General features: G+C 41.4%; 3 protein-coding genes across 10 annotated transcripts; 1 reads left to right on the top strand and 2 right to left on the bottom strand.

Moving 5' to 3' along the window:
* Nucleotides 1–28,138: 28,138 nt before the first annotated feature.
* LOC106586471 (secreted frizzled-related protein 3) lies at nt 28,139–33,421 on the bottom strand. Of its 2 annotated transcripts, XM_014173822.2 has the most exons (6): nt 32,496–33,413; nt 32,261–32,299; nt 32,029–32,088; nt 31,674–31,739; nt 31,127–31,331; nt 28,146–28,996 (listed from the first exon to the last, which is right to left on the bottom strand). In XM_014173822.2, exons 1-6 carry the CDS (start codon nt 32,953–32,955, stop codon nt 28,858–28,860), a joined length of 969 nt encoding a protein of 322 aa, XP_014029297.1. In that variant the 5' UTR covers nt 32,956–33,413; the 3' UTR covers nt 28,146–28,857. The 2 variants fall into 2 exon arrangements, with proteins under 2 accessions (XP_014029298.1, XP_014029297.1); XM_014173823.2 differs by lacking the exon at nt 32,261–32,299 and having other exon boundaries at nt 28,139–28,996; nt 32,496–33,421.
* A 5,081-nt stretch (nt 33,422–38,502) lies between these two features.
* On the bottom strand, nt 38,503–101,885 carry LOC106586470 (nck-associated protein 1). 7 transcript variants are annotated; one of them, XM_014173819.2, is made up of 32 exons: nt 101,577–101,885; nt 88,355–88,372; nt 87,101–87,211; nt 81,332–81,424; nt 79,674–79,730; nt 77,697–77,839; nt 77,320–77,410; nt 76,893–77,030; nt 76,618–76,666; nt 76,047–76,203; nt 75,828–75,884; nt 75,623–75,719; nt 74,363–74,469; nt 73,882–74,014; nt 66,681–66,762; nt 66,122–66,180; nt 61,576–61,721; nt 60,672–60,804; nt 57,778–57,897; nt 55,997–56,136; nt 55,053–55,184; nt 51,091–51,309; nt 50,553–50,683; nt 50,060–50,157; nt 47,419–47,512; nt 47,077–47,159; nt 46,814–46,894; nt 46,468–46,561; nt 43,529–43,645; nt 43,220–43,329; nt 42,366–42,455; nt 38,503–39,653 (listed from the first exon to the last, which is right to left on the bottom strand). In XM_014173819.2, the coding sequence occupies exons 1-32, from the start codon at nt 101,694–101,696 to the stop codon at nt 39,537–39,539; spliced, it is 3,417 nt and encodes a 1,138-aa protein (XP_014029294.1). In that variant the 5' UTR covers nt 101,697–101,885; the 3' UTR covers nt 38,503–39,536. The 7 variants fall into 7 exon arrangements, with proteins under 7 accessions (XP_014029294.1, XP_014029293.1, XP_045563854.1 ...); XM_014173818.2 differs by having other exon boundaries at nt 66,122–66,190; nt 66,682–66,762; XM_045707898.1 differs by having other exon boundaries at nt 66,122–66,190; nt 66,682–66,762; nt 81,332–81,418.
* Nucleotides 101,886–102,326: 441 nt separating this feature from the next.
* On the top strand, nt 102,327–108,536 carry dusp19a (dual specificity phosphatase 19a). Its single transcript, XM_014173645.2, has 4 exons — nt 102,327–102,706; nt 103,035–103,081; nt 103,173–103,325; nt 106,408–108,536. The coding sequence occupies exons 1-4, from the start codon at nt 102,484–102,486 to the stop codon at nt 106,624–106,626; spliced, it is 642 nt and encodes a 213-aa protein (XP_014029120.1). The 5' UTR covers nt 102,327–102,483; the 3' UTR covers nt 106,627–108,536.
* The last annotated feature ends 16,465 nt before the right edge of the window (nt 108,537–125,001 follow it).

Genomic DNA, 125,001 nt, shown 5'->3' with positions numbered 1-125,001 from the left:
TTTGTCTTGCTGACATTGAAGCAGAGGTTGTTGTCCTGGCACCACACTGCCAGATCTCTGACCACCTCCCTATAGGCTGTCTTATTGTTGTCGGTGATCAGGCCTACCACTGTTGTGTCGTCAGCAAATGTAATGATGGTGTTGGAGTCGTGCTTGGCCACGCAGTCGTGGGTGACCAGGGAGTACAGGAGGGGACTAATCACGCACTGTTGAGGGGCCCCCGTGTTGAGGATCAGCGGGGCAAATGTGTTGCTTACCCTTACCACCTGGGGGCGGCCTGGCAGGAAGTCCACAATCCAATTACAGAGGGAGGTGTTTAGTCCCAGGGTCCTTAGCGTGATGAGCATTGTGGGCACTATTGTGGGCACTATGGTGTTGAATGCTGAGCTGTAGTCAAAGAACAGCATTCTCATATACAGTTGAAGTTGGAAGTTTACATAGACTTAGGTTGGAGTCATTAAAACTCCTTTTTCAACCACTCCACAAATTTGTTGTTAACAAGCTATAGGTTTGGGCAAGTCGGTTAGGACATCTACGTTGTGCATGACACAAGTAATTTTTCCAACAATTGTTTACAGATTATTTCACTGACTGTACCTTTTAAACAGCTTGGAAAATTCCCGAAAATGATGTCATGGCTTTAATAGCTTCTGATAGGCTAATTGACATCATTTGAGTCAATTGGAGGTGTACCTGTAGATGTATTTCAAGGCCTACCTTCAAACCCAGTGCCTCTTTACTTGACATCATGGGAAAATCAAAAGAAATCAGACAATAATTGTAGACCTCCACAAGTCTGGTTCATCCTTGGGAGCAATTTCGAAACGCCTGAAGTTACCACGTTCATCTGTACAAACAATAGTACGCAAGTATAAACACCATTGGACCACACAGCCGTCATACCGCTCAGGAATTAGACGCGTTCTGTCTCCTAGAGATTAATGTACTTTGGTGCGAAAAGTGCAAATCAATCCCAGAACAACAGCAAAGGACCTTGTGAAGATGCTGGAGGAAACAGGTACAAAAGTATCTATATCCACAGTAAAACGAGTCCTATATCGACATAACCTGAAAGGCCGCTCAGCAAGGAAGAAGCCACTGCTCCAAAACCGCCATAAAAAAGCCAGACTACGGTTTGCAACTGCACATGGGGACAAAAATCGTATTGGAGTGGCCATCACAAAGCCCTGACCTCATTCCTATAGAGAATTTGTGGGCAGAACTGAAAAAGTGTGTGTGAGCAAGGAGGCCTACAAACCTGACTCAGTTACACCAGCTCTGTCAGGAGGAATGGGCCACAATTTACCCAACTTATTGTAGGAAGCTTGTGGAAGGCTACCCAAAATGTTTGACCCAAGTTAAACAATTTAAAGGCAATGCTACCAAATACTAATTGAGTGTATGTAAATGTCTGACCCACTGGGAATGTGCTGAAGGAAATAAAAGCTAAAATAAATCATTCTCTCTACTATTATTATGACATTTCTCATTCTTAAAATAAAGTGGTGATCCTAACTGACCTAAGACAGGGAATTTTTACTAGGATTAAATGTCAGGAATTGTGAAAAACTGAGTTTAAATGTATTTGGCTAAGGTGTATGTAAACTTCCAGGATGATGGTCATTGTGAGCCATGACCAGCCTTTCAAAGCATTTTGTGGCTACTGACGTGAGTGTTAAGGCGCGGTAGTCATTAAGGCAGGTTACCTTCGCTTTCTTGGGCACAGGGACTATGGTGGTCTGCTTGAAACATGTTGGTATTACAGACTCGGTCTGGGAGAGGTTGAAAATGTCAGTGAAGACACTTGTCAGTTGGTCCGCACATGCTCTGAGTACACGTCCTGGTATTCAGGCCTTGTGAATGTTGACCTGTTTAAAGGTCTTGCTCACGTCGGCTACGGAGAGTGTGATCACAGTCGTCCGGAACAGCTGGTGCTCTCATGCATGCGTCAGTGTTTCTTGCCGCAAAGCAAGCATGAAAGGCATTTAGCTTGTCTGGTAGGCTCGTGTTACTGGGCAGCTCGCGACTGGGTTTCCCTTTGTAGTCCGTAATAGTTTGCAAGCCCTGCCACATCCACGGCCATCCTACAATCTAAGCTTGATGCCCTCAATCTCACACAAATGATCAATGAACCCACCAGGTACAACCCCAAATACGTAAACACGGGACCCTCATAGATATCATCCTAACAAACTTGCCCACCAAATACACCTCTGCTGTTTTCAACCAAGATCTCAGCAATCACTGCCTCATTGCCTGCATCCGTAATGGGTCTGCGATCAAACGACCACCCCTCATCACTGTTAAACACTCCCTAAAACATTTCAGCGAGCAGGCCTTTCTAATCGACCTGGCCCGGGTATCCTGGAAGGATATTGACCTCATCCCGTCAGTACAGGATGCCTGGTTATTCTTTAAAAGTGCCTTCCTCACCATCTTAAATAAGCAAGGCCCATTCAAAAAATGTAGAACCAGGAACAGATATAGCCCTTGGTTCTCTCCAGACCTGACTGCCCTTAACCAGCACAAAAACATCCTGCGGCGTTCTGCATTAGCATCGAACAGCCCCCGTGATATGCAACTTTTTAGGGAAGTTAGAAACCAATACACACAGGCAGTTAGGAAAGCTAAGACTAGCTTTTTCAAGCAGAAATTTGCATCCTGTAGCACTAACTCAAAATGTTCTGGGCACTGTAAAATCCATGGAGAATAAGAGAACCTCCTGCCAGCTACCCACTGCAGTGAGGCTAGGAAACACTGTTACCACTGATTAAATCCACTATAATTGAGAATTTCAATAAGCATTTTTCTACAGCTGGCCATGCTTTCCACCTGGCTACCACTACCCCGGTCAACAGCCCTGCGTTCCCCACAGCAACTCGCTCAAACCCCCCCCACTCTCCTTCACCCAAATCCAGATAGCTGATGTTCTGAAAGAGCTGCAATATCTGGACCCCTACAAATCAGCCTGGCTAGACAATCTGGACCCTCTCTTTCTAAGATTATCTGCCGAAATGGTTGCAACCCCTATTACTAGCCTGTTCAACCTCTCTTTTGTATCGTCTGAGATTCCCATAGATTGAAAAGCTGCCGCGGTCATCCCCCTCTTCAAAGGGGGAGACACTCTAGACCCAAACTGCTACAGACCTATATCTATTCTACCCTGCCTTTCTAAGGTCTTTGATAGCCAAGTTAACAGATTACCGACCATTTCGAATCCCACCGTACCTTCTCCGCTATGCAATCTGGTTTCAGAGCTGGTCATGGGTGCACCTCCAGCCACGCTCAAGGTCCTAAAAGATATCATAACCGCCATCGATGAGAGACATTACTGTGCAGCCGTATTTGTCGACCTGGCTAAGGCTTTCGACTCTGTCAATAACAACATTCAATTCTCGGACCGACTCTCTTCTCTGTATACATCAATGATATACATCGCTCTTGCTGCTGGTGATTCTTTGATCCACCTCTACACAGACGACACCATTCTGTATACCTCTGGCCCTTCTTTGGACACTGTGTTAACTAACCTCCAGATGAGCTTCAATGCCATACAACTCTCCTTCCGTGGCCTCCATTTAGTAAAACTAAATGCATGCTCTTCAACCTATCGCTGCCCGCACCTGCCCGCCCGTCCAGCATCACTACTCTGGATGGTTCTGACTTAGAATATGTGGACAACTACAAATACCGAGGTGTCTGGTTAGACTGTAAACTCTCCTTCCAGACTCATATTAAGCATGTCCAATCCAAAATTAAATCTAGAATCGGCTTCCTATTTCGCAACAAAGCCTCCTTCACTCATGCTGCCAAACATACCCTCGTAAAACTGACTATCCTACCGATCCTTGACTTCACCGATGTCATTTACAAAATAGCCTCCAACACTCCACTCAGCAAATTGGATGTAGTCTATCACAGTGCCATCCGTTTTATCACCAAAGTCCCATATACTACCCACCACTGCGACCTGTATGTTCTTGGAAAAAATCTGTAGCAGTAAAAGCATTTCTAAAGTGGTCTGACAAAAAGTTGTCAGACCACTTTACTTTTTCCAAATGTCGTTACATTAGTGTTATTCTAAAACTGATTAAATTGTTTTTTCCCCTCATTAATCTACACACAATACCCCATGACAGCAAAAACAGGTTTTTAGAAATGTTTGCAAACTTATTAAAAATAAAAAAATTACATAAGTATTCAGACCCTTTACTCAATACTTTGTTGAAGCACCTTTGGCAATGATTACAGCCTTGAGTCTTTTTGGGTATGATGCTACAAGCTTGGCACACCTGTATTTGGGGAGTTTGTCCCATTTCTTCTCTGCAGATCCTCTCAAGCTCTGTCAGGTTGGATGGGGAGCGTCGCTGCACAGCTATTTTCAGGTCTCTCCAGAGATGTTCGATCAGGTTCAGGCTCTGGCTAGGCTACTCAAGGACATTCAGAGACTTTTCCCGAAACCACTCCTGCGTTGTCTTGACTGTGTGCTTAGGGTCATTGTCCTATTGGAAGGTGAACCGCCCTAGTTTGATAACCTGCTCCAGAGCACTCAGGACTTCATCAAAGATCTCTCTGTACTTTGCTCTGTTCATCTTTGCCTTGATCCTGACTAGTCTCTCAGTCCCACAGCCTGGTGCTGCCACCACCATGCTTCACTGTAGGGATGATGCGGGGTTTCCTCCAGATGTGACGCTTGGCATTCAGGCCAAAGAATTCAATCTTGGTTTTATCAGACCAGAGAATCTTGTTTCTCATGGTCTGAGATTCCTTTAGGTGCCTTTTGGCAAAGTCCAAGCGGGCTGTCATGTGCCTTTTACTGAGGAGTCTGGCCACTCTACCATAAAGGGTGGCCAGTGCTGCAGAGATGGTTGTCCTCCCTGACCAAGGCCCTTCTCCCCTGATTGCTCCATTTGGCTGAGCGGCCAGCTCTAGGAAGAGTCTTGGTGGTTCCAAACTTCTTCCGTTGAAGAATGATGGAGGCCACTGTGGTCTGGGGGATCTTCAATGCTGCAGATATGTTTTGGTACCCTTCCCCAGATCTGTGCCTTGACACAATCATGTCTCAGAGCTCTACGGACAATTTCTTTGACCTCATGGCTTGGTTTTTGCTCTGACATGCACTGTCAAGTGTGGGACCTTATATACAGTACCAGTCAAAAGTTTGGACACACCTACTCATTCAAGGGTTTTTCTTTATTTTTACTATTTTCTACATTATAGAATAATAGCACATATGGAATCATGTAGTAACCAAAAAAAGTGTTAAACAAATCAAAATACATTTGAGATTATTCAAAGTGACTACCCTTTGCCTTGATGACAGCTTTGCACACTTGGCAGTCTCTCAACCAGCTTCATGAGGTAGTCACCTGGAATGCATTTTAATTAACACGTGTGCCTTGTTAATTTGTGGAATTTCTTTCCTTCTTAATGCGTTTGAGCCAATCAGTTGTGTTGTGACAAGGTAGGGGTGGTATACAGAAGATGGCCCTATTTGGTAAAAGACCAAGTCCATATTATGGCAAGAACAGCTCAAAGAAGCAAAGAGGAACGACTGTCCATTACTTTAAGACATGAAGGTCAGTCAATACGGAACATTTCAAGAACTTTTAAAGTTTCTTCAAGTGCAGTCGCAAAAATCATCAAGCGCTATGATGAAACTGCCTCTCATGAGGACCGCCACAGGAAAGGAAGACCCAGAGTTACCTCTGCTGCAGAGAATAAATTCATTATTTAAAAAAATACATTTTACCCCCTTTTTCATGGTATCCAATTTGTAGGCAGCCCTGTTCCATCGCTGCAACTCCCATATGGACTCAGGAGAGGCGAAGGTCGAGAGCAGTGCATCCTCCGAAACACAACCCAGCCAAGCCACACTGCTTCTTGACACAACACTCACTGAACCCCAGGGGTAGCCAGGTGGAAAGCATGGCCAGCCGTAGAAAAATCCTTATTGAAATTCTTGATTATCATGGATTTATCGGTGGTGACAGTATTTCCTAGCCTCAGTGCAGTGGGCAGCTGGGAGGAGGTGCTCTTATTCTCCTGGAGTTTATGCTACAGGATGCAAATTTCTGTTTGAAAAGCTAGCCTTTTCTTTCCTAACTGACTGTGTATATTGGTTCCTAACTTCCCTGAAAAGTTGCATATCGCGGGTGCTATTCGATGCTAATGCAGTATGCCACAGGATGTTTTTGTGCTGGTCAAGGGCAGTCAAGTCTGGGGTGAACCAAGGGCTATATCTGTTCTTAGTTCTACATTGAATGGGGCATGCTTGTTTAAGATGGTGAGGCAGGCACTTTTGAAAAATAAACAGGCATCCTCTACTGACGGGATGAGATCAATATCCTTCCAGGATACCCGGGCCAGGTCGATTAGAAAGGCCTGCTCGCTGAAGTGTTTCAGGGAACGTTTGACAGTGATGAGGGGTGGTCGTTTGACCGCGGACCCATTACGCACGCAGGCAATGAGGCAGTGATCGCTGAGATCCTGGTTGAAAATAGCAGAGGTGTATTTAGAGGGCAGGTTGGTCAGGATGATATCTATGAGGGTGCCCGTGTTTACGGCTTTGGGGTGGTACCTGGTAGGTTCCTTGATAATTTGTGTGAGATTGAGGGAATCTAGCTTAGATTGTAGGACGGCCGGGGTGTTAAGCATATCCCAGTTTAGGTCACCTAACAGTACGAACTCTGAAGATAGATTGGGGGCAATCAATTCACATATGGAGTCCAGAGTGAAGGAAAAGCAGCCAACAAGTGCTCAGCATATGTGGGAACTCCTTCAAGACTGTTGGAAAAGCATTCCTCGTGAAGCTACATGAATCCATATGTGTTATGTCATAGTTTTGATGTTTTCACTATTATTCTACAATGTAGAAAATAGTCAAAATAAAGAAAAACCCTTGAATGAGTAGGTGTGTCCAAACATTTGACTGGTACTGTAGATAGGTGTACCTTTCCAAATCATGTCCAATCAATTGAATTTACCACAGGTGGACTCCTATCAAGTTGTTGTAATGTAATTTTAATGTTTGTGCTTTTCTTACAACTCATTTCTGTGTTCTATTCATGTGCTGTTCTAATAACCAATTTCTGTGTTCTATTCATGTGCTGTTCTAATAACCAATTTCTGTGTTCATGTAAGTGACTGATTTAACGAATCCTCACTTATCAGTGTCTGCAATTTGGTAGTACGCCCAGACCTTTGCGAACGAAAGATATCTCAGTTTCAAGGTCTCAGCTTAGAGAAGAAGCCTCGTGAGGTAATGGTCTGTCACATGTTATAAAACATTATTTGTTGGTCACATGAATGAAACAAAGCGGTAATGATTAATTAATTATGTAAAATCATGCAAATATAACTTGTATAGCCGAATATGACAACTGCTGAGTCTGCCCAGGCAGAGCTCCTGATTGACATGTGTACTATGGTGCATTGAGTTGGTTGGAACCTCTCCAGCACACTGACAAACAATGATTCCTTTAAAATTTACTTTGAGTGTCTCTGTGTAAGAATTTCCACAGCATTGTAGAAACAACTCAAGGGTGCTCAATGGAAACAGGATACACCTGAGCTCTATTTAATTTCGAGTCTTATAGCAAAGGGTCTGAATACTTATGTAACATTTGTTTTATTTTTAATACATTTGCAAAATTTCTAAAAAAACAGGTTTTTCTTTGTCATTATGGGGTATTCTGTGTAGATTGATGAGGGAAAACATTTATTTAACCCATTTTAGAATAAGGCTGTAAAGTAACAAAATGTGGAGAAAGGGAAGGGGTCTGAATACTTTCCGAATGCACTGTATATACTGACCAGGGAAGCCCCCATTCTGTTATAGAAAGAAGCCTGTGACATGACAGAGCAAACAGGACTCATCTCTCAGCATGTCCACCCCATTACCTCAGCCAATCATGACTAGCCAGAAAGTACCCTGTCTTTCAGTGCTTTCTCCTGGGCTAAGCTAGGCTCATAACTTCATATTTTTATTCATATTTACGGATCTCATAAAAGTGAATAATTAAGGCATTTGAAAGTTCACATGTTCATGTTTGGTTTGGTTTTACCGTCCCTCCTGTGAAGTAGGAACTGGCGTCAAATGCCTTTCCCTGTAACTCAGTTATTTCCAATTTCATATGAACTTTTCTGAACTTTTCTGTTTGTCCTTGATACATCGGTAATCTGTTTCTCAACTTGTCTTAACCAATGTATAGGTACGTATTCCAAGAAACGTTAAAGTTTGGAAGCAAAAGGCTGTTTAAAGTCGAAGTGAAGCCAAGAGTCCCATGAGTAACCTTTTGCTACGACAAGTTAAAACTCTCCCTGTTTCCAACATGGCAACTGTTACACAGAAGTTAGTATAAACATAATTCATATTCCGCTCTATTATTTACACGATAAGGAAATGTCTGTGTAATCTACTTTTTAAAACTTCAGCTCAGTCCTCCATCCAGGTTTCCCACCTGGCTGTTACAGTAGTTTCATCTGGCTTTCAGTCCACTCACCGGCCTTGGTTTGTGATTCCAGCAGCAGAAAATGGGGCTAATTTCTCCTACAATTTCATGCAAATGTTTTCTCAGGTGCTGACTGACATTTCACTTGCTGCCATGAGTGAAATGTTTTCAGTGCTTTAAGACTACTGCCAGGTCCAGGCTCCCTCTCCTCCACGCTCTCTAGCGTCGCCTGTTAGGGCCTTTTCCTCTCTGAGACTAATATAATGCTAATGTCATGCTACACACGCACACAGTCTTGTATAACTAACCTTGTGGGCACACACAATTCAGTCCCATTCAAAATCCTATTTTCCCTAACCTTAAGCCCAAAACACAACCTTATCGCTAACCCTAGCTCCTAACCCTTAATCTAACCCTAACTCCTAACCCTAAGGGCCAGTTTCACAGACAAGGCAGGTTTAACTTCTGCTTAGTACTGTTTGTGAGGGAGAATGAACTATTTGGAATATCTAAATGAAGACCAACATGCACTACAGAGGCCAGCCAGATGAGTACTTGTGGATAGGAGTAATCTAATAAATTACTTTGATGAAATAGCTTTGAGACCGTTTTCATATGTACAAAGAAAATGCATTGGAGATAATATCTTTGCTTGAGCCTAGACTTTCTTCTCTATCTTAAAGAGGAAGGCCATTACCCAATTCTCTCCAAGTTCTGATCACTGAGGATTTTGGCATCTGGAATCTTTCATCATGAAACTGGTGATTTGTGTGGTGCCAGTGAAGCAACTCTCTGTAGAATAGTTCAAAGTCTGCAGGGCCATTTGTGAACTGAGGAGTCTTTACACCAAGTTTCCTGATGCTGCTGGCCAAGCCAACTATAAAGTACAATTCTATGAATATGGGCACTTCCCAGGAGTGATTGGCTGTATAGATGGATGTCATGTTCCCATCAAGTGTCCATCAACTCCTGATGTTGAGGAGTACAGGAACCATAAGAACTGGTCTTCCATCAATGTTCAGGGTGTAGGCACTCCTAATGTAGAGTTTTCAAACATTGTTGCCCATTGGAAAGGTGCAACTCACGATTCAAGGATTTTTCTCAACTCTTCGGTGTGTGCTCAGTTTCAGAGAGAACAACATAGTTGACTACTACTTTGTGACAGTGGATATGGTCAGAGTAACTTTTTATTCACTCCATACATAAATCCTACAACAGCTAAGCAGCAAAGATATAATAGAGCTCATATCCGCATGAGAGGGATGATCGTTTGGATTATGGAAAAAATCTATTCCAGTGTTTACGCAATACACTTTATTTCAAGCCAAGAAGATGCTGCAAGGTGATCATTGCTACAGCTGTGCTGCACAACTACCTGAAGCAGCATTGCTGTCCTGATCCTCCAATGGAAGATCAGGATCAAGCAGATGTGCCCATGGCTGAGGCCGGCAATGAACAACGAGGACTTGCACACAGAGTTGCTTTCACATTGCAGCACTTCAACTAGATGAGATGCATTTAAATATGGAATGTATTAATTATGGCTTATTTTTGATTCGATCATGTTTGTTCTGTACAAAATTCAAAAAGTGTGCAGCAAAATGAAATGGCTGGTTTAAAATGTAGTTTGTGGTGATTAAAATACCAAATGACAAAACATTTATTTTTGACATTGTTCACCATGGCTGGTAATCACAATTGTCTCATTACTGTATCTTTTTTGGATCATACCGCTCTCTTCCAACTTCATATCCAATTCAACCTGTAGAATTCTCATTTTTATTTCATGTTCTTCCTTCAGATATTTCATTTTATGCTCATAAAATTCTCTGGTTAACTTTTCATGCATGGTCATCTTCTTTGTTCTCTGCTGAAAGGTGGTGGCAGCATCTTCTCTCAGGGATGCTATAGCAGATGTGGAGGGTACACACTCACTGTGTACTGGCTCTTCCAACCTGTTCACATTCCCTTCCTCTGGAAAAAGAACACCGTTAGAAGCGCAAATAAACTCATATGGTCCTTAGAATGCAAGAATACAGATTGACACAGTCAGTGGAATATATTTACCAAAGGAAGTAACCAATTTACTTTCTTTGGTATATGTACCATTTATGCTCAGTTCTTCATCTGAACTGTCCAAATGGTCATCATCTGGTATACCATTCAGAAGTTGGTCATCATCTGGTATACCATCCAGAGGCTGGTCATCATCTGGTATACCATCCAGAGGTTGGTCATCATCTGGTATACCATCCAGAGGTTGGTCATCATCTGGTATACCATCCAGAGGCTGGTCATCATCTGGTATACCATCCAGAGGCTGGTCATCATCTGGTATACCATCCACAGGTTGGTCATCATCTGGTATACCATCCAGAGGTTGGTCATCATCTGGTATACCATCCAGAGGTTGGTCATCATCTGGTATACCATCCAGAGGTTGGTCATCATCTGGTATAGCATCCAGAGGTTGGTCATCATCTGGTATACCATCCAGAGGTTGGTCATCATCTGGTATACCATCCAGAGGTTGGTCATCATCTGGTATACCATCCAGAGGTTGGTCATCATCTGGTATACCATCCAGAGGTTGCTGGTGCTCTATTACTCCAGACAGCAAGTCACTCAATTCATCAGTCTTGTCTTTTTTTGGTGGTCCAGCACCAGTAGTAAATCGTTCTCTTCTGATCTCTGCATTCTCTCTTTTTAAAGCCAGTTTAAGATTCTTCCACAGAGTCTATAAAGGCAAATATCATTCAATATAAGTGATGTCACAAGAATATGAGAAATGGGAAATACTGATATTGAAGTTTTCTCACCTGAAGTTGTTGTACTCTTCTTGTGGTTACATTTTCATTTGCATTGAATTCACTGCAAATTGCAGCCCAACCACTCTTTTTATTTTGCTCAGTAGCAGTAGTATAGTTTTTACTTTCAATAACTGGATGGTTTGACAAAATATGTTTTAGTAGCGTTTTTTCATGTTCACTAAAGTTTTTTGAACAAATAATTTTTGCCTCTGCCATTGTTTTGTCTCAAGATTCACACCAGTAATGGTGTTTTCTATTCCATTCTGGGTTTTTATGAGCACCATTAGACCAACAGCATGTGCTCATACTTAATCAGGCTTAACCCAGGTGTGCTCATTTAGGCTTACTTACCTTACTCCAGGACTCCATATTCTCTGACTAACTAAGCCAAATTTAAGCCATGTTCATGAAAGCTACTTAAATGTCCTAGTTTAACTAGTACACATTAAGGCCTACTCATGGCTTAATCTAACCTCTGTCTGTGAAACCGGCCCTAAAACTAATTAGAACCTTAATCCTAAACCCTCTAGAAATAGCATTTGACCTTGTGACCAGTTGGTGAAATTGTTGTGTCATGTTCAAGAGCTGAGGAAGTATGATTGATTGAAGACTTGGGGGAGTTATGGGAGACTACAGGATCTTATTAAATTGAGTCAGTTTGCTACAGCAGGGAAATAATCCTACAATCCTTTTTAAACTTCGAATACACTACAAGTTTGCATTTACTGCTGTGCACGAACATTCTCCGCAACAAAAGAGTGATCTAATGAAGATCCTACATCTGTAGGGCCAGTATCAACAAAGCATCTTAGAGTAGGAGTTTTGATCTAGGATCAGCTTTAGATCATAATGAATGTTATAAGGACAGATCCTACATTAGCACTTCTACTTTGAGATGCTTTGTGTATACAGGCCTAGGCTATCGATCAGGCCACCGCCCATCCAAGTCTCTGTCCTACCTGCTGATAGCACTGAGACAAAGTTTTTGTTTGCAACCCATTGTTTGATTGCTGTCTATTTGTCCAGAACCTGCTGACAACTGCCTCATCTTAATTAGCATGTGGATTACAAGCATGGCCTACTGAAAGATCAGGGCTAGGCGGCTAATGTAGCCTTTATCCTAATGTTGTAGCCTTTATCCTATCGTTGTGGCCTTTATCCTATCATTGTAGTCTGTATCCTATCCTTGTAGCCTGTATCCTATCCTTGTAGCCTGTATCCTAATGTTGTAGCCTTTGTCCTAATGTTGTAGCCTGCATTCCAATGTTGTAGCCTGCATTCTAATGTTGTAGCCTTTATCCTATCATTGTAGCCTGTATCCTCTCGTTGTAGCCTGTATCCTAATGTTGAAGCCTTTGTCCTAATGTTGTAGCCTGTATCCTAATGTTGTAGCCTTTGTCCTAATGTTGTAGCCTTTGTCCTAATGTTGTAGCCTGTATCCTAATGTTGTAGCCTTTGTCCTAATGTTGTAGCCTTTGTCCTAATGTTGTAGCCTGTATCCTAATGTTGTAGCCTTTGTCCTAATGTAGTAGCCTTTGTCCTAATGTTGTAGCCTGTATCCTAATGTTGTAACCTTTATCCTAATGTTGTTATTATGTTATTTGTTATTTTATTAGGATCCTCATTAGCTGTTGCAAAAGCAGCAGCTACGCTTCCTGGGGTCCACACAAAACATGAAACATAATACAGAATGACATAATACAGAATAGACAAGAACAGATCAAAGACAGAACTACATACAGTTTTTAAAAAGGCACACATAGCCTACATATCAATGTATACACTCAAACTATCTAGGTCAAATAGAGGAGCGGCGTTGTGCCGCGAGGTGTTGCTTTATCTGTTTTTTGAAACCAGGTTTGCTGTTTATTTGAGCAATATGAGATGGAAGGAAGTTCCATCCAATTAGGGCTCTATATAATACTGTACGCGTTCTTGAATTTGTTCTGGATTTGGGGACCCCTGGTGGCATGTCTGGTGATAACTGTGTGTGTCAGAGCTGTGTGTAAGTTGACTATGCCTTTATCCTACTGTTGTAGCCTTTATCCTAATGCTGTAGCCTGTATCCTAATGTTGTAGCCTGTATCCTAATGTTGTAGCCTGTATCCTAATGTTGTAGCCTGTATCCTAATGTTGTAGCCTGTATCCTAATGTTGTAGCCTGTATCCTAATGCTGTGCCTGTATCCTAATGTTGTAGCCTGTATCCTAATGTTGTAGCCTGTATCCTAATGTTGTAGCCTGTATCCTAATGTTGTATCCTATACGTGTAGCCTGTATCCTAATGTTGTAGCCTGTATCCTAATGTTGTAGCCTGTATCCTATTGTTGTATCCTATACGTGTAGCCTGTATCCTAATGTTGTAGCCTGTATGTTGTATCCTATATGTGTAGCCTGTATCCTAATGTTGTAGCCTGTATGTTGTATCCTATATGTGTAGCCTGTATCCTAATGTTGTAGCCTGTATCCTAATGTTGTATCCTATACGTGTAGCCTGTATCCTGTTGTAGCCTGTATCCTAATGTTGTATCCTATACGTGTAGCCTGTATCCTAATGTTGTAGCCTGTATGCTAATGTTGTATCCTATACTTGTATCCTAATGTTGTAGCCTGTATCCTAATGTTGTATCCTATACTTGTAGCCTGTATCCTAATGTTGTAGCCTGTATCCTAATGTTGAAACGTATATTCACAATACAAATCTCATCTTAACCTACCCGCACATCTGAGGGACGCCCAATGAGATGCTAAACTCTTGATGAGCTCCCAAACAGAGAACAGGGCCCATATCCGCAAAGCCTTTCAGTATAGGAATGCTGATCTAATATGTCTCAGTATGTGTAGGCCATCTATCTGATGCTATCTGGCCAAGAAGAGTATGACATTGTTGGCGCCTGTAGCATTGAATGCAAGGGAAGCCAGCAAGCATTTGGCATCTCTTGATAAAAAAAATATAGCCTTGAGCAAAACTGAGTGTGAAAGCTGTGAATGGTCCTGGTGCACCAACAAAAAAAAAGTGTCAAGGGAAGCCAGTTTGGATTTGGCTTCAAACCAATCACATCACAAGCCAAATGTCATTGACAGAAGGAACTTGAATTGTTGCATCTCATTGTGTTGTTGTCCTGCGATGGCTAGCTAGCTAGCTAAAATTGTCCCTTTCCTTAATTAGCCATGGATAGGGATTTGGACTTGTGGATTTACTTAATTCTCCATACTGGCCAATGATTATAAGTGTGGTTCTGATCCAACCAAAACTTCATACATTGCGCCTCTGGCCTCAGAGGATGAAAGTTCAACATGTAGCTAGATGTAGTAGACTAATGTTAACTAGCTGGCCTGGCGCATCGTTGCCCATGAAAGGAAATTAGGCTAGTGAGTAAGCATTTTAGCCAGGTAATCTAGGACAACAAAAACTAAAAGCGTGTACTGAATGACAGAGATATAGACCGTTTAGGCAACATGAAAGAGTAGGATGGCATTGTGTTTCTCTTCAAGTAGGGTGAGTCAACATGTTTTTTTTTTCTCCTACTTGCACGCATGCAAACGCACACACAGAAATCAGTACCATGGACAGCCACATAATATTTAGCTTATGTTTAGTGGACTAAATCGTTTGTCACTGTATTAGACTAAGCATGGGTGATTAGATGATGTTGTGCTGTTGCTTAGATCAGCACTCCTACTCTGAGGCGCTTTGTGTATACGGGCCCAGATCTTCTGAAAAGAGATCCACAGCTCCTGCATAATGCTTACTTAGGCACGTTTTGTGTGTGTATGTGTATATCCTGGGGGCTAGAGAAGAGGGTAACAAAGAATAATTCTTTCTCTCAACAAACTTTACTCCATCACAGCTTCTAGGACCTCAGTATTTTTCAGATGTTTTCCTTTACCTTATTATGTTTCATCTGTATTTTAATCTGTAGTCCTTGGGCAGGTAGATAAGATATTGTTTTGAAGACGCTTTTCATTTGTAATCTATTCTCCCTCAATGTAATCCAGTGTGAAGTTACGTGTGGGTAACTTTACAGGCGCTCTAATTGGCAATGTAAGTCAGGCACCTGATGGAGAAAAGCCATTCACTTTAATAGAGGGCTCCTGGGTATGAATATCGGCGATGTGAAACAAATAAACAGATAGGATAGGGGCCACACGGGACTCATGAACCCTTTCCTGTGTACGTTTCTTAGCCCTGACACTCTTTCATCGTGTGAACCAACCTTTTTCATTCTAGTCTGTGGCTGCTGCATAGGCCTACAGTTTGAGCAAATTGATTTGGGAAAGTAGGTACAAATAAAATCCCAAATCTCTCAACTTAAAAAATCATTAAATTAAATGATCATATAACACAAAATAAAATTCCAATATTTTTTCGAATAGTTATGTCAAACGACGTACGCTTTTAAGTTATGTGTGTTTTCCGTGAACTTCAATGTTCCCCTCATAAAAACCACACTGTGGTTATAAGGTGTTACCACACGGTGGATGTGCTGCCAGCTCCACACCGCTCCGCAGCTCGCTGCTCCAACTCTTTCCAGTAGCCCCGGGATAGTCGGGCGGGTGGGGTTTTTCCACCTCAGAGGAGGAAAATAAACATGGAGCAATCATTCCGTCCCCCGAGGCCAAGCGAACAGGCTCAGCGATGCCTCGTTGTAGCCAGCCATCAGCAGGGGAAGTAAATGTAATCTCTCCAGGGAGAGCATTGTACACGCTGGGCTTGGGCAACAAACAGAACAACAGCAGCACAGAACCTGTCTCTATACATCGACCCAATTATCATATTTCACGCTGGAGTTTCACAATTCTAATGGCTATGGTCTGGCCTGTTTACACTTCTACCGAAGATAATCAATTAGGGTCTGTTGTAGCCAGGTAGGTATTGTCTGACACGAGTAAGGTTACATTGGACATGCGACAAAAGCAACCATGGATCCAGTTTGGACACTGGTTCAACACATAGCTAATTATTCTACCGTTTGGCTCTTTTACCCCTAAAGCCAGAGGATGAGGACTGAAGATGGAAATAGATCAGCCATCTCCAACTGGTCCAGAGGGGTCGCTTGTGGTGATGAGAGATTATGTTCCAGTGTGTTCTCTCTGTGATGGTGGTCGGGGTGTACCGTGACAAGGACAGAGAAGACGGAGGTTCCTGTGTGATCTCTTGTTCGGTGGAAGCAGCGTGTCGCTGGTGTCGTCACGGCGACCACGGGCGTGTCCAGTTCCGTGGCTCCAGCCAGGAGCCACAGAACTGAGTTTGATGTGTTGCCTCTGTGTTTTTATCCCTGAACCATTTCATCTCTCTCTCTCCCCAGCCCCAACATGTGAGCCGGGGATGGCTTTGAACCAGGGCCCTCCCCATCTCCTCTCCTTCGCCCTGCCTTCTCCTGAGTCCCAGCACAGGAAACAGGGATGCTGAGCTTACATGGGAAATGAGCAGATACTGCAGAGAGAGAAAATATAATTTGAGTCGGGGAATAGCTTTTAATCATGCATCAATTCATTCATAATGATTCATAATTAAATTGTTGCAAAGACATTATGTGAAATAAAATCATTATCCTGGCAGAATACAGTGATAAAAAAAGTGCACTTTACCTGGCCTATAGTTTCAGCTTTCATTGATCATCAGAGAGGATGCAGGTATAGTAGGGCTTGACTGTGTGTCACTCAATGTGCTCTTATGGAAGTCATTTAAATATACAGTATGTCTTATAAACCCAGTCAGTAATATGTTTAGGGCAGTGATGGTCAGTGAGGGAGGACAATCTTTTTTCTTATGGGCCATATTTCTATTACAGCATATTGGATGACTGTCATTCATATTCCATTCACCCAGCACAATGTAACATCGATAGGTTTAGGCTACTACAAGATACTCAAATTTCCCCAATACCCATCATGAGGTTGCTACAACCTACCCTTCGAATGAAAGTTTACGACGTAGGTGCACAGGTCGAGAGTAATCAAGGTGACACGACAGTGACACATTCAATGCTGCCTTGCACATTCTTGCCTGCATCTAGCTGATCTAGTTGCAAACAAGAGTTCCTATTGGAAAAATTCAGGTATCTTTATGCCCGTTTCGTTCCATTTTCTTTCGTTTAAGAAACGTTTTTCAACAGAATCGGCGGAATGAATACACCCCTGATCACACGCTAACACAGAACTAGCAGTCACATATAAACCACATGACCACTTTGCTCATCATATATATAATTCCTTCCCACATCTACGCTCTCTCCTTCTCTCACCTTTTCCCTTTGCTTGTTGACTTCAGTGCACAATATAACAGCTGTCTGTGCCAGGTGAAAAAAACATCCCTCTCTGAACTGGGTGTTTGAGTAGGCTAAACTATCTAGCTGGATTCACTAGCTAAGTAAATTAAAGTAATACAGTTGAAGTCGGAAGTTTACATACACTTAGGTTGGAGTCATTAAAACTCGTTTTTCAACCACTCCACAAATTTCTTGTTAACAAACTATAGTTTTGGCAAATCGGTTAGGACATCTACTTTGTGTATGTGTAACCGATGTGAAATGGCTAGTTAGTTAGCGGTGGTGTGCACTAATAGCGTTTCAATCGGGTGACGTCACTTGCTCTGAGACCTGAAGTAGTTGTTCCCCTTGCACTGCAAGGGTCGTGGCTTTTGTGGCGCGATGGGTAACGATGCTTCGTGGGTGTCAGTTATTGATGTGTGCAGAGGGTCCCAGGTTCAAGCCCAGGTTGGGGCGAGGAGAGGGACGGAAGCTATACTGTTACATTGGTGCCGTGACCCGGATCACTGGTTGCTGCGGAAAAGGAGGTCAAAAGGGGGGGGAGTGTAACCGATGTGAAATGACTAGTTCGTTAGCGGTGGTGCGCGCTAATAGCGTTTCAATCGGGTGACGTCACATCCACAGGTACACCAGAAAATGATCTCATGGCTTTAGAAGCTTCTGATAGGCTAATTGACATCCTTTGAGTCAATTGGAGGTGTACCTGTGGATGTATTTTAAGACCTACCTTCAAACTCAGTGCCTCTTTGCTTGACATCATGGGAAAATGAAAAGAAATCAGACCTCAGAAAAAAAATGTAGACGTCCACAAGTCTGGTTCATCCTTGGGAGCAATTTCCAAACGCCTGAAGGTACCACGTTCATCTGTACAAACAATAGTACACAAGTATAAACACCATGGGACCACGCACCAGTCCCTCCTGCAGGGGGGACAGCTCAGGAAGGAGACACGTTCTGTCTCCTAGAGATGAACGTACTTTGGTGCAAAAAGTGCAAATCAATCCCAGAACAACAGCAAAGGACCTTGTGAAGATACTGGAGGAAACAGGTAGAAAATTATCTATATCCACAGTAAAATAAGTCCTATATCGACATAACCGGAAAGGCTGCACAGCAAAGAAGAAGCCACTGCTCCAAAACCGCCATAAAAAAGCCAGACTACGGTTTCCAACTGCACATGGGTACTTTTTGGAGAAATGTCCTCTGGTCTGATGAAACAAAAATAGAACTGTTTGGCCATAATGACCATCATTATGTTTGGAGGAAAAAGGGAGAGGCTTGCAAGCCGAAGAACACCATCCCAACCGTGAAGCACGGGGTGGCAGCATCATGTTGTGGGGTGCTTTGCTGCAGGAGGGACTGGTGCACTTCACAAAATAGATGGCTTCATGAGAAAGGAAAATTATGTGGATATATTGAAGTAACATCTCAAGACATCAGTCAAGAAGTTAAAGCATAGTCAAATGGGTCTTCCAAATGGACAATGACCCCAAGCACATTTCCATTTGTGGTCAGAACTGAAAAAGTGTGTGCAAGCAAGGAGGCCTACAAACCCAACTCAGTTGCACCAGCTCTGTCAGGAGGAATGGGCCAAAATTCACCCAACTTATTGTGGGAAGCTTGTGGAAGGCTACCCAAAAAGTTTAACCCAAGTTAAACAAAATGCAATGCTACCAAATACTAATTGATTGTATGTAAACGTCTGACCAACTGGGAATGTGATGAAGGAAATAAAAGCTGAAATAAATCATTCTCTCTACTATAATTCTGACATTTCACATTCTTAAAATAAAGTGGTTATACTAACTGACCTAAAACAGGGACTTTTTACTAGGATTAAATGTCAGAAATTGTGAAACTGAGTTTTTTGTATTTGGCTAAGGTGTATGTAAACTTCCGACTTCAACTGTATATATATATCTCTCTCTTTTTATTCTCCTTAATTTTGTAAGAAATGAATATGTTCAAAACTGTTTAACTATTGTCTTTGTCTCTCTTTGAGTTAACTACCAACCACATGTTATGCACTGCAGTGCTAGCTAGATGTATCTTATGCTTTCGGTACTATATGCATTTTCTAATCCTTTGATTGGGTGGACAACATGTCAGTTCATGCTGCAAGAGATATGTTAGTTGGTTGTTGATCATTGCTAGAGAGCCATTTTCAAGTCTGGCCATAGATTTTCAAGACGATTTACGTCCAAACTGTTACTAGACCACTCATGGACATTCAATGTCATTTTTGTAAGCAACTCCAGTGTATTTGGCCTTGTGTTTTAGGTTATTGTCCTGCTGAAAGGTGAATTTGTCTCCCAGTGTCTGTTGGAAAGAAGACTGAACCAGGTTTTCCTCTAGGATTTAGCCTGTGCTTAGCTGTATTCTGTTTCTTTTTGTCCCCCCAAAAAACTCCCTGGTCCTTGGCGATGACAAGCATACCCATAACAAACATACCGATAACATGATGCAACCACAGCTTAGGAATATGAAGTGGTGTGATGTGTTGTGTTGGGTTAGCCCCAAACATAATGCTTTCTTTTTCAGGACATAAAGTACATTTCTTTACCCCTTTTTTTGCAGTTTTACTTTAGTGCCTTATTGCAAACAGGATGCTTGTCTTGGAATATTTTTATTTTGTACAGGCTTCCTTTTTTTTCACTCTGTCATTTAGGTTAGTATTGTGGAGTAACTATGTTGTTGATCCATTCTCAGTTTTCTCCTATCACAGCCATTAAACTAACTGTTGTAAAGTCACCATTGGCCTCTCTTCTCCGGCAACTGAGTTAGGAAGGACGCCTGTATCTTTGTAGTGACTGGGTGTATTGATACACCATCCAAAGTGTAATTAATAACTTCACCATGCTCAAAGGGATATTCAATGTCTGTTAATTCTTTATATTTATACATTTTACATTTACATTTTAGTCATTTAGCAGACGCTCTTATCCAGAGCGACTTACAAATTGGTGCATTCACCTATAATATCCAGTGGAACAACCACTTTACAATAGTGCATCTAAATCTTTTAAGGGGGGGGTTAGAAGGATTACCTTATCCTATCCCAGGTATTCCTTGAAGAGGTGGGGTTTCAGGTGTCTCCGGAAGGTGGTGATTGACTCCGCTGTCCTGGCGTCGTGAGGGAGCTTGTTCCACCATTGGGGTGCCAGAGCAGCGAACAGTTTTGACTGGGCTGAGCGGGAACTGTGCTTCCTCAGAGGTAGGGAGGCGAGCAGGCCAGAGGTGGATGAACGGAGTGCCCTTGTTTGGGTGTAGGGCCTGATCAGAGCCTGAAGGTACGGAGGTGCCGTTCCCCTCACAGCTCCGTAGGCAAGCACCATGGTCTTGTAGCGGATGCGAGCTTCGACTGGAAGCCAGTGGAGAGAGCGGAGGAGCGGGGTGACGTGAGAGAACTTGGGAAGGTTGAACACCAGACGGGCTGCGGCGTTCTGGATGAGTTGTAGGGGTTTAATGGCACAGGCAGGGAGCCCAGCCAACAGCGAGTTGCAGTAATCCAGACGGGAGATGACAAGTGCCTGGATTAGGACCTGCGCCGCTTCCTGTGTGAGGCAGGGTCGTACTCTGCGAATGTTGTAGAGCATGAACCTACAGGATCGGGTCACCGCCTTGATGTTAGTGGAGAACGACAGGGTGTTGTCCAGGGTCACGCCAAGGCTCTTAGCACTCTGGGAGGAGGACACAAGGGAGTTGTCAACCGTGATGGCGAGATCATGGAACGGGCAGTCCTTCCCCGGGAGGAAGAGCAGCTCCGTCTTGCCGAGGTTCAGCTTGAGGTGGTGATCCGTCATCCACACTGATATGTCTGCCAGACATGCAGAGATGCGATTCGCCACCTGGTTGTCAGAAGGGGGAAAGGAGAAGATTAATTGTGTGTCATCTGCATAGCAATGATATGAGAGACCATGTGAGGATATGACAGAGCCAAGTGACTTGGTGTATAGCGAGAATAGGAGTGGGCCAAGAACAGAGCCCTGGGGGACACCAGTGGTGAGAGCACGTGGTGCGGAGACAGATTCTCGCCACGCCACCTGGTAGGAGCGACCTGTCAGGTAGGACGCAATCCAAGCGTGCGCGGTGCCGGAGATGCCCAGCTCGGAGAGGGTGGAGAGGAGGATCTGATGGTTCACAGTATCAAAGGCAGCAGATAGGTCTAGAAGGATGAGAGCAGAGGAGAGAGAGTTAGCTTTAGCAGTGCGGAGAGCCTCCGTGACACAGAGAAGAGCAGTCTCAGTTGAATGCCCAGTCTTGAAACCTGACTGATTAGGATCAAGAAGGTCATTCTGAGAGAGATAGCAAGAGAGCTGGCCAAGCACGGCGCGTTCAAGAGTTTTGGAGAGAAAGGAAAGAAGGGATACTGGCCTGTAGTTGTTGACATCGGAGGGGTCGAGTGTAGGTTTTTTCAGAAGGGGTGCAACTCTCGCTCTCTTGAAGACGGAAGGGACGTAGCCAGCGGTCAAGGATGCGTTGATGAGCGAGGTGAGGTAGGGGAGAAGGTCTCCGGAAATGGTCTGGAGAAGAGAGGAGGGGATAGGGTCAAGTGGGCAGGTTGTTGGGCGGCCGGCCGTCACAAGACGCGAGATTTCATCTGGAGAGAGAGGGGAGAAAGAGGTCAAAGCACAGGGTAGGGCAGTGTGAGCAGGACCAGCAGTGTCGTTTGACTTAGCAAACGAGGATCGGATGTCGTCAACCTTCTTTTCAAAATGGTTGACGAAGTCATCCGCAGAGAGGGAGGAGGGGGGGAGGGGGAGGAGGATTCAGGAGGGAGGAGAAGGTAGCAAAGAGCTTCCTAGGGTTAGAGGCAGATGCTTGGAGTTTAGAGTGGTAGAAAGTGGCTTTAGCAGCAGAGACAGAAGAGGAAAATGTAGAGAGGAGGGAGTGAAAGGATGCCAGGTCCGCAGGGGAGGCGAGTTTTCCTCCATTTCCGCTCGGCTGCCCGGAGCCCTGTTCTGTGAGCTCGCAGTGAGTCGTCGAGCCACGGAGCAGGAGGGGAGGACCGAGCCGGCCTGGAGGATAGGGGACAGAGGAGATCAAAGGATGCAGAGAGGGAGGAGAGGAGGGTTGAGGAGGCAGAATCAGGAGATAGGTTGGAGAAGGTTTGAGCAGAGGGAAGAGATGATAGGATGGAAGAGGAGAGAGTAGCGGGAGAGAGAGAGCGAAGGTTGGGACGGCGCAATACCATCCGAGTAGGGGGAGAGTGAGAAGTGTTGGATGAGAGCGAGAGGGAAAAGGATACAAGGTAGTGGTCGGAGACTTGGAGGGGAGTTGCAATGAGATTAGTGGAAGAACAGCATCTAGTAAAGATGAGGTCAAGCGTATTGCCTGCCTTGTGAGTAGGGGGGAAGGTGAGAGGGTGAGGTCAAAAGAGGAGAGGAGTGGAAAGAAGGAGGCAGAGAGGAATGAGTCAAAGGTAGACGTGGGGAGGTTAAAGTCACCCAGAACTGTGAGAGGTGAGCCATCCTCAGGAAAGGAACTTATCAAGGCGTCAAGCTCATTGATGAACTCTCCAAGGGAACCTGGAGGGCGATAAATGATAAGGATGTTAAGCTTGAAAGGGCTGGTAACTGTGACAGCATGGAATTCAAATGAGGAGATAGACAGATGGGTCAGGGGAGAAAGAGAGAATGTCCACTTGGGAGAGATGAGGATTCCAGTGCCACCACCCCGCTGGCTCGATGCTCTAGGGGTATGCGAGAACACGTAGTCAGACGAGGAGAGAGCAGTAGGAGTAGCAGTGTTATCTGTGGTGATCCATGTTTCCGTCAGCGCCAGGAAGTCTAGGGACTGGAGGGTAGCATAGGCTGAGATGAACTCTGCCTTGTTGGCCGCAGACCGGCAGTTCCAGAGGCTGCCGGAGACCTGGAACTCCACGTGGGTCGTGCGCGCTGGGACCACCAGGTTAGAGTGGCAGCGGCCACGCGGTGTGGAGCGTTTGTATGGCCTGTGCAGAGGAGAGAGAACAGGGATAGGCAGACACATAGTAGACAAGCTACAGAAGAGGCTACGCTTATACCCATTTACCAATAGGTGCCGCTCTTTGCGAGGCATTGTAAAACCTCTTTGGTCTTTGTGGTTGAATCTGTTTGAAATGTACTACTTGACTGAGTGACCTTACAGATCATTGTATGTGTGGGGTACAGAGATGAGGTAGTCATTCAAAAAGCATCATAAAGGCTATTATTGCACAGTGTCCATGCAACTCATATGACTTGTTAAGCAAGTTTTTACTCCTAAACTTATTTAGGCTTGCCATAAGCGTTTGAATACTTATTGACTCAAGACATTTCAAATTTCATTTTTAATGAATTTGACATTATGCGGTATTGTGTGTAGGTCTGTGACTCAACATCTACATTTAATCAATTTTAAATTCTGGCTGTAACTCAACAAAATGTGGAAAAAGTCAAGGGGTTTGAATACTTTCTGTGTCACGATCACTGTCCTCGAACTCCCTGTCATAAATAAGCCAAGGCGCAGTGTGTAATTCCACATCCTTTATTTAGAAGTGAAAACTGAATAAAACAATAAACAGGATAAACAGAAAGCAACGTGACGTTCTGGGGCTGCTCATAGGCAGCTGCACAAAAACAAGATCCCACAACTCAAGGAGGGAAAAAGGTCTGCCTAAGTATGGTTCCCAATCAGAGACAACGATTGACAGCTGCCTCTGATTGGAAACCATACCTGGCCAAAACATAGAAATAAAATACATAGAATGCCCACCCTATATCACACCCTGACCTAACTAAACAGACAAAAACGGCTCTCTCAGGTCAGGGTGTGACAGTACCCCCACCCAAAGGTGCGGACTCCTGGCCGCAAACCTGAACCTATAGGGGAGGGTCCGGGTGGGCATCTATACTTGGCGGCGGCTCTGGTTCGGGGCGTAGCCTCCACACCGCCCGCTGATCCCCCCGCTTCTGTGTCGCCGGAGGAACCAGACCGTGGATCATCGTCGGAGGCTCTGAACTGCCAACCGCCACTGAAGACTCCGGGCTGCGGGCCGCCGCTGAAGACTCGGGGCTGCGGACCCTTGCTGGAGGCTCCGGGCTGGAGAGCGTCGCTGGAGGCTCCGGACTGGGGAGCGTCGCTGGAGGCTCCGGACTGGGGAGCGTCGCTGGAGGCTCCGGACTGGGGAGCGTCGCTGGAGGCTCTGGACTGGAGGGCGTCGCTGTAGGTTCCGGACTGGAGGGCGTCACTGTAGGTTCCGGACAGGGGACCGTCGCTGCAGGTTCCGTGCCATGGATCATCGCTACAGGTTCCGCGCCATGGATCATCACTGGAGGCTTTGTGCCATGGATCATCACTGGAGGCTCCGGGCCATGGATCATCACTGGAGGCTTCGTGCCATGGATCATCCCTACAGGCTTCTTGCCATGGATTATCCCTACAGGCTCCGGGCCATGGATTATCACTGGAGGCTTCGGGCCATGGAACATCCCTACAGGCTCCGGGCCATGGATCATCACTGGAGGCTTCGTGCCATGGATCATCACTGGACGCTTCAGACCATAGATCATCACTGGAGGCTTCCTACGTGGAGCTGGAACCGGTCTCACCGGACTGGGGAGACGCACAGGAGACTGGGTGCGCGGAGCAGGCACAGGGTATACTGGGCTGTGTAGGCGCACTGGAGGTCTGGAGCTTAGGGCTGGCACAACCCGTCTTTGCTGGATGCTCAACCCAGCTCGACAACTGCAGGGCGCGGGCACAGATCGCACCGGCCTGTGAGTGCGCACTGGCGACACAGTGCGCATCACCGCATAACACGGTGCTTGCCCCGTCACTTGCTCCCCACGGTAAGCACGGGGAGTTGGCTCAGGTCTCCACCCTGACTCTGCCAAACTCCCCGTGTGCCCCCCCCAATTTTTGGGGCGGGGATGTCTCTCGTGCTTCCCTTGATGTTGGTTCTCCCCGGTCCAGCTCGTCTTCCCAGCAAGCACACGCTGCTTGGCTTTCTTGTGGTGGGATCTTCTGTCACGATCACTGTCCTCAAACTCCCTGTCATAAATAAGCCAAGGCGCAGCGTGCCGGTAATTCCACATCCTTTATTTAGAAGTGAAAACCGAACAAAACAATAAACAGGATAAACAGAAAGCAACGTGACATTCTGGGGCTGCTCAAAGGCAGCTAAACTAAAACAAGATCCCACAACTCAAGGAGGGAAAAAGGGCTGCCTAAGTATGGTTCCCAATCAGAGACAATGATAGACATTAGTCCGGATAGCTGTTTGGTTAACTATTTAACTATCAGTCCAGATTCTCTGACCCCTTAGTTTCCTAAACATGGTAGCCACTTGATTCTTCATTCCTCTTTTTTACTTCTGTCAATTTAGAGTCTAGACCCCTCACCCAGCTTCTCTCAATATGTGGAGGTGTGTAGGCTAGCAGAGTAAAGGCTACCCATGTTACAGTTTACTCCTGTCAATTTACAGTTTCAATTGTGGACAGGTTGAGTTCTTCAAGTAGGCTCGGCTATACAGGGCAGGGTAATACTGTACACTAGGTGTTTGCTGAGGACAATATAGTTTTTTTTATACAAATTATTTTCTGATCACATTATGTGCAAGTGTAGCATATAATGCTGATTTCATGATCTCTTCTTGAACCACAGACAGACATGGAGTATGTGTTGGTCATGACACCAGCCAGACAATGTAAATCTGGTTTCAGTGTTTTATTAAACAATCACAATTGAAAGGTCGTTAGCATTTCATAGATTGATATATGTTTGTATGTTGTGTATGACGTCAAACCATAGTGATGTATAGATCAACAGTTCAGTTTAGAAAAACCCAAAGCACCAAAAACGTCTATAAGAATGACGCTTTGCAAATCATCTTGCTACATCTGAGCTACAAAGCATGCGAAACATAAGCAAGCAATTCAAACTTTTTGTGAGAGAGATTACATGTAATCCAATCATTATTTCAATATCTCAATGTTGTCATCAATTACATGATATACTCTCTGTCCTCTAGGATTATTCTGCCGTTTCTTTGCTCCAATAATATACCCTCTCTCCCACTCTCCTGTCTCGTTCATTTTGTAGGTGAACATTCATTGCAGCTGTAGCCAGATTACAACTCGTTTGTGTTTCCTTTGAAAGAAATAAAGCTTAACAGAGCACCCCATCATATTAATGCACTTTGGTATCTTAAAGACAGACATCCACTTCATCCAATGTGCAGTCTAGCTGCTAGATAAATATAGATATTTTGACTTTAGAGTGCTTCTGACATTATTGTGCGTCCCAAATTGCAACCTATTCCCCGGGCTCTGGTCAAAAGTAGTGCACTATATACAGTACCAGTCAAAAGTTTGGACACCCCTACTCATTCAAGAGTTTTTCTTTGTTTTTACTATTTTCTACATTGTGAAGACATCAAAACTATGAAATAACACATATGGAATCATGTAGTAACCAAAAAAGTGTTAAACAAATCAAAATACATTTTCAATTCTTCAAAGTAGCCACCCTTTGCCTTGATGATAGTTTTGCACACTCTTGGCATTCTCTCAACCAGCTTCATGAGGTAGTCACCTGGAATGCATTTCAATTAACAGGTGTGCCTTCTTAAAATTTAATTGGAGGAATTTCTGTCCTTCTTAATGCATTTGAGCCAATCAGTTGTGTTGTGACAAGGTAGGGGTGGTATACAGAAGATAGCCCTATTTGGTAAAAGACCCAGTCCATATTACGGCAAGAACAACTCAAATAAGCAAAGAGAAACAACAGTCCAGTGTTACTTTAAGACACGAAGGTCAGTCAATACGGAAAATTTTAATAACTTTGAAAGTTTCTACAAGTGCAGTCTGAAAAACCATTAATCGCGATGAGGAAACTGGCTCTCATGAGGACCGCCAAAGGAAAGGAAGACCCAGAGTTACCTCTGCTGCAGAGGATAAGTTCATTAGAATTACCAGCCTCAGATTGCCACCCAAATAAATGCTTCACAGAGTTCAAGTAACTGCGTAAATCAGGCCTTCATGGTCGGATTACTGCAAAGAAACCACAACTAAAGGACACCAATAATAAGGAGAGACTTGCTTGGGCCAAGAAACACGAGCAATGGACATTAGACCAGTGGAAATCTGTCCTTTGGTTTAATGAGTCCAAATTTGAGAGTTTTGGTTCCACCCGTCATGTCTTTGTGAGACGCAGAGTAGGTAAACGGATGATCTCCGCATGCATGCGTGGTTCCTGGTGACACTGTCAATGATTTATTTAGAATTAAAGGCACACTTAACCAGCATGGCTACCACGGCATTCTGCAGCGATACACCATCCCTTCTGGTTTGCGCTTAGTGGGACTATCATTTGTTTTTCAACAGGACAATGACCCAAAACACACCTCCAGGCTGTGTAAGGGCTATTTGACCAAAGAGAGTGATGGAGTGCTGCATCAGATGACCTGGCCTCCACAATCACCCGACCTCAACCCAATTGAGATGGTTTGGGAAGAGTTGGACCGCAGAGTGAAGGAAAAGTAGCCAACAAGTGCTCAGCATATGTGGGAATTCCTTCAAGACTGTTGGACAAGCATTTTAGGTGAAGCTGGTTGAGAGAATGCCAAGAGTGTGCAAAGCTGTCAAAGGCAAAGGATGGCTACTTTGAAGAAACTCAAATATATTTATTTGTTTAACACTTTTTGGGTTACTACATGATTCCATATGTTATTTCATAGTTTTGATGTCTTCACTATTATTCTACAATGTAGAAAATAGTAAAAATAAAGAAACCCTTGAATGATTAGGTGTGTCCCAACTTTTGATTGGTACTGTAGGTTATAGGGTGCCATTTGGGATGCAGCCATTGTCACTCTTCCAGCAAAGTCCCACGCAAGGCTCCCAATCATTCTCCAACTGTATACCCACACATTTAGCACGGTTAAATGAAAATTTCATTTGTGCAAAAAAAAAGATTATGAAAACAACAAAGAATTAAACAAAAACAATACAAAACAGAGCAACAACTAAAAAAAGGATCTACATTCAGCTATGACTTATCTAAATTGTGACAATGGTTCAAAAATAAACGTGCAATAGTGCAATTTCTCAGTTTGTCTGCAAACACTTTTCTTTCTATCTTTGTCTCCATATGTTGTCCCATATGTCATCACTTGCAGCTGCAAAATTTCGGCAACTTTCCCCAAATTCCCAGGTTTTCCATAAATCCTGGTTTAACGACTGCAGATTTCCTGCTTATTCCTCATGATTCCCAAAATCTTCAAATCAAGATTTCTGGAAAACCTGGGAAGTTAGAGGAATTTTGCAACCCTATCATCACTGCACAGGGACTTGATTGATTGATCAGTGGCGGCTCCTCTGCATATTGCTTCTGCCGGAGTTCCCCCGGCTCTGGTCCCTCAGTACCTGGTCCCAACGCCTCACCTTCCTCCCCATACGGTCCTTCCACTTCTGTGCAATGGAGCCTTCGATGAGCAGAAGCCTACATGTATGACAGACAGATGCAGTGCCTTCAGAAAGTATACACACCCCTTGACTTTTTCCACATTTTGTTGTGTTACAGACGGAATTTAAAATGTATTAAATTGAGATGTATCAATGATCAATACCCCATAATGTCAGTGGAATTTTGTTTTTAGAAATGTTTACAAATTAATTAGAAATGAAAAGCTTGATTCAATAGTGTTCAACCCTTTTGTTATGGCAAGCCTAAATACATTCAGAAGTAGAAATGAGCTTAACAAGTCACATAATAAGTTGCATGGACACTATGTGCAATAATAATGTTTAACATGATTTTAAAATTACTACCCCATCAGCTGTACCCCACACATACAATTATCTGTAAGATCCCTGAGTTGAGCAGTGAATTAAGCACAGATTCAACCACAAAGACCAGGGAGTTTTTTTTCCTTCATATTTTCCAGAAGGGTGGTGGCTGCATCATGTTATGGGTATGCTTGTCATTGGCAAGGACTAGGGAGTTGTTTTTGTTGATAAAAAGAAACAGAATGGAGCTTAACACAGGCAAAAGCCTATAGGAAAACCTGGTTCAGTCTGCTTTCCAACAGACACTGGGAGACTAATTCAACTTTCAGCAGGACAATAACCTAAAAGAACAAGACCAAATATACACTGTGGGTACAAAACATTAGGAACACAGTCCTAATATTGAGTTGCACCACCTTTTGCCCTCAGAACAGCCTCAATTAATTGGGGCTGTGTTGTCGTAATGTGTCAAGCATTCCACAGGGATGCTGGCCCATGTTTACTCCAATGCTTCCCACAGTTGTGTCATTCCTTTTCCTCATTTAACTGTAAGATGTAAATACTGTGTTTTTTAATTGTTCCTTGAGGCGGTTGCCATAGTGATAACCAAAATATACCTGTGATGTCCTTTGGGTGGTGGACCATTCTTGATACACACGGGAAACTGTTGAGTGTGAACAATCCATCAGCGTTGCAGTTCTTGACACACTCAAATCAGCGTGCCTGGCAACTTCTACCTCCCTAAACCCGTCAATGGTTCATTCTGAAATCTATCTTTATAAACACAAGACACTGCAATAACCTTCCCCCTCCACACTGCCGCACCTCACATAGTCAATTCTCTATCAGATACAAAGGTACCATACTCTGGAATTCTTATCTTCGCATTGCCAAAACCTCAATAACTTCAAGTGAAGATTGGGGGTCAGCGTGATGAACCAAACTACTCAGTAATCTCCTCCATATAGCCCAACTCTCACATCCACACATACATTTAAACAAAACATATATATTTTTTATTTTTTTGTGATTGTTGATCGGTTCATTTGTGATTAGCGGGTTTTGTTATCTTTTTTAACAAGCCTTTTTTTATTTTTGTACTTATGAATTGTATACATTTTTGTGTTATATAAGCCCTTGTCCTTTCAACCATACCTGTGTAACAGTATAGCTTCCGTCCCTCTCCTCGCCCCAACCTGGGCTTGAACCAGGGACCCTCTGCACACATCAACAACTGACACCATGAAGCATCGTTACCCATCGCGCCACAAAAGCCACGCCCTTGCAGAGCAAGGGGAACAACTACTTCAGGTCTCAGAGCGAGTGATATCACCCGATTGAAACGCTATTAGCGCGCACCACCGCTAACTAACTAGCCATTTCACATCGGTTACACTTGCACACCATTTTTTATTTTGTTTTCATCTGTATTGTTGTTTATCACTTTTCTTTAGTGCAAATAAATGAAACCTAAATTAAATCAATTTTAATCCTACTTTGTAACACAACAAAATTTGACAAAAGCCAAGGGGTGTAAATACTTTCTGAAGGCACTATAGGTGGCATGAGTTACAATGTGGTATGAACTACAATAAAGCTACAGTAGGTCCTACTGCCTTCCTTAATTAAATGAAGAACAGGGTTGGAGTCGTTTCCATTTCAATTCCGTCAATTCAGAAAGTACGCTGTAAATTCCATTCCAATTCCCATTCAGCTCCATTGCTTTTCAATTATGACATTTAGAATTGGAATTGACCGCTATCCTGATGTAGACAATACTCAACTATCCCATGAATGATTGTTGCTATTAGAGATCCAGTAATATGACTGGCTCAAGACATACCTGGACCTCTCCTCATTCTCATAACCCATGATGATGTACTCGTCGTTGGCAGTGAGAGGAGGACAGGGACAGCCAGAGTTGTAGTGCAGTGTGACCGTATCACGAGGGATGTTTACAAAGGAAGACTTCAGGATTTCTTTGACCTCCACGATTGCACTCAAGTCATGATTCCTGCTTTTAATCTCCTTCACCCTTGCACGAATCACTGGGAAGAAAAGATTAAACATGATTTTAGTTTGTTTGATTATTTTAAAGGATACTTTACATTTGAAGACTACTTGTTTGACTGGAAACTAACTAAGCCTAGTCCAAGACTACTTTTGGAGGAGATTCCATTGAGAATGCTTTTTAGTCCAGGACTATAAATGTAATCTGTTTCTGGAAAACTGTCCTTCAGAGTTTTAGGACAATGATAAAATCATGCATTGTAATAATCAGCTAAGTAACTACATCACTCTCATTCTATAATATTTTCCCACTCTTATGAACTGCAAAAAGAATTGCCTATGAAAACCATTCAGAAAATTGGAAATATGTAATAACTCACCATAGTTGTAATTATTCTTTAGGTAGGTCTTGAGACCCAGTTTAACTGACTTGCACTTGCAACGATCTGAAACAATAAAGGAATAATGTGATAAATTGTAGAACATCTGGGATTGAAATAGCCCTATAAATCTACAAGATTTTGAACTGCAAAATTACATTCTTGAAATTCATGTAATGAAAAACATGGTGACAATCTATACCATATCTAATATAATACTGTTCAGATTATTTTGCACTAAATTCAATAGCCAAACATAATTTTAAAGCTACATTTGCATTATGTACTAACAACAGCTCCATGTAAAAGTATCCAAATGTTTGATGAAGCAAAGAAAATGTGATTATTATTTTACCATTGTTGGCTCCTTTACAGTTGACATTGTGAGAATCACTTGGAAAGTCAGGAGTTGATTCTGAATAAAACCAACTATGATGAGAACATTTTCACTCAATAACAGTATTAACTTCAAAGTAGTCTCTAATGTCATAGGCCACTGTAGTAAAATTCTTTGTCATTTTATAGTGGTAACATAATAAATGGTCATGTTGCATTCACATCACATTCAAGGGCCACATGCATCTTACCAGGTGAGCATTTTGAGGGGTCCTGATAGTAAGGGTTGTCTAAGTAACAGACAGGAATAAAGTTTACTTATAAGCGGCTGCTGTAGAGAATTTTATAGACTACAGATATTCTCATCATCATACTTTTTTCATTTTATCTTTGTCTTTATTATGTGAGATAGCCTGCATTTATTCACAATACCTATTTCAGAACTACACTATGGAATCTTCATCATCATAATCACCCATATCCTACCTGGTCCTTCTGCTTTTACAATGGCCTCAGGTGAGATACAGACTCCCCGGTCGTAGACTGGCAGATCCTCGCAGGCCAAGCTCTCTGGCCAGGTGTGATTATACCGCTTCATCACCGGTTCACAGCCGCACTTCGCACGCTCACACACCGACTTGCAGGGCTTGATAGGGTCGTGTTGAAAGTCAATAGTGCATATTGGGGCATACATGGCGCACAGAAAGAACAGTAAATCTGTACTACACTGGGTGCCAAGAAGCCCTTCAAACTGCTCAATGGCCAGGACTGCGTTCGCCTGGGTGCTGTGGTGGAGGTGGTTGGGCATTTTCGTCATGTTCCAGGGCATGGACTTGCACAGAGGGATCCGAACGGGCTCACATGCCGCCGAAGACGCTCTGGGTACCCTAAACAGACAGGTAACCGCGAGGAAGGAGACGAATAACTCGTGGGAAAACATGATCATCCTCAGTTATACGCAGACAGTTGGTTTAGGATAATCAATACATCTAAATGCAATGTCTGGTTATGAAGTCGGAATGGATAAACTTAAACGCGTAATGAAATCCTAAAATATATAGCTAGCCTAAAGTTGTCTGTCTATCGAGACGTGTCTAAAGTTTGCGTCACGTAAAAGGAAAGACATTCAAACGTCATCTTTCGTGCGTATAACCAAAAGAACAAAGTAGCCTATTTGATATCGAATTCCTCGTGGACGGTGAAGATTGATTTCGATTTCCAACTGTGTTGTTGCTTATTCCATTGGCGCGTGTGTGATCATATTGCGGGTGGGCTTGCGGCTCCGCTCTCTATCTCCTCCTTCCCAGACCAGTTAGCACTGCAGTGATTGCTCGCTGGAATCGGACTGACCTCAGTCTGTGGGACCAGCTTTTTTACCCTCTACACATTTCCTCTATCATGATCATGCCTGTCTGACCCTCCTCCTACTCCTGCTTCAAGCCAACACCAAGCAGGGCTGGAGAACTTGCCCCATAGCATTCTTTGAAAAACATGGACATTAGACTAGTTCTGGGATGGGCAACTGGCGGATCAATTTCCAAACACACACAAAAAAATATATATACAGTACCAGTCAAAAGTTTGGACACCTACTCATCCAAGGGGTTTTCTTTATTTTTGGACACACCTACTCATTCAAGGGTTTTTCTTTATTTGTACTATTTTCTACATTATAGAATAACAGTGAAGACATCAAAACTATGAAATTACACATATGGAATCATGTATTAACCAAAAAAGTGTTAAACAAATCAAAATATATTTTATATTTGAGATTCTTCAAATAGCCACCCTTTGCCTTGATGACAGCTTTGCACACTCTTGGCATTCTCTCAACCAGCTTCACCTAAAATGATTTTCCAACAGTTGAAGGAGTTCCCCACATATGCAGAGCACTTGTTGGATGCTTTTCCTTCATTCTGCAGTCCAACTCATCCCAAACCATCTCAATTGGGTTGAGGTCGGGTGATTGTGGAGGCCAGGTCATCTGATGCAGCACCATCACTCTCCTTCTTGGTCAAATAGCCCTTACACAGCCTGGAGACTGTTGGAAATTCATTGCAGGTGAAGCTGGTTGAGAGAATGCCAAGAGTGTGTAAAGCTGTCATCAAGGCAAAGGGGGGCTATTTGAAGAATCTCAAAAATAAAATATATTTTGATTTGTTTAACACTTCTTTGGTTACTACATGATTCCATATGTGCTATTTCATAGTTTTGATGTCTTCACTATTATTCTACAATGTAGAAAATAGTACAAATAAAGAAAAACCCTTGAATGAGTAGGTGTTCAAACAGTTTTGACCGGTAGTATGTATATATACAGTGCATTCAGAAAGTATTCAGACCCCTTGACTTTTTCCACATTTTGTTACATTACAGCCTTGTTCTACCATTTATTAAATACATTTTTTTCCACATCAATCTACACACAATACCCCATAATGACAAAGCATGAACAGGTTTTTAAAAATAAAAAACAGAAATACCTTATTTACATAAGTATTTAGACCCTTTGCTATGAGACTCGAAATTGAGCTCAGGTGCATCCTGTTTTCATTGATCATCCTTGAGATGTTTCTACAACGATTGGAGTCCACCTGTGGTAAATTCAATTGATGGACATGATTTGGAAAGGCACACACCTGTCTATATAAGGTCCCACAGTTGACAGTGTATGTCAGAGCAAAAACCAAGCCAAGAGGTCAAAGATATTTTCCGTAGAGCTCTGGGGCAGGATTGTGTCAAGGCACAGATCTGAGGATTTTTTTGTATTTTAAATTTTACCTTTATTTAACTAGGCAAGTCAGTTAAGAACAAATTCTTATTTACAATGACGGCCTAGGAACAGTGGGTTAACTGCCTTGTTCAGGGGCAGAACAACAGATTTTTACCTTGTCAGCTCAGGGACTCGATCTAGCAACCTTTCGGTTACTGGCCCAATCCTCTAACCACTAGGAAGGGTACCAAAACATTTCTGCAGCATTGAAGGTCCCCAAGAACACAGTGGCCTCCATCATTCTTAAATGGAAGAAGTTTGGAACCACCAAGACTCTTCCAAGAGCTGGCCACCCTGCCAAAATGAGTAATCGGGGGGGGGGATTACTCAGGCACTGGCACTGGGAGACTAGTCTGGATAGAGGGAAAGATGAATGAAGCAAAGTACAGAGAGATCCTTGATGAAAATCTGCTCCAAAGCGCTCAGGACCTCAGACTGGGGCGATGGTTCACCTTCCAACAGGACAACGACCCTAAGCACACAGCCAAAACAATGCAGGAGTGGCTTCGGGAAAAGTCTCTGAAGGTCCTTGAGTGACCCAGCCAGAGTGAACTTGAACCCGATCGAACATCTCTGGAGAGACCTGAAAATAGCTGTGCAGCGACGCTCCCCATCCAACCTGACAGAGCTTGAGAGGATCTGCAGAGAAGAATGGGAGATTCTCAGAAAATACAGGTGTACCAAGCTTGTAGCGTTATACCCAAGAAGTCTCTAGGCTGAAATCGCTGCCAAAGGTGCTTCAACAAAGTACTGAGTAAAGGATCTAATACTTACGTAAATGTGATATTTCATTTATTTTTTATAAAAAAAATGTGTGTGTGTGTGTATATATACATACACACACACACTGAGTGTACAAAACATTAAGAACATCTTCCCAATATTGAGTTGCTCCCCTCCCCTCTTTGCCCTCACAACAGCCTAAATTCGTCAGGACATGGACTCTACAAGGTTAGCAAAGCGTTCCACAGGGATGCTGGCTCATGTTGACCCCAAAGCTTCCCACAGTTGTGTCAAGTTCCCTGGATGTCTTTTGGGTGGTGGACCAGTCTTGATACACACGGGAAACTGATGAGTATGAAAACCCCAGCAGCTTTGCAGTTCTTGACACAAACCGGTGCACCTGGCACCTACTACCATACCCCATTCAAAGGCACTTAAATATTTTGTCTTGCCCATTCACTCTCTGAATGGCACACATACACAATCCATGTCTCAATTGTCTCAAGGCTTAAAAATCATTATTTAACCTGTCTCCTCCCCTTCATCTACACTGATTGAAGTGGAATTAACAAGTGACATCAATAAGGGATCATAGCTTTTACCTGGATTCACCTGGTCGGTCAATGTCATGGAAAGAGCAGGTGTCTTTAATGTTTTGTACACTCAGTGTACAAAGGTTCACTCAATTAGCACATCAGCTAATATTTTTTTGATTGGTAAATTAGTCTAGCCAGCTATCTATACTTGTAGTAATGATGGTCGAATTACTGACTGGGGCCCACTTTAATTTTGTTAGTCACTAACTCAGATATCATATAGAAAAATGACAATGTGTTGAATTGCAGCAAACTTGGTTTAAAACTGCATCATGTTCTATATTCCCCATTGCAAAATGGGTAGAATTGCAGGAAATTAACTCTAAAACGTATTTTTTCTTCTTTGCTCTCAATGGAAGTGTTTTACTCGCAAGGTGGGAGGTATGGATGTGTGGGTATGGATGTGGGTATGCAGACCCGCGAGCCACTGTGGCCCCTCTTGATGATTTCAGATTTTTTTGTGGCCCCCACACTCATCAAAGTTGCCCATCCCTGGTCTAGATAACCTAACTTATTTGAGTAAAGCGGCCTATACATTTTTATTTGGAAGTAAACAGTCATGATGGCCCTTTTGAAGTCACCATTATGAAGACATGGGGTGTGTTCGTAAATTCACTCTGGATTGCCAGAGAGCGCTCTGGGCGTTCGTAAATTCAGAGCGTTGTCAGATTGTCCGTTAGTAAATTCAGAGCGTTTCGCTCTCTGAGCGTTCAGAGCGCACACTGGACTCTTTGGCTGTGGACTAAGGGAAAGGAAAAGGGGGATACCTAGTCAGTTGTACAACTGAATGCCTTCAACTGAAATGCATCTTCCGCATAGGGTTGATCAGAGCGTTCTGACCTCATAACGTCAGTCAAGCACCCAAGATAACTGGTTAAAGTTGGCTAGCTTGCTAACTGGCTAAAGTTGGCTTGAAAACCTTACTCTGACCATTTTCCTCACCCTGGCAGAGCTGGTTAGGCTGTTTTCATGTTATCTAGAGCGTTGGTGACTGACTGTAACTGAGCTGCTGGCAACAATTTAATAAAACATTTTTGCTGACATTTACTGACACCGGTCATATTCAACAGGCGTTGCGTGTTCGTAAATTCATCAGTTATTCTGCTCTCTGAGTGAATTTACGAATGCCCATATTATGATGACAGTGCTATGTACACAAGCAGCTTTAATCAAGCCTAATTATTAGTGTGAACTTAACACAATGATAAGTGTTAATAGGCTCATTGGGTGTTGACCAGATGGGTGTTGACCAGATGTTAAATATCATTATTTATTTTATTTAACCTTTATTTAACTAGGAAAGTCAGTTAAGAACAAATTCTTATTTACAATGACGGCCTACTGGGAAACAGTGCGTTAACTGCCTTGTTCAGATTTTTACCTTGTTAGCTCGGGGATTCGATATACTAAACAGTGTTTAAATAGTATACAATGGAGGATTATAAAGCGAGTGTTTACATTACATGTTGACCAAGAGGTCTTATATGGTCAGATTGTTAAATAAGATACAGTATTCACCATTTCAGTGTTCTCTATTTCAGTATTCACTATTTCAGTGTTCTCTATTTCAGAATTCACCATTTCAGTATTCTCTATTTCAGTATTCACTATTTCAGTATTCACCATTTCAGTATTCACTATTTCAGTATTCACCATTTCAGTGTTCTCTATTTCAGTATTCACTATTTCAGAATGAACTGGATCCATGCAACATTAGGCCAAGTAAAGTGGAGCAAATTACTCTTATGAAAGCTTTTTAAACATACCTTTTTGTTTAGTTTATCACACATACAGTAACAGTGGAATAGAGAGCAGATTTAGGATTTAAGGTTTAGATTTGTAGAAGATCAAAGGGACTTATGATTGACCTTGCCAGCCATTATTAGAATGTTCATGTTTGTTCCTCTTCAAACTGGATCATGGATTGTGTGTGTATGTGTGTGCACGCATTCGTTCCCGTGATCATGTGACTAAGGGGTGTTTAACAACATGACCAGGGAAACGTCAATGTGAGGGCTGCCGGCCAGGACTCTCAGTGTTCTCAGGCCGGAGGAACACTTCCCCACTAATATTTTGACAGCAAAAAAAATTAAAAATACACAGAACAACCAAGACCAATGTTGGCTTACATACAAAAAAGGAAACTGTTCTAGGAAAGACCTTCAAGTTCTAAGCACTGAGAAGCAAACTCAATAACACATGACAATCAGGTTAGATGTGAGTCAATTTGCTGCCAATTGTGATAGCTAGAACTGTCTCAAGTTGAAACACTCAAGTTAAAATGATTAGGCTAATCATAGCATATCTGTGTGTGTGTGCGAGTATGTATGGTATTTTGTGTGCAGTTTATATCCTGAAGTTTATTCCAACATTTGAAACAAATGAGACTCTAGGCCAGTAAGTGGATATAGCCTAAGATTTATTTATCACGTTATGGAGGATACACGGTTCGTTGAAACATTGAAAACATATAAAAGTGGTAAAAGGAAAACTATGTATAAACATTCAATAAATATGAAAGAATGTTTATTATATACCATACAGACAGGTACTATGGAGTAGTTATGCCAATGAGGCATTTAGTTAAAAAATTATTCTATGCTTTGTACAAATATCAACCATCTGTTATCAGTTTTCATAATATTTAAGTTTAATACCAACATTTCAGGTTAGCTCCAAATAATATAAGATGCTATGTTTTCTCAACAGTTTGGCAAATATCTCAAAGAAACACAAAAAATGTAAATAACACAAATTCACAAAGATACACATACTGTAATAACCGACAGATAATGATGATGAATATAACTGTGTATCATCATTTTCCAAAAATCTGCAATTAGTTTTGCACGTTCCCCTTTACCGATAATAGCATTTTTAGTGTTTAATTTTTAACCCATTCAATATTTAGAAACTAAGACAATATTCAAAAATGAAATTAAGTAGTAGTGTATTGTCACTGATCATTGTCAACAAAGCTTACATCAGATTAAGTAAACAAATGATTAATTCATAAAACTGTATGAAAAGAAAAACCCTGATCCCACAAAACCAATAATACATTTTTTTTGTTTTCTTTAAGACTGTAAGTTGAAACACAGCACACCCACAATGGTCAATTCATCATATAAGACTCATGTTGTCCAAAGCCATATATTTATATTCTCAGTAAAGAGCTCTGGGGCTGCCTGCATGTATCAAGCTTCTCAGAGTAGAAGTGCTGATCTAGGATCAGGTCTCCCCCTGTCCATGTAATGCTATTCATTATGATCTAAAAGGCAACACTGATCCCAAATCAGCACTCCTACTCTGAGACGCTTGATACATACAGCCCTTGTCTCCTCTTCACTATCTGCATGCTGAACTCCAGACAAGGTGAGGAGTCTCTCACTCGCTCTCTCTCCCCTCTTTCCTCTCCTCCTCTCAGGGCTCTCAGGCGGAGGAAGACACACTCTGCTTGTAGACAGCATGGTATGCATTACGGAGCAGCACATAGGGGAAGCAGGACTCCAGAAGGTCCATGGTCAAGAACGGGGACTCCTGCACAATCTGGTAGAGAAAACACATGGATGGATATGGATAGAACCTAAAATAACCACTGTGAGAACGTCTCAAATAGCATCCCATTCCCTATATAGTGCAGTACTTTAGACCAGGGCCCACATACGGCTCTGGTCAAAAGAAGTGCGCTATATAGGGAAGCATTTGGGATGCAGCCTGAGTTTAATCATACTTTTGTGATTTTGCCTTGTTCTCTATATTATCGATGCAGAGTAGCCCCATGGATAAGGCAATAGGGTGTGTGTGTTCTATATTATGCCAGTTCCACTGCAGGATAAAGACTGTGGGTGATTCTTCCTTCTTTCCACCCTGGTTGTCTTTCTATTCAACACATTCCCTCCTGTACATTATTCTTAAGTCAAGCAAATCCAAATCCCACAGACAAGTAAGCCCCTCTGATCAACAGACAATACATGTGTATGCATGACTGCATATGTAATTTTCAATACACAGTCTGAAAGAAAATAATACTCTGTTCATTTTCAAGTAGAAAGAGGTTTGCGATTCTCTTTATTTTCTTTCTGCTTTGGGTTGGCCAGAGACTAATGAGAATGTTGACCTTGGAACCAGTATATTACATGTGTTAGATGATAGTAGATGATGTGACAACGTGTTAGATGATAGCTAAATGTTAGAGGATGTGACAACGTGCTAGATGATGTGACAACTTGTTAGATGATAGCTAGATGATAGTTATAGGATGTTTCAACATGTTCATGTTAGTTAGAGGATGTGACACTGTGTTATGATAGCTAGGTGATAGTTAGATGATGGGACAACGTGTTAGATGATAGTTAGATGATAGTCAGAGGATGTGACAACGTGTTAGATGATAGAGGATGTGACAACATTTAGATGATAGTTAGATGTGACACTGTTATGATAGCTAGGTGATAGTTAGATGATGTGACAACGTGTTAGATGATAGCTAGAGGATGTGACAACATGTTAGATGATAGACAGAGGATGTGACAACATGTTAGATGATAGACAGATGATGTGACAACGTGTTAGATGATAGTAGATGATGTGACAACATGTTAGATGATGTGACAAGGTGTTAGAGGATGTGACAAGGTGTTAGATGATAGTTAGAGGATGTGACAAGGTGTTAGATGATAGTTAGAGGATGTGACAAGGTGTTAGATGATAGTTAGAGGATGTGACAAGGTGTTAGATGATAGTTAGAGGATGTGACAAGGTGTTAGATGATAGTTAGAGGATGTGACAACATGTTAGATGATAGCTAGAGGATGTGACAAGGTGTTAGAGGATGTGACAACGTGTTAGATGATAGCTAGAGGATGTGACAACATGTTAGATGATAGACAGAGGATGTGACAACATGTTAGATGATAGACAGATGATGTGACAACGTGTTAGATGATAGTAGATGATGTGACAACGTGTTAGATGATAGTTAGAGGATGTGACAAGGTGTTAGATGATAGTTAGAGGATGTGACAAGGTGTTAGATGATAGTTAGAGGATGTGACAAGGTGTTAGATGATAGTTAGAGGATGTGACAACATGTTAGATGATAGCTAGAGGATGTGACAAGGTGTTAGAGGATGTGACAACGTGTTAGATGATAGCTAGAGGATGTGACAACATGTTAGATGATAGACAGAGGATGTGACAACATGTTAGATGATAGTTAGAGGATGTGACAACATGTTAGATGATAGTTAGAGGATGTGACAACATGTTAGATGATAGACAGAGGATGTGACAACATGTTAGATGATAGACAGATGATGTGACAACGTGTTAGATGATAGTAGATGATGTGACAACGTGTTAGATAATAGTTAGAGGATGTGACAACATGTTAGATGATAGCTAGAGGATGTGACAACGTGTTAGATGATAGTTAGAGGATGTGACAACGTGTTAGATGATAGAGGATGTGACATGTTAGATGATAGTTAGAGGATGTGACAACGTGTTAGATGATAGTTAGAGGATGTGACATGTTAGATGATAGTTAGAGGATGTGGCAACGTGTTAGATGATGTGACGTGTTAGATGATAGAGGATGTGACAAGGTGTTAGATGACAGTTAGAGGATGTGACAAGGTGTTAGATGATAGTTAGAGGATGTGACAACGTGTTAGATGATAGTAGATGATGTGACAACGTGTTAGATGATAGTAGATGATGTGACAACATGTTAGATGATAGTAGATGATGTGACAACATGTTAGATGATAGCTAGATGATGTGACAACGTGTTAGATGATAGTAGACGATAGAGGATGTGACAACGTGTTAGATGATATGACAACGTGTTAGATGATAGTAGATGATGTGACAACATGTTAGACGATAGTAGATGATGTGACATGTTAGATGATGTGACAACGTGTTAGATGATAGTAGACGATAGAGGATGTGACAACGTGTTAGATGATAGTTAGAGGATGTGACAACGTGTTAGATGATAGTTAGAGGATGTGACAAGGTGTTAGATGATAGCTAGATGATGTGATAGCATTTTAGATGATAGCTAGATGACTTCCAAAGTCTTTGCTGTGTCAACATAAAATAGATTGTCTGCCGACACTGTTCAGAGGTTCTAAGTACGGTCGGCACGCAAACCTGAGCTTTTTGACCAGGGCCCATAGGGCCCTATACAGTGGGGTACTATATATGGAATAGGGTGCCATTTGGGACACATCCATACAGTATGTGACTCACCATGTCCAGGAGCAAGTAGACAGATTCTCTGTTCCTTGTTGTGGTTTTGTCAGTCTCTTGGCCGATCTTCAGCAAACTGGAGGAGGCAAGCTGCACAGGAGAGAAAGATCAGATTTTTTTTTGTCCAGTACTAAGCTTTATCTGTGTCTGGGGAAACCGACCCTGAAAGTGTAGAAGCACGTGTAGAAGCACTTGTGTCTCTTTCCATCAGTTTTACAATGTTACTAGACATTTAAAGTCTATAACACAGTCACTATGAATAACCCCAAACCACCAGTTTACCATTCTAAACTTGCCATGTGGGTTCAGCTTTGACACATGGATTTAAACACTCCAGCATTTCAAAGAGGACTTGGCTTGGGCTGTGTCTCACATGGTTTTAGATGGGAAACAGCATTAAAGATTTCAACACTGTTATAGTAATACATTATTGGAGCGCAATAAAAAGTAGCAGGACATTGAGGAATAATTCCAATGGAAATACATAGAGGGGAAAACACGGTCAGTGGGCCCTCCTCCTCAGAAATGCAGAAAAATCACTAGTCATGCAGAAAAATGAATTTAAGATATTAAAATTAAAATGATTTAGAATCACAGAAGGTTTATGGAACATTAATGTTTTTAAATCCTGGTTATGAAAATAAAAAATGATCCTGCCTTTTCCCACATTGTGTGTGGTAAACATGGATGCGTACCAAATAGAACCCTATTCCCTACATAGTGCACTACTTTTGATGCAGGCCCAAATAGAGAATAAATATAAAACAGATGAAGGAAGAGAGCTGCTTATAATAAAAAAAGGGTGAAGATAAATGTGTGGTATAAACCAAATGGACTATCACTACAAAACGTACTGCGAGGAACTCTTTGAGGCGGTCCTCGATGCTGCCCTTGTGGATAGTGAATAAAGCTGCAGCGATCTGGTTTATAGCTTTAGCCAGACAGTGGATGTTGTTGCAATGACCTGTGAAAGGATGACAGACAAGAAGATATTAGTATCTCGACTATGTCTTTAAACACTGTGGGTAAAACGATCTACTATATCTTACAGCACTGTTAACAAGGACGAATATGAAGGAACCATATCAATAAGTATAACAACAAATGTCATAGAACATATAATATACATAGAACATATACTTCACGTATCTAAGAACAGGTACCTTGGATAGCAGGGCTATACTGGGACATGACGTTGCTTGCCAAGGTGGGCATAGAGACCGCCACAAAGACCATCAGCAGGCACGCTATCTTGTACTCTTCCTCCGGACTGATGTTCTCTGTTACAAAAAAAAGGAAATGTCCGTTAACACCATCGGGGGATCCATTTTGGATATTATCCAAAAATGAAGACCCGCTAGCCAAGAAAAACTGCATTATGGCTCCCTAATTAACTGTAATTTATATTTACAGGACTGGGAGGGGATTCAACTATGTGGACCCAATAAAGGGTAGGAGTGCCTCCCAAATGGCACCCTATTCCCTATGGGCCAAAGGTCAAAAGTAGTGCACTACATAGGGAATAGGGTGCCATTTGTGACGCATGCGAGGAGATGAGGTTGAGGGTTGATAACTATTTTGAAAGTAAACAGAGGTTTGTATAAAAACAGCCGTGGTGTATAACAGAAATGTCTTCACTGGCCAAAAGGCCCCCAGGGCTCTTAGTAGCTCTGAGTTAAAGCAATGTTATTTAGTATTTTCCTTAGAGCAACAGAGAGGGGTTGGGAACTTGAGGAGAGCCATTGGCTTCGTCCTAAATGGCACCCTATTCCCTATATAGTGCAATACTTTTGACCAAACCCCTATATATGGGTTGGGTGCCATTTGGGATGCGGGGCACAGGGCTCATTTGTGCACTATATAGGGAATTGTTGGGTGCAGAAATTGGACTGGACTGGGCTTTGTGGATATGGCTGCAGGCTACATGACTTGACAACTTAATACCAGTGTGCATAAGCATCAACATGTCCAAATGTTACCTAAACAAATGCCTGGCCTATCTGTTACGATTATGAAATTGACAGGACGTATTTATTTTTCATTTATGAAAACTTTGATTTTGATACATGACTACAGAGTGGAATGCAGTTCTAATGCTTGTCCAACTCTCACGCTCTCTGACATTAGCAACAGATTACTTTTCAAACTGTGAGATTTCAACAGTGAATCAGTCATCCCTTTACACAGCATGTGGACATGGAACTCAGGCTATGAGGCATATGAGTAATAGTCATCATCATTTCAGCTAAACAACTTAACTCGCTACATGACCACAGGTATGTGGACACCTGCTTGTCAAACATCTCATTCCAAAATCAGGGGCATTATTATGGAGTTGGTCCCCCCTTTGCTGCTATAACAGCCTCCAATCTTCTGGGAAGGCTTTCCACTAGATGTTGGAACATTGCTGCGGGGACTGGTTTCCATTTAGCCACAAGAGCAATAGTGAGGTCGGGCACTGATGTTGGGCGATTAGGTCTGGCTCTCAGATGGCGTTCGAATTTATCCTAAAGGTGTTCGATGGGGTTGAGGTCCGGGCTCTGTGCAGGCCAGTCAAGTTCTTCCACACCGATCTCGACAAACCATTTCTGTATGGACCTCGCTTTGTGCACGGGGGCATTGTCATGCTGAAACAGAAAAGGGCCTTCCTAAAACTGTTGCCACAAAGTTGGAAGCACAGAATCGTCCACAATGTCATTGTATACTGTAGCATTAAGATTTCCCTTCACTGGAAATAAGGGGCCTAGCCCGAACCATGAAAAACAGCCCCAGATCATTATTCCTCCTTCACCAAACTTGTTGGCACTACGTATTAGGGCAGGTAGCGTTCTCCTGGCATCCGCCAAACCCAGATATGTCCGTCGGACTGCCAGATGATGAAGTGTGGCGGCGAGCTTTACACCACTCCAGCCGACGATTGACATTGCGCATGGTGATCTTAGGCTTGTGTGTGCCTGCTCGGCCATGGAAACCCATTTCATGAAGCTTCCGGACAGTTCTTGTGCTGACGTTGGTTCCAGAGACAGTTTGGAACTCGGTAGTGAATGTTGCAACCGAGTACAGATGATTTTTAGGCGCTACGCGCTTCAGCACTCGGCAGTCCCGTTCTCTGAGCTTGTGAGGCCTACCACTTTGCGTCTGAGCCGTTGTTGCTCCTAGACATTTCCACTTCACAAGAACAGCACTTACAGTTGACCGGGGCAGCTCTATCAATGGGTGTGGCTGAAATTCACAAATCCACTAATTTGAAGGGGTGTCCACATACTTTTGTATATATAGTGTATGTGTCCAGATTTCTCAATTGAGGCTTAAGTCAAATGTTATTTTTACATTTTATAAAAGTACAAAATTGTATAATACACTGTAGTTGGAGGAAACATGGGACAAGTTGATAATCGTATTATTCCACATATGAGAAAATGCTCTTGAAAGATTTTGATGAGATTTTCACACTTCCTAGAGGGCTTCTTTGTTTACATTCATTAAGCACCGTTCACACCCTCTTAAGGCTTAGCCCCACCCCACCCACGTAAACAAGTGTGAGTCAGCATGGCATTGTCCTCCAGAAAGTAAGTCTCTCTACTTAAACCCAGCTAAATGTAGGGAGCTGTAGCAACACTTCTGCAGTTGTCCATAGCTATATCTTTCCAAAAAATCTGCGGTAGCAAAGATGATCTATATACTAACTAGGAAAGCTCCCATTCTGTAGACAGAAGCCTGTGACATGACAGACCAATCAGGACTCATCTCTCGGGATGTCCAACCACTCCTTATCTCACCCAATCATGACTGTTATGGGTATACCTGTCATCGGCAAGGACTAGGGAGTTTTTTAGGATAAAACGAAAAGGAATAGTGCTAAGCAAAGTAAAAATCCTATAGGAAAACCTGGTTCAGTTTGCTTTCCAACAGACACTGGGAGACAAATTCACCTTTCAGCAGGACAATAAGCAGGACTTAAAACACAAGGCCAAATATACACTGGAGTTGCTTACCAAGATGACATTGAATGTTCCTGAGTGGCCTTACTACAGTTTTAACTTAAATTGGCTTGAAAATCTATTAAGATTCTAAAATGGCTGTCTATGGTGCATCCTCTCACCTGACTTCTGAGAGGAGAGGGCCACCACTAAGGCAGGATCTATCTCACAGGGCAGACCTGCTGCAGACGACAGCTCATACACGTTCATGGCCACCTGATGATCAACAGAGACATAAAGGACATCAGAGAATCAGACTGCTTCAAACACAATAGCCATTCATATATAATATTCATAATTATATAGCTATGCCACTTAGCAGATGCTTAAATCCAAAGCAATTTACAGTACAATGTATGTGTATGTGAACCTTGTGGGACTTAGTATTCTTATGTGATCCATGTCAGAACTAAACCCACAACCTTGACCACATTAAGCTTAATTTAAAGGTCCTACTGTGTCTCTCACCTTCATGTCGGTCTCTCTTGGAATGTGATCCTTGAAGTCCTCCACTGAGCTCACCAGGAATGGGATGTGGCAGGACAACACCTGGTGACAAGAAGAGGATCATGCTTTATTTCAATACAACAACAGAAATATTAGATTAAACTAACTTTGGCACAGTGTGAAATGTGAGAAAACCAGCTTGAGACAGATCAAAATAATTGTGTACTGTATTGTGTCAATATATGATGCCATTCAAGTGGTGGAAAGTTAAAGGGCCGACATACATCTCGGAGTGCCTCCTGAGCCAGGGATCGGAATGAGAGGATGACTCCGATGATGGTCATCCGTTTCAGAACACTGTCGACTGCTGTAACACCAAGACAAAGAACATGCAAGTCTCACAGACAACTCACATGTCTCTAGTCATTTTACAGGTATGCAAATTAGTCTAAGGTGTTTTGTTATGTCACTTTTTCCCTTCAGCAGCCATAACCAAAGCCATGTAGGCAGAACAGTACTATTTGAGACATGTATATGTTGCTTATTTGGCCTTGGCAGCACTGAGCCTTGTGTCTGTCTGGCCCAGGAAAACTCTGACAAGGCCAATATAAATACAGAGTACCCACATGAGAGCTTCTTGAACAGAGAAGCCATGTGTTCAGGCTTGTCAAAGCTGGTCCTCATCTGGGTCAGAATCTCAACGTTGTCCACCACCAGTTTCTGAGGAGAGGAGAAGAAGAATGAGTTGAGGGAGAGGAGTAGAAGTGGGAGAGTGAGAGAGCCTCCTAAGTGGTGAGGGGATTATTTGGGGAATCAACTAGGGATCCTAATTCCAAAGACTTTCCCCTTCTTTCGCACAACAGGAAAAGGCCCTTACCATCAACAGATGGTGCACTATGTGGGGGATCTTACAAATGTTTGTCCCAAATGCCACCCTATTCCCTATATAGTGCACTACTTTTAGCCAGAGCCTATATACTGCACTACCTTTGGCTCTGGTCAAAAGTAGTGCACGATGGGCTCTGATCAAAAGTAGTGCACTATGTAGGGAATAGGGTGCCATTTGGGATGCATACCAAATCAATTAGAAGCCTGTACTTTTTTTGTGATGGGTGTCTTGGCGCAATGTTCAGGCAGTCATGTGTGCAGCTCTCAATGGGTTGCATGCTTTCCACTTGTTCAATTTGCATTGAGAGCGTTCGCCGAAAACGTGTTTTGTGTTAAGTCATTTGATGAACACGGCTTGGTTTGTACAGAGACTGAATAAAACCAATGCTTCATTCCTACATCTGATTGTGAATCAGACACAAACATATTTTATTTTCACAAATTGCTTTCAGAAGGGAAGGGAAAAGTTTGCATGTTAGAGAATCATACATATGTGCCAGCGCTACGTTCCAACACTAATGTGTGCTCTAGAGTAAAATACCAATTATATTATAATCTAAAGAACCCTTTGAAAAAAAGGTCATAATAACTTGTCAGCCTGCTGCAATAAAATTAAATAGTACCCACAAAACACCAGTCTCAAAGTCAACAGTGAAGAGGCGACTCCAGGATGCTGGCCTTCTAGGCAGAGTTGCAAAGAAAAAGCCATATCTCAGACTGGCCAATAAAAAGAAAAGATTAAGATGGGTAAAAGAACACAGACACTGGACAGAGGAACTCTGTCTAGAAGGCCTGCATCCGGAGTCGCCTCTTCACGGTTGACGTTGAGACTGGTGTTTTGTGGGTACTATTTAATGAAGCTAACAGTTGAGGACTTGTGAGGCTTCTGTTTCTCAAACTAGACACTCTAATGTACTTGTCCTCTTGCTCAGTTGTGCACCGGGGCCTCTCACTCCTCTTTCTATTCTGGTTAGAGCCAGTTTGCACTGTTCTGTGAAGGGAGTAGTACACAGCGTTGTACGAGATCTTCAGTTTCTTTGCAATTTCTCGCATGGACTAGCCTTCATTTCTCAGAACAAGAATAGACTGATGAGTGTCAGAAGAAAGTTAATTGTTTATAGCCATTTTGAGCCTGTAATTGAACCCACAAATGCTGATGCTCCAGATATTCAACTAGTCTAAAGGCCAGTTTTATTGCTTCTTTAATCAGAACAGTTTTTAGCTGTGCTAACATAATTGCAAAAGGGTTTTCTAATGATCAATTAGCCTTTTAAAATGCTAAACTTGGATTAGCTAACACAACGTGTCATTGGAACACAGGAGTGATGGTTGCTGATAATGGGCCTCTGTACGCCTATGTAGATATTCCATTAAAAATCTGCAATTTCCAGCTACAATTATCATTTACAACATTAACAATGTCTACACTGTATTTCTGATCAATTTGATGTGATTTTAAATGGACAAAAACAAATACAAGGACATTTCTAAGTGACCCCAAACTTTTGAACGGTACTGTACATCTATTAGGACTGATTTTGGTGCTAATTTAGATTTATCAGTCTGGCTAGCTGCTTTCGCAACACTTATCACTAAATTAATTTTGTCCTAGTCTTATGAGATCTAATTAAAAAGATTTAGCTGAACGCACAGAATTTCCTGGCATTCTTTATTAATTACCAAAAATGTAGTGAGGGTAGGGAACCGGATCAAATGTCAGTCAGTTAGGAGTTAGAGGTTACCAGTAACCCACACTGCCTCTATTCTGCTGTGGGTCTGGTTCTGTTTCCAGGGGAAAACTCTGCTTCTGGAAAGACCCTCTAACCTCTAATGACTCATACTGCCAAGGCTTCATCTGAAAGGGCACCCTATTCCCTATTTAGTGCACTACTTTTTACCAGATCCCATAGGAGACCACCATAGGACCCAGGTCAAAAGATGTGCAATATATAGGGCTCTCAAACTCAACTCTGGACCTCAAAGTCAGTTCAACTGCATTTTTTCATTGTTCCCCTCTAATCAGGGACTGATTTAGACCTGGCACACAAGGTGGGTGCAATTACTTATCAGGTAGAACATAAAACCAGCAGGCTCTGGACTTCGTAGGGTAAGAGTTGAATACCCCTGATATAGGGGATATGGTCGCATTTCGGATGCACACTAAGAATTATAGAAGAGCGAAACCAGGGTCGTGTTCTTTAGGCACCAAAAGGAACAAACCTGTCCAAAACAGGGGACGGACTTTCTGAAAGTGTGCAATAAGAAATGCTAAATTTCTATTATATTTTGCTACGAGGTGCCCTAATGAACATGATCCTGCCTGACCTGGTTGACCTCTACCATTAACCCTTGATTTCTGTGACCCCCGTGACTCCTCACCTTGAGCTCGGCCACCTGGGAGGAGATGTGCCACATGAGGCTCTCACTGAGGAACTTCATCCCATAGGGCCCCAGCAGCTCTGACAGGGACCGCATCTCTGAAAAGAGGAGAAGAAGAAAATAGGAATAAGATTACTTTATTGTCCAATACGTCCATGAATGACCAATGGAAATGTGGTGGACTACTTTAATCCAACACAAGGTCATGGAAATGTTCTGTCATCTACTGTCTACTTTATTGTTGGCTACTTTATTGGCTACTTTATTTTCCAATGAATGTCCACAAATGTCCAACATACATGTGTTTTCCTGCTTTATCCCAACCCCTCGACATAAGATCATGGAAGAGTTCTGTTAGTGATTCTTAGCTCCATCCAACACTGCTATGGCTATAAACACAGTTTAAATATTCTAAGTAGTAAATCATTACTCATACTCTCAGTACCATGAGTCTATTGGTGTCTAAAAGGATAGCATAACTGACGAAGCTTACCTGAGATATCAGAGTATTCCTCTGCGTTGAAGGTGAGCTCATTCTCCGTAGGCAGGTTGACAAAAGCCTTCATGGCTGGGAAGTAAGCTATGTGTCCGTTGCTAACTTGGCGCAGTAAAGTCTCCAGATACCTGTAGAACAGAGAGAATGTATGGCTTGTCATGTTGGTGGTTATCTGATTGAATGGAAGGCATGATCAAGGCTGGTATTCAGACCAACCCAGATGAACAACCTGCGCACTGCGATAGACTTTTAAAGGCAATTTCTCAGACGTTCACAGAGATCACGTTCATCGCAAATGTCGGCTCAAGCAGAAGTCACCATTCAAACTCAATCGCAGTGCACAAGACATTTACCTGCGTTGGTTTGAATCAAGACTCAGAGCTGTTATTCTCAAACAGGCAGAAAGTGGAAATTCATATTGTTTTGTGAATGTATTCCGGTTGGTGAAGAGGCTAGTGATGGTTGGTTGGGGTTAGGGTTAGGAGATTAAGGGGTTAGGAGGTTAGGGTTAAGACGTTAAGGGGTTAGGACTCACCAGTTGGTGTAGAGGCTGGTGATAGTTGGTTCTCCGTGACTGTCCAGATGTTGTGTCTGCTGCAGCAGCACGTTGTTGAACACCCTGGTGATATCTATCTGAACATAGTTCTCTATGCTCTGGAGCACAGTCATGTAAGCCCTGACACTGGTCAGCAGCTCAGACGGTTTGGCTATCTCCTGGGTCGCCTGGTTATACATGGTCATCCCCACGATAGACCTAGAGATGGAACGAAACAGGATCGATCTGTCAATCAATCTAGGGCAGTGGTCACCAACGTTTTTTGAGGCGAGATCACTTTCTGAGTCAAAATGCAAGCCAAGATCTACCGTAAAAAATGTTTTACATGACTTAAAAAAGCCTATGCAGCAACATTACCCTATTAAAAACTGGAGTGATGAGGTTTGTGCAGTAGGTTATAGGCCCAAAACCTTATCACCCCATATTGGCTTTGCTTGAATTGCTCTGCCAATGCATTGTTGTTCTTCTCAGACAATAAAAAAAAAAGAAATCTACATTTGAGGTAGGCTGGTAATAGATCAGTTGTTGTATTACTTGTGAGGCACAGCTGAGTGAGCATACATTTAAATCATTAGCTTTTTTATTTTACTGGGCTGATGGTGCCTGCATCTGCTGGTCAGTCTCAGCGGAGGGAGAGAGCAGCAGACTGAGGGTCCACCTCTCAACGTCCTTCTGCTGTCCCTTTCCTCCACTGACACTGACCAAAACGGGACACCGTCTTTCAGCTGATGGTGAACTCCAGTCACAACTCATTATTTCTGCCTCATGCACAAATGAATGTTGTTACTCCTATGACCAGAGAAATTGACCTATTTCTTGATATAAACATTTGCCCAAGCTGCTAATAATAATAACAACAACGCAAGCCTATAGATACACTTTCCTACTCATTCATTGCAGCTGCAGTGCTGGTTGTAGCGCGAGAAGAAGTAGGGAGAACGTGCATTTTATGTTTTAGGTTTGTGAAATAATGAAATAAAAGGTGTTGACAGTGCTGACTAAGAACTTAAACATGAACTCACTCATAAAAACAGCATCTCTTTGCTGTATTCGTTGACAGTCTCTCTCTGGTCATGGTTCTAAACGTTGTGAAATCTCATTGTACTAACTTTGCTGTATTCGTTGACAGTCTCTCTCTAGTCATGGTTTTAAACGTTGTGAAATCTCATTGTGTTAACTTTGCTGTATTCGTTGACAGTCTCTCTCTAGTCATGGTTTTAAACGTTGTGAAATCTCATTGTGTTAACTTTGCTGTATTCGTTGACAGTCTCTCTCTGGTCATGGTTTTAAATGTTTTGAAATCTCATTGTATTAACTTTGCTGTAGCTTTCTTTTGTGCCTGCAACGTTACTGCAGACACGGTAATCTGAGCCATCTGATTGGCCAGTGGTAGGCCTATAGTGCACTTGATTTGCTCCCCCCAGGCCTGCCGGGAAGACAGTTTGAACCATTTGCATAAGTCTCAAGGTACAAAATGGGAACAGGTTGCCTACCCAGCTCGCAGGGCAGCTGAATCAGGTGCACCTACCGCCATCTTTGGCGATCGACTAGGATCTGTCCCAGTCTCAAATCTCTGGAAGACTGAAACAGGTTTCCCTCAAGAATTTCCCTGTATTTTCCTTATGTTTGGGGAGTCTCCCACATGCCTTTTGGCGAACACCAAACGTGTTTGCTGATCTAGAGCATGATGACCAATTCTTTGCAATTGACTGACAGAGGCTGAGAGGGCGTTCATATTGTCCTGGAAGTAGATATTTGACCGGCAGATCCAAAGGTTAAGGTTAGGCATATAGGGATCAATCAATCAATTGATCAATCAGTCAATCGAATGTATTTATAAAGTACTTTTTACATCAGCAAATGGTGCCTGTTAGTTACATGGACTCCAGGGAGTTTGGGCGAGTCTTCAACAATGTTCAACAATGGCTGTATTGTTTTCCCTAATCCCTAACTTTTCCATATTTCTACGTAGATAACTTGATTGTGCAGCTGCAAGGTGTGGAGCAGGCAGATCGGATCAAACATGGCAGGGTTTAAAAACTATGGCGCCTGATCGATCATTAGGAACATTTAGTAATTAGCAATTTTTCTCGTCTGTCTGAAGTGTGCTGGGAACTGGGAACATAAGGGCAGTAAAACTTTTATCCTGCGCTGACCTTAAGGAGCGGAGCAGGGCGTAGTGGTAAGTGGCGGTAATAGGGTGTGTGTATATGTGCATGGTAATAGGCCCTGTGAGTGCCTTTGTATTTGTGAGCGTGCCTTTGTGTGCGCATGGTAATAGGCTCTCATATCTGGGAAGCACGGGAGAAGTTCACGGCCCGGGGGAGAGGGGTTAGCCAATGCACCAACGTCACACACACACACACACACACACACACACACACACACACACACACACACACACACACACACACACACACACACACACACACACACACACACACACACACAGAGAGAGAGGGGCCAGCCAAAGCACATACGTCACAACCCTAACTCCCACAGAGGAAAATACCTGTTCCTCTCCAGCACAATGTTTATTTCATTGGACCGGTCAGGCCCAATTCTGGACGCGCGTCAAAAATCACTCTGACCCCAAAAAACATGTCTGCTGGACCAATAAATCACACAGATAAAATCATAAACCCCTGAGAGGTTTTTTGTTAAACTCTGTCTGGGGATTGTAATTATACTGAACAAAAATATAAACGCAACTTGCAGCAATTTCAAAGATTTTACTTATTTACAGTTCAAATAAGTCAATTGAAATAAATAAATTAGGCCTAATCTATGGATTTCACATGACTGAGAATACAGATATGCATCTGTCTGTTGGTCACAGATACCTTAAAAAAAAAAAAGTAGGGGCATAGATTAGAAAACTAGTCAGTATCTGGTGTGACCACCATTTATTTGCCTCATGCAGCGCTACATCTCCTTTGCATAGAGTTGATCAGGCTGTTGATTGTGGACAGTGGAATGTTGTCCCACTCCTCTTCAATGTCTGTGCAAAGTTGCTGGATATTGGCGGGAACTGGAACATGCTCAATGGATTACATATCTGGTGAGTATGCAGGCCATGGAAGAACTGGGACATTTTCAGCTTCCAGGAATTGTGTACAGATCCTTACGACACGGGGCTGTGCATTATCATGCTGAAACATGAGATGATGGTGGCTGAATGACAACAATGGGCCTCAGGATCTCATCAGGGTAACTCTGTGTATTCAAATTAAATTGATAAAATACTATTGTGTTCATTGTCCGTAGCTTATGCCTGCCCATACCATAACCCCACCGCCACCACTCTGGTGGACATTCCTGCAGTCAGCATGCCAATTGCACGCTCCTTCAGACATCTGTGGCATTGTGTTGTGTGACAAAACTGCACATTTTAGAGTGACCTTTTATCTGTGTAATGATCATGCTGTTGAATCAGCTTCTTGATATACCACACCTGTCAGGTGGATGGATTATCTAGGCAAAGGAGAAATGCTCACTAACAGGGATGTAAACAAATTTGTGCACAAAATGTAAGAGAAATTAGCTTTTTGTGCATGTGGAACATTTCTGGGATTTTTTTATTTCACCTCATGAAACATGGGACCAACACTTTACATGTTGAGTTTATATTTTTATTCAGTATAATATGTACAAATGGATGACAATGTTCCTTGATTTATAACAATAAACTAAGCCTCAAAGCCTTTCTGCGTGAGATAATCAATGGATTGGTGTTTGGGGGAGGAGAAGCAGGTTTCATAACTGACCAGCTAATGTTACAACACAGTGGAAACAGAGAGAGAGCAGTCAGACTATCTGCAGAAATTCACCCATAGCCTCCTGTGAAGACTGGTATTGTAATAAAAGAGTGGATACCCTGAGTATGTTTGTGTGTTCGTGTCCATGTGTGTGTGTGCCTGCAAGCACATATGTGTACTCACTTGGTGAAGCGTATCTCCAGGTGTGAGGTGAGGTACTCCCTGGGAGTGAAAGTGTGTTCCCATATCACCATGTTGGGTACGTAGTTGATGGAGAAACACAGCTCGGACAACGCCGTGTGAAGCTTATCCAGGCTAAGAACACACACACACACACACACACACACACACACACACACACACACACACACACACACACACACACACACACACACACACACACACACACACACACACACACACACACACACACACACACACGCTAGGCATTAAAACCTCATTTCGTTCAGATTAAAGGGGAAATCTGTAACAGAGCAGATGGATTAAATTCCTCCAGCACCACAGCTACTGTTGTTTTTACACTTCCCTTTTTTGGCTCAGACCTGAATCTATATTATTATACTAGCCCTGCTGGTGGTCTGTTTCTATGTATCTTACTGGAAGCTGAGAATTCAGAGTAGAGTCGAGAATTAGGAGTAGCGTAGTAGAGTTAGGACCAAATTAGAGTGGAATACCCAGAACAGGGAGGGCAAGTGGTGGAAATATATCTTAGCATGGTATTATTCAAACACAGTGGGAAATAAAGTTTGACCAGGGCCCATACTAGGGAACAATGTAGGGAATAGGATGCCATTTTGGACGCATGTAGACGATGACTTGCAAAACCATTGATTAATAGTGTACTGTTGAAAACATCTGAAAGTGGAGAGGAGGTCATGGAGTGCAGAAGTGGGGGTGGAAGTGGCCATGTCTCTGTGTTTCAGGCCACTTTCCAAATTTGTCTTTCCTTTATTCCTCGGGATTGGAGGAGAATATCCAAGGTTCCCTCCCCGTGGACGTTCTCCAATTTGTTTTGAGAAAGAGGAGAGAGGACGAATCGAGTAAAGACACATTGGGAAAGAGTCCCTAACCTTACTGAGGGACCCTACAGAGTGTACACTACTTACTTGGTGACCAGCAGCCTGTTTTTCCTCATGCTCTCTACTCCAGGCTTCTCTCTCTCAGGCTCGCCTTTCTTCCCCATCTGCTTCTTTGACTTCTTGTTCACTGCCTGACTGATGGTTTTGGCACAATGTTTTGGCAGCAGCTGCAACAGGAGCAACAGGAAAACCCCTTTAACACCCACAGACCAATAAGGAATGAAGTGACATATTATATTTTTAAAGCACTTAGTTGGAACGTGCCCAACTTAGGCTATATTGTGTTCTATTTACCTGTACTGTACATGATCGAAATAGAATTATGAAAAGTATCGGACTTAAGACCTACAGTTGAAAAACTTAAATGGTTAGTGGATAGGATCAGTTCCAACATACGAATAACAAGCTAAGCAGTCACTGTAAGCCTAAATGACTAGGCCTAAACTGTGTTTGGGAAACGGCCCTTCCTCAGAAATTATAATAAATTAGATGGCTAGGAATGACACAAGTGGTTATGAGAGCAGACCCAAACCCCTCGCTCCAAACCCCTGATTAATTCATCACCATGACAACATGCACTCACCTAGTTGCTTAGTATTAGTGCTGAGCGATTAACCGAAAGGTTTTTAAAACAACTAATTGAACAACATTGGTTAACTTATTTGAATTCCATTTAGTTTCATTTTTTTCTGTGAGCTCAATGTGCACATTGCGCTGCATTTTCTCTAGAGATAAATCAGATCATACATAAACGGTGCGATGTAGCAGGGAGTTGGGAGTTTCCAACAGGCCAATATTCTACATAATTTAGCGCAGAAAACGTGATCATTTGCTTGACCATAATCAATTGTGCCCCTACTTGTCCGGTCTGTGTTTCTTTTACACCTGCTATGTAAGAGACCAGAAGAATGCGCTACATAGAGAGTAGTTGCCTCGAGAGGTATTTTTACCTGAAAATGCATGATACTTCGAGAGGTATTTTTACCTGAAAATACATGATACTTCGAGAGGTATTATGCCCTAAAAATACATGATACTTCGAGAGGTATTTTTACCTGAAAATGCATGATACTTCGAGAGGTATTTTTACCTGAAAATACATGATACTTCGAGAGGTATTATGCCCTAAAAATACATGATATTTCGAGAGGTATTTTGACCTGAAAATAGATGATACTTCGAGAGGTATTTTTACCTGAAAATACATGATCTAAGAAGTGATTGATAGACAGTTGGTATTCAGCAGTAATAAAAGTATGCCTTATTTTACTTTGAAGAACTACTAAAATGTTGATTTTATCACAGCATAGGCAGCAGCTTTATAGAGATGAGATAAAACAAATTTAATATACACAAAAACTGTAATATTTTATTAAAGTAAAGTAATGTGAATAAATTATGGTTAATAAGTGATAAGCAGTAATGGCAGTCACTACCATCATGGGACTTTTATTCATTGTTGTATTCTGTGTTATTACATTTACATTTACGTCATTTAGCAGACGCTCTTATCCAGAGTGACATACAAATTGGTGCATTGACCTATGATACCCAGTGGAACAACCACTTTACAATAGTACATCTATATCTTTTTTTTTTTAGAAGGATTACTTTCAGGTGTCTCCGGAAGGTGGTGATTGACTCCGCTGACCCACATAATACATACTGTAGTGCATTAAATGTTTACAAAAATTGTTTAATGAAATCAAAAATCGTGATTATTTTTTAAATAATCGAACCGACCTCAAAAAGCACTCATCACTACTTAGCATGGATTGTGAATAATCACCATGACAACATAACTTCACCTGGTCGCTGAGCGTGCATTGCTCGGTGCAGATGTCTGTGATGAGGTTGCGGGCCTGTTTAGCCATTTCATCCAGAAACATGTTGCACAGGGACAGGCTTCGGTCGCCTATGTGGTGCCTCTGTAGGAAGGGAAGAAAATGTTGTTAGCTTGCGGAAAGCTACACCATATATACAAAAGTATGTGGACACCCCTTCAAATTTGCGGATTTGGCTATTTCAGCCACACCCGTCGCTGACAGGTGTATAAAATCAGGCACACAGCCATGCAATCTCCATAGACAAAGATTGGCAGGATAATGGCCTTACTGAAGAGCTCAGTGACTTTCAATGTGGCACCGTCATAGGATGCCACCTTTCCAACAAGTCAGTTTGTCCGATTTCTGCCCTGCTAGAGCTGGTCAACACTCACTACAGTTCCAAACTGCCTCTGGAAGTAACGTCAGCACAAGAACTGCTCGTCGGGAGCTTCATGAAATGGGTTTCCATGGCCAAGCAGCCACACACAAGCCTAAGATCACCATGCGCAATGCCAAGCGTTGGCTGGAGTGGTATAAAGCTCACCACCATTGGACTCTGGAGCAGTGGAAACATGTTCTCTGCAGTGAGGAATCACACTTCACCATCTGGCAGTCCAATGGTCAAATCTGGGTTTGGTGGATGCCAGGAGAACACTACCTGCCTGAATGCATAGTGCAAACCTTAACGTTTGGTGGATGAGGAATAATGGTCTGGGGCTGTTTTTCATGGTTTGGGCTAGGCCCCTTAGTTCCAGTGAATGGAAATCTTAATGCCACAGCATACAATGACATTCTAATGCTCTTGTGGCTGAATGGAAGGAAGTTCCCACAGTAATGTTCCAAGAAGAGTGGAGGCTGTTATAGCAGCAAAGGTGGGACAAACTACATATTAATGCCCATGATTTTGGAATGAGATGTTCGACGAGCAGGTGTCCACATACTTTTGGTCATGTAGTGTATATAGGAGATTGGCTGGTGGTTGCGCAGTGGATGGTTTGGTGAATGGCTGTTTGTTAGCCTGGTCCCAGATCTAATTCCTTTAGTAGATGTCATTGCCAAACAGATCTAGAACCAGCTATTTGTAGGTAGAGATGGTCTGAGTGAACCTGTCATTCATAGGTAGCCAACCCTTAACATTCCCCACTGACCAAACAGTATACACTGCCACACTAAAACCGGTCACACACAGTCCCCACACACAACTCTGGTCAAACAGTGCACACACCCTCTAAGTTGCGAGAAAAGTCTATCTGATGCTAAGACTGACCTTTGACTGAAGTTTTGTGATCTTAGTTTTGTTCCAAATGGCACCCTATTCCCTATATAGTGCACTACGTTTGACCAGGGCCCATAGGGATCTGGTGAAACGTAATGCACTATATAGGGAATAGGGTGCCATTTGGGAAGCAGCCCTTTTACTGTTACTATAAACTGCTGTAAAAAGTTTTCTGTGCAAGATGGAAATATTCTTGGAAACATTTAGAGCTTTTCCAACATAAATAACTTTTGCAGCTGTCCAAAGCTGTGCGGAATGGACATAGGAAGAGGAACATTTTGAAGACATGCTGAGAGAGGGAGTTTTGTGTTTGAATAAGTGAAATCCAAGCCTTCTATGTCTCAATAAATCTCTTTTATTTCTCTAAGTGCACTCAGACAGCTCTTAAGCAAAAGGCTCTCCCTTGACCACTTTGCTCGGCCACATGAGAACGCCCATTGTGCCACTTATTGTGCCACCTATTTCAGTACCGTTTTTCAACCAATTAGGAGTGAAAATATGTCTTATTTACCAAACTAAATGGATATTAGAGGCTACATGTTTGTTAGGAACAAACACTTCATGATATGTGCCTGGCGTATTTCAACAGAGAGGGAAACAGAAATCTGTTGTGGAGCTTGTGTGTGCTGAGGGCTGAGAGTAGCTAGTAGATGCACCAGTGTATGGTTCAATTCCAGATTTAATAAATCATGCTTTTCAGCCCTCTGCTTCTCGGTACACATCCGGGTAAATTGACCACAGCTCTGAACGGTTCGTTCTGCGACATTCCACAACCCACAAAACTTTGCTGTGACTTTCCTGATTCTCTGTATGACTCCACCCTGCTGCTCTGGTCACATGCCCTAACAGCATGGAAGGAAACACAGGTTATGTCACAAATGGCACCCTATTCCCTATGTAGTGCAATACTTTTGACCAGAACCCATAGGGGTCTGGTCAAAAGTTGTGTTCAAAAGTAGTGCACTGTATAGGGAACAGTGTTCCATTTGGGATGCAGAATGGGCCCTAGCAGCACTGAGACGGAGCTGATGGAGACAGACACACATGCAGCCTCCCTCCTCCCTCCCTCCAATCCCTTGGTGCAACACTGACATTATTCAGTGTGTGAGACATTCTGTGAAATGGCCTGCTTCTCTGAGACTAGCAGTCCCCATAAGAGCTAGAAAACTACTGCATGAGATGAAACTCCAAATGGAATAGGTTGCTACTGCACCAAGAGCTTAACCTAAGATTCCAGCTCTTGGAAAGAGATCAAGTCAAACTTATTAGTATACATACAAAACATTTTAAATCTTTACATTGCAAGTATAATACACAAACATGTCTGGGTTAATTTAATAAACATGTATTTTATGTATTAATTTACCCTTTATTTAAGTAGGAAAGACCCTTGAGTACCTTTTGACATTCAACTAGGAAAGAATCTTGAAAACGTATTTTGCAAGGCCGATCTGATCAATTGAATATATTAGTTATTTATGTTGAAAATAAGTTTGTTTCCTAAATGACTAGATTCCAGAGTGACCAGCCAGACCTTAGTGATGCTTACTGTGATGTTTCGTGATACGGTCGTTACATCATATCTCAATGGGACACTCACCTCCTCAGGACAGAGCTCATGAGTGCAGCTCATGAAGTGGGTACAGAGCAGAGGGAAGGAGATGGAGTGACGAGACTGGGAGGGCAGCTCCAAACACTGCTGGAACATCTTCTCAAACGCACGACTGTAAAAGCTATCAGAGGGGGGAGAGAGAGAGAGAGAGAGAGAGAGAGAGAAAGAGAGAGAGAGAGAGAGAGAGAGAGAGAGAGAAAGGGAACAGAGGAGAGAGAGAAAGGAAAGATATTAGGAGAGAGAGAGTAAATAGGGAAGAAAGGAAGGAAGAGAGGAAAGAACATGAGCTGCCAACTTCACCATATATCTCTGGTCCAATAATATCTAATCTGTCCAACCCTCTCATCTCCTGTCCTGTCTCCACCGAACATAACAAAGAAAAATAACATAACAAAACCCCTAACAGACAGTTAGTTACCATGGGGTTTTATAGGATGAGTGATGGCTATATAGCCTATTACCTTTTACTATGTTTTCCTTGAAAACAACTTTAACTGGATCCAATCTATTTGTATTGATGTTATGCATTTTCCTGTGTTGCAGTTTTTACTTGTGTGTGTATATTGGATGTGTTTTTCTTAGTATTTTACTGCTTCAATTAAACTACCCAACAATGATTCTTCATGTTTTTCTGAATTGGAGTCCCAAATGTAGAGCCCCTACCAGAAGATGGAGAGGCTATATGACCTATTAGTTTTTACTATGTTTTAAATGTCTGTGTAACTGTACTGAACATGGAGGTAAATGTAAATGTAGACCCTACCAGAATAAGCCCTGTGGAAAACTAGCTTCTTGTCCAGGGGGTGTACTTGTACATCAAGCTGCCTCAAGCTACGGAAACATGATAGATATATGCTTCTGCCCTCTGGGCTGTTCTGGCTCGTTTATTTACCAGAATATGGAGAGATCAGATGTCTCCACCAGCATCTCCACCAGGGAATCCACCATCTTGGTGTGGAATATAATGGTATTCATCATCTTGCCCAACTCACGGTGGTCTGCGATGCCCAGAGAAGCCTTGGACACACTGGTATAGGCCTAACCAAGGGGGAAACAAGGCTTTATTGGTATAGGCCTTACCAGGAGAACACTTTCTTTGGAGACACTATTAAGGTCGGCCCAGGGGAAAACAAAACGTATTAACCCTTAATGGCTCATCATTCTTTACTCATGTATGCCATGTTGTTTCCAGCTGAAGCGGCTTTATATCTACAGGACCAGTTAAAAAGTTTGGACATACCTACTCATTGAATGGTTTTTCTTTATTTTTACTATTTTCTACGTTGTAGAATAATAGTGAAAACATCAAAACTATGAAATAACACATATGGAATCATGTAGTAACCAAAAAAGGGTTAAACAAATAAAATATATATTTTATATTTGAGATTCTTCAAAGTAGCCACCCTTTGCCTTGATGACAGCTTTGCACACTCCTGGTATTCTCTCAACCAGCTTCATGAGGTAGTCATTGTTTGTATCATGTAGTTTTAAGTCTTCGGACGAATCATATTCCTATTATTAGCATTGCTTTCTCTCTTTCCCCAAAATTCCCCCTTTCCTAAGAATCAAATAAAAACCTGATCCGATTTCAATTTGGAAGTCAGTGGGAGTCTGGAAGGAAAAGTGTGGTTGGATGAGTTACCATGTCATTAACATCTAAGGAAAGATTTCTGGGAAGATGTCTGTTAACTTGATACTACTGACAATAGCCAAACAATACAATTTCCTCCCAAAGCATTTGGTATCAAACCAAGACAGTATGCAAAACAGATACTCTCTGCAGAGTTCAAGACATTGCTTTCTTTGATCGTGGAGATCGTTAAAAGGAAAACGGCCACAGTTCTGATGCCCTGAAGCAGCGATGCCATCAGCTATTTTAATGGAGACCAAAACTACGTCCCAAATGGCACCCTATTCATAGTGCACTACTTTTGACCAGAGCCCTATGGTGCACTATGTAGGGAATAGGGTGCCATTTGGGACACACACCAAGGGCAGTGAAACAGCTGCGTTACCAGGGCCTTAAAGAATCCAAGTCCAAAAATAAAGCGTGAAATCCATCAAATAAAAACACACACTTTTTGGAAAGAAGTGATTTCGAGCTACACAAGTGTGAGAAAATGCAGCGAGAGCGTTGACTCGAACATGTTCCACTGGTTCTCAACATCTCTAAAATGCCTGCCAACTAAAAGAACGTTCGATGCCAACCTGGTACCACAGCCACATAAAGACATTTAGCAGGTGCTAAACTCACACAACCACCCGTGGTTCAAATGTCTGAGAAAGGACAATAAATAGAAAAAGTAGACAAGAGGAAAACTTAAGTGTATTGATATTCAAGGCCTATTTTGAAACTTTAAAGTGCTGTTGCATGGTGGTCACAATGCCATAATCAGAACAGAAATAGAAAACAGCACTGTGGAGAAAGGAGACATGAAGAAAGACAGACGAGAGAGAAAAAAAAGGGTTAGGGTTTATCTTCTCTTCCCTCCATCCAGTCCAACTGTGTATCAACCAATGTATGCTAGTTGGAGTTAGATGACATGATGCAAGACTGTTAGATTCATATCACTAACATGACATCACTGTGGTAATGGCAGTTTGTGTTTCTCCTCCAACACGTTCACTTAATGGATCACACAAACAGCAAGAGTTTCCAAAGTAAAACTATGAAAGATTAATTTTTTTCTTGAAAATAATGAAAAGTACTTAACAGAAAGGAGACTGATATGGCTTATGACAAAGTCTGTCTGCCAGAGTGCTGTAACGGCTCACATGGCATGTGGGTTATGGAAGGAGAAGAGAGTACATGCGGTAGTACCTTTAGAAGAAGAGTGTTCTTGTGGAACAGACAGACTTAGGTTCTGATCCAAACATTAATCTTTCAGGGCTAAGAACTCTTGATAAATTAGGATTATTCACTGTCATAGTCTTACTTACAACCAGCTATTTTTAGGGATGATATCTGCACCTGAATATGTAGGCCTATACTGTATATATAGCTGTTCATACATTTGTCAGCTGTTCTTGTACAGGATGTTTAAATACTTCCTGAATTTTCTTTGTCCCTGGCAAACACCGAACCAAAGACGCATAGTGAATAAACCAACGCCCTGCTTCTTGTTATCTGAGCAGTTCTGTTTTTGCTCTCCTAGTGTACAATACGATAGGCTGTCTGTGAAGGGTGTAGAGCAGCCAGTAGAAAAACCATGAGACTTGAGAAAATAGTTGTTCAGCTGTGTTGGGAAAACAGTTCCCCATTCCACGCATGGAAGCTTTTCTCTTTTCCCCCTGCCTTCCCTGGCCTAATTTGCCGACTAAACTGAGAAACTTTTCCAAGTTGTAGCATTTCTTGCCGAGGCCCTGAGCTGAGATCAGACAACATCTTAGAGGGAACTGAGCGGGACGGCCATGGCAGAGCCTCTGTCCAAATGGCACCCTACTCCCTATGTAGTGCACTACTTTTGACCAGGGCCCATAGACCTACCCCATAGGGCCCTGGTCAAACGTATTGAACTATATAGGGAATAGGGTGCCATTTGGGACGCAACATGAAAATCCATCTGAGAGGAGGGCTGGGCCAATCGGACGGCGTTGGAACAACGAGTCGACCAACAGATCAGGGAGAGTGATGTGGGTCCCTGGCAGCAGGGGTGGTTGTGATGATCTCAGCAGAGTACTGAGTAGCCAAGCATGGTTGAGAGAGCGAGCGAGACAGGGATAGATGGGTTAAGGGATGGGTTAATAGGCGAGCAACAATTCTTAAACAAACACAGCTTCAAAGAAGAATATTTATTGTCATTAATTCCAAATAGTTTTTAAGAAATTGAATGGGGCCCAGAATCTATCCTCCTATTTCCATAATACATTTTCTCTGAAATGCATGAAAAATGTATTTTTAATCACTTCAAATAACATGCACATGAATGAAAAAATAAAAATGTCTTTATGATGGTTAGACATTTGTCACTAATGACAGACAGAGCGTACTCCTCCTCCTTTCAGTATTTCAGGCCATATCTTCTCCATTACTAGTCTGTTAAATTCATTCATGTGTGGGTTATGTGGTTGACATAGAGATAGGAGAAGCGAGCACAAGAGGAGTGAAGGTTCCTCTTGTGGAACAGACAGGTTTAGGTTCTGATCCTTACATGAAGAACTCCACCTCGATAAATAAGGACTACTCAGTGCCATTCATACAACCATACTACTTTTAGGGATGACAGCAGCACCTGAATATGTAGGCCTATACTGTATATATAGCTGTTCATACATTTGTCAGCTGTTCTTGTACAGGCTGTTTAAATACTTCCTGAATTTGCTTTGTCCCTGGCAAACACCGAACCAAAGACGCATAGTGAATAAACCAACGTCCTGCTTCTTGTTATCTGAGCAGTTCTGTATTTGCTATCCTAGTGTACAATACGATAGGCTGTCTGTGAAGGGTGTAGAGCAGCAGTCAGAGGGCCTGTATCACAAAGCATTAGAGTAAGAGTGCTGATCCAGGATCAGATCCCCCCTCTTATTCATTACGATCTAAAATACAAAACTGATCCGATATCAGCACTCCTACTCTGAATACAAGATCTGAGCCTGTATTCACAGAGAATGACCTGAGCCCCTATCCACAAAGCATCTCATAGTAGGAGTGCTGATATAGGATCATTTTTGCCTTTTAGATCATAGTAAATAAGATCATATGAACAGATCCTAGATCAGCACTCCTACTATGAGATGCTTTGTGGATAGGGGCTCAGGTCATTCTCTGATCTATAGATAGGCAACAGTGTGACAGGAGTAGGGTAGCATGCTAAACACTGTTCCCTTATTACTGTCCCAGAGTGCTAATTATGGCTGATGAGACGGAGGGGAACCTGGTCTACTGTATCTCCCGGAGGTTCCCCCCCTTCCCCAACACACACAATGGGCTACAGCACAGCACAGCACAGCACAGCACAGCACAGCACAGCACAGCACAGCACAGCACAGCACAGCACAGCACAGCACAGCACAGCAGCCTATAGATAGGAAACAGGAGTAGGCTGACAGGAATAGGGTTGCATGCTAAACACTGCCCCCTCATTACTGGGCCAGAGTGCTAATTATGGCTGATTATGACACACACAGTGCTAATTACAACACACACACCTAGCAGTGGCCTCAAAGCCCAGACATGGGTTCAAATAATATTTGATATCCTTCCAAATACTTTAAGCCTTTGCTCTAGCCTGCCAGGATTGCCAGATGGGCTGGGCTTGACACTTTTCAGACCATTCTATTGGTTCCATTGAGCTTGCCTGGTGCAATGGAACCAATAGAATAGTCTCAAAAGTGTCAAAACCAGTCCAGTATTGTGAAAGGATTCTGAATACTCTTTGAACCCAGGTCTGCCTCACACCCACAAAGCTTGTCTCATTTTCCTGATGGCGTCTTACCTGCAATCTGAACCAGTCCAACCTCATGCCCCTGAAATCAAACACGTCCCCGTCTTCCACTGTAACACCGACAGAGACAATTCACTCAGATATGGGATCACCATGACACAGGAGGACACAGGAGGGAGGGGAGCGGGCGGAGAGGTGGAGAGTGGCTCAGGCTCCTACTCTGCCCACCATCTGCCCTCCCTCCTTTCATCTGTCCATCACTCAGCCATTACCAAAACAACACCTGTCTACACAGACAAAGGCTTTTAGTGCTTAAGGCTAATATAGATACATAAAAACAACTAAGCGTGATTAATTAGACATTTTATAAACTGGAATATTTACTGTACCGCAACAGAATAAATTGAATTGTGTTATAGGTCGGGTCAACATAAAAACAACTACGGTGCATTGGCCAATACAAGTAGACGTTTTCTAAACCGGAACATATACAGCAAAAAGATGGAATGAACTCTTTTAGGTTGGATCAACAACATGAGTCTAAATGAGAAACTGTATATATTTATGTTATTTCTGTAATATGAGTGGCAGGCCGTGTTAGGTTGAATACCTTGTTTGACGCTGAGGGACGTCATGGTATTGACGAAGGAGGACATGATGATGGACTCATCCTCAGGACAGACGGACAGATTCTAGAGGAGAGCAGAGGAAAGCCTCAGACACTGTTTACAGTAGAATGCTATGAGGGGATTAACTGAGCAAATACAAGAGGGTTTTACATTGCATATCAGAGAGCGAGATATGGCCAAGCAAAGAATAACATCAACAAAATACTTGGTCTCCATCTAGTGGTCAGCTCTGCTTTTCCCCTTCAAAATATCAACCTGCATATGGGTCTTTCTATAAATAAATGGGCCAATGCGTGACATCAGGGTCAAAATCTCTAAATGGCTTGATATACATTTAAATATGATTTTCAAGGTAGCTTCATATGTGTAGTTAGAGGGATAAAAGTCTAGGTAGGCACAATGAGACCATACAGTAACTCTACCTTTACATGTCATTCAAAATGTACCAAGAAACATGGACACCACATGTTTCTTTGTCATGCCTAGCCGCCAGGCATTTTTTGTGCTCAAGTCAATTTCGCTATCATTTATAGCCATGCTAAACATTCCTGAAGAATGAAAAAAATAAACAACAGCATTTCTATATGTTTTAATAGGTGACATAATAATTTAATACAATAATATAATACAGTGGGTATTGTCAACAAAATCATTGACAATAATAATAACCAATAATGCAATCATTATAATCAGTAAACACTTCAAGCCTTTGTGTGTGTGTGTGTGTGTGTGTGTGTGTGTGTGTGTGTGTGTGTGTGTGTGTGTGTGTGTGTGTGTGTGAGAGTCTGTGTCTAAAAACTAGCCGTCAAATTCTTGCTTCCTCTGTCCTTATTTCCTCCAATCCTTGCCTCTCCTTGAAAGTGCATTGTAGCCTGAGGAGAGGAACCTTCACTCATCTCCCCAATGTGCTTTAAGAGGGAGGTGAGGAATGGGGGAAACAACGGCAGAATCTCAATTGCATTTCCTTGATCCCTCAAGTCCTGTCTCCTCGCCTCCTTCTCAAAACCCTTTGGATAAGAAGGTGACAGTGGAAGGACCTCTGACATTCTCATCCAATGGGTTTTAAGAAGGAGACGAGGAGAGGATGCGACAAATCAAGGAAATGCAATTGAGATTCTCCCAAGGACATAGGAATCAAGTATTTGAAAGCTATTAAAGCCCACATGCAGTCTTTGTAATTGTATTTTTAAATCATCACGGTATAACTAATAAATCACTGTGTGTTTTTATTTAATGAAAATAATGCAGAAATACAGTGCCTTCGGAAAGAATTCAGACCCCTTGACTTTTTCCACATTTTGTTACGTTACAGCCTTATTCTAAAATGGATTCAATATTATTTTCCCCTCAGCAATTTACACATAATACCGCATATTGACAAAGCAAAAACTGTTTTTTAGAAATTTGTGCAAATTTGTAACCGACCGGATTGTTTCGGTCTTATGTAGCAACATTTGAAATTGTGTTTTTTTACATTGGATAAAAGTAGAGACTCAGAGCTAGAAAATAGTATATCATAGACTACAGTTGAGGAACAATAGTAAAGTAATTCTGCTTGTAACCGCAAGCAGAACTGCTTGTAACCGCACACGAAAATGGCCCTTGAATGTTTTGGTACCTACTGGAGAGCTCTTCTCTGTCTACACCCATTCAGAATCATTCACACGCTCTTAAGATTTAGCCCCATCCATCTCTTTAAGGATTCACATGTGAGAATATGTACTAAATGCTCTGGGCGTTCATAAACTCAGAGCATTGTCAGATTGTCCGTTCATAAATTTAGAGCGTTTCACTCTCGGAGTGAAGACTGGACGCTCTGGCCGAGGAGTAGCGTTGTTCTGAGCATTCTGACCTAAAAACAGCAGTCAAGCACCAATGCTAATTGGCTAACATTGGCTAGCATGCTAGCTACTTCCAGGCACAAATGAGCGAATAGCTCACTCTGACCATTTTACTCACCCTAGCAGAGCTGGTTAAGCTGATTTTATGTTATCCAGAGCGTTGGTGACTGCAACTGTGCAGCTGGCAAAACATTTATTAGGCTTTTTTTCCAACGTTTACTGACACTGGCCATATTCAACGGGTGTTGAGCGTTCGTAAATTCATCAGTTATTCTGTGCTCTGGCACACTCAGATGAGAGTGCTCTAAAATCGGAGTAGATAGCCAGAGCGAATTTACCAGCTACATCTATCGATAGGTGTCGCAGTGAAATCATAAACATTCTATTTAAATAGTAACTTGCATAGTGGAGTCTTTTGCTTAGGCATGTAGCTAGCAAGCTAAACAATGAACCATAATACCAACTCATACATTACTACCCTGCATGAATCTGCAGGTAGCTAACCAACCAGGTTCAATGTTAGCTGGCTAACATTAGGCTATAACTAGCAATGCAAATGGCTCTGAGATACAAATATTACTACACAGATCATACACGTAACGTTAGCTAGCTAGCTAACAGTACACTTTAACTTGAAATTAAAATGACTTTGACAAAGTTAGAAACGTGTAATATCTGAAAATGTAGCTAGCTAGACTCTCTTACCCGAATAAATGGATGGCCATCACTAGCACAGAGAGGCTGCTGCCTATATACACAGACTTAAGATCATTGGCCACTTTAATAAATGGAACACTAGTCACTTTAATATTGTCTATTCTACTGTATCTTAGTCTATGCCGCTCTGACATTGCTCTTCAATATATTGATATATTTCTAACTCCATTCCTTACTTAGATTTGTATTGGGTATACGTTGGGTATACGTTGTGAAATTGTTAGATATTACTTGTTAGATATGGCTGCACTGTCGGAACTAGAAGCACAAGCATTTCGCTACACCCGCAATAACATCTACGTGTACATACTACCTCAAATCAGCCTGACTAACCGGTGTCTGTATGTAGCCTCGCTACTTTTATAGCCTCGCTACTGTATATAGCCTGTCTTTTTACTGTTGTTTTATTTCTTTACCTACCTATTGTTCACCAAATACCTTTTTTGCACTATTGGTTAGAGCCTGTAAGCAAGCATTTCACTGTAAGGTCTACACCTGTTGTATTCAGCGCACGTGACAAATAAACTTTGATTTGATAAACACGTGTATGTGACCAATACAATTTGATTTGGATGCTTCGCCCTCTCTGTCACGGATGCCATGCTAGCCCTTAGATTGAAGATGTAATGTTTTATACAACAGCCTTCTGTCTATTCTCTTTTAGACTCCGTCTGCATATTTGCAATCAAACGCCAGGATTTCCTCCATCTCCTTAGCTATCATACTCGAATTCCACTGATTTCAAAACTCGGTCCTCCAGAAAGTGGAGAGCAACACTTACGCAGTTCTACTACATGATATATTTCAAAAAAGCTGCGTTAGAAAGGATTACCTACACATACTGACCAGCTCATGTTATACATAGAAGCATGATACATGGCAGACCAATCCGAACTCATCTCTCGGCATTATCTCAGCCAATCATGGCTAGCGGGAAAGTTGCTGACTTTTTCATGGCTAAACCAACTAGGCTGGTAATTGAACAATTGTATTTGTATTTACAGGTGGCATACAAGTTTGTTATTAAGGCACATGAAAGTTCACGTTCCAGAAGGCATTCCTGCCAAAAAAAAACGCATTTAGATAAAAAAAATGTTTATGTTCAAATGGCTCCTGTGAAGTAGCGACACACGACATACACCTAGTTTCCTGAAACGAGTCACATTTGTGGAGATCTGAGAGGGATTGATTGATGGGTGGTGACATGGTGAGAACTCCACCGTACCCTCTGAAAGGCTTGGTGAAATTTTGGCAATATTGCTTACACCTGTCCAATCCTCTCAGATCTCCACAAGTGTCTAGGGGTAGGAGCTAGGGGTTGCTTCTGGACAGGACCCCACAATCCTCCAGGTGTGTGGTGGACCTACAGGATAGATTTGCACAGGTGTAAGCTGGACACACCCACAGCACCCTATCAGGCTGATCAGACAGCTCTGGGTAGCTGAAGACCTGCTGTAAACAGTGGAAGGATATATTTACATGTCTACTATTCACATCCTTGCTTCATTCCAGCTAGTTAGATGTGCAACCATTGACTAACTATAGCTAGGGGAATATCTCAAGTCTAGCAATATATACTGTTGTTTTGGCTGTATGGCATCATTTAATAAGATAACCAATGGTTAATTAGGTAGCTAGGATATATCAGTTTGCTAACCATTTACAGTAACAGCAGTTCATTAATAAGTCAATACACATTAAATCGTATGCAGAAATTGAGAAATCTTACTTAATCTTGGCACTGTGGCACGGTATGGGCAGCTATTAATCGCTGAATTAATAAATAATATATTCATAGAATGGAGTTAGAAGGGTGAACTCCTACTTTGAAAGGACAGGAAATGTTGGCTTTGCACTTAACCAATGACAGGCATTCAACATTTAACCCCACCCACATGTGAAAATCAAAATATGAAGTTGTTTGGTTTTATATGCGAAAACAAACAACACATTTTTTGTTTTTTCAATTTCTCTATAAAAAAAAATACATATGCCGTTTTCACCCTCCCGATCATTGACAAACACCAAAATGTTCTGTCAATTCTCCCCGTTAATGACAGTGTCCATTTTTATTTGATTAATCTTGTTAAAGTTACTCTTTCTGTTATAAGAATTCGATTTTGAAATCCATATATTATTTTGTATATGTGTGCCCATGAAAACTGTGTTCACACCTCAACATTGGGAGATTTGAAATGTTACGAGGTTACAGTGCACTTCCAAGATCTCCATACAAAAAAAGAGTCCGACAGCAATATCCAGGAATTTTACAGGATCAAGTTCAATGTGTAATTCATTGTTGTTAAATGCTTAGTAAACGATATAACAACAAACAGCAGTATCATGAATGTAAAGAAAAAAAGGTAATGTTTTATGTCACACGATTTTTGCCAAATCAGTGAAGACTCCAAGCATGAGAAAGGGTTTAAACATTTTTTGATTCAACTTATAAATTATATTGAATATATCTATGCTCCCCCTTTATATCTTAATGTATTCAGGTGAAAAAAAGAGGCTAATTATTATTAATGACTTTGTAACAGCTCCAAACAGTTGTCCACTACAAGAAATGCTCACTGGTACCCTAGTTTATAGAAAGACACATATAAAAGAGTACTCCATCATCAGTCATACACTTAAGCAACAAGGCCCGAGAGGTTGTGGTATATGGCCAAAATACCATGGCTAAGGGCTGTTCTTAACCATGACGCAACGCGGAGTGCCTGGATACAGCTCTTAGCCATGGTATATTGGCCATACAGTGGGGGAAAAAAGTATTTGATCCCCTGCTGATTTTGTACATTTGCCCACTTACAAAGAAATGATCAGTCTATAATTTTAATGTTATGTTTATATGAACAGTGAGAGACAGAATAACAACAAAGAAATCCAGAAAAACGCATGTCAAAAATGTTATAAATTGATTTGCATTTTAATGAGGGAAATAAGTATTTGACCCCTCTGCAAAACATGACTTAGTACTTGGTGGCAAAACCCTTGTTGGCAATCACAGAGGTCAGACTTTTCTTGTAGTTGGCCACCAAGTTTGCACACATCTCAGGAGGGATTTTGTCCTACTCCTCTTTGCAGATCTTCTCCAAGTCATTAAGGTTTCGAGGCTGACGTTTGGCAACTCGAACCTTCAGCTCCCTCCACAGATTTTCTTTGGGATTAAGGTCTGGAGACTGACTAGGCCACTCCAGAACCTTAATGTGCTTCTTCTTGAGCCACTCCTTTGTTGCCTTGGCCGTGTGTTTTGGGTCATTGTCATGCTGGAATACCCATCCACGACCCATTTTCAATGCCCTGGCTGAGGGAAGGAGGTTCTCACCCAAGATTTGACAGCACATGGCCCCGTCAAATGATGCGGTGAAGTCCCCTTAGCAGAAAAACACCCCCAAAGCATAATGAGTTGATGCCAAAGAGCTCCATTTTAGTCTCATCTGACCACAACATTTTCACCAGTTGTCCTCTGAATCATTCAGATGTTCATTGGCAAACTTCAGACGGGCATGTATATGTATTCTTGAGCAGGGGGACCTTGCGGGCGCTGCAGGATTTCAGTCCTTCACGGCGTAGTGTGTTACCAATTGTTTTCTTGGTGACTATGGTCCCAGCTGCCTTGAGATCATTGACAAGATCCTCCCGTGTAGTTCTGGGCTGATTCCTCACCGTTCTCATGATCATTGCAAATCCACAAGGTGAGATCTTGCATGGAGCCCCAGGCCGAGGGATATTGACAGTTCTTTTGTGTTTCTTCCATTTGCGAATAATCGCACCAAATGTTGTCACCTTCTCACCAAGCTGCTTGGCGATGGTCTTGTAGCCCATTCCAGCCTTGTGTAGGTCTACAATCTTGTCCCTGACATCCTTGGAGAACTCTTTGGTCTTGGCCATGGTGGAGAGTTTGGAATCTGATTGATTGATTGCTTCTGTGGACAGGTGTCTTTTATACAGGTAACAAGCTGCGGTTAGGAGCACACCCTTTAAGAGTGTGCTCCTAATCTCAGCTTGTTACCTGTATAAAAGACATCTGGGAGCCAGAAATCTTTCTGATTGAGAGGGGGTCAAATACTTATTTCCCTCATTAAAATGCAAATCAATTTCTCACATTTTTGACATGCGTTTTTCTCAATATTTTTTTGTTATTCTGTCTCTCACTGTTCAAATAAACCTACCATTAAAATTATAGACTGATAATTTCTTTGTCAGTGGGCAAACGTACAAAATCAGCAGGGGATCAAATACTTCCCCCCCCCCACTGTATATCACAAACCCCCGAGGTGCCTTATTGATATTATAAACTGTTAACCTATGTAATTAGAGCAGTAAAAATAACTGTTTTTGTCATACCCGTGCTATACGGTCTGATATACCATGGCTGTCAGCGAGTCAGCATTCAGGGCTCGAACCACCCAGTTTATAATATATAATAAATACTAGGATATTATGAAACAAAGGGAGAACATTGACAATTAGTACATCCGAAATTGCACCCTATTCCCTACATAGGTAAACTATTTTTGACCAGAGCTCTAGAAACCATGGTCAAAAGTATTGCAATATAGGGAATAGGGTGCCATTTGGAACGCAAGCTAATGTTCGCTCCAGAGAGCAGTCTCACCTGTACTAGCTCGTTGAGCACCACGGCGTCAAAGCCAGACAGGTACTGGACGTAGTATCTCTGCATGACAGGACCATACTTCCTCACGTGGGCCCTCAGTTCCTCCATGTAAAAGATCAGCTCTGCAATGTGCCTGAGGACATAAAATAGCAAGAGTTATCTAAGAGAATAGACCTACACTTCATTAGTATGCTCAATACTCCTTCACACCATGGCATTCCTTAAAGGGTCATTTTACTCAAAAATGTTTTTTACTTTCTCTGCTTTTGATATTGTCCCACAAAACTGTGCATGTCAACATTCAAGTTAAGACACATCACTTTCAGTCTCCTAATGACCAAAATCAAGCAAGAGCAAAATGTGTCATGAAGAAACATTTTGACACAGTCTTTTCAAGGAGGTAAACACAGCGCCACTACATTTCCTGAGGGGTAAAGGGAAATCCCATAGTTACAAGTTGAGTCAGTAGGATGCATCTTACTTGTCAATAAAGTCATCTGTGCTCTTCTTCTGGATGTTGTCTGCATGTCGTAGCAGCCAAATGATCTCATCCCGAGCGAATGACAGAGCCATGAACACGAACAGGGCCTATGAAGAGGACAGGAGTCAAGTTATATAGTTACTTTCACCCATCAATTAGTCACATCTTTCAGGATTTGAATCCTAATCCTCTGATCACTTTACAGTTAGTCCAACTAGCATAATCATGTTAACAAAACTAGAGTGCAGATAGTGCTAGTCCAACTCAACAAAAAAAAGACTAGAAAATAAATAAATATTTTATATTGTCACATACACCGGATAGGTGTAGTGAAATGTGTTGTTTTACAGGGTCAGCCATAGTAGTACGATGCCCCTCGAGCAAATAAGGATTAAGGGCACATTGACCGATTTTTTACCTTGTTGGCTCGGGTATTCAAACCAACAACCTTTCGGTTACTGGCCCAACGTGCTAACCACTAGGCTACATGCTGCCCTAGAGAGCAGCAGTGCACTAGTGTTATTATGATGTAACATTGTTAAGACAAGTAGACAAGTGTGGTGTATGTCATGAGCTACAATTTTTCTTCTAGCTTTCAAATAGTCACATTCTTCTCTTCTCCTCTTCCCTGCAACTCTTACTTGGATAATGTTCATTTTGCATTGATTAGATAGTACCTGGGAGATGTGGTGTCTGATACTTGTGAGGTGTGTTTACGACAGTTTGCGGTGGAACACGTGAAAATGTTATCTATTTTCAGAGTTGTTTGGCGCGCTACTCAATAGGTGGACCTGTTGGAGACCCCTGGTCTAATGTAACATTATCATGTTAACACAACTAGAGAGCAGTAGTGCAGTGTTGTTAGTGTAACACACAGGATATAAACTCAGGTCTCCCACTGGAGCAACCAACGTCTTAGACCGTTAGACCAAAAGGAAATTCCTTCTTACTCCGAGGGCAGACACTGGATTTGAAGTTCGCAGGCGGGGCTATGAGCAACCATGCCCGACTCATATCCGCTACATTAGTCTGATGTAACATTATCATGTTAACACAACTAGAGAGCAGTCGTGCAGCAGGGTAGGTGAAGAGCCGTCATTAAGTGGCAACACTCCTAGCAGGAGTCACACATACAAATCTTCCCACTTGAGACTGGGGTTCAGCCGTACCCAAATCTTCCCACCTGCCGTACCCCCATCTGATTTCCATACTGTCTAAATAAAAGTGTCAAAATACCAAAATAGAGCACTAGTGCAGTACCTTAGGCCCCAGTAACCCTGGCTGGTCAGATAGGACTGTGGCCAGCTCCTTCAGGGCAGATCTCAGGAACTTGCGTCTTTCTCTGTGCATCAAACCTCTGTAACAAAACAAAAACAATCGGCAACAATTTCATAATGAGAGGATACTGTGACAGATACCATTTCAATCCTCTTGGTGCAATAAGATGCATTTATGAGGCACTTACGCATGTGACAGAGCTTGTTCTTTGCACTCTTTGATGTCATTCACACGCTTGTTGTAGCTAAGAAATGAAAAGGGAGAATAGTTAACATACTTACTTACACACACACTTAACAGATATCTGGGAATATGCTCAAACTGTACCCATTGAGCATGCTTTTCAGTCCAGGATTAGGCTTAATCTGGCTTCAGGAAACCAGCCCAGAAAGTTAGTGTCCCTCACCCGCGGATGTTGATGAACAGGTCTTCAGCAGACTTATGGATGTGGAACACTTCGTCTCTGAAGAGACAGAGGCAGGTGCTGCTCTGAAGAGCCAGCTTCCACAGGCTCAGAGCTGCCTGATCACTGTTCAGGACCCCGTGACATAAGATGAAGCCAACTGACAATGAAAAGTTAGAGACAGACAGAAAGTTAGAGGCACAGAAATACGATTTTGAACAGTATTTGTGGGGAATGAGAATATTTCGACTGATTTATCATTTTTTAAGTGTTGTATGACATCACATTTCATGCATGTTTTTAATAATGAGCCTGTACCTGAACAATGAATTACAATTAAAAAACGATCACGCTCCCCCTTCCCTCCAATGGTATAAACCTATTAAATCAATTAGATCAGACTCCACTCTATGCACACATTCAGGCTGCATCACATCCGGCCGTGATTAGGAGTCCCATAGGGCGGCGCACAATTGGCCCAGCTTCGTCCGGGTTTGACCGTCATTGTAAATAAGAATTTGTTCTTAACTGACTTGCCTAGTTAAATAAAGGTTAAATAAAAACAAACACTTACAAACTATCCACTTCTCCATGGCGTCCAGGGACAAGTATTCACAGGGCATCTAGAACAAATCAGAATCATAGGTAAATGCACATGCCTGTGAGCAGAAAATGGTGTGATTTGAGAGATTTATATTGATGGTCCTGTGTGACTCAAGTATGGTACTAGCAACACCATAGTCATGGGTTCAACTCCTGCAGGGATCACATTACTGTACACACCCACTGTACTGTACACGTCCCTTTGGATCAAAACTAAGTGCAATACGTTATATATTGGGTTCTCACTGTGTCTGACTGGGCTGGGTTGAGCATGGTGCTGGGGGCACTGATGAGACTGAGTAGCTGTGCGTTCCTCCACTGGTCAGCAGACAGGTTTCTCCTGGGGTACACCATCTGGAGGGAGAGCAGTGCGTCTGACAACGACTACAGGGGAGGGAGGAGAGAGAGAGAGAGAGAGAGAGAGAGAGAGAGAGAGAGATTGGTTTATGACAGTTAATAATAACTTTCATGAACAAGCATTTATCAACTATTTATACATTTATAAAACTGTATAAGCAATATATGCATACATAATCATTGCTTAAGCATCAAAGTTATTGTAAAGTGTAACCGAAAGCTATATTATAAATTGTAACCAAAATATGTATTTACATTGTCAGTGCTCAGGAAAGGAACATAACATGTTGAGTAACAGGTGACACTTTAAATTCACCTTCCCATGGGGAACAAACTCCTCCATCATCTTTTTCAGCGGGTTCTCGTAGTCAACAATCATCTGTCCCAGCCTCGGGTACTCTCGATCACTAGATAAAAAAATAAATACAAATAAAGATGTTGTTGACATTAGTAGTTCTCAGGTGTATCTAAGCTAGGTCTGTAACTACCATACAATGTTTTAAGAATGCATTTTTCATATATTACTGTGTGATTTTAATATAAGGCCACTGTCAATTGGTATAACAGTACGTTAACATTGTGTTAAAGTATGATCTTAATATTATTTTACAGGGATGGTGCAAATGGAGATTGAACATTTCAGAGATGAGCCAGAGAAAGGACATAGACAGGAAGAGCCACCACCCTACATACCTTGATCCATGTGTCATTTCATGGGCGTAGTTGTAGAGGCCAATGATAGCTTTCCTCTCTTCAATCCGAGACAATAGCATCATTAGGTTAGTGTAGGTCACTACTAAGTCAAGGTAGTTCTTGGTCAGGTCAAAGTTTACAGTCTGTAAAAAGAGATATGGGAACAAAACTAGAATCTACATCCAAACTATTAAAATCTGAACCTAAAAACATTTAATCTACATTGCCTTCAAAAAGTATTCACACCCCTTGACTTTTTCCACATTTTGTTGTGTTACACCTGAATTTAAAATTGATTAAATGTAGATATTTTTGTCACTGGCCTACACACAATAGCCCATAATGTCAAAGTGGAATTATGTTTTTAGAAATGTTTGAGTCAATAAGTATTCAGCCTCTTTGTTATGGCAAGCCTAAAGTTCAGGAGTAAAAATGTGCTTAAAAAAAGTAACATAATAAGTTGCATGGAGTCTGTGTGCAATTACAGTGCTTAACATGACTACCTCATCTCTGTACCCTAGACATTCAATTATCTGTAAAGTCCCTCAGTCAAGCAGTGAATTTCAAACACAGATTCAACCAGAAAGACCAGGTAGGTTTTCCAATGTCTCGCAAAGAAGGGCTCCTATTGGTTGATGGGTAAGAATAAAAAAAGCAGATATTGAATATCCCTTAGAGCATGGTGAAGGTATTAATTACACTTTGGATGGTGTATCAATACACCCAGTCACTATAAAGATACAGGCATCCTTCCTAACTCAGTTGCCAGAGAGGAAGGAAACCGCTCAGGGATTTCACCACGAGGCCAATGGTGGCTTTAAAACAGTTACAGAGTTTAATGGCTGTGATAGGAAAAAAACTGAGAATGGATCAACAACATTATAGTTACTCCACAATACTAAGCTAATTGACAGAGTGAAAAAAAAGATGAATGTACAGAATACAGATATCCAAAACATGCATCCTGTTTGCAACAAGGCACTAACGTATTACTGAAAAAATGTAGCAAAGCAGTTCACTTTTTGTCCAGAACACAAACTGTTATGTTTGGGGCAAATCCAAAATAACACATTACTGAATTCCCCTCTACATATTTTCAAGCATTGTGGAGGCTGCATGATGTTATGGGTATGCTTGTAATCGTTAAGGACTGGGGAGTTTTTCAGGATAAAAAAGTAACGGAATGGAGCTAAGCACAGGCAAAATCCTAGAGAAAAACCTGGTTCAGTCTGCTTTCCATCAGACACTGGGAGATTAATTCACCTTTCAGCAGGACAATAACCTAAAACACAAGGCCAAATCTACACTGGAGTTGCTTATCAAGAAAACAGTGAATGTTCCTGAGTGGACGAGTTACAGTTTTGACTTAAATCTACTTGAAAATCTATATCAAGACCTGAAAATAGTTGTCTAGCAATGATCAGCAATCAATTTGACAGAGCTTGAAGAATTTTGAAAAGAATAATGGGCAAATGTTGCACAATCCAAGTGTGGAAAGCTCTTAGAGACTTATACAGAAAGACAAAGATGTAATCACGGCCAAAGGTGCTTCTACAAAGTATTGACTTAGGGGTGTGAATACTTAAATGAGATATTTCTGTATTTCATTTTGAATACATTTGCTAAACTTTCTAAAAACATGTTTTCCCTTTGTCATTATGGGGCATTGTGTGTAGATTGGTGAGAATTATACTCAATTTTGAATCCAGGCTGTGACACAAGAAAATGTGGAATAGGTCAAGGGGTATGAATACTTTCTGAAGGCAAGAGTTCAGGTGGGCCTCCGCTTAAGCAAACAAAGGAACGGAGGGGTGCTCAACAACACCAAAAAATGAGAATGGCTTACCAAGAAAAACTTCCAAAAGGACTAATTCTACTTTCTGAAGGCAGTGTATGAAATATAATCTTTGAGAAAGCATTTGAGAAAGCATCCTGTAATGACATGCTATGTACAGATCAATGTGCCTTGTAACTTACAATATCAAAGAAGACTTGGCAAGCATCGATAGTGTTCAGTAGCTCACAGACATGGTCCTGGAAGGAGAGAAAGATATTAGACGGATGTACATTTCACAGTATATTAACTTGATGATAAGTTACTATTATTTGTGATGGATTATCATTATACATGTACAGTCAGGGTTGAGGAGTAATGTAATCTGTAACGTTACCAGCTAAAATATTGTAATCAGACTACAGATACTTTTGAAAAACTAGATGATTACTTCCGAGGATTACTTTTAAATTCAGAAAAGATGTTTACTCAATGACACTCAAATCAGCATTGAAAAAAGGCAAGTTTGTTCCACCTGAGTGAGTCTGACCATAAGTCAGAGACCACTATGATGACACACCAAATGGGTAGTTGGATCGCGGGAAAAGAGCACGAATGGGCTTTTGTAGGCTACAGTCCAACACGTCTTCCAATGGTGCGACTGCTGTCGCCATCCAAAGATTATCCAACTTGAATAAACGCTTGGAGGTAAGGATGACAGCAGTGGTGTAGTCTATGGCGATACGGATATCACTTATTACTGATATCTACATAGCGCATTGATGTGAATCACACTGCTGCTCTCTCATTTAGCTTTTTGCGCCTTACGAATTGTGGTTGTTGTGGATGGCTGTTCACAAATCTAATTTTAATAATAATGGTTGAATTCAACAAGTTCAAGCTGCCCATCAATCATTGTTTTTGAAACCAGTGGACAGCCAGTGAAAAATGCATCCATGCAACAGCTGCATAGTGCGGATCCCAGCCTATGGAATAAAAGTGGGGCTTTTATTGCTCAATCTAATTCATGCCGCTAACAAACAAAAACATCCATAGGTCTAATGGACACATGCTCAAACTCACACACTTTTGATAGACTTAAAAGGGGCAATCTGTAGTTGCTACATCCATTTTTGGACGTATAAATATATATCTATATAGCCATTGATTCTTGAAGAATATGACTTATAAATGCCTCATGAGCTTAGTTCAACTGTCACACTACATGAGAACCCAAAATGTAAACAAACACTATATAGTCTCATAACATGGTTAAAACAATGTTGATATCATGGATGGTCAGTCCTTGCATCCATAGGTATGTCTATTAATCTGAGAGTGGTTTATTTCTCCAGGCCCATCCCTCAGCTTTTCACCAAAACAGAGGCGGGGCGACCGTTTTGTTATAGTTTCCTCTGTGGATTTGCCCTTTAAACGGCTGGATATTATCAAGATATCAAAGTGTCACCAACAAAAAGGTCAACAATAGGCCTTTAGCAAATGCAGCATATGGCATACATTTTTCACATGTAAATAGCACTTTCAGTAGTGCTCAAAGCATGCCATACCATGGGCACAGAATTTATTTTTCAACTCGAATCAATGAGCCCAATCAGTCCTCCATGACAACAAATCATAAACAACAGAGTAGGGCTGGCTAATAAGTCCTTACTTTTCTGGTTATGCTCAGGTAAAACAATTTGGCTAATCTATACTTCCATATTTCCAGGTCCTATTCTTGAAGATCAAGGGGTATAACATTTATTGGAAAGACTGGAATTCTGATAGACTTTGGTTTTTAATGTGAAGATATAAGATTCTCTTTTTTTCACTACATTGAATGATGCTTAGTTGCACATACCTTAAATTCCATCACATCTACGAATGTGAAGTAGTACAACGCTAAATTCTTAAGGATTTCAGACTTCTCTTTTTGTAGTTGTGCAAGCTGTTGCTGTAGAAGTAAAGAAAAAACATGGTTGTAAACTGAAACATTTTGTTTTATATTCAAGCTAAACTTTACAGGACACACAAAACTTCATGGTATGGATAATGAATGATGAGCACAGTAAAATAGGCTGATGGAATCTGGTAGTAGGGTGGTAACATGTTATACTTCATCATGAATTTGTTCCCATTGCCATCTGTGCTTGGTAGTGCATGTTTTCTCTGGATAGTGTAAGTGGTCTCAATCTGGTAACATCCCTAGATGTTGAGAAATACTACCAAGGATATCACACAACGGGTCAGGGTGACATTTTGACAACTCAAAAACGTAGAGCTCTAAGCAAAAACAACTTTATTATTCCAAAATACTCATGTTGCTTTCGATAACATCTCTGCATTTTAGCTCTGTCACAATGGGGCTTTTATTTAGCCAATGATAGCCTCTCACAAACCAAATGTAAAGTAATGTTGGCTGGATTGTTATCTTTGGTGTGCATCCCAATTGGCACCCTATTCCTATTCCCTATGTAGAGCGCTTCTTTCGACCATGGCCAATAGGGCTCTGGTTACAAGTACTGCACTACATTGAGAATAGGGTGCCATTTGTTAGCCCTGGTCTCTTTCCCTACAACATAAATGTTACTTATTCTATTTTTCAAACAAAAGCCTAACAAAATGTTACCTAACAGTTAACTGTTATCTAGCAGTATATAAAAACTTGAATGATCTTGAGGTGTGAAAGATGATAAAAACATGAATCATTAGCAATATTACTTAAACAAGAATCTACTACATAGAAAATAAGAGAACATGCAAAACATAGAAAAAAAGACAGAGGCTGCGGATCTGACTTTACTGGACCCTTCTTCCCGACAGCTAAAGGTCCTAAGCTTCTGCGCATGTGCGGGATTCTCTACTTTACACCCAGTCTCTGCTCTACTCGCAGACAACCTCCTTTCACATTTCTACTGTCAATTATGAATGATAATTCATTCAAGTTTTACCGGTGAAACATCCACACAGCAGCTGAATACCAATCATTTGATCTCAGTTTCATGGAGTTATGCATTTAGATCTTCTTGAGGTATAGCGTTGTTTAGAAGCAGAACAGTGTTGTGTTGAATTACAGTGCATTCGGAAAGTATTCATACACCTTGACTTTATTTCACAATTTGTTAAGTTACAGCTTCATTCGAAAAAGTATTAAATTACTTTTCTCCCTCATCAACCTACACACAATACCCCATAATGACAAAGCGAAAACAGGTTAAGAAATGTTTGCAAATTTATTACAAATAAAAAACAGAAATACCTTATTTACATAAGTATTCAGACACTTTGCTATGTGACTCGAAATTGAGCTCAGGTGTATCCTGTTTCCATCCTTGAGATGTTTCTACAACTTGATTGGAGTCCACCTGTGGTAAATTCAATTGATTGGACATGATTTGGAAAGGCACACACCTGACTATATACAGTCCTGGCCAAAATTTTGAGAATGACACAAATATTGATTTTCACAAAGTCTGCTGCCTCAGTTTGTATGATGGCAATTTTCATATACTCCAGAATGTTATGAAGAGTGACCAGATGAATTGCAAAGTCCCTTTTTGCCATGCAATTGAACTGAATCCCCCCAAAACATTTCCACTGCATTTCAGCCCTGCCACAAAAGTATCAGCTGACATTATGTCAGTGAATCTCTCGTTAACACAGGTGTGAGTGTTGACGAGGACAAGGCTGGAGATCACTCTGTCATGCTGATTGAGTTTGAATAACAGACTGGAAGCTTCAAAAGGAGGGTGGTGCTTGGAATCATTGTTCTTCCTCTGTCAACCACGGTTACCTGCAAGGAAACACGTGCCGTCATCATTGCTTTGCACAAAAAGGGCTACAGGCAAGGATATTGCTGCCAGTAAGATTGCACCTAAATCAACCATTTATCAGATCATCAAGAACTTCAAGGAGAGCGGTTCAATTGTTGTGAAGAAGGCTTCAGGGCACCCAAGAAAGTCCAGCAAGCGCCAGGACCGTCTCCTTAAGTTGATTCAGCTGTGGGATCGGGGCACCACCAGTACAGCGCTTGCTCAGGAATGGCAGCAGGCAGGTGTCAGTGCATCTACACGCACAGTGAGGCGAAGACTTTTGGAGGATGGATGGGTGTCAAGAAGGGCAGCAAAGAAGCCAAAACATCAGGGACAGACTGATATTCTGCAAAAGGTACAGGGATTGGACTGCTGAGGACTGGGGTAAAGTCATTTTCTCTGATGAATCCCCTTTCCGATTGTTTGGGGCATCCGGAAAAAAGCTTGTCCGGGGAAGACAAGGTGAGCGCTACCATCAGTCCTGTGTCATGCCAACAGTAAAGCATCCTGAGACCATTCATGTGTGGGGTTGCTTCTCAGCCAAGGGAGTGGGCTCACTCACAATTTTGCCTAAGAACACAGCCATGAATAAAGAATGGTACCAACACATACTCCGAGAACAACTTCTCCCAACCATCAAGGAACAGTTTGGTGATGAACAATGCCTTTTCCAGCATGATGGAGCACCTTGCCATAAGGCAAAAGTGATAACTAATTGGCTCGGGGAACAAAACATCGATATTTTGGGTCCATGGCCAGGAAACTCCCCAGACCTTAATCCCATCGAGAACTTGTGGTCAATCCTCAAGAGGTGGGTGGACAAACAAAACCCCCAAAATTCTGACAAACTCCAAGCATTGATTATGCAAGAATGGGCTGCCATCAGTCAGGATGTGGCCCAGAAGTTAATTGACAGCATGCCAGGGCGGAGTACAGAGGTCTTGAAAAAGAAGGGTCAACACTGCAAATATTGACTCTTTGCATCAACTTCATGTAATTGTCAATAAAAGCCTTTGACATTTACGAAATGCTTGTAATTATACTTCAGTATTCCATAGTAACATCTGACAAAAATATCTAAAGACACTGAAGCAGAAAACTTAGTGGAAATTAATATTTGTGTTATTCTCAAAACCTTTGGCCACGACTGTAAGGTCCCACAGTTGACAGAGCATGTCAATGCAAAAACTAAGCCACAAGGTCGAAGGAATTGTCCGTAGAGCACCGAGACAGGCTTGTGTCGAGGCACAGATCTGGGGAAGGGTACCAAAATATTTCCACACAGTGGCCTCCATCATTCTTAAATGGAAGAAGTTTGGAACCAACAAAACTCTCCTAGAGCTGGCCGCCCAGCCAAACTGAGCCATCGGGGAGAAGGGCCTTGGTCAGGGAGGTGACCAAGAACCGGATGGTCACTCTGACAGAGCTCCAGAGTTCTTCTGTGGAAGGACAACCATCTCTGTAGACGGAAGCCACTCCTCAGTAAAAGGCACATGACAGCCCACTTTGGCAGCATTTCAAACTAATAAAAAGACACACCCTCGTCCACTTAGCCTCGCCTTATGCCCTTGAGGGACTCCCCGTCACTATCTTGGACGTCGGTCCAAACGATTAGCCAAACAAGGGAAGTTTGCAACGTAAGCCCCTCAGCCTTCGTTTTTGATCTAGTTTGCGAATGTACAATTATGTTCACTTCAGGGCATGAAACGCCCCATAATTCAATTTGCGATGATTGTATATACGCAAAGAAAAGTCAGCCGAAATGTTAAACTTCAACGTCAATATGGATAAGTCAACATACAAGTGTAAGTAAAAACGAATGTAAAAAGGTTAGAAATTGTGCCACTAATGCACATGATGGCACAAACACGTCTCATAAACGTAATGATGTTTTTATTTGGTTATCTTTTGGAAATTGTAGCAATAAAACATTTTCCTTCTTCAGATGCTCCAGCTAGGCAGGCTAACGTTAGTTAGCTAATTAATTTGATAGCTATCATACAGTAGGCGTATATTAGTAATTATATAGTTAATATAAGTAGACATGCAATCATAATTGACTGTAGCGCATATAAAGCACCCACAAGCTACCGGTGTCTGAATACACAATCATCGCGGGATGAACGAGCGACGAATTTGTATACTCGTCAGACGTCCCAGATACATCATCAGAAGTGTCCACTTAATTTGAGGACTGAGGGGATTGGGTGTGTCTTTTATGTGTTTGGAATGCAGCCTTGGAGTTTGCCAAAAGGCACCTAAAGGACTCTCAGACCATGAGAAACAAGATTCTCTGGTCTGATGAAACCAAGATAGATTTTTTTGGCCTGAATGTCAACTGTCAAGTCTGGAGGAAACCAGGCACAATCCCTATGGTGAAGCATGGTGGTGGCAGCATCATGCCTTGGGGATGTTTTTCAGCGGCAGGGACTGGGAGACTAGTCAGGATCGAGGGAAAGATAAACGGAGCAAAGACCAGAGAGATCCTTGATGAAAACCTGCACCAGAGCGCTCAGGACCTCAGACTGGGGTGGATGTTCACCTTCCAACAAGACAACGACCCTAACCACACAACCAAGACAACGCAGGAGTGACTTCGGGACAAGTCTCTGAATATCCTTGAGTGGCCCAGCCAGAGCCGAGACTTGAACTTGATCGAACATCTCTGGAGAGACCTGAAAATAGCTGTGCAGCAACACTCCTCATCCCCATGTGTAGATTGAGGAGGGAAAAAACTATTTAATCAATTTTAGAATAAGGCTGTAACGTAACAAAATGTGGAAAAAGTTAAAGGGTCTGAATACTTTCCAAATGCAGTGAGCAACTTTTATAGCAGATGGTGTTAACACACTGTAGCATTGCCTACCTGTGTTTAGTTTCAATCAAAACACATATTTTGCTTAGTTGCGCACCCTGTTGAGTTTTGGCCACATGAGAGAAAAATGCAACCATTTGCTCAATCATCCTAAAATCTCATAAGAAATTACCGTGGTGTTTTTGTCTTACAGTAATGTTATACTATTATAGTCGGTTTTGTTATGTAGAATACTATCATTGTGTTCTTGCAGACATTGATTAAACTTTGATCTAACTATATTAAACAAGCACCATTCGCCAGACTAGCCTGTTCTCTAGGAGTAGAGCAGAGAAGGAGAGGATCCTGCACATGCGCAGAAGCTTCGGGACATTTAGCTGTTGAGAAATAAAGTCCAGAAAAGTCAGAGCTGCAGCCACTCCGTAGAAAAAAAAGGAACTATGAGGAGCTTCAACTTACCAAAAGAATATTCCAGAAAAAAGCCAAGAAGTTTAGCATGCAAAAGAAAAACACAGACCAAGTAAAACATAAAACACTGCAGCAAAAAGTACAACAACATAGCAAAACACATCACAGCTACACCAAAGAAGCAATTTAACATTTCTAACAAAATACAAAGCCAGCCAACGGTGATAGTTGCGCATTGGGGAGAAAAATGACTTGAAAAGACAAACATGGTGAGAATATATTAGTTGTACTGAAAAAGTTTAGCTATAAAGAGAATTAGCATACATAACATAACATTTATGGAAATGTACATGTGGGTGGTACACCAATAATGAAAAGATAGGGCGATGAATCTCAGATAGAATTTAATTTACAATTCCTATTTGATCAACAAAAAAAATGCTTTAATTAAAGTATGACAAAACACAACATTTATTGCACAGACCTAGTAGTTCAATAGAGAAAGGACTGCATATAGTATAGATACCAAGGCTTAAAATGAGCTTAAATAGAATGTAATATATATATGTAATATATATGCAAAAGACAGACTTACATTGTTGTTGCGTGTTTCAACTGCTGGGAATTTTCTGACAATGAACTTGACAGCGGACTCCAGGTTCTTGTCTATTAGATAGGATGGTTTGGCTTTGGGGTCACCACAAGCCTATAATGAAGAGGGCCAAAAACACAGACAAATGCTAAAGATGCATCAACAATAATACTAACAACATATCAACAACAAAACATTGGCAGATAAGAAGTGATAGGATGATAAGGCAAATTAAGAAAGTGGTATTTCAATCACGACTTGAAAATACATTGAGAGAGACTGTGTGAGAGAGAGCAAGCAAGAGAGCGAGCGAGACACAGAGATACAGAGACATTAAGAGAGAGAGAATACATTTCCACTGACAGAGTGGTGTATGGGAGGTTGGAGAGCAGTTAGTGAGAAAGCAGTGCATAGGCATACTCCTACTGGGAGAGAAGATAGTTGAACTGTGTGTTACATTTTAGATGTTAGAAGCAACAAAAAGTTTGCAGATGTATGTTTGAGGTAGGGTGGTGTATGGTATATGACACTGGGCATGCACGTCAGCCTGACAAAACAGGAATAGCAATGTTTTAGTATTCAGTCTATAACACGTAAGAGTTGAGGTTCGCAATACACTCAAATGAACACAGTACAGCCGACAGACATGTAAAGAAATAATATGAGCTTGATAGAAGTATGAGAACAGTTATAAATGTTCAAATCCCCATAAGATCAAGACTGGATTTAAGATTAGTGATATGATGCCATGGATCCATGCAGGGAACACTTTCATTTTGCAGAGGAGAGCAGAGCTGTGTTGAATTGCAAAATGAAGTGTCTGAATTCAACTAGGCCCTACGTCTTCCCATTGCCTGATCTTCAATCCCTAAAGATACATTATTTTTGTTTTTGTGGTGCAAATGTCCTGGAACTGTGAAACTGTTAAATATGATGCTCACAAACCAAAATAATGTATTCTGATCTAATTGTTAGGCTATAGCTGCTCACCGCTTTCCATAACAAGCTAAATAGTCTGCAACTGTTAGATATCATGTAAGAAATAAACAGGAAAAAATTCACACTAGCAAATATGATATCTATTTTGACCAAGTGAAATAATCAGAGATTCAATTGCAATTTGGGATGGGCCTGTTTGTTGAATTGTGAACGTTGTTAGTACTGAAAAGCATACAAGTAATTCTGGGACATGATACTGGTAGGAAAGCAAGGAAGGGTAGAGGGAGAGGGAGAGATTTAGGGAAGAGCTGAGCAAACCTTCCAAACTTGTCCTTGCTGAGGGAAGCATTGTGATAGAAAGAGAGAAAACCACACAGGTAAACACAGGTAAAGTCAGGTAAACACAGGTAAAGTCAGGTAAACACAGGTAGAGTCAGGTTTAAAACATAGAACCATGCATCTACATGAAAAAGGCTTTAGGTTTTACTTCCAGGATAGTTTGTTGAGGAATAGTTTGGTTTTATACACTGTGCACAATAATGAATGTGCTGCTTGTAAAAGCATTGTTCAACAACTAGCTCAGCCTATGGTGGAGACACTCCTAGAGTAGTAACACTGTAGACTGTAGAGTATCAAGGCTTTAAGTTTAAGAAAGGATATACAGTGAGCTCCAAAAATATTGCGACAGTGACAATTTCATTTTGATTTGGCTCGGAGGTTAAATTGCAGACAGTCAGCTTTAATTTTAGGGTATTTATACTGAACAAAAATACAAACGCAACATGTAAAGTGTTTCATGAGCTGGAATAAAAAGATCCCAGAAATGTTCCATATGCACAGAAAGCTTATTTCTCTCAAATGTTGTGTACAAATTTGTTAACGTCCCTATTAGTGAGCATTTCTCCTCCTCCATCCACCTGACAGGTGTGGCATATCAAGAAGCTGATTAAACAGCATGATCATTACACAGGTACGCCTTGTACTGGGGAGAAAAAAGGCCACTCTATAATGCCACAGATGTCTCAAGTTTTGAGGGAGTGTGCAATTGGCATGCTGACTGCAGGAATGTCCACCAGAGCTGTTGCCAGATAATATAATGTTAATCTCTCTACCATATGCCGCCTCCAACATTGTTTTAGAGAATTTGGCAGTGCGTCCAACCGGCCTCATAACCGCAGACCACGTGTAACCACACCAGCCCAGAACCTCAAAATCTAGCTTCTTCACCTGCGGGATTGTCAGAGACCAGCCACCCGGACAGCTGATGAAACTGAGGAGCATTTCTGTCTGTAATAAAGCCCTATTGTGGGGAAAAACTCATTCTAATTGACTGGGCCTGGCTCCCCAGTGGGTGGGCCTGGCTCCCAAGTGGGTGTGCTTATGCCCTCCCTGCCCAGTCATGTGAAATCTGTAAATTAGGGCCTAATGAATTTATTTCAATTGACTGATTTCGTTATATGAACTATAACTCAGTCAAATTGTTGAAAATGTTGCATGTTGCGTTTATATTTTTGTTCAGTATAAATCCATATCGGGTGAAGCGCTTAGAAATTACAGCACTTTTTCTACATAGGCCCCTCATTTTAGGGGACCAAAAGTATTGGGACAAATTCACTAATACAATGGATTCGGAAAGTATTCAGACCCCTCGACTTTTTCCACATTTTATTACGTTACAGCCTTATTCTAAAATGGATTTAATAATTTTTTCCCTCATCAATCTACACACAATACCCCATAATGACAAAGCAAAAATGTCTGGACACATAAGTATCCAGACCCTTTACTCAGTACTTTGTTGAAGCACCTTTGGCAGCGATATCAGAGAAAGAGTCCTTTAGGTGTCTCTTGGCAAACTTCAAGTGGGCTGTCATGCCTTTTACTGAGGAGTGGCTTCTGTCTGACAACCCTACCATAATGTCCTGATTGGTGGAGTGCTGCAGAGATGATTGTCCTTCTGGAATATTCTCCCATCTCCACAGAGGAACTCTGGAGCTCTGTCAGAGTGACCATCGGGTTCTTGGTCACCTCCCTGACCAAGGCACTTCTCCGCCGATTGCCCAGTTTGGCCGGGCAGCTAGCTCTAGGAGAATCTTGGTGGTTCCAAAATTCTTCCATTTAAGAATGATGGAGGCCACTGTGTTCTTGGGGACCTTCAATGCTGCTTAATTTTTTTGTTACCCTTCCCCAGATCTGTGTCTCGACACAATCCTGTCTCGGAGATCTACGGACAATTCCTTTGACCTCATGGCATGGTTTTTGCTCTGACATGCACTGTCAACTGTGCGACCTTATATAGACAGGTGTGTGCCTTTCCAAATCATGTCCAATCAATTTAATTAACCACAGGTGGACTCCAATCAAGTTGTAGAAACATTTTAAGTATGATCAATGGAAACAGGATGCACTTGAGCTCAATTTTGAGGGTCTGAATACTTATGTAAATAAGATATTTCTGTTTATTTTTTATAAATGTGCTAACATTTCTAAAAACCTATTTTCACTTTGTCATTATGGAGTATTGTGTCTAGATTGATGTGATTTATTTAATTTTATTCATTTCAGAATAAGGCTGTAACGTAACAAAATGTGGAAAAAGGGAAGGGGTCTGAATCCTTTTCGAATGCACTGTATGTGTATTAAAGTAGTCAAAAGTTTAGTATTTAGTCCCATAATCCTAGCACGCGATGATTACATCAAGCTTGTGGCGCTACAACCTTGTTGGATGTATTTGCTGCTTGTTTTGGTTATGTTTCAGATTATTTTATGCCCAATAGAAATGAATGGTAAATAATGTATTGTGTCATTTAGGAGTCACTTTTATTGTAAATAAGAACAGAATATGTTTCTAAACACTTCTACATTAATGTGGATGCTACCATGATTACAGATAGTCCTGAATGAATCGTGAATAATGATTAGTGAGAAAGTTACAGACACACAAAAACAACAAAAAATGTGTCAATGTCGCAATACTTTTGGAGCTCACTGTAAGGTAGTCTTTGATTAGTACAAGTAGGAACAGAAACATGCAAGTAATCCCAAGGAACCTACAATCCAATGAACCATCTACCAATGAACTTAAAAATAATATGGGCTAATACATTTCATGCACACAACCCGTAAAGTATAAGGCAACAGATTTGATCATTTGACTCACTGTACTGTTAATTTCCCAGATACATTGCAATATACAAAAAATATAAAAAGTAAAATGACAAAATTCACTCTGTTGTAAATACTGTATTTCTCTTAAAAATGTGCAAAATCAAAAGGAGTAAACAGAAAATATATTTCTCTACTTCATCCAACACAACCATGGTCTGAGACCCTAGTTAAGGTAAGTTGGTCTAATTTAATTTAATTTAATTGAATGAGCAGCACTTTGGTATTTGGTATTTATTAGGATCCCCATTAGCCGCTGCAAAAGGAGCAGCTACTCTTCCTGGAGTCCACATAAAACATGATATAATACATAGTACACTGTTAGTCAAGGACATAAATACATACATTTAAAACATCACACAATATCTAGGTCTAATACATAATACAGTGCACATTACAATATATATATATAAAATGGCTGTGTCTCTTCACAGTCCCCTTTGTGCAGTAAGGTGTTCTTTTATCTGTTTTTTAAATCTGGTTTTATTGCTAGCTTGAGTTACCTGGGGTGGCAGAGAGTTCCATGTAGTCATGGCGATATTCATTTTTTCACTCTTTATGTGATGCATAATGCAGAGAACACCGGAAGAAGAATTATAATTGAATTACCATAGTGAATTATTGTAATGTTTGTTTATGTGTCAATTAATCCCATAAGGGATGGGCTGCCAATTGGCGATTTGACACAGAAATATGTGGTTCCCAGCCTATGTTCTGGACCTGGGGACCTTGACTGTGAAGAGACCTGTGAAGAGACCTCTGGTTGCATGTATTGTGTTGTACTGATGTGTTCAAACTGTGTGCCAACTGCTTGAACAGACAATTTGGTAAATTCAACATATCAATACCTCGCACAAAGACCAAAAGTGATGCAGTCAATCTCTCCTCAACTTTGAGCCAGTAGAGACTGACATGCATGTTACTGACACTTGTCCTCCGTGTACATGTAAGTGTGATACGTCCTGCTTTGTTCTGGACCAACTACAATTGACCTATGTCTCTCTTTGCCGCACATAACCACACAGCTGGGCAGTAGTCCAGGTGTGACAAAGGTAGGGCCTGTAGGACCCGTCTGGTCAACTGAGATGTCAAGAAGGCAGAGCAATGCCCTATCATGGTGTCATGACTGTCCACAAGAATCCAAATAGGTCAGGTCAGGTTTGCAATGAATAACTTCAATCAGACCTCCTCTCCATCTCTCCTTTAATAAGCATCCATGTTGTTGTCATTCTGTTAGGGACCTGTTTTCAGCGTATTAAGTCTCCAGTCATATGATACTGAGTTATGATTAATAAGTTGACTGTTTATAGATGTAGTAGGTAAAGACCTTTTAGAGTTTAATTCGGGAAATGGTAACTGTTTAAAGAACTGCTCTCGTGGTGCCCCAGATCCTAATGAGTTAATTGTTACATGATTAATTGAAAATCGGGTAACAATTAAACACAGTTAGATAAATAACAGTCTTCAGATTAATGTTAAAGTCAATTCATGACAATCGACAGACCTCTTCCCATTTTAGTAACCATTGAGTCTATATGTTTTGACCATGATAGCTTGCTATCTAGGGTAACACCCAGCAGTTTAGTCTCGTCAACTTGCTTAATCGCCACATTATTCAATAATAGATAAAAAAAATCTAGTTACCCACTCTAAGACTGACTGGAGATCTATGCTAAGGGTGTAGTTATTTATTTTACTGCTGCAGCCGACGTGTATACTGTTGAGCTGTCAGCATATGTAGACACACAGGCGTTATTCAAGGTCATTGGAAGGTCAGGTAGCCTAGTGGTTAGAGCGTTGGACAAGTAACCGTAAGGTTGCAAGCTCGAATCCCCGAGCTGACAAGGTGAAAATCTGTCATTCTGCCCCTGAACAAGGCAGTTAACCCACTGTTCCTAGGTCATCTTTGAAAATAAGAATTCTTTCTTAACTGACTTGCCTAGTTAAATAAAGATTACTTTTTTTTTGTTGAAAAAACGGAAACCAAAAATGGCCCTACCCGGCTGCCCAGCGCTACACCACACTCAACTGAATGTGCATGAGAAGTTTCCATTAACGAAAACCCTCTGTGTTCTATTAGATAGGTAACTCTCAATCCATAATAAGGCAGAGGATGCAAATCTACGTTTTTTTCAGCAATAGGCTATGATGAATGACATCTAAAGCTGCACTGAAGTCTAACAGAACAGCTCCAAATCTTCTTACTACCAATTTCTTTCAGCCAAGCATCAGTCATTTGTGTCAATGCCGAGCATGTTGAGTGCCCTTCCCTATAAGCATGCTGAAAGTCTGTTGTTAATTTTCTGTAAAATAACGTTGCATTTGATCAAACACCATTTTTTCAAAAAGTTTGCTAAGCACTTGAAACAGGCTGATTGGTTGGCTGTTTGAACCATTAAAGGGTGCTATGCTATTCTTGGGTAGCAGAATTACCTTTACCCCCCTGACACACCGCCTTCTAGGCTTAAATTGAACATGTGGCAAACAGGAGTCACAAGGTATTCCACTACCAACTTCAGCAATTCATCATCCAGGTTGTCAGTACAGTGAGGGAAAAAAGTATTTGATCCCCTGCTGATTTTGCCCACTGACAAAGAAATGATCTGTCTATAATTTTAATGGTAGGTTTATTTGAACAGTGAGAGACAGATTAACAATAAAAAAATCCAGAAAAAAACGCATGTGAAAAATGTTATAAAATTATTTGGATTTTAATGAGGGAAATAAGTATTTGACCCCCTCTCAATCAGAAAGATTTCTGGCTCCCAGATGTCTTTTATACAGGTAACGAGCTGAGATTAGGAGCACACTCTTAAAGGGAGTGCTCCTAATCTCAGTTTGTTACCTGTATAAAAGACACCTGTCCACAGAAGCAATCAATCAATCAGATTCCAAACTCTTCACCATGGCCAAGACCAAAGAGCTCTCCAAGGATGTCAGGGACAAGATTGTAGACCTACACAAGGCTGGAATGGGCTACAAGACCATCGCCAAGCAGCTTGGTGAGAATGTGACAACATTTGGTGTGATTATTCGCAAATGGAAGAAACACAAAAGAACTGTCAATCTCCCTCGGCCTGGGGCTCCATGCAAGATCTCACCTCGTGGAGTTGCAATGATCATGAGAACGGTGAGGAATCAGCCCAGAACTACACGGGAGGATCTTGTAAATGATCTCAAGGCAGCTGGAACCATAGTCACCAAGAAAACAATTGGTAACACGCTACGCCGTGAAGGACTGAAATCCTGCAGCGCCCGCAAGGTCCCCCTACTCAAGTTCAGAGGACAACTGGGTGAAAGTGTTGTGGTCAGATGAGACCAAAATGGAGCTCTGTGGCATCAACTCAACTCGCCGTGTTTGGAGGAGGAGGAATGCTGCCTATGACCCCAAGAACACCATCCCCACCGTCAAACATGGAGGTGGAAACATTATGCTTTGGGGATGTTTTTCTGCTAAAGGGACAGGACAACTTCACCGCATCAAAGGGACGATGGACGTGGCCATGTACCGTCAAATCTTGGGTGAGAACCTCCTTCCCTCAGCCAGGGCATTGAAAATGGGTCGTGGATGGGCATTCCAGCATGACAATGACCCAAAACACACGGCCAAGGCAACAAAGGAGTGGCTCAAGAAGAAGCACATTAATCCCATAGAAAGTCTGTGGAGGGAGCTGAAGGTTCGAGTTGCCAAACGTCAGCCTCGAAACCTTAATGACTTGGAGAAGATCTGCAGAGTGGAGTGGGACAAAATCCCTCCTGAGATGTGTGCAAACCTGGTGGCCAACTACAAGAAACGTCTGACCTCTGTGATTGCCAAGAACGGTTTTGCCACCAAGTACTAAGTCATGTTTTGCAGAGGGGTCAAATACTTATTTCCTTCATTAACCTGTTAGGGCTAGGGGGCAGTATTGACACAACCCGATTTAATCTGGTTACTACTCCTGCCCAGTAACTAGAATATGCATATAATTATTGGCTTTGTATAGAAAACACCCTAACGTTTCTAAAACTGTTTGAATGGTGTCTGTGAGTATAACAGAACTCATATGGCAGGCAAAAACCTGAGAAGATTCTGAACAGGAAGTGGCCTGTCTGACAAGTTGTTGGTCATCTTGGCTCTTTTTATTGAAGACTGAGGATCTTTGCTGTAACGTGACACTTCCTACGGCTCCCATAGGCTCTCAGAGCCCGGAAAAAGCTGAATGATATCGAGGCAGCCCCAGGCTGAAACACATTATCGCGTTTGGATAGTGGCCGATCAGAGTACTCTCTCTTTGTACGTATACACGCTTTCCCGGTCGGAATATTATCGCTTTTTTACGAGAAAAATGGCATAAAAATTGATTTTAAACAGCGGTTGACATGCTTCGAAGTACGGTAATGGAATATTTAGAATTTTTTTGCGCCATGCTCGTCACCCTTATTTACCCTTTCGGATAGTGTCTTGAACGCACGAACAAAACGCCGCTATTTGGATATAACAATGGATTATTTGGGACCAAACCAACATTTGTTATTGAAGTAGAAGTCCTGGGAGTGCATTCTGACGAAGAACAGCAAAGGTAAAAACATTTTTCTTATAGTAAATCTGACTTTGGTGAGTGCTAAACTTGCTGGGTGTCTAAATAGCTAGCCCTGTGATGCCGGGCTATCTACTGAGAATATTGCAAAATGTGCTTTCACCGAAAAGCTATTTTAAAATCGGACATAGCGAGTGCATAGAGGAGTTCTGTATCTATAATTCTTAAAATAATTGTTATGTTTTTTGTGAACGTTTATCGTGAGTAATTTAGTAAATTCACCGGCAGTGTTCGGTGGGAATGCTAGTCACATGCTAGTCACATGCTAATGTAAAAAGCAGTTTTTTGATATAAATATGAACTTGATTGAACAAAACATGCATGTATTGTATAACATAATGTCCTAGGGTTGTCATCTGATGAAGATCATGAAAGGTTAGTGCTGCATTTAGCTGTGGTTTGGGTTTATGTGACATTATATGCTAGCTTGAAAAATGGGTGTCTGATTATTTCTGGCTGGGTACTCTGCTGACATAATCTAATGTTTTGCTTTCGTTGTAAAGCCTTTTTGAAATCGGACAGTGTGGTTAGATTAACGAGAGTCTTGTCTTTAAAATGGTGTAAAATAGTCATATGTTTGAAAAATTGAAGTTTTTGCATTTTTTAGGTATTTGAATATCGCGCCACGGGATTACACTGGCTGTTGAGTAGGTGGGACACAAGCGTCCCACCTAGCCCATAGAGGTTAAAATGCAAATAAATGTATAACATTTTTTGACATGCCATTAAAATTATAGACTGATCATTTCTTTGTCAGTGGGCAAATGTACAAAATCAGCAGGGGATCAAATACTTTTTTCCCCTCACTGTACCAGGTCATTTTTCCAGGACTGACAGTGTACTGACATCCCCAGGGCAAACATTTCTTTCCCAGTGCTAATACAGTGCTAACTGTGATTGTCCAGTTGTAACAGTGCTTCACCAGTGCTTTCCCAATGCTAACAGGGTCATTGGAGAGTGAGTAACAGACTGAGGTCAAGGCTGTTTCCTCATAAGAGACCCTCCCTCTGACCGCATAGTAGAGACCCTCCCTCCCTGCACTCTCAGTCAGTCTCTTGTCTATGACAGGACTCGTCTATCAGGACTCAGACTGAAACACACAATACAAAGGAGTTAACTGAATTCCTTTATCACCCACTACATCAGTGGACTAATGAACTGTTGAACTGATTATTGACATATGGATGGATGATTTATGTTTTTTCTGCTGTACTGCTATCTGTTTGTACTACATTGATTGCTGTTTTTGTGACTGTGTCGCTGTAAGTACAGTATTTCCCGTCGGGATTAAACTGTGTATTGCTATTCTGTTCTAATAATGTACCTACCATACAGTGGGGTCCATACTGCCAGTTAAGCTTCCACTATATTGGTGTTGGGTGCATAGTTTAATTCTTCTCAGGCTGAGTTCTAAAGATGCTAGATACAGTAGGCCTTCAGTACAGTACCATCTTCCCTGATATATATCTCCTCTCTACTGACAAGTCCTGCATAAGAACAACCTAGATAAGAGTGAGCTTCCTGTTGTCTCTGTAAAGACTAGGAGGGTTCTGAGGAGGGGCTCTGGGCTGCTTCCGGTTTAGATTTCCCCTTCAATTATATGACGTCATAAGAAGCTCTCCTCTCCACAAACAAGGTTATTTTTGATCATTCTGGAAACCAACATTTTTTTTTTTTTAAATGCTACATTGCATTATAAGGGGGTCATACATGTTTATAACAAGTCTTACAATGTACTATAACTACACCGTAAAGCATTATACCGGTTACTCACTTTTAAAACAAATATTGCACTCTGTGACACTGATACACTACATAAACATTATCGTGACAGAAATATTATCAGAAATATTATCACGGGAATCAGGTGGTTGTGTAAGTTACATCAATATAAAAAGCAATACTGCTGGCCCAGACAGTAGTGTCCAACTTGCAGCCAGCTGTCATAGCAGGGGTCTCATTGTTTTGCTGTCAACAATGTTAATGCTAAACTATAGGCTCTTCTTGGTACATCATTGTAATGCGATGCTACTGGCGGCAGAGAAGTCAGGCACAGGAGAGCGGAAACTGATTTATAATGGTTGTGTTTAATAACCATAAACCACCGTCAACAGAACAATATAATAAACGGGTCAAACAAAACCCGGTAAATACCAGCATACCGTGCACAAGCACTACAACAAACAATTACGGACAAGGACATGGAGGGGAACAGAGGGTTAAATACACAACATGTAATTGATGGAATTGGAACCAGGTGTGATGGAAGACAAGACAAAACCAATGGAAAATGAAAAGTGGATCGGCGATGGCTAGAAGGTCGGTGACGCCGCCCGAACAAGGAGAAGGACCAACTTTTGGCGGAAGTCGTGACAATAATCCCATATTGTTAGCCACTGAATCTTCAGATTCACGTTACTTGCTGAGTGGATATGAACAAAATACAATAGATCTCTATTTTGGATGAATTGTCTGTTTAATTCTGTTTGATAAAGCAGTTTGTCTAAGCAGGTTGATTTACTGAGGTAGTCCTAGTAGACTTGTGCAGTAGACTACAGTAATGGGATACACCTGTGGTAGTAGTATTACATTAAATTGTATTTGCCACATGCTTCATAAACAACAGGTGTGGACTAACAGTGAAATGCTTAGAAGGCATGTGCAGTAGGAATGGGCAGTAAACGTGTGCCGTAGGCCTACTGCAGAAGTGTACAGTTGTTTGATTTACTGAGGTAGGCCTTTGCACCAGCCTACAATCACAGTAGCCTACAATCACAGATGAAACAGAAAAAGACATCTGAGATTCTTCCTAAATGCTTCTGTCAGCTAGTATCAATGCCTACCAGTTGCCAAGCAACCGATCTGTTAGTTCAATGCACAAGCATCAACCTGCCGCCACAGTTTCAATAAGTACAGTATGTTTTTTGATAAAACAAGAAATGTACCATGGGTATAAAACCTTTGGCATGTAGCCTATTGTGTCATGCTGAACATAAAAACTGAGGTATATAAATGGAAATATATGAGTAATAGGCTGAATATTACACACAAATTGACTGCAACAGAGAGTGACAAATCGTCACACAACTAAGCTCTTGCGTGTTGTGGCAATCCTGTATCTTGTGGTCATCATGATAGTCATCTTGTGTCCTGGGGTACGTTTTTTCGTCTGAATTCTGTATCTGCATAATGTTTTTATGCTAATGTTTCTATCACATCTAACTTGAATTGAGAGTTGAGGGAGTGAGACACAGAAGATGATTGTGTGGTGCCTATAAAGGGATAGGCCTACTAGGCCAGGTAGACCCTCAGCACAAGGGTTGGTTGGCTGGAGGGTACTAGCAGACAGACAGTCAAGGCAGAGAAGCATGATTCTCCACTAGCCTCCATTCAGCTACACACTGGACAGCCTCCAGCTATCTTCTATCTGCTGCCAAGTCGGCAAAGAATCTCTGATACCCAGTCTTTGTCCCAAATGGCACCCTATTCCCTATATAGTACACTACCCTGGTCAAAAGTAGTGTACTATATAAGGAATAGGGTGCCTTTCGGTACACAGACACAGTACTCTCTCTCATCATTAAAGGACTGACTGTCACTGTATCAAAGTCATTAAAATGGACAGCTACACTCTAAGAATGCTCTTCTCTGTTACACTGACTGAAACGTCTAGTAGGGTTGGTTGGTACCCAGATTTTCATACGTCTCTGTACCATAATGAGGTATACGGTATTACTGGAAGTGCACACAAGGGACACACAACATTTTTTAGCAGGGATCTTGATCCAGGATGGGATTGAATGTTTCTGCTGTAACCAAGAAGCTTGATCATTACATCTGGCCACTTAGCTACCAAGTTAGCAAACCAAATACATAGCCGGAGCCCTGAACTGGATATAGATTTCATATAGTTATACTTATATTTATAAGCAGTGGCGTAGAACGCACCCCCGCAGCTGCTGCTGTTTTAATGGTATTGAAAATCATACCTTTGTTATTTCGAAATACCTCGGTATACGTTATAAATGGTATATCGCCCAAACCTAACGTCTAGTATGGAATCTGACATTCATGACACACCTCGCCAGTCCACACTATGAATAAGTAATATATCAGTCACCCAAGCCACGGACTGTTTACCTGGCTACCGTCTAGCAGATGGAATCAGTACAGGTGCATCAGAGCCAAGACAGAGAGACTAAGAAACAGCTTCCATTACCAGGCTATCAGACTGTTGAACAGACATCACTAGCCGTCTATCAGGTGACACACACACACACACACACACACACACACACACACACAAACAAAACGCTGCTGTCCCATGGACACTTCCTGTTTCACACTGAGTATTTAAATACTGTATTCCCGACATAATGCATTCTAATATTTATACAACTGTACTTTGTATTTAGTTACACTGTTTATACACACTGCATATTTATTTATATACTGGATTCTTGACGTTGCTCACTGTAATATATCTACTGCTGTACATATCATTCCTAGTATATCCTGTGAAAATTATTCCGGTGTACATACATATAGATTGCATTTTTATTACTGTTACAGTGCTATTTGAGTTGTTAATTGGATTCATCCTGACGTTCTTGATTGCATATTGTAACTTGTTTACTCTTTAAATATTTGTGTACTTGTTTGACATTATACTGCATCATTTGGAGCTAGTAACACAAGCATTTTGCTGCACCCACTATAACATCTGCTAAACTGTGTATGCAACCAATAAACGTTGATGAGTGAATACTAATACACTAGTAATAACGCTACTAAGAGTGGTTTTCTCTGTATGGATTTACAATTAGTAAATTAAACACCATGGGCCAATTTCCAAGACACAGATTAAGAGTCTTGGACTAAAAAGCACTAATCTTAATTTGTGTCCAGGAAAGTGGCCCTTGTATGGAATCGGTATATCACAACGTCCCCACTATCACTATGAGTAAGTGTAACAAACAAATCATAAGTATCTCTAAAACTCTGGCTTCTTTAAAATACTTCTCCCTTCTATCCCAGGAAAATGTGTGTTTACTGAATGTTTTTCAAACCAGGACCTATACATTATGTGCTACGGCGCATCAGACATTTATAACAACTGCATAACAACCATATAACATACATGTATACCAACTGTAGATACTGCCGTGCCATTGGTTAGTAAGTAGTATGCTTCAGTCATGATGTGCCAATATGTGTCTGTCAGATGGTAACTGCTAATCTGACTGATTATAAATGTGTTCCCATTATATTGATCTCTGACTTCAATCTTAGCATTGGCTAAAGAACCTAGAAAAGCATTCCTTTGTCAATTTATTTGACTAATATTGTGGTGCTTTATGCAAGTATGCAGGAGAAACTATGTAACTAGCTAGCTAGCCATCAAGCACAACAATTACTGCAAAGCTAGGCATGTAGTTACATTATAGGCTATTTCAGTGAGATACTATTTTATTTCAAGCCAGTGAACCCTAGCTTTCAGTAGCCTATGAGTTATTATTCTTTTTACACGAAGATTGAAATAGACCAATCTCAGAAAACAGTGATTTATTTGTCCTATTGATGAGTTGGCTTGGCTAGCCAAATAACGTTAGCTTATCTGCAACACATTTTCAAGAGGGCCTTAACTGGCATTCTGCAGCCGTAGCTGTCACGCTTTGGGTTTCAAAATAAAGGTTTCTGCCATACACCACATATGATTTTGGGGGGTTTGATCTTTCAATCTCTTGAATGCAGTACAATGTATTATGAACCGAAGAATTACACTGGTACCTTACCTTCTTGATATTATAGATGCGAGTGAGCATTCCGATGCCCCTGTCGTTCAAAATTGTAAATTTCTCGGCCAGTTTTTGCTGGCCAGGTTGGAGCGAGCCGCGCGACAGTGTTGCCGACATAGCTACTGATTCTTGTAAAATATTTGTTGTAGAATTGCTGCCGCGTTTTGTTTGTTGTGAAAATAGTGACACTCCAGTGCTACAATGTTACAATTCGCCCATTCTGTGGGTGGAGCGGTTTCGCCAATCCCCACTCCTCTCTCCCGTCGCCGTTTTTACTAGGTGTTGTCCTATTTTACGAAAACGAGGCTGACAGGCTTTTTCCTGCAATCCAAATGCACGTCACGTGACCAGCATTTTATTCTAGGGAAGGAATATGGGCCTATATGTAGGCGGCTACACCCACGACAAAATAGTTCTCAAGTATTTGATCCTACATTGAAGGCCTACATTAAAAAGGCAACAATAAAGTGTGGCTGGATGTCTCAATGTGAATATTTTATATCAATGTCCTAAATCCTCAGTTATGTTTGAACATTATGATGACAGCATGTAAAATAGACTTTGAAATACTATACCACTGTACCAAACTGAATAGCCTATGGGACACACACACACACACACACACACACACACGCTTCATGATGGCATCATGTGATAGTGACATCTGTGACGCCTAGAAAAATACTCTGGTCCCCCATAAAGCCTGAGTGACTAATCTGAGTTCTCAATTTTCAAGTTGGAGTTGACAAAACCTGCCCATCAACATGCAGGAGTCCATTTGAACCAGGAGCTAGGCACTGTGAACATTACATCCAATGGAGTAGCCTAGACTGGTCTGCCACTCTATCAATCTAACACTGGATTCTTTTTTTCTCCTTTGCTTTGTTTTGAGAAGACAAAGGCGATGCAGTCTCTTGCCCAGGAAATCAAGACATTTTCCAAGACCAATTTGAGAAAGCAATGCACCCGCGTGACGACGTTGAGCGGCAGGAGGATTATTGAGACATGGAAAGGGTCGACTATACATGTTGTAGAGGATAAAACTCAGCCTGAGACAGCATGTGGCTATGTACAGGACAACAGCTGGGACGTACAAGTTGGAGTTATTAAACCATATTTACTATTAGGTGAGTGGATGTCGATGAAATGTGTGTTATTGACAGGGGATAATTGACAGGTGCCTACACAGACACACATACTGTAGCTGTCAGTATGATATGAGGCCTTACGTTTTCAGTTTGTTGTCTCTGAGACTGAATCTACTGGATTATTGCATGTAAACACATTGGATTTTTTCCCTTTACACAGTTTAAACTCATGTTTTTGAAAAAAAAAAACATTTTTATCATTACTGAAGTAAATATCATAAAAATATCTATGATCAGTAAAAAATATTTCAATTTAAAACAATTTCTTACAGGCTCACAATTTGATGGTTGTTTTTTCTTGTTGTAGGCTCACAAGATGCTGCACATGACTTTGGCACTTTGAGAAAATATAAGGTATTGTTTTATGTAATAGAGATAAGCTTTATATTTAATACAATTTTCTGTCTTGTTTTGGTGTTTCATAGATGTTCTTCTTCCATTTCAGGTGTCCCACATCTTGAATGTAGCCTATGGTGTTGAAAATGCATTTCCAGACCTGTTCATTTATAAAACACTGAGCATTCTGGACGTTCCTGATACTGACATAACATCCTATTTCCAAGAGTGCTCAACATTCATAGACCAAGCAAATGCAGAGGTAAGTTGTATGTGTTTTCACAACATTGTAGGCTAATGTAGTCTAATTGGGGGCTGCAATATCCAGTTTCCTTTTTGCGGTTTTCTTTCTTTTTATGCTTTAATACCGTATCTTTCGCTGCATTCATCTTACCTGACAGTTTCAACATTCCTACTCATCATGAAAGGTGACACATCATGAAAGTTACTTACACTTCCTAACTTTTATGATTGATACCGGTCTCCATGATGTGGTGGTTGTAAAGAAAGCGGTATACGTTAATAATCAGATGTTTTATATCAAGGAGAAACTATGCATAGTCACTTTACCCCTACCTATATGTACAAATTACCTCGACTAACCTGTACCCCCGCACATTGACTCGGTGCCGGCACCCCTGTATATAGCCTCGTTATTGTTATTTTTCACTTTAGTTTATTTTGTAAATATTTTCTTAACTCCATTTATTGAACTGCATTGTTGGTTAAGGGCTTGTAAGTAAACATTTCACGGTAATGTCTACACCTGTTTTATTCGGTGCATGTGACAAATACAATTTGATTTGATAATCACTTTGCTGTATATAGTACATACTGTAGGTAAAATGACTTTACTTTAATAGTAATTTCTTTGAGTGTTCAAGTTGATGACCTGGCATATATCTGATACTGGACAGCAGTGAGCCAATGCAAGGCCTCCCTCCCTACCAGTAGGTATCTAGGTATCCTCCCTACCTCTGTATCCACACTGTAGTAAATAATACATGGCTGAGTTTTCACCATGCATAATTTAGCCTGTTGTAGAAAGATCTTATCACTGGTGGCCCTTTGTTTGCTATACAACCTTTTACCAAATCGCTGTGCCTATCACGAAACAACCTGACACTGTCACATGTTGCAAATGCACCAAAGGTTTATGATTACAATGACTGGGCCTATTGGAAATAAGTTTCCACTCTCTGTTGAATGGAGGTCAGTGGCTCTTTTTACTTCCCTATGTAATCTGGGATACCATGCAGGGGTAACTCCAACTGCCTAATCAAAGCATCCATGTGGCTTTTAGCTAAGTGGGTGTCACGTCCTGACCCTTGTAAGAGGTCATTTTCTATAGTAGATGGGTCAGGGTGTGACAGGGGGTGTTTGGTTGGTTTTCTTGGTTTTCTACGGAGCGGGCGTGCTGAGGAGCGAGTGGATGAACGAGCAATGGGTTATGGTGTGATGCGCAATATATCGCCCATACGCACTCACAGCCCGTTGCGCTCGGTGCCAGCTCCTCACTGGTGTAGGGCGAGGATGGTCATTCAGTCAGAAAGGAGTAGGCCTGCTCAGCATGCCCGGTCTCCAGTTCGCCTCCATAGCCCGGTGCGTCCTGTTCCTGCTCCCTGCACTCGTCCTGAGGTGCGTGTTACCAGTCTGGCGCCACCTAAGCCAGTTCCACGCATCAGGATTCCAGGTCACATTCCCCATCCAGAGCTTCCTGCGACAGTTCCCCGTCCAGAGCTTCCGGCGACAGTTCCCCGTTCCCCGCCCACAGTCCGGAACCTACTGAGACGGCCCACAGTCCGAAACCTACTGAGACGGCCAACAGTCCGGAACCTACTGAGACGGCCAACAGTCCGGAACCTACTGAGACGGCCCACAGTCCGGAACCTACTGAGACGGCCCACAGTCCGGAACCTACTGAGACGGCCAACAGTCCGGAACCTACTGAGACGGCCAACAGTCTGGAACCTACTGAGACGGCCCACAGTCCGGAACCTACTGAGACGGCCCACAGTCCGGAACCTACTGAGACGGCCCACAGTCCGGAACCTACTGAGACGGCCCACAGTCCGGAACCTACTGAGACGGCCCTCAGCCCGGAACCTCCAGCGACACCCCTCAGCCCGGAGCCTCCAGCGACGCCCCCTCATTCCGGAGCCACCAGCGACGCCCCCTCAGCCCGGAGCCTCCAGCGACGCCCCCTCAGCCCGGAGCCTCCAGCGACGCCCCCTTAGCCCGGAGCCTCCAGCGACGCTCCCGCAGCCCGGAGCCTCCAGCGACGCTCCCTCAGCCCGGAGCCTCCAGCGACGCTCCGCAGCACAGAGCTTCCGGGAATGATCTACAGTCTGATTCTTCTAATAATGATCCACAGGTCGGTGTTACAGAAGCGGAGGGATCTGCGGGCGGAACGAGGGTTACGCCCGGAGCCACCTCCGTTGCTGGGGGATCAGAGGGATAGGAAGGTTCTGGGTTTAGCACCAGAGCCGCCATAGACTTTTGTCACCCTCCCTACCCTCCCCTTGTGTTTTTGTGGTTGTTTTGTTGTGGGGGTTTTTGTGTGCTGTCGGGGTCTGCACCTTTGGGGGGGGGGGTGTACTGTCATGTCCTGACCCTTGTAAGAGGTCATTTTCTATAGTAGATGGGTCAGGGCGTGACAGGGGGTGTTTGGTTGGTTTTCTTGTTTTCTATTTCTAGGTTTTGTGTTCTAGGTTTTCTATTTCTATGTTGTTGGTTTTTTGGGGGTTGATCTCCAATTGGAGGCAGCTGGTCCTCGTTGACTCTGATTGGAGATCATATTTAAGTAGGGTTTGTGGGTTTGTGGGTTGTTAATTTTGAGTAGTGTGTTTTCCTCTCTGCGTCACAGTTTGTTGTTTTTGTATTTTTAGTATTTGGTGTATTGCAACGTTTCACTATGAATAAAAAGATGTGGAACTACAACCATGCTGCGCGTTGGTCCAATCATTCTGACAGACGTGACAGTGGGAGAGTAACTCTATCACCTTATAGCTTGTAATTTTCCCATTATGTGTGATTAGCATAAAAGTATTTTATTAGATTGACCTGTGTGAATTGAAGACATGGGGTTCAAATTTAAAGCAGCTGAGCACATCAGGTCTCATGCTTTTGGACTGGATAGCACTAAACTGACATAAGGCATCATATTCCCCCAAAACATTCCTTACTCCAGGACACTTGAACAGGTTTCCTGGGGTAAGGAACACATTTTTTTAATTAAGTCCCTCAGTTGACCACCTGATTACTTTTTTTGTTCAAGCTGGGCTGAAGTGTGTTTGTGCACATTCTACTAACATAAGGCTTGTTTCTCTCATCTTCCCCCTCAGAAAGGAGTTGTGTTGGTTCACTGCAATTCTGGAGTCTCGAGGTCAGCCTCGGTCGTCATTGGATACCTGATGTCCACGGAAGGAAAGCCTTTCAATGATGCGTTTACCTTGGTGAAATCGGCTCGGCCAGCCACGTGCCCAAACCCAGGGTTTCTTGAACAGTTGAAAGGTTTCAAACCGAAAGGGGGCATAGAAGCCAATGGTGTGGGCTATGCATAAGCAACAACCGCAACACCTCCAGGGCCAGAGTAATGCATTTCATCATCAGCCACTGTTTCTCACAAGGAGGCCATTCTGATGTGTCCAAAATTGTGCCCTATTTTCCTATACAGTATAATGCGCTGGGGCCCTGGTCAAAAGTAGTGCAACATATAGGGAATAGGGTGTAATTTTGGATCTTACTATGACCCCTAATACCCAAGGTACCCCAACATCATGTTGAGGTGTTCATTAGACGCCATTTTTTCAAAAGCCCTACAATGCCCTGTCAATATACACTGTGGGTCCAGTGATATTCAATAGTTAAACATCTCTGTTATCAATTTCTATAAACCACTGAGGGTGGTATGAAGCCACAATGGAATTTAAGAAAGGTATACATATACAATTCTCAACTTTATGAACCATGTCTGTGCAACAATTCTTAAGTTCATTTTGAGTCTTTCCTTTTTTGTACCAAAATATGTGGGGTGAAAATTAGAGAAAACTGACTAAACTGTATTATTTAATATAGTTTTAATTTTATTAACTTAAATCTTGGTTTAAGAAATATTATGGACATCCTTACTTTGTCTTAACATATTATTTATTGTATGTTATCTATGGCAAGGGATTTCAGAAACTTTCCTTGCCCAGGGTCCCCCACCCATGCAAACCGACAACCCCGGGACCCCCATCATTTGTTAGCAAAAAGTAAAATAATGTCTTGTCTTATCATCAGGTGAATGATAATTGCAAGTATAAGTAATCCATTTTAAATGAATAGATTTGGTAGACTGTTTAATTATTTGGACCTCCCCACAGTTCATTGGAAGTGTAAACTTGACTCAACTTGCTGTTGTGAAGCAAATTATCTGCAATTCTACATATTTTTCCATTGAGTTGAGAGAACATTTAGCAGATTTGAAGCTAATTTCCAGCAATTCTATGCATTTTGCCGTGGCTACCGCTGTGTGCTTCTGCTCAAACATTATTAAATCAATGTGCATGTGCCCTGTTATTTTCGATTCTCCCTGACTGTCTAGCTTTTATTTGATTGTTAGTTCTCAAAAATGCTACTACTTAAAACTATACATAGTTCAATATCTTTTCTGCATGCTTTCTATCTGGGTTTGGTAGTTTAAGTTGACACTGAAACTGTTTCCATCCCGAAACTGCGGCCTAAGAATTTTTTATACAGAAAAAACCCTGGTAATTAGCATCATATTAAAGGGATAGTTCGAGATTTTGGCAATGAAGCCATTTATCTACTTCCCCAGAGTCAGATGGTAGCATACGAGCTAGCATGCTAACGGTTCCTGTAGACTTCCAGTTATTGTGCTAACGGTAGTTAGCATTGGCTCGTGAAATGACCTCTAACGTCCTCCATACTGGACGCAGAGACTTAACAATAGTATCCACGATGGTATTCTGTTGTAGCAGCGATATTCATAAAAAAAATGTTTTCACATAAAATCCCCAAAAATATTTCCACCAAATTTGAAAACCCCTGATCTATGCGACGTTGAGTAAACTAAGATAATAATATACTGCAGGCTAGATTTTAAATGTTATAATGTACTTCCATGATTTTGTAACAGACATGCATTATTTTTAATGTTATTATTATAAGTTTAAAATGTTGTTTTTTTATTGCAAAAAAAATTACTATGATTGTGGGTGATTGAAATATGTTTATTAATGTTAAATTCTTTTATATGAACATGTTTGATAAAATGTTATGAACTCTTGTTCTAGAATGTAAACATATAATTATTCTAGTTAATTATTCTTCAATACTCAATGTAGGCTAGACTACTGCTAACATTTACAACATAATATATGTTTCGGGAACTAGTGTGAATTGCGTTGTCAAGAACCTTTGTTGATTAATGCATAAATGCACCCTTTGGATCAATGTGTGTGTGTAAATTCAGAATATGTTTGAATAAAATATTGCTACTGAAATGTTTATCTCCATTCAATTGAGTTTATAAAGTTATTCTATCCTATTCTATCCTTGTTGGCTGATTATCGTGACATTAATTACATCCCCAACAAAGCACATCTGATTACAATGGCAGTATTATGTCCTCATGCATAATAACCACTTATAAACATGTTATAATCATGTAATATAACATTTAGTAGGCTATAGGCTACTTAGACAGGACTAAACTCTTTGGACAGATGCACTCGATTAATGGGCTTAATATCACACATCGTCAAAGCAGTGTAATTTGATGATTAGAACATTATTATTAGCCTACACATTAAGTATGTTAACATGCACACTAATAATTCGATATTAACCTGATTGTGGCAGTAAGCAGAGTATGTAAATAGTCACGTAAACACCTTACTCTGCTTATCTAATCGGCATAAGGTCAAAATCGAAGGTAACATACGCCGATTAAAACACCTGGTTTTCTGAACAATCTTTCGAATTGTTAGGACATCTAGACAGAGTAATCGGAGTTCAAGCGGTGTATTTGATCTGCGCATGTGCCAGCACCAGAAGCGCAAATCTCCCTCTTATGCGCGAGTGAAGTGAGTTCACAAAAAATGAAAGTATGCATTTTAGAAATAGTTTATGTCCAGACTTTATATGTCCGAATTCAGAATCAAATATGCTTTTCAAAAATAACATGGTTACTGTGTTAGAACGTTTATTTTGATTGGCGATTTTCTGCATTTATCAAAAGTCCCATCAGGTACTGATGTCAGATGTGTCCATGTAAACAGGATCATTAGGGAGTCGTTCTCGCAAAGCATGTAAACGTTTTCAACGAACTATTATATTAATCTGACTATCCACTCACATGTTTGAATAGGGCACAATAATGCCAAATGCCGTTGGCGCGTATGTTTGTCACGTTCAATCACAACAGAGCGGTTCAAATATTGCAGCCTAATAAGAGCGGCTCTAATATTGCAGCCTAATAAGAGCGGTTCTAATATTGCAGCCTAATAAGAGCGGTTCTAATATTGCAGCCTAATAAGAGTGGTTCTAATATTGCAGCCTAATAAGAGCGGTTATAATATTGCAGCCTAATCGAGAGGATGCTGTGGTAGAAAAGACAACTGTGTTTAGACTACTGAACATCAATAGCAGCGAGCTGAGAAGTGAGACCACGAAACTACTACTAGGCTACAACTAGGCTGTATGGCATGCTCCATATTTTGTGAGAAAAAAATCCACAGGCGAATATTGCATCCAACAGGTGTGGCCATGGGCTTTCTATCGCTGTGAGGTTTCGCTCGCGGGAAGGCTGTACCTCTCACATGTTGACAAGTTTCGGCGGGGAATTCCGTATTCTACATGGGCACTCTCTCTTCGACCCTCACGCGACGGAAAACGGCAGTTGTCTCGGTCATAGTCACCGAGCGAGAAGAACCGGTTTGGACAGCAGAGAACGAGGACCACCTGACCGAAGCTGGACCGAGCGCCGTCATTAAAAATGCGGTTCAAAAGGTCGCTCGAGAGATGCAGAAGGTGTCTGTCATCAGCGAAGAAGGCAAGTGCTGAAACTTTCGTTGCCCTTATCAACGCATCATTAACTTTACCCTGTAGTCAGAGTGAATGTGAGTGCGCTGAATAGAGAACAAAAGAGTCAAGTTTCTATATATTGTAGGCTAAATACTACATATATTGTGCACTTCAATAAAGGGCTTACGATTTAAAAGATTTAATTATTTATGCAGGTATGTATAATGTCATTCAGTTCATTCAATATTTCAACTTAACCTACACTAAGTGTACAAAACATTAAGAAAACTTTCCTAATATGGAGTCGGAAAGCGTTCCACAGGGATGCTGGCCCATGTTGACTCCAATGGCTGGATGTCCTTTGGGTGGTGGACCATTCTTGATACACAGGGGAAACTGATAAGTGTGAAAAATCCATCAGCGTTGCAGTTCTTGACACAAACTTGTGCGCCTGGCACCTACTATCACACCCTGTTCAAAGGCACTTAACTATTTTGTCTTGCGTATTCCCCCTCTGAATGGCACACATCCACGTCTTAATTGTCTCAAGGCTTAAAACTACTTATTTAACCTACCTCCTCCCCTTCATCTACATTAATTCAAGTAGATTTAACAAGTGATCAATAAGGGATATCAATAAGGGATCATAGCTTTCACCTGGATTCACCTGGTCAGTCTATGTCATGGAAAGAGCAGGTGTTCATAATGTTTTTTACACTCACATTGTCTCTGACAGACTACAACTTTTAATTGTTTTTTATAAACTGTAGAAAGTAATTAGGTCTGCTAACATTTTTTGGGGGGAAAACCGTTGCCTAGAACAATTGGAGTAACCCAACTCAAAGTATTCCAGTGTTCAATAGTTAAAGTACACTGAACAAGAATATAAATGCAACATGCAATAATTTCAAGGATTTTACTGAGTTACAGTTCATTTAAGGAAATCCATCAATTGAAATAAATAAATGAGGCCCTATTTTATGGATTCCACATGACTAGGAATACAGATATGCTTCTGTTGATCACAGATACCTTAAAAAAGTGAAGTTGCTGGATATTGGAGGGAACTGGAACACTCTATCATACACGTCAATGTAGAGCATCCCAAACATGCTCAATGGGTGACATGTCTGGTGAGTATGCAGAACCCATGGAAGAACTGGGACGTTTTCAGCTTCTAGGAATTGTGTACAGATCCTTGCAACATGGGGCCGTGCATTATCATGCTAAAACATGAGGTGGCGGATGAATGGCACGACAATGGGCCTCAAGATCTCATCACGGTATCTCTGTGCATTCATATTGCCATTGATTAAACGCAATTGTGTTCATTGTCCGTAGCTTATGCCTGCCTATACCATAAGCCCACCACCACCATGGGGCACTCTGTTCACAGCGTTGACATAAGTAAATCGCTCACCCACATGACACCATACACGCTGTCTGCCATCTGCCCCGTACTGTTGAAACTGTGATTCATCCATGAAGAGCACTTTTCTCCAGCGTGCCAGTGGCCATCGAAGGTGAGCATTTGCCCACTGAAGTCGTTTCCGATGCCGAACTGCAGTCAGGTCAAGAACCTGGTGAGGACGACGAGCATGCGGATGAGCTTCCCTGAGACGGTTTCTGACAGTTTGTGCAGAAATTATTCGGTTGTGCAAAGCCAGTTTCATCAGCTGTCCGGGTTGCTGGTCTCAGACGATCCCGCAGGTGAAGAAGTCGGATGTGGAGGTCCTGGGCTGGAGTGGTTACATGTAGTCTGTGGTTGTGAGGCCGGTTGGACGTACTGCCAAATTCTCTAAAACGACATTGGTGGCAGCTTATGATAGAGAAATTAACATTCAATTATCTGGCAACAGCTCTGGTGGACATTCCTGCAGTCAGCATGCCAATTGCACACTCCCTCAAAACTTGAGACATCTGTGGCATTGTGTTGTGTGACAAAACTGCACATTTTAGAGTGGCCTTTTATTGTCCCCAGCACAAGGTGCACTTGTGTAATGATCATGCTGTTTAATCAGCTTATTTATATGCCACACCTATCAGGTGGATGGATTATCTTGGCAAATGAGAAATGCTAACTAACAGGGATGTAAACAAATTTGTACAGACGGATATAGATATATACGCTAATACAGGACTATTACTTTTGTGAAAGAAAGCAACCTTACTTCCCACGGCTACAGTATGTTACAGGATGCTGCATTATCCTCTGCCATTAAGAGGCATGCACATGACCTTGTTGATGGTGAGAATGGCTTGTCTCATTATTGAACATCAATTTGCCTGGCGTTTTTGATATCTGTTCATCATGTGCAATTACACCTCATAGCACAACAAACTGCTTAATACTATTTTAGAAATATACTTATCTTTCTTCAAACATGCGTACAACATTGTATAAAAGTATCATAAAGTTAAAAAAAAGAATGACCCTCAATCCTCTAAAAACAGAGCCATGTAGCACTATTAAGTATTCATCACTTGCAAAAAAAGTTGAATTGTATAATCAGCACAACACAGATACATCAAGTAATTGTTACTCAGCTATCAATGTGACTGACTACTCCTTTATTATGTTAAGTAAAAACTTAAAACATAATAGAATCAAGTAAGAACAACTTATTTAATAAATGTTAGATTGATTTTAAAATATTAAATCATCATAACGTGTAAAAACACAATAACTTAACATTAGCAGAACACAAATAAATAAAGTTAAATATACTGAATAACTTAACATTTGTTAACAGTGCTGAAAAACATTAAGTGAAAAAGGTCATATTGACATATGAGTTAGTACCACTTTTATGATTTAAGTTCTACTGACCATTAGAGATGTTTGAGTAGCCACTACTCAATTTCTTTAATGAGTTAGGCAGTAACATTTTACAGTGTAGGGTATCACCTTTATTTTTTAATAAAAGCAAGATGAGCCTCAGAGGGTTTGTAGTAGCCTAAACACGATTTCACGTAGACCTCATTATCTCCCTATAGATATAGCCTACACTCTTAGAAACAAGGTGCTAAGTAGAACCATATATGGTTCTTTGTTCCATAGGGGAACCCTTTTCGGTGCTAGGGAGAACCTAGAACCCTCTATAGTGGGTTCTTCATAGAACCCCCTGAATATGGTTCTACCTAGAACCCTATATGACCGTTTTTTCTTTGGTGGGTTCTTCCTAGAACCCTCTATGAACAGTTCCGCCAGCCTTATTAAAATGACATTCTTTATGACAATACATTACATATATCGCAAGGCCTTTCTTTGTGGACCTAGTTATACCCTAACACAGTGGTGTTAGGAAACTCCTGGTTTACAGATCACATCAGGCCTGCAAGTCACATTATGCTGGCTTGCAAAGTGATGTATAAAATCACCCTACAATAGAGCATGTTTGGATATATGATATATGGTTCTATGTAGAACCTTTCTTGCCTTCCAAATAACCCTTCTTGCCTTAAAAATAATAATTCTTGCCTTCCAAAGAATAATCAAATAACCCTTTCTTCCCAAAACTGTTCTTATGGTGTTAAAGGTTCTAGGTAGAACCCTTTACCTTATCAAGAACCCTTGTCTTCTAAAAATTGTTATTCACATCAAAACAGTTTTTGGTAGAACCCTGTCCCTCCACAAAGAACCCTTTTGGAACTTTGAGTGTGTCATTACCAGTGTTTGAAACTGCATGGACAATCTTCAAAACTGTATGCTAAAAAGCCTAGTGACTTCCAGTCAACCCAGACTGTATTTCCAAAGGTTTAGGCTAACATGTTGACCACTTCATGTCAGTTTTCTGTTATCTCAACATTTAGGCCTACTAAACAATGCCCATAGTGAGTGCAGCACATAAACACAGTCCTTCCATTGGGACCCAGACCCACAGGACCTTGTTGCACCCTGCCACACACCCAAAGTGGAGTTGGCAAGCTGCATAGTGGCCTCTGAGACTTTGACAACATCATGCAGCTTGCACAACATCTTGTTGAAGTCATTTTTCGAGCATCTGCCCCTTTGCCCTCCCACTCACCACGTGCCCTTTTGGGTGGTGGTATAATTATATTTTTTGGATACAGTTTTTGTCGTTTTGTTCTGAACCCACTGCCCGCTAGTCGTTATGACATTGTCAAGTTAGCCACCTCACTTCTCCGCCAGTGGGTGCCCTTTTTACATTTTTAGCACTTGCCCCCTCAAATGTCTGTGCACGGCCCTGTTCTCACCTGTTCAAAAACACCAGTCAAATTGAATCCCATTATTGCACAATGTCATAGCCCACACAGCTGAGGTCTCTAAAATACTTTTCTCTTTCAAGATAATATATTATATCATCAGGAATTAAAGTTACAAATCTTCCTTATTCAAAGCAAGTTGGTCAGATAAGAGCTGGGGTTGGACATATGACAGGACTCATTTACATCACGTACAGAAAACAATCAAAACAGACTTGAGGAAGATATTGTAAATCAGGAATATCCTATAATATACAGTTAAGTGCCAAAATAATGTAAACACTAACATAACTTTTTTTAATAGGGCAACCATGAGCCACCAGAACAAATTCAATGCACCTTGCCATAGATTCTACAAGTGTCTGGAACTCTATTGGAGGTTTGCGACACCATTCTTCCATGAGAAATTCCATCCTTTGGTGTTTTGTTGATGGTGATGGAAAACGCTGTCTTAGGCGACGCTCCAGAATCTCCCAGAAGTGTCCAATTGGGTTGAGATCTGGTGACTGAGACGGCCATGGCATATGGCTTATATTGTTTTTAAGCTCATCAACCACTCGTGCCCTGTGGATGGGGGCATTGTCATCCACTCCCTTCAGGATATAAATAATGGCTGAGTATTTACTGACATTTACCTTGCCCTCTAAGGGGTTGAGTGGACCTAAACCATGCCAAGAAAACAGCCACCAGAACCCTCATTTACTGTAGTGTTTCCATTATTTTGGCAGTTACCTGTACATATGTTACATACAGTATGGGTTAGTTTAGAGTAACCTATGGTGTTACAGGGTCAGTATTCAGAATATTTCTCTGTCATGGTAACTCTGTAACACATTAATAGCATATTGTTGTTGTTTTCGTCTTCATTACCCTTTAGAAATCCATCATAATGACTGAATCTTACTGTTTTATTTCAAGCCCACTGGACTCACAGGGTTGAGTAGGCAGAACAAAGACAGTGGAATTGATTATGTGTCCTCTTCTCTACTCTCTGGGCAGCAGATTGAGCACACATACACATCTCTCCTCTTTGGGCAGTGGATTGAATGCACTGCAGGCTCAAGATTTAATTCGCTCTCCAGACCTGGGTTCAAATACTATTTGAAATAATTTAAAATACTTTATCCGTGCTTGATTGAGCTTGCCTGGATCAATAGAACAGTCCCAAAACTGTAACCCCCTGCTTACCTGGCACTCAAGGCAGGCTAGAGCAAATGCTCAAAGTATATGAAACATTTAAAATACTATTTGAACCCAGGTCTGCTGCTCTCCACTGTGCTGTCTGCTGCCAAAGCTTATTGGACAGCTGCTAGGAAAGCAATTAAAGATAGCCAAATGATGCGTAATTAAGAGGAATGAATTCAGCCCAATCACAGTGAAGAGCTGTTAGATTAACATGAGTACAAACCAGGGTCAATCTGCACTGTGTTTTTCCAGGGGTAGCTCCTCAATAGAGGAAACCTCCCATCATCTCTACAATCCACAAAACTGTTATTTTTAGATGTCAATTTACTCTAAATAAAATCTTTGTCTCTATTATTATGCTTTTTATAACACCTTTGTTGTGCCAGTGAACTGTGCATTTGCCTGCTCTGTGTGAATGGAGCTGAGACAAGAGAGATATGAGAAGAGATATGTTAAAAATGAGTGATACAGCTTTTTGCATATTGAGAGGCATATGTTTCCTTCATTGAATATGAAGAAATACAGTGCATTCGAAAAGTAATCAGACCCCTTGACTTTCTCCACATTTTGTTGTTACAGCCTAATTAAAAAATTGATTATATTGTTTTTTTTTCTCATCAATCTACACACAATACCCCATAATGACAAAGCAAAAGCAGGTTTTTAGGAATGTTTGCAAATGTATATAAAAAAACTGAAATATCACATTTACATACGTTTTCAGACCTTTTACTCAGTAGGTTGTTGAAGCACCTTTGGCAACGATTACAGCCTCGAGTCTTCTTGGGTATGATGATACAAGCGTGGCACATCTGTATTTGGGGAGTTTCTACCTCCCATTCTTCTCTGCAGATGCTCTCAAGCTCTGTCAGGTTGGATGGGGAGCGTCGCTGCACAGCTATTTTCAGGTCTCTCCAGAGATTTTCGATCGGGTTCAAGTCCGGACTCTGGCTGGGCCACTCAAGGACATTCAGAGACTTATCCCTAAGCCACTCCTGTGTTGTCTTGGCTGTGTGCTTAGGGTCGTTGTCCTGTTGGAAGGTCAACATTTGCCTCAGTCTGAGGTCCTGATAGCTCTGGTGCAGGTTTTCATCAAGGATCTCTCTGTACATTTTTCTGTTCATCTTTCATGCTGCCACCACCATTCTTTACCGTAGGGATGGTGCCAGGTTTCCTCCAAACGTGATGCTTGGCATTCAGGCCAAAGAGTTCAATCTTGGTTTCATCAGACCAGAGAATCTTGTTTCTCAATATCTGAGAGTCCTTTAGGTGCCCTTTGGCAAACTCCAAGTGGGCTATCGTGCATTTTTACTGCGGAGTGGCTTCCGTCTGGCCACCCTACCATAAAGTCCTGATTGGTGGAGTGCTGCAGAGATGGTTGTCCTTCTGGAATATTCTCCCATCTCCACAGAGGAACTCTGGAGCTCTGTCGGAGTGACTGTCGGGTTCTTGGTCACCTCCCTGACCAAGGCACTTCTCCGCTGATTGCCCAGTTTGGCCGGGCGGCCAGCTTTAGGAGAGTCTTGGTGGTTCCAAACTTCTTCCATTTAAGAATGATGGAGGCCACTGTGTTCTTGGGGACCTTCAATGCTGCATACTTTTTTTATTACCCTTCCCCAGATCTGTGCCTCAACACTATTCTGTCTCGGAGATCTGCAGACAATTCCTTTGACCTCATGGCATGGTTTTTCCTCTGACATGCACTGTCAACTGTGGGACCTTATATAGACAGGTGTGTGCCTTTCCAAATCATGTCCAATCAATTGAATTTACCACAGGTGGGCTTCAATCAAGTTGTAGAAACATTTCAAGGATGATCAATGGAAACAGGATGCACCTGAGCTTAATTTTGAGTCTCATAGCAAAGGGTCTGAATAGTTATGTAAATAAGGTATCAATTTACAAAAATGTTGTTTACCAGTCCACTTTGTCATTATGGGGTATTGTGTGTAGATTAATGATGATTTTATTTAATACGTTTTATAATAAGGCTGTAACGTAACCAAATGTGGAAAAAGTCAAGGGGTCTGAATACTTTCTGAGTTGCTATAGGGATTTAGCTAATAGACTAGTAAGCTACACAGTGTATCAAACATTAGGAACACCTGGCCTTTTCATGACATAGACTGATTAGGTGAATCCAGGTGAAATTTAAGATCCCTTATTGATGTTACTTGTTAAATCCACTTCAATCAGTGTAGATGAAGGGGAGGAGACAGGTTAAAGAATGATTTTTAAGCCTTGAGACAACTGAGACATGGATTGTGTGTGTGCTGTTCACTATGTGAATGGGCAAGACAAAATATTGAAGTACCTTTGAACATGGTATGGTAGTAGGTGCCAGGTGCACCGATTTGAGTATGCCAAGAACTAGAACGCTGCTGGGTTTTTCACACTCAACATTTTCCTGTGTGTATCAAGATTGGTCCACCACCCAAAGGACATCCATCCAACTTGACACAACTGTGGGAAGCATTGGCGTCAACGTGGGCCAGCATCACTGTGGAACACTTTCGACACCTTGTAGAGTCCATGCCCCGACTAATTGAGTCTGTTTTGAGGGTGTGCAACTTAATATTAGGAACGTGTTCTTAAAGTTTTGTACACTCAGTGTATATTTAATAGTGCCTCATTAAGTCTTTGACTTGTCACAGTAATGACCAGTCCTGCCTTGTAACAACTTCTGCCCACAGGCCACAGCATTACCACATAATGTAGAAGCCTGAGCCTGATATATGTCACCTGTACACACTTGTAGAAAAACAATACGGTATCTAGAACCTAAAAGGGTCCTCGTCTGTCCCCGTAGGAGAACCCTTTGAATAACCCTTTTTGGTTCTAGGTAGAACCCTTTTGTGTTCCCCTTTCCACAGAGGTCTACATGGAACCCAAATGGGTTATACCTGAAACCAAAAAGGGTTCTCCTATGGGAGCAGCCAAAGAACCATTTTGGAACCCTTTTTTCTAAGAGTGTATCTGAGACCTAGACCAGTGTTAGACACCAAGAGAGATGATCTGCCTTTCAATGTCAAGCCACAGGCCACACCTTATGAGAGCATTCCCTGTTAGCAGGCAGGCCAGTGATGAGCCACAGAAATCCTTAACCCTGAAAGTGCCAACGGGTCATTTTTGACCCCAAACTGAAAATGGCAAAAATACACTTTCTGTCAAACAGCAACACTTTTATTTTATTTTATTAAACCTCTGTAACACAATAAAATGGTTTAAATTCCCCAACGTAAGCATATCTTAAAAACACACACACACCTTTATAGTAACGTTTCATGTTTCAAAATAGATGTGTTTTTCATGTTTGAATAGATATTTTGATAAATTTCATCCATAGCCACTTGTTATGAACATTTGTCTGTTGTTCATTCAAAGTGTTGTGTTTCTGTTATACTCAGAGGCTGAGAAATTGGTGATTGAGCCAATCTGACATAACGATACTCCTGAAATAGGCGAAATGCCTGCTGGTGCCATCAGACCTTTAGCTAGAACTTTGGAACTATGGGCTGTCAACTCAGTTCCAATTACATCTGAAAGAGGAGACTCAACTTGGTGTAGAGACATTTCCTGGATGCCAAATATGTATTTACATTTTTGAGTAATTCTTTTGTTATACCGGTGTGGGTCAATATCTACAGTATATATTTTCAGGGTACGTACAGTGCCTTCAGAAAGTATTCATACCCCTTGACTTATTCCACATTTTGTTGTGCTACAGCCTGAATTCAAAATTGATTCAATATATATTTTTTCTCGCCCATCTACAACAAATACCCCATAATGACAAAGTTAAACATGTTTTTATAAGTATTCACACTGCTGAGTGTGAATGTTAGAATCACGTTAGAATCACGTTTGGCACTGATTACAGCTGTAAGTCTTTCTGGATAAGTCTCTAAGAGCTTTGCACACCTGGATTGTACAATATTTGCACATTCTTCAAGCTCTATCAAGTTTGTTGCTGAAAATGGCTAGACAGCCATTTTTAAGTCTTGCTATAGATTTTCAAGCTGATTTAAGTCAAAACTGTAACTAGGCCACTCAGGAACATTCAATGTCGTCTTGGTAAGCAACTCCTTGTGTTTTAGGTTATTGTCCTGATGAAAGGTGAATTTGTCTTCCAGTGTCTGTTGGAAAGCACACTGAACCAGGTTTTCCTCTAGGATTTTGCCTGTGCTTAGCAATTTTATGTTTCTTTTTTATAAAAAAAAACTCCCTAGTCCTTGTCGATGACAAGCAAAACCATAACACGATGCAGCCACCACCATGCTTGAAAATATGAAGCGTGATACTCAGTGATATGTTGTGTTGGATTTGCCCCAAACATAATGCTTTGTATTCAGGATATAAAGCTAATTTCTTTGCCACATCTTTTGCAGTTTTACTTTAGTACCTCATTGCAAACAGGGGTTGAATACTTATTGACCCAAGACATTTCAGCTTTTTATTTTTAAATTAATTTGTAAAAATGTCTAAAAACATGATTCACTTTGACATTATGGGTGTTGTGTGTAGGCCAGTGACACAAAATCTCTTTACTCCATTTGAAATTCAGGCTGTAACACAACAAAATGTGGAAAAAGTCAAGGGAAGGGGTTTGAATACTTTCTGATGGCACTATACATCTACCTCTGTGACAAATGTGGTGCTTTAATAAAAAAGTTCACTATTGATTCCACATTTTAAACATGCACCACTAGTACAGGGGTTCCCAAACATCCCGCAACCCCCTGCTCTACGTCTGTTTTGTATGGGCATAAGCACTGTTCACACCCCTCTTGTTGGCGGAGAGAAAGTGTTGCAGATTTAAAGCTTATTTCCTGCAATTCTACACATTCTGTCATGAGGTGCAGAGAAAATGCAGTAATTTTAAACCTAATTTTCTTGCAATTCTATAAATTTTGTCATGTTTAATGTGTATGCATATGACATTTGAGACTCGAACATTATTACAAAATCTATGAGCTAAAAACCTAGCTAAAAAACGTTTGCTGACATGGGCTAGTTGATCTGGAAATTTCTGACAAGTTATAAATAACTCTATGGTATGCAATGATTAACATGATAATAGGAAAACTGGTGATGCACTACCCAATTTTGAAATTTCACCTTGTGCATTCTACTATTACAACTTTCAATAGTAAGTTGTAAACCATATTGAGTTCGTATACACTGCACTAGTGTACAAAAGAGATCATTTTTACTTCCTCCATTTTAACACAGAAATCAATGATATTTGTTGGAAACTAAATGCTTGAAATGTTTTTTTTCCCCAGAAGGATCAAAAAAAGGCTTGCGAAATCATGACATTCTTTTACCTTTTAGGGTTAAAGGCACACTTCTTAGTTTTCCTTTTCCTGTGGCTGTACCAACAAATTACTCACACAATTACAGCTGAAACAAAACAAACACATACAAATGTTTGATTTACAACTATCAAGTCACCTTTTGTATTTGCAAAGACCCATATACATCGATTATAATTTAAGAGACAGACACTTATTACAAAAAATTTAATGTAATCAGTCCTCAAAAATAAAGTATTCTTTCTGTTGCCATCTAGCAGAAGATCAGTCGAGCTGCTAAAAATGTTTGGGGAAATTCTACTGCACTGGTAAGGTTAACGTACAGAACATTTATCAAACGTGGCCACTAGATGGCTCCATTTAACAATAAACTTCCAACAAAATAACACCCACTTCTCTGGAGGCTCAAAGGATGAAGAAACATAGGGGGTGAGCAGGTGTGTGGAGTGCAACATAGTATGCCATCTCTATGAGGGAGCCTCTGTGTGTGTACATGTGGTGTGTGTGCGTGTGTGTGTGTCTGTGTGTGTTGAGCAGGTGTATGGAGTGCAACATAGCATGCCATCTATCTCTTGAGGGAGTGTGACCTCTGGGAATCAATGTGCTCTGACTGGATTTAACCAAAAGCAGTATTTGACATTTTGGCTTGTTTAATCTGAAAGGATTATCTTGTCACACCCAGAGAGCTGATCCTTGATAAAACATTCATTAACTTACCTTATTGCTTTTCCATTTCCACTTTTTATGAATGGATTCAAAGGGGCCACGTGCCTGGGGATTACAGAGACCTTTGAACAATGTTCATGCGGGCCAGGAGTCAGGATTAAGTCTGTTTGATCCTGTTTGATCCTCTCTCTAACTGTGAATAAGAGAAGCAGTTGATAGTTGTTCCCATTGAGACTGCAGCCAAAAACATTTTTGTTGTCCGATTAATCAATTATTTAAGTATTTCTGCCATACAAGCTTTCATATATATTGGTGAATAGTTATAGCTATTCTGATATAGAAAAGGAAACCACAAATAGTCTATTACCAGGCATATTACCAGGCATAATGATGCAGCATTTTATTCATGAATATTGCACATGCCCACTGGGCACACACTGGTTAAATACATGTTGAATTGACATCTGTGCCAAGGAGGTGATACCTTTAATAACAGTACCATGAGTAAACATTATTCTTTAGGATTCCTATGAGTCTATTCGTGTTGTAGACCCTTCTGTAGACACAGAGAACATTTACATCATTTAGGCCTATTTCAGTGCCTGGCTTCCACAAAAATAGTTCTAATTCCAGGGCTGTGGGGTGTTTATGGGCTGACATTAACTCAATGGAAAGGAAGGAGATGTCAGGGAGACAATCGGTTTCTTGATCACATAGAGAATATATGGGTCTATTCAATTATATTACTAGGCTATTTTTTATCCATGGCAGATGTGAGGTATTTCCTTCTGATGTTTGTAATACTGTTTAATTTATGGCATATATCAACATTGACAACGAGTGCGTAAGACGTCCTTTTTGACACGCTTGGCTTCATTATAAGTGCGCACATCATTAATACATTTTTGTCAGATAATTATCTTAGCAACAAATGTAGAATGTCTAATACATTAACCTGGGACATGTTTGGCTTAATTTAATCAACACACATGAATTTTCCATGTTGTCCAACAATTCAGTATTGATGTCTATGCAAGTAGACGGTGATAAATAGTGGTGGGCACTAATATCGATAATTCAATAGTACTGCAGCGAGTACATTTCATATTTTATTAAAATACTTTCCCCCTTTCATCTGTGGTTTTATCCTTCCCAGCCTTTTAGTACAAAAAAAAAAACTGTACTTACCTCTAGCTATGTTTTTGCTATACAGTTACCTTTTTGCCCTGAGCAGCCACCCATCTTGGGGTCCAATCAAAACGGCAGAATCTTCAAAGGAGGCGGGATCAATCAAAAAAATGCAAGATGGCAGCTGTTTAAGTTGCGAAAAACCCCATTTGAAAATCACACATTTTTATTTTCTACAAAAGAAATACATGTTTTCTGAATGATATAAGCAGTTTTGTGTGTAACTACCTAAAACTATCTATCTATTTGTTTTCTAACCTAAGTTTAGCAGTTAGTAAGTTAGTGATTAATGCTAACGTTAGCTGTCAGCTAATAGCACCTGTACTGAGGAGTCAATCTGACCACTTGTGGCTGGTATCATTGCTGGTGGACTGTTGATTTTTATCTTTGGGGTTCGTTAGCTAGACATTTTTCTTCAGCTAGCTAGCAGCAAAAAAGCAAACTAACTTGCTACCTTTTCCGCTCTGCTTCTCTGGGGAGTTCTTTCCTAATACTGAATTCCACGTTTATCGGCCAATCAATCAATCAATCAATAATCTTAATTCTAACACTGCACACACTAACCCATCTTTCCCAGTACACCACCATTTTACTATTTACTTTTGCAATACATCCTATTTTACTGTGATGTCTTACGAGGGTCTTGAATCTCTCTATTTGTACCATTGTAACAGTACTGTTTGTAGGTCCATCTGAACCCAGACATTGACTGATTGGTTTTATTAACCTCATCTGTTAGAAGCCTTGAAGAGCTATCAACAACCAATGGCATGTGTGTGTACATTGCTTCAAGGCAATTGTTCAGTATTTCAGGCACTAACACACACACAGAGGGAGAATTGTCTCATCAAACTCACTGATGTGGAACCCATTGGGAGCCTGCCGTTTTTAAACTCAAACTGTAATAAAGAAAACAGAACAGGAGCAATTTTACTTCACTGGCCAGTAACAGGTTGAGTAAATAGTACTGCTGGCAGCTCAACAGAAAGCCATAATGTTCATCACAAATGTCATCCTATCCCCTATATAGTGCATTACTGTCCCCTTTGTAGTGCACTATATAGGGAAAAGGATATCATTTGGGATGCAGACTTATGGGGTAGCAGGCAGAGTAATGTCTCAATTGTTACATCCTATCTATTTCACTGGATACCAGACGTTTTCATTGGACATGTAGCATTTTGCTACATTTAGGAGGGGTTCTGAAAGACACTCTAGCAACAACGACTGGAACCTAAAAGACACCCACCATGAGTACCTACTACATTTGCCCACTAAGAGGCAAACAAAAAGAAAACCCATACTAAACTTAAAGAAAGGAAGCAAAACAAAAAGGTGGACCAAAACAAAATCACAAAGGATTGTTTGTCTAGAAATCTAAATAGGGAGCGCCAACTAAAAGGCATTAACCCTCCGCATCTATCAAGAAAACTGGAGCACTGGCCCAGCCACTCTTAAATAGCACCTGGGCCAGCACAGGTGTAACACATACTGACTAACGAGGTGACACCAATCGGTGTGCCCTACATGTTAATGAGCTATACGTACTAAAGTCCAACCTCAAAACATAAACGGAAAATCAAAGCTTGTAACAGAACTAATAAATGAGACAAATGTTTGATGTGAATGTTACCATTTGAAAATGATGTAGAATAGAATGAAATTCTGATCCAGAAACAGTTTGAGGCGCTTAGAAATTAATCATCAGAGGAAAAATGTGCAATAGAAGCAAGCAGATCCTTTTTGCCAATCTGGTTTAGTGGTACTGCAGAGTCCAGACATTGGTATTGGTTTGACATTTACCCTGACACTTTCTCCTCTGTCTCTCCGTCTCATTCCTCTCTGATGCTATCCAGAATAAAATATGAAAGGACAGTGGATGTCTACTCACCGTGAAAAAGCAAAACAAGCAGTTTCTTTGCTGAGCCCTCTGTGGACAAGGAGAAGCGCTTCCTGTATAAGATGTGCTTGTTTGAGCCATTAAAATAGTTATAGTAGAAAGCTCATACAGACAGACTCATGCCTCTCTTCTTTCTCAGAAGGTGTACAGTACAGACTTGGGTGCTGTGCTGACCACAGGTGGCTAGTGGCACCTTCATTGTGGAGGATGGGCTCATAATAATAGCTTTCAGGGGTGTCATGCACCCCAAACATCAGAGTGGGCACAATGTACGTGAGGGTGGTTGGAGAATTTAGCATTTTTCAAACACCTGAAAGCTTTTTCATGCAATCTAGAGCCATAACCATTATGCTTAATTCTATGTAAAAATGTTTTATTTTTTCTCTATGTCTAACCATACCTCTCGAACTGTCTGTATCCTCCTG

The sequence above is a fragment of the Salmo salar genome, chromosome ssa25, assembly GCF_905237065.1.
Source record: "Salmo salar chromosome ssa25, Ssal_v3.1, whole genome shotgun sequence".
Taxonomy (NCBI): Eukaryota; Metazoa; Chordata; class Actinopteri; order Salmoniformes; family Salmonidae; genus Salmo; species Salmo salar.
The sequence above is the reverse complement of the archived record's forward strand: the minus strand, read 5'-3'. Positions and strand labels throughout refer to the sequence as shown.

Bases quoted from the DNA above. Each gene is read 5' to 3' on its own strand.
- LOC106586471 (XM_014173822.2), bottom strand. From the start codon at position 32,955: ATGATCATGTTTTCCCACGAGTTATTCGTCTCCTTCCTCGCGGTTACC. The intron at 32,089-32,260 runs GTAAGATGCATG...GGTTTTATTCAG, and splicing joins CCCCTCAAAATGCTCACCTG to AATCAACTCCTGACTTTCCA. The intron at 31,332-31,673 runs GTGAGTTATTAC...TTTTCTTCCCAG, and splicing joins AAAGAATAATTACAACTATG to TGATTCGTGCAAGGGTGAAG.
- LOC106586470 (XM_014173818.2), bottom strand. From the start codon at position 101,696: ATGTCGGCAACACTGTCGCGCGGCTCGCTCCAACCTGGCCAGCAAAAA. The intron at 46,895-47,076 runs GTATGTCGGCCC...TCTTGTCACCAG, and splicing joins CTCAGGAGGCACTCCGAGAT to GTGTTGTCCTGCCACATCCC. The intron at 39,654-42,365 runs GTGAGTCACATA...TTTCTCTACCAG, and splicing joins TCTACTTGCTCCTGGACATG to ATTGTGCAGGAGTCCCCGTT.
- dusp19a (XM_014173645.2), top strand. From the start codon at position 102,484: ATGCAGTCTCTTGCCCAGGAAATCAAGACATTTTCCAAGACCAATTTG. The intron at 103,082-103,172 runs GTATTGTTTTAT...CTTCCATTTCAG, and splicing joins GCACTTTGAGAAAATATAAG to GTGTCCCACATCTTGAATGT. The intron at 103,326-106,407 runs GTAAGTTGTATG...CTTCCCCCTCAG, and splicing joins TAGACCAAGCAAATGCAGAG to AAAGGAGTTGTGTTGGTTCA.